This window comes from Chiloscyllium plagiosum, unplaced genomic scaffold, assembly GCF_037043375.1.
Source record: "Chiloscyllium plagiosum isolate Xiang-an unplaced genomic scaffold, Cpla_swu_hap1 HiC_scaffold_24, whole genome shotgun sequence".
Taxonomy (NCBI): domain Eukaryota; kingdom Metazoa; phylum Chordata; class Chondrichthyes; order Orectolobiformes; family Hemiscylliidae; genus Chiloscyllium; species Chiloscyllium plagiosum.
In genome coordinates this window covers 28,490,471-28,603,565 of record NW_028270162.1, presented here as the reverse complement: position 1 = coordinate 28,603,565, position 113,095 = coordinate 28,490,471, and the positions used below count along the sequence as shown (strand labels likewise).

Genomic DNA, 113,095 nt, shown 5'->3' with positions numbered 1-113,095 from the left:
GTCAGGCAGCATCCAAGGAGCAGGAGAATCGACGTTTCGGGCATGAGCCCTTCTTCAGGTACCTTATGGTTGCACTAGATTTTTATCATGATGAGCAAAGGCTTCTGAGGTTATGTTTTGCAACCATAAATTTAGCAGATTATACACTTTCCTTTTTCCCTTCCCTTTCTGGGAAGATCACTGGCTACCTCATACTGCCTGCATTGGTACTCCTCTGTAACTATGGAAATATCAAATGACATGCACAACCGTCTGTAAATCCTGAACAGTATCAATAATGTAGTTCAAAGGATGCTGCTTTCATTCAGCTCCACTTGTTAGTAACCATCCTTTGCAATTAAGGTATTGAAGATTTTTGCCTTTGTAAGTTGTACAAGGTTCCTTCAATGGTTTTTATGTGGTCGCCAAGTTACCAAAAGGATGTGGATGCTTTGGAGAGGGTGCAGAGGAGGTTCACCAGGATGATGTCTGGTATGGAGGGTGCTAGCTATGAAGAGAGGTTGAGTAGATTAGGATTATTTTCATTAGAAAGACGGATGTTGAGGGGGCACCTGATTGAGGTCTACAAAATCATGAGAGGTGTAGACAGGGGGATAGCAAGAAGCTTTTTCCCAGAGCGGGGGATTCAATTACTAGGGGTCACAAGTTCAAGGTGAGTGGGGAAAAGTTTAAGGGAGATATAAGTGGAAAGTTCTTTACACAGAGAATGGTGGGTGCCTGGAATGCATTGCCAGTGGAGGTGGTAGAAGTAGGCATGATAGTGTCATTTAAGATATATCTAGACAGATACATGAATGGGCAGGGAGCAGAGGGATACACATCCTTAGAAAATAGGCAGCAGATTTAGATAGAGGATCTGGATCAATGCAGGCTTGGAAGGCTAAAGGGTCTGTTTGTGTGCTATAATTTTCTTTGTTCGTTGTCATGGTGATGTGTTTGTTTATTTCCTTTGGCTCAATGCATACTTTCAGCTTTCCCAATTGTTTCATCGCTGTCATTCTGCTAATCCATTTTGTGGAATTTGTCACTTTCTTGATTATTCCCATTTTTTCTTTCACAGCTCCCTCTATCTTTTCTTTCAGGCTGGCCTTTAGGGTAGCTGGGAATTTCTTTGAAAGATGGCAAATTGATCCTTCAGTCTCATCTGCTTTGAGATGATTCACCCTGGGAGACACCTGTAAACATTATCGTACCCCTCTAGGATTTGTTCCACGATCAATGATTTGGTATGCCGTAACCCTTTGCAAATTTGTTTTTGACATATGGAAGTTTTCCAGTTCAAGACTCTGGCAGAGATGAGTGGCTTGCTTGCCATCTATGATTTGGAACATGAAATCTCCATTCTTGTCATTGCATTGGCGCCTCAGAGTAATTTTTCCTCTTGGTCCAAGTTTGGTGGGATCATTTAGCCTCAACCTTACTTTTGAGGTCTCATTTTTAGATCCCCATTTTAAGCCACTTGGCCCAGGATTGTGAAGGTCATGGTGTTGCATAATATATTGGTGACTATCTGACAGTTTATCTGAAGCTCTGTTTTTGCAACCATCATTCAAACAGTCACACATCATTTATATCCTGTCAACTTAACTGAAGCAACCAGTAAAATAGTGTAGGGGGATTCATAAGAATCTTTGGCTGGTATCTTGTCAATGGCCATAATACCTTCTAGCCCAACACTAATGTGTAAAATCATTTGGCTTCTTAAACTTAAGACAGTTGTATAGGTATGGGTATGAAGAATTGGCTGCAGTGAAATAGGACAATGGGTTAAAAAACAAAGAGACACGTCTTGGCACACATTTAGGGAGACATTGCATAAGTCACCATAAATATACGTTCTGTTGGGAAAGAATGATACTATGAAAGGATGCGCCATCCACAGCTAATGAAGGAAGTTAAGGATGTTATCAAAATAAAAAAAACACATCCATTGCTGCAAAGATTAGAGGTAGTCTAGAAAATTGGGAAGATTTTAGAAACCAGCAAAGGATGTCAAAAAAAGGGAAAAATTAGAATTTGACTTTCAAAAAAGTCACTCAACATGAAAAGTCACTGTTCAAGATAAGAGATCATGGTCTCTCCTGCTTACTGTAAACCAGCAACATAGAAAAGATTTATCCCCTGCAGTAATCTGTGAAAATTCGAGTGGTTAAGCACTATTTAAAGTAAAAATTAACAATTTTTTAAATTAAAGTATAATAGAGAATAATTAACTGACTCCTATTTACAAGTCCTTCCTCTAACCTATCTTTTACCTTTCCCTTCTACATTACTAGTTTGATAAAACTCCAAGTAAGATTTACAAAACAAAACTTCTTATCTCAAAACCAGGCAGCTTTCATTTTTCTGTCTTCTTTTCTTCTTTTTGGGGGTTCTGCTTCACAGGTTACTAATTGAGAAAGGTACCTTTAAGAGAGCTATTTCAGACAGTCTTTACATGCTGGTAGCTTGGCAGTTCTCCTCTCTACCGTTCAATCTTCCCCAATATTATACCCCCAAAGCATCGGATTGTGTAAATTGGCTTTAAAGATTTTCAATATACTAATTCAAACTGGATTGGAGTTCGGTATTTTTTGGCGTATAATTTAAACTGATTGGCCTAATTCGAATTTTTTTGTCATTTCCAGACAACCAGCTACCATAGCTACCCCAGTAGCTGGAGTACATGTTACATTGTTTCTTTTTTCAGAACACTTGGTGCTGTCGGGTAGTTTTTGCTAGCTTTTAACTCTCTTAAAGATTCAGTATGCCCCCATCTTCATAACAGCATAAAATGGGAAACTGCAAGGTTATGCACCTTGGAAGGAAGAATAATAAAAAAACATTTATTTAGATGGAGAGCAACTGCAGGATCCAGCTGTGCAAACAAATCTGCGCTTCCTTGTACATGAATTACAAAAATTTAGCATGCAGGTATTTTAGCTTAAAATGAGCAACCTATTGAAACTAGATAGAAAAGTAAGCTATGAAGAATTCATAGGAACAGGAATAGCCATACAGCACGTTAAGCCTGTTCCGTCAGTTTACATAATCAGGGTTGATTGAACACTTTTAACTACTATTCCTATAATCCTTATGCCATTGATAATCAAATATTTATTAACTTTTACTTTAAATACAACACTTCCACATCCTTCAAAGATTGAGGATTCCAAGGGACTCACCACCCACTGAGTAAAAAGTGTCAACTCACCTCAGTCCTAAATGGCATCCCCCTTATTTTGAAATTGTACCCCTTTGGTCTTGCATCTATTTGCCCATCCCTTTAAGTATTTGAAGGGGTTTCAATGGGATCATCTCTCATTCTTGGAAAGTCTAGAGAACACAGACCATGTTTGTGCAATCTCTCTTCATTAGGATAGTCCCACCATCCTAAACCAGTCTGGTGAACCTTTGTTGCACTACCTCTATTGCTGGTGTTAGGGTAGTGCTGCTGCCCAATCAGAATGGCTGATAACTCTTAAGGGCAGGTTTTTCTCTCACTGAGGGGTAGATATCCAATCCTCAATGTTGCCTGGTCTGCATTATGGCTACAGGATGGCTTTGCTGAATGTCAGTTGGTCTGTACTAATTTTCTTTCTCTCTGTGTGCAATTTTTAGCCTCATACTTAAGGAAAGATATACTGTACTTGGAAGTGGTACAAGGAAAGTTCATTATGTTGGTCTCTCGGATAAGTGGGTTGTTCTGTGAGGAAAGGCAGAATTAATTGGGCGTATATTTTCTGGTGTTTAGAGAAATTAAAAGCAATCTTATTGGATCACAAGATTCTATAGGGACTTGACAGGGTAGATGCTGTGAGATTATTTCTGCTGATCATAAAATCTAAAATACAGGAGACAAAGTTTAGGAATAAGAGGCCGATCATTTGGGACTGAAGTGAGGAGGAGTTATTTCACCCGTAACATTGTCTATGATTGGAATTCTGCACTCTCAGAAGATTATAGATGTTCCAGCATTGCATACATTAAAAGCTGGGATAGAGAAACTTTTGGTCTTTAAGGGAACCAAAGAATATGAGAAGCAGATAGGAAAGTGGAGTGAAGCTAAAGTTATATTGAATGGTATTGTTTAATCTTGCTTCTATTTCTTTCTTGTGATCTTGAACTTTGCATAGATTCTTTGCAACGAAATGTAGGCATCTGGATGGATATATGAATAGGAAGGATTAAGAGGAATGAGTGCCAAATGCTGGAAAATGGGACTAGATTTATTTAGGTTACCTGGTCGGCATGGATGAGTTGGACCAAAAATGAATTGGATATCATGTTTCCATGGTGTATCCCTCTACGATTATCACTGTACGGCTATACTGGATAACCGTGATAAGGAGATGCCATGTTGGATTGGGATGAGCAAAGATAAAAATCACACATCAGGTTGTAGTCCAACAGGTTTATTTGGAAGTACAAGCTTTCAGAGCGCTGCTTGTGTTGTGTGATTTTTAATTTGATAAGATTATCAGTCTGCAGTCCCTAATCAATATTGTTAATCACTATGATATCATGACAATATTTCAATTTTTAGGGTTATTTTTCTGATTCATAACTTGCCAACAAATTTCTAAATTAAGTTAATTCCTAGCAACACACTATTTGGAAATTTCCCAGCAGTGGACTGTATATAATTTATTTAATCTATTGAAATAATTGAATAGCTATAGTTTAAATCTCCAAGGGAATAAAAAAATGAAAAATTTCCTTGATTTCTGCAAATAAATAAACAAAAACCCCAGGACATCCATCAGTGTAGTAGCCAGTTGAACATGTTAATACATTCAATTTGTGGATCAAATGGAATTAAGCTCAAACAAGTACATAAATGCATGTTGGATATGATTCCAAGTGATATAAATTATATATTACAGAAATAATTTGAAGTAGTGAATGTACTGATATAGTAGATTGAAATGTGGAGGCATGAATACAGCTACAAGCAATAATGTATCATGGATGATTGGGTCAGATAACATTGATAGGCCTTTCAAATTTGTTCTCTCAATTTACAACATTACCTGAACCTTATAATATACTACTGCTCATGAGTTCTTTTGGATTACATAAACTGTATGATAAGCACTACATTTTTAAACGCTTTAGGTTAGGAGTTAAACCACACATAGAACAATTACAGAAAATGAAAGTAGAATTGATTTTGATTGTATTTTTTGTGTTAAAATATTGATAAAAGTTTAAATATGGAGAACTGTGGATGCTAGAAATCTGAATTGAAAACAGAGAGTGCTGGATCAACACAGCAGATCTGCCAGCACCTGTTGAGAAAAAAAAGCAGAATTAATGGTTTGAGTCCAGTGATCCAAAACTGATGAAAGGTCATTGGATTTGAAACATTAACTCTGTATTTTCTCTCAACAGATGCTAGCAGACCTGCTGTGTTTCTCCAGCACTAACTGTTGATAAAAGTTTGTTCAAGTCATGAACACAATTTGTACAATACCATTTCCCTGTTTAATTGCTGGATAGTTTTTTTAAAAATTCCCTTTACTTTGGATTGGAAATAATTTTATCTGTTCACCTACAACCAAGAGTAAGCTTGTGATTTAAGTTTGACCAAAGTATTGTGTTCTCTGATCCTTCAATTAAAAAATAAAAGCACAACAAAATAACCTCACGAAAATCAAAATTCTAGTTTCAGGTCCAGTCTCGTGTTCTACAAATTTCATAAATCTTCTTGTTTTAATAACAGAAAATATTTATTCTCTGCTACTTTATTGATATCACCATTACTGCAGTGCTAGCCAAGGTTGTTGCTAAATGAATCTGAAATTAAAAACAAATGCATTGTGGTGAAGTTTTGTATGATGGGCAATGACTTTCTATTTTTGTGGCAACTCTTAAGTGGTGAGTGTAAAATCTCAAGCATACTCTCAGATAATAACACAGATGAAGTCAAACTGTTCTGCACAGGATGCAAGGTTAAATGAGACAGCACAACCTTCAAATTACTCCAATTTGTGTCTACCTATAAATATTAGCAGAAGCCTGAGATCTCATCATGTTGTGGATGTAATCCAGAACTCTCTTGATCTCTTTAGTTAAATGACAAAGAAGATGATTTCAGTGCTTAACACTCTTCTACATGTTTTCATGCAATCAGGTCAGTGACTGTAATTTACCACATCCATAGCTTGGGCACTTAATTTACTGACATAAGAGTGCTTCGCCTTTTGAAAAAACTGTGATAAACCTGGGGAAAATCAAACCTTTTAGTAGATCTGAACTGAGTTATAACAGTGTGTTGTATTGGTGCCATCATGTGGCTGTAATAGAAATTACAGACGGTTGTCCAAATGCTAATGCAGTCACAAATCTGACGTTTCCTATACCTTTTCCATGCACAGATACTCTAAATAGAGTCATCGAGATATACAGCATGTTTGTTATTTTTAAGATGAAAGGAGAAAGTTTTGAAAAGGATGTGAGGGACAACATTTTTATACAAGTGATTTGCATGTGGAATGAACTACCAGAAAAATGAGATGCAGGTACAGTTACAGCATTTAAAAAACATTTGGGTAAGTACATGAATAGGAAAGGTTTGGCGGAAAAGGCCAAATGCAGGCAAATGGGACTAATTTAATTTGGGAACATGGTTGGCGTGGACTAGTTGGAATGAAGGGTGTGACTCTACATCTGCATGACTATGAATCCCTTCACTCAAATTTTTGGTCCTGCCACAACACTGACACAGCTCCAAGTGAAGTCACAAGTATATCTCTGTGACTGTGATTATGGTGAATTGTCCCTTATCATCCTTTCTTCACCTGTTGACATGATTGACCTCTTCCACTGTCTAGCTCAGAATGGACCTTTGCTTGGGTCCATTCTTAACTATTTGATTTTAGCCAGAGCACTTGGCAGCAATGGACTAATTTCCACCCCACACCATGATCTCAGAATTCTCCAAGAATTTATCCTTGACCTCCTCCTTTTTCTCATTTACATTGGCTTTCCATTGGCAACATCATCTGAAGATATGGGGTGAATTTCAACATATGCAGGCAACTTCCAGCTTTACTCAATACATTATACAAAACTGCAATTAATACATGTGGACAGAATAATAGACTACAAGTTTACTTACCAGCTTTATCATGGCTAAAAATGGTAAACAGAGCCCTTACCTTACAGTCCTGAAGAGTAATAGCTTATGTGATATATATGGAATATCCTCACCATGTAATAATAACATGCTAATATCAATCATTAGACATTGAGTTAGATTTTACACCATGTGGATTTCATGGCCTCCTTGAGTATATTTCTATGGGAGGCATGTAACAGAATTTGGGGTGTAACCCACAGCCTTCCTGCACATCCCTGTCCCGGTCCCCATAATATGGAGGTCAACAAATCACTCTACACTTATGCCTATTGAAGCCCTTCAGCGGGCAATTTTGGCCCACAGTCCATTTCCAGCATCATGATACGCTGGCTGGTAAAAGATGGATTAGAGTGTGTAGACAGTTTTGTTTTCAATACATTTGATGAGAGGGCATGAAGGGAGCAGTTTGCCTCCTTTGGGAGTTCTCTTTGGGCATTGGTGGCAGCCCCTCTGGGATCTTTGTAACTCCTAGTCTTGCTGACAAAACCTATCCTCCATAGGCTGCCAGTCAAAAACCCCGGACTGAGTCCAGAGGTCACGTCTTCTTTATTTCAGGAACTCCCTTAAGTCTCAGAAGCACTAATTTGATGCTGCCTGGACCTCTGGAGCTGCAGTTGATTCGGTATTCAGTATATAAGTAATGTGAGTTGCAGTCATCAGGGCAGTGGATAGCACAGTGGTAATGATAATATCACTGGTATAGCAAGTTTAGGCTGATGCCTTGATCATGGGTTCAAATCCCATCACAACAAACTGGTGCAGACTTTACATTCATTTGTTTTTGTATTCATTCATGGCCAGAAAATATGAGAAGACACTTTATTCAGTCGAAATGCAGCAGCACTTCTTTTCTCGCTTGTTACAGCGATGATTGCTGTGTTAAATATGGATGAGAGTCCTTGACATGCACTTATAGCTGATTCAAATAATACTAAGTTACAGTCAACTGGTTAAATAGAACAAAACACTTCTGGTATTACCTTAATCAATTTTTAAAGGAGTCAGGGCAGTGATTACAAAACAACAAAACTAATAACTGGTGTAAGTTTCTCATATGATGGGTAAGTTATTTCAATGAGCACAAAGATGTTTACTAAGCTATTGCTCCATCCTTTGAAAACATTTTATATGTACCTTATTTTGTACTTCCATAGAATTATGCTTAATTTTGGCTGTAAGTTTCATGAAGATGGATTTTTAAACGTATTGAAAATCCCATTGGATGAGACAGCTAAAGTTACTTATAACCCAAGCTGCAGATATCAAGAAATACTGCACTGGCAGACTTCAGAGCAGTCTGGAAATTTGCTTGAATATAATCAAACGTACTGGATGGAATATCCCCAGAAATTGAAAAACATGGGTAATGATGAGTAAGATGGGAAAATATGGCAAGGTTGGCAGAAATGAGAATCTCAATGTTGAGAAAAAAATCTCACCCTTGAAGTCAGTCGAGGTGTGCCCGAAGGTCAGTCCTGGGAGTCTGCCCACTGAAAGTCAAGGGACAGGGAGTTATCAGGGGCCACTGCTGCATTGGCACTGGGGACCTCAATGGGGTGAATTGCAGGAAGCATGCTGGGATGAAGAGGGAATAATAATTATTAAGAGGGGGGCAATGCAACATATAAGGGGAGGAGACAATGCAGCATTGGAAGTCAAAGATATTGTGGAGGATTATTGACCTTAAGCAAAAATGGTGCTGACCCCTGCCGTGGAGCTTGCCCTCTTGATATCATAAAATACTTACAGTGTGGCAGCAGGCCAGTTGGCCCATCAAGTCCACACCTAACCCTTGAAGAACATCCCACCAAGACCCAGCCTCCTACCCTATCCCTGTAACCCCACATTCCCAATGGCTAATCCACCTTGCCTGCATATCCCTGGAAACTACGGACAATCCACCTAAGCTATACACCTTTGGACTGTGGGATGAAACGAGAACTCCCTTACAAAACACACACAGAGACAAGGAGAATACAAACTCCATTCAGACGGTCACCTGAGGCTGGAATTGAACCAGGTCCCTGACGCTGTGAGGCAGCAGTGCTAACCACTGAGTCACTGTGTTTTTTAATTCATCCATGGGATGAGACCAGGCCAGCATTTATTGCCCATCCTTAATTACCTAGGGGGCAGTTAATTCTGGCTATTGAGGGAGTGCAGCGTAGGTTCACGAGGTCAATTCCTGGAATGGCGGGACTACCTTACTCTGAAAGACTGGAGCGATTGGGCTTGTATACCTTGAATATAGAAGACTGAGAGGGGATCTGATTGAGACTTAAAAGATTATTAAAGGATTGGACACTATGGAGGCAGAAAACATGTTTCTGCCGATAGGTGAGTGCCGAACCAGAGGACACAGCTTAAAAATATGGGGTAGACCATTTAGGACAGAGATGAGGAGAAACTTCTTCACCCAGAGAGTGGTGACTGTGTGGAATGCTCTGCCCCAGAGGGCAGTGGAGGCCCAGTCTCTGGATTCATTTAAGAAAGAGTTGGATAGAACTCTCAAGGATAGTGGAATCAAGAGTTATGGAGATAAGGCAGGAACAGGATACTGATTAAGGATGATCAGCCATGATCATATTGAATGGTGGTGCAGGCTCAAAGGGCAGAATGGCCTACTCCTGCACCTATTGTCTATTGTCTATAAGAGTCATTGCTGTGGGTCTGGAGTTATAAGTAGGTCCGGGTAAGGATGCGAGTTTCCTTCCCTAAAGGACATTAGTGAACCAGATGGGGTTTTCCAACAATTAACAATGGTTTCACAGTCAACATTAGATTCTTAATGACAGACTTTACTGAGTTCAAATTACACCATCTTCTGTGGTGGGATTTGAAATCGGGTCCCCAGCACATTACCTGGGTCTCTGGATTAACAGTCTAGCGATAATACCACTGGGTCATCTCCTTCCCTATCAAAGATGCAGGACAGACACAGTTGCTGCTTTTCTATAAATTGCTATGCAGTTGAGAGAGGGTCATTGGTACCAAGCTCTGTCCAGAGGTGGAGGTCAGAATGCTATCATGCTGTCCAGCATTTCTGTAATGCAACACATTCTTCCACTGGGGCCAATGAGGGACATTGGATGACGCCTCAACATCAACTTGCCATACAGATCATATTTGGAGCTTCATACTGTGATGATGCGGCTCCTCTAACAAGGTTATGTTGTCCTTGTTTTTTTTCAGGGAGGTTGTTAAAGACACAGACTCTGAAAAATCTAAGTTGAAGGGTTTTAGGGCCAGTTTGATTATAGCTAACAGATACTGTCTCAGATAAAAGGCTTTTAAGTTAAAAAAAGCCTGTACAATGAGAGGGGAGTGGCCAGTTCTCCCAGCTCAGCTTTACTCTGGTTTGGGTTGGTTTTTAGCAATGGTGTTGAAAAAACTGCTGGACCCCAAAGAAGCAGGTCCAAGCTGATGTCTCTCTCCTGTAAAACCCTGTGTTTGATTTTACCTTTTGTTTATGGAGATTGTTATAAGTATTTGGAACAGCATCATTAAGTAGGGATGATCTGTTGGGTTTTCAGATAGATTAAGGTATTTGGTATTATGTTCTCTTTTGTTTGTGCTTCATTCAGTAATTTCATAAATAAATTCTGTTTTATTTAAACCTATGTGGTTTGACCAACTGCATCCTCCTGGAATATCCACATTACACCAGCTTAAAACAACGAGCAAAGTTAGGGTATGGACTACTTTCTTGAAATGTTTTGAGAGGGTCTGGCCTGGCCCATAACAATGCCAGTACCGTCCAGACAGAGGTTTCTGCTTGATCCTAGGCATCTCAGCTACAAATAATTGCTTAGAGACAAATAACTGCTGGTTCAAACTTTGTGAACATCACCCAGTGGATTCGAGTTATGTGTAGTCATCTTTCACTAATCGTGAATTGTTTTGATGTTGCTGAGGCCAGCATCCCCTACATAATCCAAATTGCATGTGCAACTTAATGATTCAAACTTCCTCTGCGGTTCATGCTATTTAATGAAGGGTAAAATTACAAACGGTTGGAAGTCTTCACAAAGTCCTATTCAGGTGTAAACTTCTGAAGGACCTGTATGTGGTATCTCCAGCAGTTGCACACCTGGCACCAATCCTCCTCCACGTGAGGAAGGTGCGCCTGGAGTGAATCAAGGTCTCTAGTCCCTCATGGAAGATTGTGTCTTTCACACCACTCTTCTGAGGGCAGAGACTGTGCAGATGCCACTAATAAACAAAAAAGAACGAGTCGCCAAACTAGGGTTGAAATTTGAGTATGTTAAGAATACGTTCACTGTGATGGTAATGGGAGAGCATTATGGAACATGACAATTATTCTTTCTTGGTTGTCAAGATTTCAGTGTCAGCAAATCTGTGAAACATTTACACATGGAATATGGGCATCATTGTCTGACATCACTTCCCTTCAGCAGCAAGTTTTCCTGCCACTTGTGAATGTAAGGTAGTGTAAGGGCACCATAGAAATGTAAGGGCACCATAGAAATACACTCTCCACGAGCTTGCCTACAATCAAGATCTTATTGAAAGCTGGTAAAATTCAACCCATTGTTTTAAATTATATTTGTGTCTTTAAGGTTTATCTTGGCCAGTTTTATGCATGGTAGTGGAAATGTTGAGGAACAAAATACCTGCCATTTCAGCGCCTTGTTCTCAGTATCAAACATTCCCAATTCAGATATATCACGTGTTAGAAACAGAGCAAATGTTCCAGAAATGTCTTAAAACTAACAGCACTAGAGGACCCCTACTGGAGTATCTTAACAATATTAATTTCAACAGAAATGTGTAACATTAGTGGTTTGGATCATACTGTCACTATTCATGTTTCTTTGACTAGATTTAACGGCCCATCTGGTTTACAGTGGTATAAGAATAACTATTGGTGAGTCTTAAAAAGAGGCTTTTGTCTTAACAAGATGTAGTCTATTGCTTAAAAGCAATTAGGTACACGTTACATTTGCCTGTTATTAAGACTATTGGGAGACATAGATGACACATCTATCCCTTTGAGATCCAAAGCTGTTCCCCTGATTTCCTTTCCCGAGACTGTATGATGTCATCAAATTAGCACAGTTTAATGCAGTGTCTAACATTTACCCTTTCAGAACCATTACCTTGTACAACAATACCAACCTTGAAACTTGTCTGACTGAGATTGAGGTGACAAACAATAGCAGGTTTGAGCTTTGTGAGCTTGTTGGTATGAATTGGATTAAGGCTGTCTTAACTCATGACAGTGAAGGGAGACTTTGTAGGCAACCTAAAACCTTATAAATCCCATGGAATTCCTGACACCCACAGAGTGTTATTCTCTTTGAGCTAAGGATATGGATATTGCTGAGGAACCACATTTTTTGACCATTTTTATTCATTGCTTAAAGTGTGAAATAAAAACTGAAAATGCTCAAAGAATCATGCAGCATCAGGAAAGGAAAAAAAAAAGAGTTATTGTTTCAGGTTGGCAACATACCATCAGAACTCTCTTTCTCTCTTGGATTCTGCTTGACCTGCTGAGTATTTATGGCAGTTTTGCATTTTTAGTTTTAATGTCCACCCCAAATTCTCCTAGAAAGATGATGGGCTTTCAAATTGCTACAGCCCTTATGATGCTGATCCTCCCAGAATAATATTAAATCAGACATTCCAGGATTTCGATCAAGCAATGGTGATGAAGTAAAAGGATAAATATTACTTTGATAACAGGATAAATGAGATAATGAAATTCCTAACATCTTGCTAATTTCCTGAATCCAAAGGAAAATTATTGTATAAAATTCACAATAAAATAGATATTTAATGTAACTAATGGCTGCATTATTCTCAAACCAAAATTAATTGACTTTCTGTAATATTTCACTTTGTGGTGCTTTGTTTCAGTCTCCTGGGATAACCATGATGAAGATATAGTTTGAAAACAAAGGTGAGTTTTTAAAAAAACATTGATGATTTATAACCATAGACTTTGCCCAGGAAATATTCCAGACCCCCTTACCTGCCCTTACTATGCTTCCTCCAATAATGTTGTTTACATAGATGGGAAATTCCATGAAGCACTGTGTGTTCGACCATTAGTTTCCAGGAGACACTGGGCAGATATTATTGTCACGGTGAAACTAGAGTCACAACTTGATCGCTTCGCTTTTTATTGGAGCCTGACAACTGCACAAAAGGATGCAGTTTCACGATGAGCTTTCTTCTGTTCTTTCTTAAATTTTGTCGACAACTGTAAATGATGTGCCGTTAAAAAATAGGCTTTCTGTCAATTTAAACCAAGGCCACTGCTTTATGATGCATTATTTTTCCAAAACCAATGAAGCAAGTATATGTTCCTTTATTAGACATTAAAAATAATCAAATACTGAAATCAGGAACAAATTTGGATAATGGGTTGAATTATAACTGAGATAAAAAGTGCTGTTATTATCAGAAATATGTTTCCCAAATCCATCCCCATTTTCAGTTTATTGGGTCTAATTGCTATGCTGTGTTTTGAAATTTGACAACAGTCGTCCAAATTCCCCAAAAGTGTCTGTTCACCAGGCAGCCACCATACATCCACATTTACCTTCAGGATCCAAGTAACCGCCTGAACAGCCCACTATTGGTCCCCTCCCATCACCAGCTATGCTGAATTCTCCAATTCCCTACCATAGGGCCCCAGACCTCCTCTTCTTCCACCACTGACGCCACTGCCCTCAGGTGCCAGGAAGTTTTCTTTTAGGCAGCCTCCGGTGTTGTGACCTTCACCCTCTCCCCTGGTTGGCCACCCATTTCCTCAGGCTGCTGCACCTCTCAAACACCCTTATTCCTGGCACAAAATTAGCTGCTGCTGTGGCTGTCACTGACTGACTCCCTGCTAAACTGACAGTCCAACTATTAATCAAACTGCACCTCTGGGTATGGACCGGTCCATAAAGTCACTCTCCTCAGTCAATGATGGGTTTTCTTCAACCTTCTGATTCACCCAATACTTGTGTTGTTAGTCAGTGGAAACTCTGTCCAATATCTATAGAGACAGAAATGCCATTGCGTTCTGCTGGAAGGTCACTGACCTGGGACATTAACTCTGATTCTCTCTCCACATATGCTGCCTTACCTGCTGAGTCCTTCCAGGATTTTCTCTTTTCAATTAAAGATAGTATCTAGTTTCTGTCTCAGAACATGTCTCATATAGTCAATCTGCACCTGAATGGGAAAGCCATCTCAATTTCATGCGTAATCCTTTGTCAGAACTTGCAAAATGACCTGAAGACTGGATTTTACAAGATTGATGAGGACAAGTCAGGATGTGCGCAGGAAAAGAAGGGGAAAATAGGAGAATAATTAAGAGGCCAAGTTACCAAAAACTGTTATGACTGTTTTCTTAAAATAGCTGCAAATGGGTTCAACACTTTCTTTAGAGATTTTTAAGAAGTGGAAAGAAACATAAGGTGTTTTATACTATATGAAGATCAATTCAGGTGATGAATGGATGTATAGAAATTTGAAAATTCCTGGAAAGACAAAAATGACAGTACTTAATGGCTAAAAGAAAAATGTAAATTATACCTAAGTAGGGGACCTAACTGAGGTTGAAAGGTTTTCCTTTTATTACAGTTGATCATGAAGAATGTGAAATATTGTTCTTGAAGGTTTCCATCGAGTTTCAGAAATATTTTCATTCTCTTGAAAACTCTTCTTGGAAGAAGTTAAAAATCACACAACGCCAGGTTATAATCCAGGTTATATTGGACCAAAACCTGGTGTTGTGTGATTTTTAACTTTGTACACCCCAGACCAACACTAGCATCTCCATATCATGACTTCTTGGAAGAAGTGAAATGCTTGAGAGTTTGTTGCTTTTTGTTAGTGAGAAAAATATCAGCACTTGTTCAGTGAGACTAAGGTGCAGTATTCATAAGAATATTTTGCTAGTGATTCTCTTTATCTTTGATTTCAATGTAGTCCTTAAATTTATACTTTGATGTTTGAGATCTATAAGAAATGATGATCCAAATAAAGACTAGATGTGAAAACCCATAAAATGATGGATAACAGAAGCGTTAGAGAACAGTAGTCTGAGCTGATATCATAAACCACAAAAACAACTTAAAATTGTTTTTAATTATCTGAATATGAGATAAGATCTAGTTATAGTGTAAAGTATAGAATGTCATGTTTTATTTTCTTCTGGATCTGTGTTTGGTATCAGATGCGAATGCTTATGGTTGTGTACTCAAGCCCACATTATTATTGTGGAAGGGCATCCATGCTGAATAATGAATGATAGTGTTGTTATCACAGCTTGTCTATTATACACAATTTGTAATTGATTGCTAGGAAATAATTGGACATTTGAATCATAACAATATGTTTTATTTTATAACCATAAGAAAAAATGCAGAGTTTTAACTGAGAATGCAATGGCAATGAGGATACACGTACAACTGTTGTTGACAGCTATCTGTGGACTTTAAATTGCAGACTCAGAAATGAAAGATAGCAACCAGTATCTATATCATTGCCATTGGGAACAAGTTAAGACGTAGTTCCTGTAATTAGCACAAGCGTGGAAAGTTTGATAGCATCTGTGTGGTGTTTACTTCTTATACAAAGACATTAGTGTACTTTTTCAAATCAGCTACATTCAATAAATGGGCATAAAGTGCTCATAACCAATTGCAATTATGATGAATAAATATTAGTCAAGATTTGAACTGTTTCATGCCTTATCTAATATTTGGTTAAGTTCTGTACAGTTAATGCAGACAGCCACATGTTTGGACAGAAAATGTTGGAAACACTCAACAATTCCGGCAGCATCTGTGGACAGCAAAACAGAGTTAAGGTGTCAAGTCTATGACTCTTCATTGCCCATGGGTTTTCCATTTGTCTCTTTCTATCTTGTTCACCTTTATTTACTTTCTATTTTCTTGTGTTTGATCAATTATCAACAAAATTCAATTTCACGTCCTTCCCATTTCTTTTTTCACAGATGCTGTCTGACCTGTTGAATGTTTTCTGGTTTCTGGTTTTATTCCAGTTTCTCATTCACAGTGCTTTGGTGTTGTTTTATCAGTTTGGAATGAGTTAGAAATCAAATCTGAATTATTTAATTTGATAAACATCTAACCTGCTGTATAAATTGAGGGTTCAGAACTGCTGGACTTTAAAAAGTTTTATTATAAGATGTGTGGCATTTCTTTTGATCAAGGGTGTTTTTTTCATGCTTTCTACTTCTTAGTCCCACTTCACTGGTCAAGAGAGTTTTTTTTAAAGGGATGCTCACCTATGATTTCTTGTATGGCATTCCCCAGTAAGTGGCCAAATATGGACCGGAGAACTTCCATCCTATTTAAATGTCGATGACACCACAAAATTGGGTGGGATCTCTTATTGTACAGTTGCAAGTAAGGCATGAGTCAATTACTTGTGAATTGAGTGATTTTTTTTAAAGTTCTTGATACTATTGTTTTGTTCTTAAAGAGAATGAGTCAGTTTGCAATCAGTTTACATTCAGACTTGAAGAGGACAGGAACAGAGCTTAGTCACATAAGATAGTCCACAGAGGGGGATGGGTTTGAAGATATCAGGCAGGCTTTCCTAAATGCAAGTCTGTAAATCTTTTCCTATCACAGTTTTTGTGGCTTTGAGAACACTTAAGTAGTTGAGCTCCATATGCTAATGTGATCCTTCTTCAGTAATTAAAATATATACATTTCAGTTATTTTATCACTTAATATAATATGAAAGGTCTTTAATTTTAGGCTGTTTGTTCTGGCTGGAATTTCAGGCTTTTCATTTCCTGTGCAAGATCAGTGTAAACAACAACTTTCATTTATATAGCACCTTTAACATGGAGAAACATCGCAAGGTGCCAAACAAAAGTGTATTTAGACAAGAACTAGCTCCCAAGACAAAGATGGAAATATTCGGATAGGTGACCAAAATGGTGGTTTATATGTATTAGTCAGATTCAAGTACATGCTATTTATTATTTATAAATCAACCCCCAGAATATGTATTCAGAACTGTAATGTGTAGGGTTATGCTGGATATATATCAGAGTATGTATTGGGAAAGGGACATATGGCCATTCCACCCAGTGCACTGTACAATTGATATAGCAACCATACAAGAAACTGAAATTAAGAAAAACAAATTAGTAAGAAAGATGCTGCAGAAAGCTTTTATCTGCAGGTCCTGGTTTCACACAAGCGCAGACAAGTTGAATAAGGTAAGTAACTCATCTCAGCTCACCACCAACTCTTTGAACAATTAAATGGTCTCTGAATTGTCAAGCTGCTTGTCAATATGTGAAACTGGATGAGTATAAATTTCCTCCAATGAAATATTGGGAAGAACGTAGCCATTATCTTCAGTTCTCACCAGGCACTCTCTTCCCTAGCCAGTGACTCCACTCCTCTCCTCAGTAACTGTCTGAGACTGAATCTGATTGTTTGCAAACATGGTGTCATATTTAATTCTAAAATGAAGTACCAATCAGCACATCGGCTGCTGAAACATTAAGCCATGCCTTTGTTATCTTTAGATTTGACTAATCCTACCCACCTTAATCTGCCACCCTCTGTAAACTTGAGATTAGCTGATACTCAGCCTCCTCATCTACTCAATCACAACATAGCTGAAATTTTATGGTGTTGTCATGTGTTTCACACATTTGCTGAAAAGTTGGCGTGACACCCAAGATGTCTTCCCGCTGTTCATGTCTCTAATCAGGCAGTCTGAATGGTCGTGGTGAGCTTTTCTCCAAATTCAAGTCTCCAGAGGTGAAATCCTGCTAAAGCAGAACTACCAGCAAGTCAGAAGTTGATAGCTCTTACATTTAGCAGCGCCACGTGGAAACTGTGGAGCCTCCCAGGGGGTTACCCAACACCTCATGGACCAACATACCAATTAAGTGCTTTTTTTGTGAGGCCAGGTATTGTGGGGTTACTGGTCACAGGAGAAGGGAAGTAAGGGCAGGAATGTGACTTCCAGCAACTATCACCCCTGCTAAATGTCAGTCTCTCAAATAACCCCTTCCTGCCCTTAACTGCACTGGTTTACCAGTGAGGTAGGCTGGCTCTTTATCATCTTGCTTGGAACGGAGATAATTGCATCTTTGGTGGGAATGGCTTCTTAATTGATCATTATTTCTATTTCTAGGCTTCATTTGATGGTGGGACAGTATTGATCTTGAGCCTTCCAGCCCAATACATAATACAGGCAGAGATAGGAAGTGATCATAGTCTGGGATGCTGTTTTCCTACTTAATTAAGTGACCTTCCCACATCCAGAACCATCACCTGTGGGAGCAGAAGATTCTGTTCCAACTACCGTTCACCTGTCATCTGGTACTGGCTGACATACGTTGTGAATGGTTTAAGTAAAATTTTAACTTTTAAATACTCACCTTTCTTTCTGAATCCCACAGCGGTGCCAACCTTCCTAAGTTTGTACTCTCCTCCAGCCCCATAACTTTATCAGAAATCTGCAATCCTCTACTTTTAACCTCTTCAGGATCCCTGATTTTAATTAACTCCATTATTGACCACTGTGCCTTCAACAGCCATAGTCCTTAACTCTGGAATAGCCTCAGAATGTAATCCATCTTCCTCTCTTCCTTTAAGACCATGAGATCATTAAAAATATGCTCCTTTAAGATGCTTCTTAAAGCTTACTTATTTAACCAAATGTTTGCTCATCCGCCTTAATTTTGCCTTTTGTGGCCTGGTGTCAAATTTTGCTTTGTAAGACTCTTATAATGCTTTTGAACATGTTGCTACATTAAAGGCACGTTAGTTTGTTCATTCATGGGATGCAGAGAGACCTAGGGTTCAGGTACATAGCTCTTTGAAGTTTGTGTCACAGAGACACCGGGTTTTACTGCTCAGACCTTTGATTAAAGGAGTTGGGATGTTCATGTTGAGGTTGTACAGGACATTGGTGAGGCCTCTTCTGGAGTACCGTGTTCAGTTCTGGTTGCCCTGTTATGGGAATAATATTATTAAACAAGAGAGGGTTCAGAAAAGGTTTACCAGGTTGTTTCCAGAAATGGATGGTTTGAGTTATAAAACTAGGTTGGAAAGACATAGACTTTTCTCACTAGAAAGTAGGAGGCTGAGAAGTCACTTTATTGAGGTTTATACAATCATGAGGGCCACAGATAAGATGAATGACAAGGGTCTTTTCCCTAGGGTAGGAGATTTCAAAACTTTAAAGGAGAAAGATTTAAAAAGGATGTAAGGGGCAATTTGTTACACAGAGAGTGGTTTGTGGGTGGAGTGAATTACCGGAGGAAGTGCTTGATGCAGGTAGAGTTACAATGCTTAAAAGACTTTTGGATAAGTTCATGAATAAGAAAGGTTTGGACTGATATGGGCCAAGTGCAGACAGGTGGGACTAGTTTAGTTTGGGAACATGGTGGCCGTGGACTGAAGGATCTATTTCTATGCTGCATGACTCTATGACTTTATGTGGCTAGCCCAGCATTTAGTGCCCATCTCTAATTGCCCTTGAGTTGCTTTCTTGAGCCACTACAGAGATTGTGGTAAAGGTAGACCTACAATGCTGTGTAGAAAGTGAGTTCAAAGATATTTAAGATATATTCAAGTTGTTTTGTTTCATTAAATAGTTGCAGCTGAAAGAACTGAGCCTTCTCAACTAATTGTTTTATAGGTTACAGATATCCAAGAAGATTATTTTAAAAATCAAATGTTCAGCCACAGCAGTGTAATGATTGACACTACCTTTGTTCAAACTGTATTTTCTCCTAAGACAATATTTGAAGTGCTTATATGACTTTTCTCTGAAAAGACTCTGTCAGCGGGGTCCTAATGATAACTTATCACTAAGCCTTACTATCGATGCCACTCCAAAGATGGCAGTGAAGTGTCTTGAAGACAACAAAGCAAATCTTTATGATATTTATCCATCGCTTTTGGGAAACATCCAGAGTTTCTAGATCAGCTTTCCAGGACAGCTTGGCTTAGACTGAGAATTCAAAGTATCAAGAAGTCACAAGAATAGTTCCCTTTTAGAGTCATAGAGTCCACCACATCCTCTGGCAGCTCATTCCATACACGTACCACCCTCTGCGTGAAAATATTGCCCCTGAGCTCTCTTTTATATCTTTCCCCTCTCACCCTAAACCAATGCTCTCTAGTTCTGGACTCCGTGACCCCAGGGAAAAGACTTTGCCTCTTTTTCCTATCCATGCCCCTTATAATTTTGTAAACCTCTATACAGTCACCCCTCAGCCTCTGACGCTCCAGGGAAAACAGCCCCAGCCTGTACAGCCTCTTACTGAGGCTCAGATCCTCCAACCCTGGCAACATCCTTGTAAATCTTTTCTGAACCCTTTCAAGTTTCACAACATCTTTCCGATAGGAATGATACCAGAATTGCACGCAATATTCCAACAGTGGCCTAACCAATGTCCTGTACAGCCGCAACATGACCTCCCAACTCCTGAACTCAATACTCTACTGCTATGTAGCCTAACAAACAACACTACAATATACTGAACCATCATGTGCCACTTTTCAGTTTATCTGTCCATCCAATCATAAATAGGAAATGAGCAACCTGCCCAGTTGCTCTGTGCAATCTCAGGCAAGCTGCTCAAGGCCTATTTAAGTGAGAGCGCATATCTTAAAGTGAGTTTTCTGTGCTCTCTGAAGTGAAGCTTAGAGACCTTCCTGGATCAAGATCTTGGTGGAGGAAGTCAGGACAAGCAGAGCGGTGGCATTTTCATCAAGAATACCATTGCGCAGGCCTCAATACTAATTACTGAGAAGGTCTACATCAAGAGCATCACTCCCAGAACCTGGCTTCAATGTTGAATGAGGTTTAGTGGCCTCAGAGCGGCACAGGCTAACTACAGCTATTTATCTCTCCATCTCTGTTGGCAACGCCAGTGCAGTCAATAATACCTTGATTTGAACTCTAAAAGGACTGTGCGTAGGATTTGAGACGGTTGATAAAACATTGTGACTTTGACAGCATAAGGACTAGAAGATCTAATTTCCTGCACTGTGTCTGCATAGGACCATTGGCCTTGTGCCCTGAACTGGTTGGATGTGGTGGCTGCCTCATTGGGAAAGGGTTAGGCAAAAGAGGGTTCCTGTGACGTCTAAACGAATGACTCCCATCCCAGCACAGAAGTACCTCTCTAGTTGTGTTGCATAGTCAGAGGTTGGAGGGAAGACAAGGGTTAAGGTGACTTTACCCCTGTTTCTGAACCCACAAGATAAGTTTTCAAATAATAGCAACAATTTTCTTTTGAAGCATCTTCTGGACTTGACTATGTTGACTGGATGTCTTCAGTACTCAATATGCATCCTTAAAGAACCTCTGGTGGATGATTCTTGTATAGGTTAAAAGAGGAATCAGTGGAATCTTGGAGTGACCTTAAGGGGTTGGCAAGGTTATGATCATCTTTTGCATGACCTACTCAGTAAAACTGTGTTTGTTGCCACTACAGCTGCAGGCTGCACACTCACCACCCATGCATTTGCAGTGCCTGTGATCTTATTGCCAGTGACAGTGCAGTACTCATGTAATGGCTGTCACAACATCATTTTGTATTGGTTGTACCAACAAATTTTTATGTGTAGATGCAAGAGGTACATGGGCATTTTCCAGTTATACTGATTCATCCTTTAAATTGGAGTTTATTTGATCCAGCGGCCTGGCATCCTTGAAATTAATTACAAACCTGTCCACCCAGAGGAACTCTGAGAAAGAGCTCTATAAATGCCACAAAACTAAAATATTAATAGATGTAGAACAGTAGGTCTGCATCAAGCAAGTTCAAAACATTCACAGTAAGTTCCTATGGAATTGGTTAACTATTTGTTACTCATGGACACACTGCTGGTACCAAAAGATTGGGAAGTAGCAAATTATTCCAAAATGTTTTTAACTATAGAAACAATTAAGGAGCACAATTATCAGCATAAAAGTCTTGTTGCCTTGCTTCTATAATGGTAATATCACTAATGCTTACTCGGTATAACATTAGAAATATTGAAATCAGTAAAGATTTATGAAAATGGGCCTTTCATTGACCTGAGCAAGTAGAGACATGTGATCTAATTCATAGCATCTTGATTCATAAAAAAAATACAATCACCTTCCTCACAACAGACTTTGGATGAATGTGAAACTTTATGGGATCAACAGCAGAGTTGTAAACAGGACAATGGAAAGTTGTCAGTAATCATAGTGTTTTTGTTTAAATTGGTTTAGTCTTAGCCTGGAGCTGTAATATTTGGTGATATTTGATGATGTTGATAAATACTTTGACAATTTAAAAAGGCTCTTAAATGATGAGCTGCCTTTTATGTGGATTTTAAGTTGAAATGTGTTTGTTGTACTTGATTAACTACTTGAGCAGACTTAAAAATTTGACTGGGTTTCTTGAAAAGCAATTTTACCAATTATCATTTGCTTGAGTCAGATATGTTTTGGATTGTTAAATCTTATATTTTAATCTCCAAAGTCTGTTCATGATAGGTACTAGTTGAGTAGCTATACAGGTGGCATGACTATGGGGGGCAGAAGTTGGCATGGAGATGACACATGGGTATAAAGGGCCATTGGAGTGTGTGGGAGCATGCACAGCTATAAGAGATGAGGGTCAAACAATGTCAAAAAATATCTAAGAGTGAAGTGAGCCTTCTAACCACCAGCATTGGCATTTGTCCATCCTTATGACCACCTAGGATCTGGTTTTGGGATCAGCAGGCCTGATATGGGCTTGGCCTTGCTTGCCTCAGGCAAAAATTAGGTCTAATGGGGCCTTTTAAACAGAGGTGTGTCTGCCAAATCATGAAATTTCTGGACTTGAAGTACTCATCTTACCATTGAAAATCAAGCCCTAAGACTGGTTGATGTGGCTCAAGATGGGTTGATGAGCATCACCAGTGGAAACAAAGCTAGCAACCAGCAGTGAGGCACAGGAGCATTTGGAAGAGTGAGAAAATATGCAAGTTTTAGAAAGAAGGTATCATTACGTTCAATGGTGGAAACAGGTATTCTGTGTCTCATGACTCTGTTACAGTCAGGATAAACAGTTTATTGCGAGAGAGAGGTGATCAGAAAAAATCCAAATATGCAATGGTACTTAGAAAAGATTAAGTAACTTAAAGGTAGCACTTAATAAAACACTACAGGGAATAAAGCAAGCCAGAAAAGTTAGAAGTAAATATTATGTTTAAACAAACCTTGCTGTTGGTAAACATCTCTTTTGTAAAACAACAAAAACCTAACTATGAAGTCTCTTCAATTCACGTTGTATTATAATTATAAAGTAAATCCAGTCCACAAATAGTTATAGCCTTGATGTAGCTTGGCTACATCAGAGAGTGAGAGTGAAGGGAATCTCTCAGCTTTTTATCCTTTGGGTCCATGGATTTTCACTGATTACACAGAATAATGCTTAAAAACAATGCGAAATTTGTAATGTAAATGTGCCCTTAGCCGATCATGTTCAGTTTCTGTGTGTTTTCCTTCTTCTAACTCTCTATTGACTTTCTCATGTTTTTTCCCTCCCTATCAGTAAGTAAATAATTCCCAAAAAGAACCAATTTCTTGTCAAAAAATTTCTAAAAAATATAGAATTATCATGTTAAGGTTTTTTGGGAGAAATAAAAATCTTTTTTTTTAACGTAGAAATAATGGGTTTTTCTCCCCCAAATTTGGTGTTTCTACTTTTTAGAGAGTATCCACTACAGAGATTTTCTGTGTAAATATTAAGTTACCATAACCAGTTCCTCTATTGTGTTCATGTTTCGACTGCAAGATATATAAATCGTCAGCATGTGCGTATTGAGAACTCCTGGTAGACTTTGACCTTTCAAATCAATTAATTCCATATTTTCAGATTAACTTAGGCCTCCAATGAAAACCATGTTTATGTAAGTAAAAAATCTGTTGTAAGAGCAAATGTAATCATTGTTTTTGGCTTTAGTATGTAGCAATCTTTAAGTCCAATGGTAATAAGGATTGAAAATGAGAACAGAAATGGTATTGAAAGTATTTGGAGAAAATTAGTCAGCCTGCCCATGCTGTTTGTTTATTGTTGCTGATTAACGGTATTTGTTTGTCTATTGGCAATGTTTTAATTATTTTTTCTCATGTATTTGATCATTGGATGTGGACGTTATTGACTTAAGCAGCATTTATTACCCAAATTGTCCTTGAGAAAGTGGTGGTGAGCCATTTTTTTGGCTCACTGCTATTCTCTTGCTATCTTTTGAATGGCAATGATCAATACACGTTCACTTGTGATTTGTGAGCTTGAGGAATATGAAATAGGAACCAATCACATTCAAATCTTACACTGAAATCCACATGATTTGCAATACTGTTGAAGTGAGCTGTCAGAACATGGGCCTGAGATTTGACAGAGGGAACATAGGCTGTCATACCAATTTTCTTCTAATTCTAATAAGTTGCTTGTGGTATTGCACAGTGTCAATTGATGAGTACAATTCTTTTTTATATCCTGGATGGGAATGAATTTAGGAACAAAACAGCAGCTCACTTCACAAAACTAAAGGTAAATGTAAAGTCATAGTCATAGAGAACCATAGGACTACTCCCTCATTAGAGAGAGAGAGGGAGAAAAATGACCTGGGGGTCCCTACTACTTACTTGGGCTAAGTCATTGAATGTTTTTAAGAAAGAGATAGATTGATAGGTTCTCAGTTAGTAAGGAGATCAAAGTTTATGGGAAGAAGGCAGGAAAATTAGGGTTGAGAAGCATATCAGCCATGTTCGATTGGTGCCACAGACTCGATGGGCTGAATGGCCTACTTCTATTCCTGTATTTTATGGACTACTGGCTAGAAACCAAAACTGCAAACCAAATGTTATTATGGCCTCAAAACAGGTGTGGGAATGGGAAGGGGTGCTGGAGGGATGAGAAAAATTAGAAAAAACATTCTTGGAAGGTAATGCCAATGTATTCACTCCTCTTCCTTTTCCTAGAAGTGACCTCTGTGCTCTGGCGACCTACCCAGCAGCAGAAGCTGCAAAGCAATTGAATTTGTTATTGAAGCAACTAGCAGGCATATTCCAAGGGTTGATGGAGTTTTGCTCACAGCACACAGGGCTCTTGCAGTGTTGCTAACTCGCATGATTATTTCCTGGAGAAATACGGCCTGGATAATGTTGATGGCAAAGAAGTCGCTGCTTTTCTGTGTGTCACTTTACTTCTCCATTCCATCCAATTCTCTCTCATCCATTTAATCCCACAATAAATAAATACAATAATGGTCCAGATTTTCACACCTCCAGATTGTTGGAGACTGAAGGTACCCCGGAGATACCTGTCAGGATTCCTTGAGGTCCTGACACACTGACTCCATGGGAATTGTCCAGGAAGTTTAAACTTCCAGAGTGCAATTTCCCCAATTCCTTGGAATCCTGAATGAACGAGTTAGAGCTGGAGACTTGGAGGTATTTGATTTTCTTACTTGAATAGCTATCCAGATTAAAATCTAGTCTAATTTCTGGAAACTATACAATTGATTGGTCATCACTGACTCACTACTGACTAGTTTCCCAAAACTCTGACCCCCTCCCTGATTCTCATCTAACCCCACCTGACCTCATCACCCTGCTCCCCCCCTCCACCCCCACCCCCACCCCACTGTACTTCCCACTCTATGCACTTACACCACTCACACTCATTGAATAGCACATTGAAAAACTATTTAAATGGTTCAAGGCTTTTCAATGTATTTGTGAATGAAGGAATATCTGAGTATGGCAGCTAATACTGTGGAAAGAAAGTGTGACTTGGCTTCCCCTGATAATTCTGTTCCACTAAGAAAGACTTCAGTATCAGGTACATTTTGCATTTCTGAAGAGGCTAGATTTGGAAATCCTATATGGAGGGCAGTTGTAATGTGAAAAGTAGGAGTGAGAGCAGCAATCTGTTGGTGATTGATGCTGTTAGAAAATTGGGGTCAATGAACTCTGTCTGACACTTGCAATTTCACATGTTGAATTGGCCTGCCCCATTCTCAAGATCACCCATTTGCTAATTGGGTGGTGATCCTGGAGACACCTGCTTCTTTGACTGCCTCCTGAAAGAAAGCACAGTCTTAAAGCTGCAGCAATTGGGATGGTGACATGTCCAGAAGAAACCTAAGCTGCTTGCTGGCTGACATTAATTCTGACCATCAATGCCTTGACTTTGAAATTCACTTCCTCATGTTCAAATCCTTCCACAGTGTCACCTTTCTCTAACCCTGTGACCTATGCAACCTCACAGATTTTATGTTACTCCAACTCTGGCTCCTTCTGTATCCCCATCATAATCTAATCACTGTTAGCCGTGCCTTTAATCATCTAGTCCTTAAACTCCAGAATACTCTTCCTAAATCTTTTGGTATCTGTACACCTCTTTCTTTAAGATCCTATCCATGAAGTTATATGTTTGACTAAGCTTTTACTCATCTATATAAATTCCTTTTTTTGGCTCAGTATCTGAACATGCTTCGGTGAAGCAACTTGGATAATTTTTCTACCTTAAAGGTACTATGTAGTTCAAGCTATTGATCTTGTATACATTCACCTGTAACTGATATCAGGTTATATTACTTTGCATTGAATGTCAATTGTAATCATGATCAATGAATTCAAAAAGTAAACAGCAAATTGTGTAAGGTCCAATTACCATGTGTATTTAATTCCCTCTGAGTGGAGTGAAGTTTCAGTTTACACCATTCAATATTGACTGCAATATTAAACATTATCAAAGGAGAAAAAGCCACAAGTCTGAGCATGAAATTCAACACCAAAGGAAATCAAAAAGCTACCCAAAGTGCGCGATGTGACTTACTACAGCACCTGTTCTTCCAAAGCCTACTGTGTTAGACTTGTTGAAATGGTCTGTAAAGTTGTACAAACATTTTTCCCCTGTAGACTGGTGATACTACAAATGAACAGAGGTTATAAACTGCAGCACAGTAGCAAAGTGGTTATGTTTCTGGACATCTCAATGGATGGAGCAATGACTTGGAGACATGACTTCAAATCCCATCATTGCATTGGAAAATTTGAATACAATTATAAATAAATCTGGAATTATAAGCATCAGTAATGTTGGCCATGAAACCACTAGGCCATTGTAAAAACGTATCTTGTCCATTATGGCTTTGATGGAAGGAAATTTGCCATTCTTTGCTACTTTGGCCTTTTGTAACAACAAATAACCTACGGCAGGGCATAATTCTTAGTGACCAGTCACATAAGCTGCTAAAGAGGGCAGCTCACCCTCTCCAAAACAAAGTGGATGGCCTTGTAATAAATGCTGGCCTTGCTAGAAATTCCATATCCTGGGAATTTATTATCAAAAGCATGAAAACTCTAATACCAACAGTAAAAAAGAAACTAAAGAAAGTTGAGGAGATACTTTAGTTTCAAAATGTATGTGGGCAATCTTCATTTATCAATGACCCTACTGCTGCTACCAAAAAGCAAAGTATTTGGCTAAAATACTTGGAAAGCCCGAGTTTATTTGGTTTTAATGTTTGAGGTTACTGCACTGCCACACATACGGTAAAAACTGTCGTTATCCCCAATGTAAAATATACTGGGAAGCCCTGATGAAGGAGGTCTTAATTTGGTTATTAAATAGTTTTATTAAATGACATAATCAGTGTGAAGCTTGAAAGTTAAATAATTTGAGCTGGAATGATGCTTCACTAATAGTACTTTCAAGCGCTAGTGCTTCCAAATAAACCTGTTGGACTATAATCTAGAATGATGTGATTTTTAACTTTGTCCACCCCAGTCTAACACCAGCACCTCCAAATCATCACTAACAGTACTTCATTCTTCACGGAAAATGTTCCGTTTGCTTGTCAGTGCACTCTGGGAGATGTAGTTAGATTGGAACAAAACTATGATTCCCATAATGCATCACTCAGGGAGAGACATAAACAACATTTGATAACACCAGCTGAAATCTCCATTATGAAGGCTTAATTAAATATTGAACTTAAAAACAAAGGTTTGAGACATAAGAGGCAGATAGAAATTTCTACCATTAAATAACCAAGTTTGTTGATTTCATCTAAAATGATGTAACTTATTTTAAAGCTAATGTTATTTTAATGATGTAACTGATATCAGTGAACCTGGAAAATTGAAGCTGATAATATTGTGAGGAAATGATTGGAGCCATTTGATAATTGATTTTAAGGAATCTGATGTTTTTGATTAGAAATTTGAAAAAAAATTGAGTTCATTGGTTGTTTGGTTTTCTGCTAGCTGCTTATTTCTCTTTGGTATCATAAGCTAGTTTTGTAATTCACTGACAGCTAAATCATTTTTGATCTATAATAAGTGGCCATTTATTGTTTTATTTCTTATAACTATAACACTTTGGAGCTGTGATTTTTAAGGTGGTTCTTTTGAGACTAAATTCCAGGTGTGACATCTTTTGAAAGGTGTGACACTTTTTGAAAGGTGTGACATAATATAAACACTGTAAATTTCTTTAAAATTAATTCAATCAGAGCTAGGCATTGGTCACTGTTCTGAAAGGCAGTTTGGTGCATTTCAGACACAAGCTGAGTGTTTGAGATCTGTTCTCCACAGAGTTAGAAAGAGACAGAGATGTTCATCTTCAAAAGACTCAAATTTGAAAAGACAGAACGGCTGTATTAAAACTGCAAAGGCATGTCTGCTAACATTCAGTCAGTGAATTTGTGTTACACTCTGCTGCCTAGCTTCCTGCTTTTTAGGTAATAATTTTGGTGCAAAAATGTCAGTTTGCTTAATTTTTCTTGAGTTTTTCAAGAGAGTAAGGGAGTTCCATATAAATAATTGGCACAATTATTCAGGTCATCCTGAAACAGGAAAGCAGGATATTAGCTCTTGCATGTGAATCTCCTCTTGAATGTAAGTGATTTAATGCTCCTTTCTTGCAGCATTTCTTCTAGTCATTTCTTCTAGTAGACCTTTGAAGCATGTTAGATACTTGCCATGAATTAGAATTCATTGCACTGCAGCTCTTGTTGACCAGGAAAATCACATGCTTTAAGACATATTGGAAGACATCTTACCAGAAAACCAAGCAAACATTGAACTCCATTTTTCTTCAGATTTCTATTCACAAAAATCAGGTTCCTTAAAACCAATTGATCAAATTGTTCCAACCATTTTGTCACAAAATTATTAGCTTCAATTCTGCAGATTGAGATATAAACTGTTTGGTCTTATCATTGCCTCCACTTGGCCAAGTTCTACAGTGTTTCTTGAAACTGACGCATCTAGTTCAAAGGCAGTGATACTACCACAAAACCTCCCCTGGTGAAATACAGTTATGTAGGCCCTATGCAATGTAGCTGACATCATCAGTTGGGGCCTCTACAGGGGTTATAGCCTCTATCACAAGACCCCAGTGGTGCCAGTATTGTCATTGGATGTTTCATCTCATGACCTCTGACTATACTGTGCCCATGCAGCATTTTCCAGTTACTCTACACATTAATTGTTCTAGTGCCTTATGATGCTCGGCTAACAAATTATCTTTGTTTTCTAATTAGATTAATCTTGACTGTTGATCAAACAGTCATTTCCCCATTCTGCAATATTTAGATAACTAGTAATTCTCTGTTCAAATAAATTGTGTAAAACACTGTTTGAAATAGTTCTATGATTTTTGTGATTTGCAGCAGTGGCCTACATACACATGAGCAGGTACGTTTGAGGAATGAATTGGCCACTTAGCCCATCGAGCCTGCTCTCCTATTCGTGGCTGACCTGATTACTTCACATTCCCACCTATCTCCAATAATATTACACCTCTTTGTGTATCAGGAAACTGTCTACCTCTGCCTTAAAAATATTCAAAGACTCTGCCTTTTGAGGAACACAGTCTGAAGATTTATGACCCTCTGTGAGAAAAGAAATTCTCATAATCTTTGTCTTAAATGGGCGATTCTTTATTTTTAAACTGTGGTCCCTAGTTCTAGATTCTTCCTCAAATGAAAACACCCTTCCCACATAGATCCTGTCAAGGCCCCTCAACTGCTCATATGTTTCAATCAAGAAGCCTCTTATTTTTCTAAACTCTAAGGATCTAACCTCAGAAGGTGAGTTACCCACTGAAGAATCAGAAGCCATTTACTTGCTGTCGTAGCTGTAGTATTTATATAGAGTCATAGAGATGTACAGCATGGAAACAGACCCTTCGGTCCAACCCATCCATGCTGACAGATTTCCCAACCCAATCTAGTCCCACCTGCCTGCACCCGGCCCATATCCCTCCAAACCCTTCCTATTCATATACCCATCCAGATGCCTCTTAAATGTTGCAATTGTACCAGCATCCACCACTCTCATTGAACTTCTGAACAATGGTAACCCCAGGATGGATGATGGGATAAGGCTATTGAATGTTAAGGGTAGATAGTTATTGCCTGGCACTTGTATGACACAAATGGTATTTGCCACTTATCAGTCCAAACCTGGATGTAGTCCAGGACTTGTTGCATGTTGACATGGATTGTATCAGTATTCAAGGAGTTGAGAATGGTGCCGAACACTGTGCAATCATCAGCAAACATCCCCAGTTCTGACCTTATGACTGAAGGAAGATTGTCGATAAAAAAGGCTAAAGATGTTTGGACCCACTATAGTTGAAGAAGCCTTGCAGTGATTTCCTGAGACTCAGATAATTGACATCCAATAATCACAACCATCCATTATTCAATCATGGGATGTGGGCACCACTGGTTGGGCCAGCATTTGTTGTCCTTCCCTAGTAAATCCATGCTCAATCCAATAGTCATACAGCAGAAAAACAGGCCCTTCGATCCAACAAATCTGCTGCTGTTGATGGCGCATAGTGCCTCATGGTTGCCCAGTCTAGAGTTGTTAGAGCTATTTGAAGTCTGTCCTATTTAACACAGCAGAGGCTGGAAGAGCACAACACTCCAGGCAGCATCAGGAAGTGGAGAATTCCATGTTCCGGGTATAACTTCTTCAGGAAAATGAAACGTCGATTTCTCCACCTCCTGATGCTGCCTGGCTTGCTGTGTTCTTCCAGCCTCTTGCTTGTCTACTTTGGGTTCCAGCACCTGCAGTATTTTTTGTCTCTATTTAACACAGTCGCAAACAACAGAATGGAGGGTGTCCTCAATGTGAAGAGGAGACTTTGCCTCCACAGGGACTGTGAAGTGGTCACTTCTATCCATACTGTCATGGACACACCTGCAACAGTTAGATTGGGATGAGGTCAAGTAAGATTTCCCTTTAATTGATTCCCTCACCCCTTGCTACAGACCAAGTGAAGCATCTAAGTCCTTTAGGACTTGGCCAGCTCATTCAGTGATCCTGTTGAGCCATTCTCGGTGATGCTCATTGATGTCCCCCACCAAGAAGTACATTCTGTGCCTTTGTTGCCTCAGTGCCTTCCTCCAAATGGTGGTTAACATGGAGGCATGTTAATTCTTCAATGGAGGAGGGAGGGGAAGAGAGTGAGGGGCAATAAGATGTGGAGCTAGAAAAAGCACAGCAGATCAAACAGCATCAGAAGAGCAAGAGAATCAATGTTTCGGGCAGGACCCTTGATCAGGACTGGTGAAGGTTCCTGCCTGAAACCCTGACACTCCTGCTTTTCTGATGCTGCATGACCTGCTGTGCTTTTTCTAGCTCCACAGTTTATCTACTCTGACTTTCCAGCATCTGTAGTCCTACATGGCAGGGGGTGCTATCTGGTCATCAACAGGAGATTTAAATGCCCATGTTTTACCTGATGCCACCAGACTTCATGAGATCTGGAATCAATGTTAAGGACTCCCAGATTTGGAGGTGATGGTGTTGGACTGGGGTGGACAAAGTTAAAAATCACACAACACCAGGTTATAGTCCAACAGGTTTATTTGGAAGCCACTAGCTTTTGAGGCAGCACCTTGAAAGCTAATGCCTCCAAATAAACCTGTTGGACTATAACCTGGTGTTGTGTGATTTTTAACAAGGACTCCCAGGGCAACTTCATCCATATTTTATGACAGAGTGGTGAGTTTGTTCTGCTGATGTGACATGACATGCCCAGGGTTGGTGATGGTTGTGTCTTGTACACTGTACAGTATTTGGATTGGTAACCCTTAGTGGTGCCTGCAATCTGAAAATATGCCCAGAAATTCTGCAATTCTATCTCACTGCCCGAGACGATTGGCAGGCGAGAAACTTTCCTATGTACTGTCGGCACGTTCTGAATGCAATTTTTGACGTTGGCAAAACTGAGTCCTCAGGAAAAACGAAGTTGTCAACACCATTAGAGTGATCTTTAAGTGCTGAGAAATATTAAAGGAGGAAAAGCGCATGCATGTTCGCTTGGAGGGCCCATGTCATCCTCACATCTTAACTCTGTCCGCTTTCAGGTAGAAAAGACGGCGGGTTAATTTCCCAATGAGCTGAACTCCTTTCCAATCTGACAGAATCGAAGATATTCGGTTCTCTACATCGCGTCGTGTGATTTTCAAAAGACCAAGGCAGTTGTGCGCCCTGATTTTCTCACTGCGAAACAAAGAAGAATGTTAAAAGGGCCTGTGAATATTCAAACAGAAGTCACTGTGGCACTGAAGTGTTGCCTGTTTAAATGGTAAGAGGGAGGCAGGGCCCAGAACAGCGGGCCCTAATGTACCAGCGCTGGCAGTTAGCAGAGTGTTTCCTTCTCCCTCAGAGTGTATTGTACATTGACAAAGGCGATTCACTGGGCACCGTTGGATATTGTACTCGACTTGACAGTGTGTCTGTGTATGAGGGGAGGAGGAGAGAAAGATACACACACAGGCAGGGAAAAAGAACCAAAACAATAATGTGAGAGAGGGAGAGAGAAAGAAAAAAAATTGCATTTACGAGTGGGGGAAGGAGGGCGATTCTGAGGGAAAGAAAGAGACTGGGGAGGGAGGGAGCTTGGGAAAGTGTGTGTGTGTCTCCGAGGGGGAGGCGGGTATTATAAGTAAAGGATGGACCTTCACATTTTGGAGCACCGGCTCAGGGTGACCAGCCTGAGCAAAGCCGGCCTGGAGCGGTACACCCACGGACTCATCAAACTCGTCTTCTTGCGGGACAAGACCAGGTAACGGCGCTCGGACACTGACCAACCCCTCCGGGGAATGTGTTTAAAACCACACCAGCCCAACGGGCCGTTCTTCTGTAGGCTTGTTATTCTTTTTAAGAATTCAGAAACTCTTTATTTCAATGTCTGACACTCAGTTTAGATGGAGAGTAGGAAACCAGCTGCGAACTGACCCTTTTTATTCTGTTTACTTTGAGATCATTAGTTCTCAGGAACTCAAGCCGTGGCTTTATGTGTTGTGGCAGGCTGTTTTTACATTTCAAACACAAGGGCACAACTACTACAACAGATTTGACAGTTTAAAGAAATTGATAATGGGTGCTGTTAATCATTAGCTTATGTGCCCTGATTTAAACATCTTAAAGTAGACCTATCTGTCTTGTACAGTATTAAATGGTCTCATGGGCGTGTCAAGTAATGCTCATAAACTGCCGTGAGTTCTACAATCTCCCTTTTGTTAAAATGTCGAAACCTGAGTTTTGTTATTTTACTTGGCTTCATGTGCTTAGTCATCTTTTTGTTTTAATTCAAGCACAAGGCAAGTTCTGGCAGTCAGTACAGCACATTTCCAGAAGGCCCTGGATTTTTGTGTGGCCTGTCCAGTTGTTAGATGATCTTAATTAGGTATTGGAGTGGGATTTTGCAGTTCACCCCTGTGAACAGGGTGAAGGGAAGGGGTCGTTGGGGTCTTGTTTCTTTTTTTACAGTTGGTCAGAAACTCTTAAATATCAAGATTGGGGCGGCACGGTGGCACAGTGGTTAGCACTGCTGCCTCACAGCGCCAGAGACCTGGGTTCAATTCCCGTCTCAGTCAACTGACTGTGTGGAGTTTGCACATTCTCCCTGTGTCTGCGTGGGTTTCCTCCGGGTGCTCCGGTTTCCTCCCACAGTCCAAAGATGTGCAGGTCAGGTGAATTGGCCATGCTAAATTGCCTATAGTGTTAGGTAAGGGGTAAATGTAGGGGTATGGGTGGGTTGTGCTTCGGCGGGGCGGTGTGGACTTGTTGGGCCGAAGGGCCTGTTTCCACACTGTAAGTAATCTAATTAATCTAATCTAAGATGTTCAGCAGGGATATCATTGAGATTGGCTGTATTATGTTTAACAATGTAGATTTTACTGTCTCATGTGGGGTAGAGACAGTTTATATTTAATTTATGCAGCCAAAAAAAGACCAAAGATATCATCTAAGATGCTTGATTAGTCAGCTTCTTTCCAATGGTAGAGAACCCCAGATTTTAACATAGTTTCCTCTTTTAGTTTTATATGGAATTTACAGCACAGAAACTGTCCATTCGGATCGATTGGTTTGTATTGAGGTTTATGCTGTACAAGAGCCACTTCCCACACTCCTTCATCTAACTGTATTCACATATCCTTCCCTTGCTTTCTCTCTCATTCTAACCACTAGCTGACAGAAGCTTCATTTAAGATTGTTATTGTTTTTATGGTATTGCAGTAAGATGCACGTGCCAGGACATTTGGAATAGTTCTGTTCCTCCTTTTTTCTTTGAAGGTAGTTTTAAAACCACCTGGAGAAATGGAGCAGGGCACTCACGATAATGTTACGTTTGTAAGGTGGATTAAGAAGGCATAGATTGAAAAGCAACGCTACAACAATTTCAACCTGCCATCCTTAAGGCTTCCCGACTACACTTTTCAGTGGTGGTGAACCCTATGCTTTTAACGCTGCCTGCTGTACAATACCCTTGTGGGTGAACTGATTTTTGTTTTAAACAGCATTTCAATATGTTCTCTACCCAAAGGCAAGTCTGACCCACTGTGTAATGATCTCCATCAAGGATGGTGGGGTGGCACGATGGCTCAGTGGTTAGCACTGATGCCTCACAGTACCAGGGACCTGGGTTTGATTCCTGTCTGTGTGGAGCTTGCACATTCTCTCCGCGTGTGTGGGGGTTTGCTCCGATCTCCTCCCACAATCCAAAAATGTGCAGGTCAGATGAATTAGCTGTGCTAAATTGCCCACAGTCATTGGTCAGGGGTAAACATAGGGTAGGGTAGTAGGTGGGGGGGGGGTTATTCTTCAGAGGGTCAATGTGGACTTGTTGGGCCAAATGGCCTGTTTCCATATGTAGGGAATCGAATCTAATCTAATCTAATCTAATCTAATCCTAAGGATAGGGAAAGGAGGCAGATCCCAAATCCACGTCCACCGTTACAGTATTGGAGTTTCATGCTGTTGTCACCAATCAGGTCAACGCCAGCTGTCCACACAACAAGCCCTCCAGGAGTATAGATGGCTGCAACTTCATGTGTAAACATGTTGTGGCCTTTTCCTGTGTAGCCAGAGCACAGAAAAAGTCCATTTTGGCCTATCCAGTCTGCACCATCCAGATGCAGACACCTAACCATTCTAACCCCATTTTCCAGCACTTGGGCTGTAGCTTTGTGTGCCATGGGATTGCAAGTGCAGGTCTAAATACTACTAAAATGTTATGAGAGTTTCTGCATCTCTGATTCTTGCAGGCAGTGAGTTACAGATTCTCACTACCTCAGTCTTTCTAATCTCTATTCTTAATTGAACATCTCTAGCCCAGGCAGCATCCTGGTAAATCTCCTCTGCACCCTCTCCAGTATAAACACATTTGTCCAATAATGTGGATTCCAGAACTGCGCACAATACTCTAGCTGTGGTCGAAGCAACATTTTTATATGGTTCCAGCATATATTCCAGCTCACTGTTCTTAAACTTGATGCTTTTCCATCTGTCCTGAAAACCTCATGGACTGGTGTACATGCAGGGTCCCTCTGCTCATCTGTGGGAGCCAGGGTTGTCATGTTTTCCCTGATCTTGTCAATAATTGCTCCACACTCACAACCTGTCCTTGGGTGATGATAAACCCTGAACTACTTGTGCTGAACTATGGCAGCACCTTTCTTAGCCAATACATCTGGAATTGGGAATGAAGCCAGAGCTTGTGTCTCAGCAGCAGAATTGCCACCCACTGCTCACAAGACTTCGCCTTCAGTAAACTAGAGAAGATCAAACGATTTTTACTAATTCTACCTAGTGAGACCTCTTTGCTAATTCTATAATTCTTCTCTCTTCCTTTTAACAGTAGGACCATCTGCTCGATCTGTTTTGTCCCACCCATACCTCAATCAGGCAGGAACGAGGGACATGCAAGACTTTCACTGTTTCATTGGCTATGGTGGGAAATAGATTTAAATTATGCTAAGTGAGCCCACCATCTTGGAGGAATACTTACAGTGTGAATTGTACCATCGTGATGCTCCTATGTGATAATTGAACTACACATTTTTCTGCCAGCAGTGCTGGAAACTTGATGCATTGTACCTTTAATTGGAAGGGAGCCATTCTGTTGATTTAATAGTTGGCTTGTGAGCAAGTTGACTGTGTTTGTGGAATTGGATCAATATTTCTTCTGTTCCTAGACACCTGTTTGAAAGCTCCTAAACAAGACTGGCTAGTATTGAAATTTGATCTCTTAGAATTGACTCTGGGATTGAAGGTTCCAACAGGTTGCTGAAGCAGCAGGAAAGTAAAATAATTGTTGCATGTAATGAGCTTTATAATGTAAATTTTGAAATTCAATCATTATAAAGAGAAATAATAAACAGTATGCAGAGTTTTCTAGACTAAGTGCTAAGTATGCTTTTTTCCCCATTTCTGGCTGTTCCCCAAAAGACTGGAGCAAAATGATGTTACCTAACAATAATACTGCCAAGCATTTCTGTGCAGACTGTTGTTTGTTTTTGAGAGACTTTGAGTCTGTGTAATCCTTCTCTGGAGGAACAATACAGTTAAACAAATTATTATGAAATGTTTAATTTTAACATTTTACTGAATGGAGTCTTCTGATATATGCTGATCTTGAGTATGTACTTGGTGGTAAAATTTGTTTTTGAAAATTCTGTATTGAATTTAATTAATTTATTCATACACTCTCAATTTGTTACTCTTGACTCCATTATAATTGGCAAGAGTAATGAATAACACAAGTTTTTGTCAAGAACTTGTACATTAAATCAGGCAATTGTACTCAAATTTTAGTGCAGGTTTCAAGGTTTACATGAGTGCAATTAAATATGCCATGAAAGGGAAATTTGCAAATTTCACATTTCTAATGCCATACTGTACAATCAAAGTTGCCATCTTTTGGATATGTATGTTAAATTGAAAGGCCCATTTGTCCTTTCTTAAACCTGTAATTGATTCCATCGCTCGATCATCCATCTGGTTGCTGTTTGTGTAGCCTTGCTGTGTGCAAATTGACTTGTTTATCCTCAATAGTACTTACAATTCCAAAACGTAATTTACTGTCTGTATGTCACTGTGAAATATTTTCTAATCAACCTGTCCAGAGAAGTTGTTATACAAAAGGTGGACTTGAACCTAGGCCTCATGAAATGTCCTACATAAATTAAAGTTTGTTTTTCCAGAGTCCTTTCTCTTTTAGTGTCTCTCTTAAATTCTGCAATCTATAATCCTAAAAAGTAGAAATGTTGCCTTCCAGATAAAGTTAACATAATTTATGGAAATAAATCGTCATTCACTGTTCTATTCAAAACCTTCATTTTCTGAGAGGCATTCAGTGTGAATTCGGGGATATTTAGCATGGAGGATATCTGCAGACTCTAAAATGCATGCAACTGCTTTTGCTAAATGTTTTATTTGACCCATGGTATTTAATAGTCAACTTAAGCTTGGCGGTATTAAATAGTAAATGATGCCATATAATACATTATTTGCATTGTAGCTCCTGTGAGATTTGAGGCAGTTGAACATATTTTGTTCCTAAGAATGCACAATGTAGATCAATAGGGAAAGAGTTAAGAGAACGCTTGGAGGTGCTGTATCATTTGAATAGGGAGGGAACTTTAATATTTAAAGTCCTTTTAAATTAGGAATGACACATAAACAGGAAATCTTCAGTGACATAGGAACCTAGGATTTTGTAGTGGGAGTAGGCAATTCATCTGTTTTGAGCTTGCTCAGCCAATTAACATGATCATGGCTGCCATCCTGGGCTCAACTCCACTTTCCTGTCTTCTCCCCAAACCCTTTTTCCTGCTCTTCATCAGAAAAATATCTATTTCTTTCTTTTTAAGTTGTTAATTTGAGTCTGCCTCCACTGCACTCTGGGGCAGTGAATTCCACAGATTCAGTAAGAACTATTACAGAACTATTTTTGTTTTGATTCCAGCTGTTAAAGTTTTTAGTCACTAGTCTACTGGAACAAAAAAAAATTGTTGGAAATGCTCCGCAGCTCTTGCAATATCTATCTGGGGAGAGAACTAATGTGCATGTTTGAGAGCTGTGACCTTTTCACCAGAACTCAGGCCTTAGACTTTTCCTCCCTCTCCATAGCTCCTGCCACATATGCTAAGTGTTTCCAGCATTTCCTGTTTTTATAGTACATTCAGTGGTATTTTAGTTTTGCAACAGGCCAGTTAGGACAGTTTGATGGTAGTTCTAGGTATTATGTCTTGCTTATTAGCAATTAAGGTGTTGTTTATTTAAAATAATCTTGTTCTGGTCATTATATTTTGTAGGTCTGATCACCCAAGAACAGTGTAGGGAATGGTACGGCAGATTATTGATTGTGCGTCAGTTTACGTGGTAATCATAGAAGCGTTTAATGATTTCAGCCGTACCCATTTTGTCCAAATGCATCTATTAGAAACTTTGCCAAATTCTTCTAATACCATTTTAAAGCTGTGATGAAGGTACTTTGTGTAAGTGATTCACAAGTATGTGTTACCTGCTACTTCCTTGGTCTGTACTGGAACATGATTGCTTCAATGTTCATCTAATCGTGGAGAGAAATGTGAAGGGTGATTGTGGTCAGTTTATTACCATTTCCAATATTTAATTCATTTCATGTTTTATGTTTCTTTTGAAGCACTTTGGAACATTTTATTATGTTAAAGCTTTTATTTATAATATGCCTATTTTTGAGGCAAATATGCTTACATTAGTGCCATAGCTTGGGTATCTACATGACCTAACTCCATAATTCTCCTCCCTTTAACTAGCTTCTTGTGTAATTTGAAGAAATGGATGTGACAGGCTAAGTATTACATCAGCATGGCACCCAGTACCTTGGGTAAAAACAATGACTGCCGATGCTGGAACCAGATTCTGGATTAGTGGTGCTGGAAGAACACAGTAGTTCAGGCAGCATCCAAGGAGCTTCAAAATCGACGTTTCGGGAAAAAGCCCTTCATCAGGAAACAATCGTTATCATGAAAGAGGTAGTGTTGGGCAAGCAAATGGAGCTAAGGGTAGACAAGTCTCTTGACCATAATGGAATGCATCTGAGTGCTGAAAGAGTTAGCGGGAGAAATAGCAAATGTGTTTATGGTAATTTTCCAAAATTCACTGTACTCTGGGACAGTTCTAGCAGACTGGAAAGTAGCAAATGTGATGCCACTGTTTGAAAAGTGAGGGAGACAAAAGATGGGGAATTATAGACCAGGTAGCTTAATTTCTATAGTGGGGAAAATGCTTGGAGTCTAATTTCAAAGAAGAAATAGCAATGCATCTAGGTAGAAATTGTCCCTGTTGGGGGGAGACAGCATGGGTTCGTGAAGGGCAGGTCATGTTTAACTAATTTTTTTGGAATTCTGTGAAGACATTATGAACACTGGACAATGAGAGCCCAGTAAATGTGGGGTATCTAGATTTCCAAAAAGCATTTGACAAGGTGTGGCACAAAAGGCTGCTGCATAAGATAGAGGTGTAAGGTGTTACGGGCAATGTATTGGCATGGATAGAGGATTGGTTCACCAACAGGAAGCAGACAGTGAGAATAAATTAGCTAGTCTGGTTGGCAATCAGTGACCACTGATGTGTCTCAGGGATCAGTGTTGGGATCGTAGTTATTCACAATCTACATAGATGATTTGGAGTTGGGGAACCACATAGTGTGTCAAAGTTTGCAGATGACACTAAGATGAGTGGTAGAGCAAAGTGTGCAGGGGACTGTGAAACTTTGCAAAGGGACATAGTTTAAGTGAGTGGGCAAAGGTCTGGCAGATGGAATACAACGTTAATAAATATGAAGTCATCCATTTTGGTAGGAATAATAGTAAAAAGGACTATTACTTGAATGGTAAGAAATTGAAGCATACTGTTGTGCAGAGGGACCTGAGTGTCCTTGTGCATGAATCACAGAAGGTTGTTCTGCAGGTGCAACATTTAATTAAGAAGGCTGATGGAATCTTGTCCTTCATTGCTAAAGGGATTGAGTTTAAAAGCAAGGAGGTTATGTTGTAGCTGTATAGGGTGCTGGTGAGGCCACACCTGAGTACTGTGTGCAGTTTTGGTCTCTTTACTTGAGAAAGGATGTACTGGTGGTAGAAGTGGTGCAGAGGAGGTTCACTAGATTGATTCTGGAGTTGAGGGGGTTGGTTTATGAGGAGAGATTGAGTAGACTGGGATGATATTCAATGGAATTTAGAATGAGGGGGAATCTTATAGAAACATTATAAAAATTATGAAGGCACTGGATAAGTGAGGATGTTTTCATTGGCGGGTGAAACTAGACAGGAGGACATGGCCTCAAAATTAGAGGGAGCAGATTTAAGACTGAATTAAGAAGGAACTTCTTCATCCAGAGAGTTGTGAATCTATGGAATTTCCTGCCCAGCGAAATGGTTGAAGCTTCCACAGTACATCTTTTTAAAGCTAAGATAATGCTTTGAACAGTAAAGAAATTAAGGGTTATAGTGAGTGGGTGGGTAAGTGGAGCAGAAATCACTAAAAGATCAGTCATGATCTTATTGGATGGCGGAGTGGGCTTAAAGGGCCAGATGGCCTACTCTACCTAGTTCTAATGTCAATTATTCAAATTTATATAGCACCTTTTAAACGTTGTAAAGACTCCCAAACCACTTAAGAGTCTAATCAGGAACTTATCATCACCATTCCTAATGTCGTCTCCTTTTACTTTTAACGTCAAAAAATCTGGGCAAGAAGATGCATTTTCATGGGGAGTGAATTGGAATGTTTTGAGGAGGGTATACTGGAGCCTACAGCCTCTGCAGTTGATGAGGCAAAAGAAGTGAAGCTTGCATAAGAAGCTGGAATTGGAAGAATGCGATAATCTTGGAAAGTTGGAAGTGGCTGCATAAGTATCTGAGAAACCTGGCATAGTTAAGGGAGGTGCAACACCATGGAGGAATTTGAACGAGAGGGTGTAAAATCACAATGTTAGTATTTGGGAGTCGTAGAGACATACAGTATGGAAACAGACCCTTCGGTCCAACTCGTCCATTCTGACCAGATATCCTAAACTAATCTAGTCCCATTGCCAGCACTTGGCCCGTATCCCTCTAAACCCTTCCTATTCACATACCAATCCAAATGCTTTTTAAATGTTGTGATTGTACCAGACTCCGCCTCTTGCAGCTCATTCCGTACACTCACCACCCTCTGCATGAAAACGCTGCGCCTTAGGTCTCCTTTATAGCTTTCCCCTCTCTTCCTGAACCTGTGCCCTTGAGTTCTGGACACCCCCACCCCAGGGAAAAGGCCTTGCCTATTTATCCTATCCATGCCTCTTATGATTTTATAAACCTCTATAAAGTCATTCCTCAGCCTCCAATGCTCCAGGGAAAACAGCCCCAGCCTATTCAGCCTTCCCTGTAGCTCAAATCCTCCAACTCTGGCAACATCTTGTAGATTTTTTTGTGAACTCTTTCAAGTTTCACAACATTATTCTGATAGGAGGGAGACCAGAATTGCACACACTATTCCAAAAGTGTCCTAAGCAAAGTCCTGTACAGCTGCAACATGACCTCCTGACTCCTATATTCAGTGCTCTGTCCAATAAAGGAAAGCATACCAAACACCACCTTCACTATCCTATTTACCTATGACTCCACTTTGAAGGAGCTATGAACCTGCACTCGAAGGTCTCTTTGTTCAGCAACACTCCCTAGGACTTTACCATTAAGAGTGAGTCCTGCTAAGATTTGCCTTTCCAAGATGCAGCACCTCACGTTTTATCTAAATTAAACTCCATCTGCCACTCAGCCCATTGGCCCATCAGATCAAGATCCTGTTCTACTTGCAGGAAACCTCCTTTCGTCCTCATCAATCCTCTTTGTTACTTCAAAAAACTCAATCAAGTTCGTGAGAAATGATTTCCTCTGCACAAAGCCATGCTGACTAACTCTAATCAGTCCTTGCCTTACCAAATGCAAATAAATCCTGTCCCTCAGCATTCCCTCCAACAACTGGCCCACCACCGATGTCCGGCTCACTGGTCTGTTGTTTCCTGGCTTGTCCTTGCCACCTTTCTTTAAATAATAGTACCACATTAGCCAACCTCCAGTCTTCTGGCACCTCACCTGTGACTATCGATGATACAAATATCTCAGTAAGGGGCCCAGCAATCGCTTCCCACAGAGTAGTAGGGTAGACCTGATGAGGATTTATCGACTTTTGTGTTTTAAGACATCCAGCACCACCTCTGCAATATTTTCCAAGATGTCACCATCTATTTCCCTACATTCTATATCTTCCATGTCCTCCTCAGTAAACGCTGACGCAAGATACTCATTTATAATCTCCCCCAACTTCTGCGGTTCCACATATAGGCTGTCTTGCTGATATTTGAGGGGCCCTATTTTCTCCCTGGTTACCTTTTTGTCCTTTAATATATTTATAAAATCCCTTTTGAATTCTCCTTAAGCTCTATTTGCCAAAGGTATCTCATGTCCCCTTTTTGCCCTCCTGATTTCCCTCTTAAGTATACTCCTACTGCCTTTTATACTCTTCTAAGGATTCACACTATCTCTCCTGTCAGTACCTGACATAACCTTTCTTCTGTTTCTTAACCAACCCCTCAATTTCTCTAGTCATCTCCAGCATTCCTTACATCTACCAGCCTTGCTTTTCAATGGACACTCATTGTAAGTTAGTGAGAACAGGAAAAATGACTGACTGGTTCATCACAAGTTTGATATGTGCAGAAGAGTTTGGATGTGCTCAAACCTTTAAAGGGTGGAGGTTGGTTCAGTGGCCAGCAGAGCTTAGAATACTGCATCTGAATTTTACAAAAGCATGCATGAAAGTTTTAGCAGATGGGTTGAGGATTGTGTTGCAGAGATTGAATGTTAGATTTGTCACTTTTATAAAGGATAATATTACCTATTTAAACCAAAAGTGTTTTTATGCAAGTACCTTGATAGTAGAATTAATAAAAACATTCACTGTAGTGAATCTTATGTCTGATCTCTTACATCAGTTTACAGTTTTTAGTTTATAAGGCTACAGTCAAAGGTGACTTTTTTGCAGGTAGCTTAAGAAATGTTGTGATAGGTTCTAAACTGGGGTAATTTCACATAGAAACAAACATTTGGCAAGAATAGTATAAATTTGTGCTGCACCAATCTTAAGAATTTCTTTAAGTTCAATTTTGTGTTCATAGTTTTGTTAGTGACATGTACCTGCTACATTTTCATTGGTCTTTTTGTGCAGGCTTCAGAATTATTGCCCATTTGAGGGGTGAGAGCAAGTGTTTTTTAATGTGGTTTCTTGTTAAACTCTCTTCTAAGAATATTATGACAATATTGTGATTGGTTAATGAGGATGGGGATTATTATACACATGAGCTCACATTAGAACTTTGATTTAGATTAGATTACTTAGTCTGGAAACAGGCCCTTCGGCCCAACAAGTCCATACTGACCCGCCGAAGCGCAACCCACCCAGACCCATTCCCCTACATTTACCCCTTCACCTAACACAAGGGGCAATTTAGTATAGCCAATTCACCTAACCTGCACATTTTTGGACTGTGGGAGGAAACCAGAGCAAACCCAGGGAGGAAACCAGAGCAAACCCAGGGAGACACTGGGAGAATTGAACCCGGGTCTCTGGCGCTGTGAGGCAGCAGTGCTAACCACTGTGCAACCCTGCTGGTGTATTTTACAGAATGGTAATGTTTCTGTATGAGAGAGACAAACTCATTAAAATAAAACAGACTGAAATGGTTTCCTACTGTCTAAGCATTCTTGGTGCTGATTGAATTGAAAATTGAAATGAACATGCTTTTTTTTTCCCTCTTCATTTCAGCTGGGATGTATCCTGAACTGTGTTGCTTACATTGCATTGTACTAATGTTCCTATCTTTTGCTTCAACAGGTGTAAGTTTTTCAGCCTGACCGAAATGCCCGATGACTACACGTTAGTGTTAGATGAGGAGGGATTTAAAGGTACCTTAACCTCAAAAATATGCACCTCTTTCTGAAATGTTTATCTTCAGTTCACTACCTCAATTGAAATGCTATACATTCCTGTAGTAGAGTTCCCTCTGATGGTATAACAGTTTAAATACTAAATAATGGTGAATTTCATTTTTTTTTGAGCAATGTTTATAAGTTTAGTTCTTCGGCATGACCTTAATAAGCTTATTATCCTAAATACCTGTTTAATTTTCCCATGGTGGACATTATGTGCTGTCCTATGTCCTGTTTAACTCATTTGTGAACATATTTTAAATAGGTCGCCAAATGTTTCCATGGTAGTCAGTGTCTGAATGAAACAAATTTTAAATCGTCATATCGCCTTAGTACAGTGCCAAGGATTCTTTTAATGCTTGTTTTGAAATGTATTGACTGTTCTTTGTGGTGTCCAATATGATTGCTAATTTCAAAGGCCCCTGTTGGCATTGAAATGAATGATCAATGAAACTACGTTTTGATGTTGGTTAAGGACCATTCAAGTATAACCCACTCCCACTTCAGAGTGCTGTGGGATCTTCATGTTTCTAGAATGATCAGAAGAGGTTTCTGTGCCATCTTGTAAGAAAGATGGCACTCAAACAATGAAGCAGTCTGCAGTAATGTACTGAATTGTTCACTGGTTGATGTACTTGAGTCCTAAAATTAGACGTAAACCTATATACTTTCTACTGAGGTGTGGTTGATGCCACTGAACTAAACCGATACTGTGTATAAAGTAGATTTCTACAACATACTGCTTGTACTTAGGTCTCTGAAACATCATTTTGTTCAAGTATTTAACATACTGATGGGTTTCTAAGGGAATTCCCTGTCAGAGATCCAACTTGAGCTTGATGGTTTAAATGTCTTTGATTATATGCCCTGATGATTCTGAGAGTCTGACGCGTTAATTGTTAGAGATTGAAGTTTAAAAATAGAGAGCAGGGTATTGGTGAGGCAGTATCTGGCGAATTGTGTATAGTTTTGGTTCTTTGTATTTATGAAATGGTATGCTCCAATACCAATATATCCTAAGACACTTACTAGGTTAATTACTAGAATAAAAAGGTTAACTTATCAAGAATGGTTATGGCAGGTTAGTTTTTTAATTGCTTAGAGTCTCGAAGAATAAGGATTCTGTGTGGGCTTGAGAGTAAATGTTGAGAAGATGCTTCCACTAGTGGGGGAGTTTTGAACTGGGGACATAGTAACAGTAACAGAATATGATGACATTTGTTTAAAGCTGATTCATGAAAGAATTTCATCTCTGCGGATAGTGAGTGTCTAGAATTCTCTATTCTATAGAGTTGTGGAGATAGGTAACCAAATTAAAGAGAAAATCAATTTTAAAGAGAAAATTTTGGAGAATGGAGGAGTTGAGGATCAGCCATGACTTTTCAGGATTGCAGGGCAGACTTTAGGAGCTGAATGTCCTACTCTTTCTATTTCTTATGTTCCTATTCCAGCAGATTTGCAATGTCAGAATGGTAGTCTCCTGGGAATTGATTGTGACTTCAAGTCTCCTTTTGATTTTAGACTAACTTGATAAAGCAAATGGCAACTCAACTGAAGAAAAATGTTAAACCTGATGAAATACTGCCAGCAATCCCTGAAGTCATCTTATTTAATTGCTCATAGTGCCATCAATACTGGTGACTTGAACTTACCACTCCTGACTTTAATGAAAATTTGTGACAAGTTGTTGCAGAATGGGAACATGTTGGGGAGAGTGCAATCTGAGAGGCATGTGAGCATATCCACATTTAGAAAATGTGTCCTGCATACTCCCTTTTCTCCCATACCTGAACAGATGTCTTGTGCTGCAATTTGGGAAATTCTGCACTAGCTGTTGCTGTGATTAATTTTAAAAATCCTGAAGTCTGCAGCACTCTGTCAGAGAGGTCTGGACAAGAAGTCTGAAGATGTTATTTTCGTCATTTGGGTTGAAAAATCACTGAGCAGTGTAAAGACTGAACCAGGAAGTATTAGTGACAGTGTCGAGCACAAAATGTAAATTAAAGGTGGAATTCAATTAAGAGATTTTTTTTTTAAAAAATGTAATCTCAAACTATAATTTAATTTCTGAAAGAGAACTGTACTTGTAAAAGTTGTTTTTTTTGGTGCTGGAAAGGTTTTAATAATTAAGATTTCAAAATTTGAGCTTAAAGAAAAATAATTGTAAATTTGAAAGAGAGTCTTTAACTATTCTTGTCAAGAGTGGGGAGTATCCATTACTTAATGATCCTGACTTCTGTTGCATTGCATGCATTTGAATCCAGATGCTCGGCAAGACACCAGTATAGTGAAGCTTGTGAGTGTGCTAGGCAACTCACAAAGTGCCTTTCTGATTTGTGTTGCCAGAAGTTAGCTTAATTCTCAATAATAGTGAGTACTAGGGCCTTGCCATTAATTTTACCACACAATTCAGGCTCACGTCATTCTGTTGCATGCAATTACTTTTTTGTCGGTCCATGTGAACTATTTTCATTCTGTTCATAATGTAGGGAGATTTGAAAGTTGACTGTAGCATTGATCCTTCTTAAAAATACAATGCACTGTGTGAATGATTCCAGATGAAGTACAATAACTGGTAAAGAACCCTCTTGTTGAATGATTCATCAGGAAAATTTGAGTAGAGATTTGTTGCCAGGTGGCTGAGACTCTGATCTCTTAAACTGTCAGTTAGGATAGTGCAAATGTCATTGATCATTAGAGTGAAAAGAAATTTCTTTGTACAGTCTCATCATACTGGGGCACTCATTTTGTTAACTAGAGACACTTTGGTGGAGTCCAATGAGTCATATGGGAATCTGCCTGAGGTGCCTGTGCTGCAACTTTGTCAAGTCCAAATGCAATGATTAGTCCAATTACTTCAACCTGTTGGTTTTTTGTTGAATTACAAATGAAAAAGTTTACTCTCACAGCTGTTTCTTCCATGTGCTTTTTGTTGTGTAATTTGTTTGCACGTTTCTTGTAGACTTTCATGTAGACTTCTTTAAAGATGTGTTAAGTTACGGAGACAATGACTAATGATAATGTCACTAGGCCTGTCATTCAGATGACCAGACCAGTGCCCTTCGATACAGTTTCAAATCCTACCACAGCAGCTGGTAAAGTCTGGAATTGAAAGTTAGTCTCTCTAATGATGACAATAAAACTTTGTTGATTTGTTGCAAAAAAAACCCCCACCTGATTCAATAATTTCCAATTTGGAAATCTGCCATCCTTACCTGGTCTGGCCTACCTGTGACTCCAGAGCCCCAATGGTGTGGCTGGCTCTTAACTGCTCTCTAAATTGGCCTAACAAGCCCTTCATTCAAGGCAATTTGGGATTGACAACAACGGTCAGACAAATTGACCGGTTCCCTGAAATGTTGACACTTGTAGTGCAAGAAGGTTTGCAGTCTGCCTGCAGATTACATGCAGCGTTCTATTCCTCACGTTTGAAACCTATTGAAATAACATTAAAACCTGCAGGTTTTTAGTCTAAACTTTCAATGATATAAACATTCTGGTTCATTTCCAGGGAAGCTTGACCTTTGAAAATATAGATCATTTTATCACATTATGATACACCTAGGTTATAACAACACCGTCTTGTATTGCATAATATTTTAATCTAGAGTAAACTCTTTTGTGCTTCCAAACATTCTAATCGGTCAACCATTGTTGTATTAAAATACAAGGTTAGGGATCAAATGGAATGAAGCTGTGTTGAGGATGTGGAGAGAGGGGTTATGATAATGTGGTATTTGGAGGAGCAACTTGGTCATCAAGCTTGTTTTGAAGGAGGTCAGAGAGCAACCTGAAGAGAATTTCTGGTCTTATGGTCAAGACAGCTAGAGGCACAGTTAGCACTGTTAGGACAAAGAGGATCGGAGATGCCAAGAGCAGAGTGTAATAAAGACCGTACTTAAGACAAGGTTTTCAGTCTGGTCAGTTTCAGAAGGAACAAATGTCTAGTAGCAGTGCTGATTTTTGAGAGCTTGTTCTGCACTGATTTGTCAGCCAATGCCAATATCTTGGATAACTGAAACACTGAGTGTTGGCAAGAAATACAGTTCACCTCTATTCCCATGGTATCCAAGAAGGATTGGATTGCTATGACTGTACACTCATAACCTCCCCCCTTCCCTCAATTCTCAGGTGCAGTCTATCTGACTCTGGTGACTCATCAACCCTATGTAGAGCCAACCTTATTTTACTTGTAAACATAACGAATACTTCATAATTTTTTTTGTCCTACAATTTCTCAACTGCTTTTTGTAATGACTTTGACTATATCTTTGGCCAAGAACCTCTGCCTTCTGCTTCCAAGAATGTAGTCTTTCTGGTCCCCAGTCAGCCCCAGCCATCTCCTTTCCACCCCCTCATTTACATATGTATAAAACACTTAGATTTTCTGTTTATCTGCCATTCTCTTATACTCTTTTTTTTTTTTTGCCTCGCTTATATCCCTTTCCCGTTCCCATTTGTATTCCTCTGTTCCCCTTCCAGATTCTATTCAGACAATTCAAGTTTCTTCTTCTTTTTGTGGGCAGTGGGCATCACTGGCAAAGCAAACGATTGTTGCCCATTCCTGATGAACCTTGCTGGGCCTTCATAGAGGACAGCTAAGATTCAACCACTCCGCTGTAGGTTGAAATCACATGTAGATTAGATCAAACCAAATAAGAATGGTAGTATTATTCTCTAAAGGACAAAAGTGAACCAGATGGATCTTCACGCAATTGGTGGTGATAGGTTTAAATGAGACTGGATTTCAGTTCCAGATTTTTAAAAATTAAATACCACCAGTTACCATGATTGGATATGCATCTATCCTCCTGGAATTGAGCCTCTAGATTACTAGATCAGTGTCATTACCACTTTGCCAGTGCCTCACTAGTTCATAGCTTTTACATCTCTTTGATTTCCCTACAAATCTGCCCTTTAATATCTTTTCCATCAGTTAATGGCCTATTGTATCATCTCAGGAGTGTAATATTACCTTTTTATTGTTTAACTTTAACCAAATAGGTACTGTCCCAGATCCCCTTAAGTCATTCTATCCTCCAGCAGGTCAGGCCAGGAAGGGCTTTTGCCTGAAACATCGATTTCCCCTGCTCTTCGGATGCTGCCTGACCTGCTGTGCTTTTCCAGCACCACACTTTCACCCCTGTATTTATAAAGCCATGTTTCCTGTTGCCAGACATTTGTACTGCTCTTTGTTAGATAAGGTTGGTGAGCATTTAGCCAATCTGTGCACTTGCATACCTCTGCTATAAATTTAATTTGGGATCATTGCATTTCTTGGTCTGATCTCTCAATACTTTCCTGTGTATTGATTTTTGTTTTAAAACTTACTGTGGTCTATTAGTGTTACTATTAATGTTTTCACTAGTACTTGTCTATCTGAGCTTTTTGTGCACCTCAATTTTCCTTTTGTAATGCTTTATTCTGCTTCTCCTATCTTGCTGAGTTAGATTAAATTTTCCCAATAACATCTGCCAATGTGGTTATCCATTCCATGGGACTGAAGAAGCCTGCCCTGCATCTGTTTGTCAGACTGGCTAAAGTTTACAGCACTAAGTTTAGACATTTTACCATCTGATCAATAGTCTTCACTTTTCTTAGATATTACTTGCCCTGTTATTACTTAGTGTGTACTGTCATTGCACTGCTCTGCTACTCAACATCCTAACTCCTATGGGGATTTGATTGTTATTTCACTGCAATAGCCACCACCTTTTATCCTTTCTAGTCACTCAGCTGTTCTGTCCCTGAACCTCTTCAGGCTTTCTGACCTTGTTAAACAATGAAATTACTTACTGTTTACTTTCCTTCTGAACTCCTCCTGTGTACTCCAATGATGTCAATGTTTATAGAATTACAGAAGTGCTCTGCTGTAGAAAGAGACCATTCGGCCAACCAAGTCTGCACTGCTCTCCAACTGACTATTGTGACTCTGCCATTCTCCTGCCTTTCCCATGCCCTTGCAGATTGTTGCTACTTAAATAATCATTATTTAATACCCTCCTTCTTGAAGGTCTCAATCGAACCTGCCTCCTCCACACTTGCAGGCAGTACAACTCAGACCTGAACCACTTGTGTGAATCTCTTTTTTTTCTTGGTCTCACATCACCTTTAATTTTGTGTGCTATCTTGATCCTTTTGAGTGGGAACAGTCTCTCATATCTATTGTGTTCAGCCCTCTTGTGATTTTGAATAAAGGTTTCTCCACAGCTGAACTTTAAACTGACAGGTCTGTAATTGCTGACCTTATCCTTGCAACCTTTTTGAACAAGGGCATAAAATTTGCAGTCTGCATTTTTCAGGTATTTCTGGAGTCTAGGGAATCTGAAAGATTATGGTGAGTGCCCCTGCAATTTCCATCCCCACCACGCCCACCCTCTGTATCTTTGGATGCATCTTATCCAGTCCCAGTGCCTTATCAAGTTTAATTTTCAAAACTCTAACCAATAGTTCCTGCTTCTCCATTTTCATCTGACACCATGACCTGGATAACTCTACCTCCTTGATAAAGACAGTATTCAAATAAAACTACAGCCATGTCCACTGCCTTGAAATGTAAGTTATCTTTTGGTTCTGAATCAGCCCTACTCCTTTTAATGTTCTCTTAATATGTATATACTTAGAGGATTTTGGAATTCCTCTGTTGGCCACCAGCCTTTTCTCAATCTTCTTGGCTTCCCTAAATGCACTTTCTTCTCTCCTCCGAATCTTCTGCATTCCTCTTGGTTCTCAGTTATGTTTTCTACCTGACACCTGTTCTAAGTTCATCCAGAGTGAGCTCTGGATGACTTCTCCTCCTTCCTTTTCCCTTCAGAAGGTAGCCCATTTTTCAGTTAATTTCTTTTCTGCCGAAATTTCATTTGTCTAGCCTGCCCAACTCTGTTCTTGCCCGACACTACCCTGGACCCGTTGGGCTATTTAGCATGGCCAGTCCACCTAATCTGCATATCTTTGGACTGTGGGAGGAAACTGGAGCACCGAGTGGAAAGTCGTGAAGACACAGGGCGAATGTGCAAACTCCGCACAGTCACCAAAGGTTAAAATCGAACCCAGGTTCCACGCCCTTTTTTCATCTTGACATCAGCCACCAAATTCTGAGTTCACAAAATCTGTGGAAATGTTTATAGCCAGAAAAGAATAACCCCTTCAAACTAATAATTTGAAGAAAAATAACTTTGATTTCCAAACTATGATTATTGTACCCTAGATGAGTTTTGCATTTGGTTAAAGCTAAAATATCAGAATTACATAGATTTAATGGTTAGCTTTTTTTCTTTTTGACTAGCAAGGGAAACAGTGATGTTTATGACTGGTTTTAAAGCTATAGTTTAACTTTGTAAATAGGCCAGCTTTCTTTGTGACCTATAATAGAAAATTTGTGAAAATGTTAAATACTTACTTATTAGCTGCGTACAGAAACTTAGTTTTCCGATGAAGGCAAGGTTAACTGGCTTTAGCAGCCTGTGAAGGTTTAGCTAATAGGGCAGGACATTTTGGTATTGATGCAACACATAATTTTATAGAACAGTATCTGAGAATGTAGAACTGGGACAACTTGTGATTGATAAACAAAACTGCAATGTTGGTCACTGTTGCAGATGAGTGTTTTTATTCCAAGGATTTTTTTTTTTTTAAAAACTGGTTCATGGTATGTGGGTGTCACAGGCAAGCTCAGGATTTATCGCCCATCTCTCACTGTGAGCAGGTGGTGATGGTGAGCTGCAGTCAGTATGTTATGGATAATCCCTCATTGCTGTAAATCTAGTGAGTTCCAGATGGTTGATGCAAGTCAGGGTGGCATAGAACTTTGGGATATGGTAGACAATGTTGGCTCTGTACTCCATGCTGCCCTTGCTCTTTTAGGGTTTGATGTCACACTTTGGCATGTATTTCCCCAATTTGCTAAAGTGCTGACGGTGACCAAGACATCATTATTTGATCACAAAGTCACTACAAACAAATGGTGTCTAATCGCCAAACTGCTCATGCTTGGTGTAAAACGGTGACAGGAATTGGTTACTTCTAATAATAGACAATGTATGCAGAAGGCATAAAACAATGAACTGTGACTTTTGTCAGATGGCTTGCTTCTAATTCAGTGCTGGGTCTGAGTTCTATTTTCACTTCTTAGTGGGAACTTGCACTGTACTCGTAAATTTTTCCTCCAGGTCATGAGCAACATTTTTTAATAAATAAAAACAAAATATTGCCGATGCTGGAAATCTGAAATAAAAATTTTTTTTTTTAATTGTTGGCAACTGGCATAAGGTTTTTTTTTTTGTTGAAAAGGGGACAATTTACTTGAGTATTGCGACAAATACAAAACTACATAAAGAAACCCACTAATTATATAAATACCTCATAACTAACAACTAACTAATAAATCATGTCAATAATAATAATACAGCTCAGTGGAACAAAGTAATAGCCCTCAACCATCGAAAGCATAAATTTATATATATTAATGTGTGGCTTAATAATTGACATCAGGAAATCAAACATGATCCACAAATGTTGAAGTTTTATCTCAAATTCTTGCCAGATAATTACCCATACACCGTCTGTTACTGTTTTGTTCCTAATATTTTCACGTGTCCAAGGTTTCCAATGTTTGTTCATTTGAGAAGTGCATGATGTCCTGAAATGAATAGATGCCATTGGAGGTTGGTTTACAGTGGTGCATACCAGAGTTCATTGGTTTCAGCTTACGCAGAAAACAAAAGACAGCTAATTTGTGGAATGTGAGCCTAAAAACTTTTGGTTGGACATAGTGAATCCTGTACCATGAAAAGGAATTTAAATAATTCAGTTGCCATTTGAGGCAATGGCCTTGATGATGGTCATTTTTCCCTGTAGTTTTTCTTTGGCTTTTGACATGTTAGCTTTTTCACCTTTTTTTGAGTTCTGAATGTATGCTCTAAGAATGGCTCCTTCACATTACAATCTTATGTTTTTTTTTAAAATGGTTATGCTCAGCTACAACAGTGTAAGCTTTTGCATTTCCTTCTGACTTTAATTGGTACGGAGAGATTATTAATTTGGGGGTAGACAGTGTCATAGTAGTAATGACATTGTACTAGTAATAAAATGCTCTAAGGAAATGTATTCAGTTCCTACCATGGAAGCTGGTGGAATTTAAGTTGAGTGAATAAATCTGGAATTGAAAATCAGTCTTGTCAATGATGACCAAGAAACTATCTTCGATTATCATAATGATCAGACAGGGGGTGGTGGTTTAAATATAATTTTAGGGAAGGAAACTGTATCTGAAGTAATGTGGCAAACCACTCTGTTAAAGGGCAATACAGGATGGTCAGCAAATGCTGGCCTTAACAATGGTGCTCACATCCCATGAAATTTTTTTTTTAAATCCGTGTTTGTTGCAGCATACCCTCTTTGTTTTCATGTAAAAGTCTTCCCAATTTGTATGCTAGTCATTGTTGTAGAGAACAGACGTGTTATTGACTTGCAAAAAATTTCACTCCCTTTCTGTGCTTTTGATTATTTTCCTGTTTTTCTTTTTGGTGTTTTACAACATTACCCTACTTAGTCTGAAAGATAAATAGACCAATAGAGGAGGGGATTGAATGTGTGAAGTTGTGTATGATTACGTTGAAAGTACTAATCCATCTTAAAACAAAATCTCCATTCAACACTTAAGGTTGCCATTCCTCAAGTACCTGAATATTGCTAATTGGGCATGCTTCTCAGAATTGCTAGGAATATAATCTGTGCTATTTTGACATCCCTCATTCTGCAGAGACAGTAGCTAATAAGAATAGTATGTTATCCCTCTGCCAGCTTTGTGATACTACACAAAAGTGATTTGTGTTTGGGTTTCACTGCTCATGTCATTTCTAAGCAGTGTTTGGCAAGTCCTTCACATTAAAGGAAATCTACATCACTGATGCACAGGACAGAATGACTTTAGTTATTGAGAAATGGCATTTTGTCAGAAAATTTTATAAAAGGTTTCTTTTGGAAACAGCTGGCAGATTTCACCAATTTTGTAAACCTGAGAGTTTGAGGGAATAGTTAACACTTTAAGTAACAGTTGGTGCTGGTGAGTTCCTTTTGTTCTCCCTATGGCAAAATAAGTTTTGGTGTTGAATGAAGTCTTCATTTTGGACAAGAGAATTGTGACTTGGAATAGATAAGGGGCGTTTACTAAATCTGAACTTTGAACGTTTTTTCTCCATGAAAATTGCTTTGGATTTTCGCTTCATAACTTTTATGAAGCTATGTTAAATGTTTCAGAGACATTGAATTGCTGAGCAAGTTGTTTTTCAATCCCTGCATGTCATTGCAGTTTGGTTTTCATTAGTCATTTTGTGCTTGGAAGATGACCAGAAGGAGTGCTGAACCTGAATTCCTAATGGCATTTAAATGCTTATTGCTGCCAGAGATTTTGGCTTGGAGAAGCCCTCAGGATGAAGAAATGGGAATTCTCTTGTTTTAGAGGCAGCTAAGTTTAAGATAACCTAGTCGGGTACAGTGGCATTTTGTGAAGATCAATATGTGCAATGCTTCATTTCAAATGATTTGAGTTTACAGTTTACCAGGAGGGGAAATGTAACAAAATGTCACCAAGCTGCACTTTCACAACTGGTGGTCATTGTGGGATATAACGTGTGTGTGTCACATTGAATTTCTGTAATTAATGCAGTCTTGGCAAGTGCCAGCAGTATGCTTGTGAGCTAATCTAGTTTTTTGCAGCCGTGTGAATATGATGAGCTGTGCTTCATGTTGGAGGGTGGCAGAGGAGAGAGACATCAGAGATTCTGGCCCTCTTCCAGAAATTAATCACTTTTGACACATTTCCCACAATTTTCTGGCATCATAACATTCCTTTTTTAATTTTAAACCAGTGTTGATCAGAGTCTATTGCAGAAGTGTTAGATATAGTAATAAAATAGTTCCAGAGACTTAAAGCTGTAAGGTTTTCAAACTTAAGGACATCCAAAGAATTGGAGTCTCCCAATTTTCAAATGTGTGTAAAACCTGAAACTACTACATTTTAGAATGCAACACTTTTTTTTGAAAGGTAAGAAACATAAAATGAAAATGTTTCTGTAAATGTAGGAATGGTAGATGTTAAATTTTATGCTTTATATGATCGTGTGTGTGTGTGAGATGTGAATTTTGAGTTGATGGTCTATAAAATGTTAAGTTCAAAGGGAGAAAATTTTAACTATTTGTTTGTACTCAACTACCTTCAGCACAATTTGGTTTTTTTTTCCTCTTTGGGGGTACAGAAAAGATTTACAAGGATGTAGCAGAAATTGGTGGGTTTGAGCTAAAAGGAGAGACTGAATAGGCAGGTGCTTTTCCCCAGAGCATCAGAGACTGATGGGTAATGATTTTATAAACCTTTTTTTATAAACATGTGTGGACAGGGTAAATAGCCAAGGTCTCTTCCCCAAGGTAGGGGAGGACATAAGTTTAAGGATGGGAGAGATTTAAAGGAGACGTAAGGGGCAACTTTTTCTTGCAGCTGGTGGTGTGTGTATGGAATGAGCTGTTAGAGGAATTGTTGGAGGCATGTACAATACAACATTTAAAAAGCATCTGAATTGGTGCGTAAATAGGATGGGTTTAGAGGGTTGTGGGCCAAATGCTGGCAAATGGGATTGGGATCTCTGGTTGGCATGGATGAATTGGTTCGAAAAATCTGTTTCTGTGCTCTACAATTGCCTGGCTCTGGCTCTGGCTCTGACCCTTCCTCTGCCCTGCCCTCACCTTGATACCACTTTTTTTTTTCTTCGGGAACAAACCGAACCAAAAGCAAGTGTTTTTAGTGCTTTTATGATTGGTCTTGCTGCTGTGGGGTAACGCACTATGTGCTAAACACTGAGTTACCAGATGTGTCCATTTTTAATTCTACTGTATGACTTGCAATGTTTTTTTCTCCACCAATTAATGCAGTATTGCTTTTAATGTTAGTGACTTATTTTTGTAAGTGGAAAGAGTACAGAGTGCTGCACCTGTTTTATATCTTAGTTCAAATTGTGTGTTGATTTTCCAGGTGAACAATATCTGAAATAATCAAACCTTTAGTTGACTACTGTGTGAACCTATGGTTCACTTGAAAGTTGTGGTTTTCATGAATGCAAACACAACTGCAAGTGAGCACTTGGTGTAATCAGTTGCAATAGGGCCGTGACCAAGTGGCCCAACAATTGTAAGTTTTTAATAACCCACTGCACTGCCCACCTGTCTGCCTGCCCAAATCCTATCCTGTCACTTCCAACCACCAGCCATGAGGGTGGTGCAATAATGGCCAATCATGGGCACCAGAATGCCACTTTAGCCTGGAACATTTTGTTCCAATGCTAATGAAGTCCTGGTCTCTAATTCTGGAAACCTTGTTGCCACCTTGGTAGTTGGGCAACTGGCATGCTACACCTGGTAGCTGCCTGAAACTCCGTAACGCCCACCCCATTATCCCCATCCAAAAAGATGGCTGAGCGATGGCACTCTCCTCTCTGAAATCCGAAGGTTGTGGTTTCTAGATTTTCAACACCAATCTCTGGAGTGGTACTGAAGGCAGATTTGCTTTTATTGGAGATTCTGACTGTCTGATGAGACAGGAAAACAAGACACTGCCTGTCTTTTCAAGTGACGTGGAAGAACCCTGGCATTGTTTGATCAAAAGCAAGGCATCCAGCACTTATTTCTCAAGTTTGCGCCTAAAAATACAACACTTGTATACTTCAGTGCTTTTTGCTGAGAGCATATTGGCTGGCACATTTTGTTCCATCAATGACTGCACTACAATAGTACTGTGTTACCTGGAGAGCACTTTAGGACATCTTGAGGCATTGAAAGGTGCTGTAGGTAACTCTTGGTTCTGAAGTTCCAAAAACATGGCATTTCTTGTTGAAATTTAATATAATCCTCAGTGCAGCCTCTATATGCCATTAATGTGTTTCTGTTTCCTCCTTTGTCTCGCCCAATCCAATCTTTTTTTTTCTTTTCTGATTTGAGCGTTATGAACTTCTTGCATAAGGTTTCAGTCAGATCGGTTTGCTTAAACCAGCTTATTGGCAAACTTTAAAGGAAAGCTCAAAATATCATGTCAAGTACAATCATGGAATGGCTGCAGCACATAAGACTGTGTGTGTTAGGCCTTCATGTCCGTGGTAAATATCTGCAAGAGCAAGTCCCATTCATTTGGTTGTTTCCATGTCACCATGAACATTAATTCTCTACAAATAATTCTTAGTTTGCTTTTTTTATGAAAGGCCTCTGTGTTAAATTGTCCCCACCACGCTCCTTAGGCAGTGCAACTACTAGCTGCATTAAAAAAATGTTTTCCTTTGTATCACCACTTTGTTTGTTTTTCACCTTCTTCATCAATGTTCGCTGGTTCTTGATTATTTATTCCAGTTGGGCAGATATTTCACACAGACCTGGAACCATTCCTGTGAATTTTATCTGCATCCATTCAATGTTTTTACATCCTCCTTAGCTTTTTGTGCACAGTCCCTGGAGTAGGGATTTGAACTTTGAGCATGGCAACTGCAGATGTGATACTGCTGCCAACAGAGCCACAGCTGACACACTATGTATTTGTATTTAAGACAAATCCCAATTTACCTCTTCTACACAAATACTTGCACACTTTTAAAATGGCAAGTAAGTTTGAGTTTACATGGGCATGGAGAGCTCACTATTAAAACTCCACTAAATGCATTTAGATGGATAGTATCTCCTGTCTTTATCCTTCTTTGCTTTACGACCAAATGCAAAGCCAGGATTTACCAGGCAAATGAAGGAGTCATAAGATCATGGTTCTTTAAGATAAGATCATAATCTTGAGTTCTTTTTGTTGTGTGCACTCTTTGAAGAAAAGTTTATCTAATTGCGTTCTGCAAGTTATTCTGCCCTAGTGGCAATCTGCACAGTGCAGTAAATTATGACCATCTTATCATTACATTGTAAATCCAGTTGATTGCAAAGATAAAAGCCGCTCGACAATAGCAGTATGTGGGGAATAAATCAGTGAGTTATCTAATGCTTATGACTTTAGGTTATAGAATGCTAAGAGATGGAATGAATTGCTGCAGTTTAATTTTCTTCTGGATATTTACACCTTGGCATTTTTAAGCTTTTTTGTAACATTGTAACATTTTTAGAAATCGTAGATTATCACAATACATTGTGTATGCACTCTGTCTAGCTCCACCAAGTATTTTTCTGTCAATCCAGATAAGATCAATAAATCAGTTGATGGGGTATGGCTGAGAAGGAGGATTGTTTATTATGTGACAGATTTTGTAATGTCAATAAAAAGGTTGCCTTCAGTGCTTATTTGAATCTTTCCCTATATTTTTGGTACTCACCTGCCCTTGTGGCTTTATTTTGAGATTATTGCATTGGAATAGAAATCAGCAGCTTCATTGCTGTAGACTTCTGCCAACCTGGAGCCTGTCTGAAACGTGTCACACTCCTGCACTATCACTAGTGACACTGATATTAAGTGGATTGAGGAGACAGCCATCCTCCAGGGATAAGCTGGATTTGAATCTAGTGTCAGATTTAAAGTGAGATGTTGTACTCTCTGCAACACACACCCACTTCTATATGATTTTTGAGTTAATTTTTTAAACCAACTCCAATATAGCTCACTCTACACCTCCCTAAGCATCCCAACCCCAAATTAATTATATTGAGTTCTGTGTTTAGGATTTCGGTGTTAACATTGGAGCATGGGAATAGGCCATTCAGCCAATAGTGCCTCCCCTGCCATTTTAGCTAGTGGCTGATCATCATCTTAATGCCGCTTTACCACACTATTATCATGTCTCTTAATACCATTGGTCTCCAGAAATTTCTTGCTTTTTCTGACTTGAATCTACTTGATCCATAGCCCTTTAGAGGGTGGTGAATCTTTGGCATTCTCATTAGTCTCAAATGGCATTTTTTCCCTGTCCGGAGACTATGTACCTTGGTTCTGAAGTCACCAGCTAGAGAAATATCCCATCTGTCTCCACAAGCCACATCCTGTAAGAATTTTAAGTTTCAATGTCATGACCTCTCCTCCTTTTGGCCCAGTATTCCCAGAAGTTTCAATTTCCTCGGTCTCTCTCTTGTAAGTAAAGAACTGGAAGAGTTGATTTGAGGGCAGCTGTTTTGAAGGTAAATCCACATCTGACCTGTAGGAGTTTTTAAAGGCCAGTTGATCAGAGTTCAGGGCCAGCATGGTGAGCATAAAAGACAAGGAAGGTAAGGTTTGGGAACCTTGGATAATGAGAGATGTACTTTTAGTTGAAAAGACAAAGGAAGCATATATCTGGCTTAGGAAACAAAAATCAAAGCCCTCTAGTATAAAGGAAGCAGAAAAGAACATGAAAGAGAAATTAGGGTTAGAAGGGGCCATGAAATATCATTGAGTAGGATTTAAGGAGAATCCTAAGGCATTTTATATGTGTAAAGAGCAAGAGGGTAACAAGGGATAGGGTAGGATCACTCGCTGACAAAGGAGAGAATTTATAGGTTGAGGCCAGAAGAAGTGGGTGAGGTCCTTGATGAGTATTTCTGTGGTATCCACCAAGGGGGAAGACATGGATGATCAGATTAGAGAGGGGTTTGTTGATGCTCTAAGGCATGTCAATATTAAGGAGGAGGAGGAATTGGGTGTCTTCAGAAACATTTAAGATAAACCACTCCCCCACGGCCTGATGGAATCTATCCCAGAAAACTGAAGGAGGCAAGGGAGAAGATTATTGAGGCCTTGACAGAGGTCTTTGATTCCTCTTTAGCCACAGACAAGGTCCCTGAAGACTGCAGAATAGTCAATGTTGTTCCTTTTTATTCAAGAAGGGCAACACTGATAATCCAGGAAATTGTGAAGTACATCAGTGCTGGGAAATTAATGGAGAAGACTATTGAGACAGGATTTAGATTAGATTACTTACAGTGTGGAAACAGGCCCTTCGGCCCAACAAGTCCACACCGACCCGCCGAAGCGTAACCCACCCATACCCCTACATTTACCGCTTTACCTAACACTACGGGCAATTTAGCATGGCCAATTCACCTGACTTGCACATCTTTGGACTGTGGGAGGAAACCGGAGCCCCCGGAGGAAACCCACGCAGACACGGGGAGAACGTGCAAACTCCACACAGTCAGTCGCCTGATTTATTTGTATTTTGGAGAAGAATGGACCTGTTAGGGATACTCAGCATCCCTGCTGTCAATTGTACATTATTTACACAAATTTGAGGTTTAAATTGCTTAGAGTTCCTGGTATTAATACTTTAAAGGGACTCTGACTGTTACTTCCACTGTCCTGGAATGAAAGGACTTTACTTTCCATCATTTTTTTGAAATACAAATGAACAACTTTTTTTTTTAAACAAAGCTTATTTTTAACACCTTTTATCTTGTGTTTGCTGATTTTTATCCAGAATATTACATGCCAAATGGACATGGCAGTTGCATTGCTTGGTATAGATGACATTGCGATGGTGGGGGCATGACCTGGCATTGGGACTTGAGGAGATCTTTAGAACTTGTCTTTCAAAATGTTGCCTTGTGTAGACTAAGGCTCGTGATGTCTGAGGTACCATGAATCACAGCTCTTTAAAACGCTGACCTGACTCCATGAAAATTACAGAGGACTGTTTGTCTTTGCCGTGGAGCTGGCTAGGTTGGGAGCGCAGGGTGTAGTCTCATGACTTGAAGCAGTCCATGTCCTCACAAGATACTCCTGAGATTTGGGAATCTCCGAATTGGGACTAAGCTGCCAGTTTAGTTTTAAGGGCTCCTAAGTTATCCTGACTTAATCCAGACCTAAATCCTTGTATTGAGACTGTCTATGTTGGGTCCTGGACTGGCAATGCCTTTTTGTTTGTTTAAAAATTTTAATCTTTTGTACTTTCAAATCCATCTTTAATGGCACCCCTTCACAATAACCCTACACAAAATGTATGCTGTTTTAATAATAGTGTGTATGTAAAGTGATACTATGCCAAAAAGGCCTAGGCCTGAAATTTTTTGTTCTGTTTCTCTTTTAGTCACAAGTAGGGGTGACATGAAGTCAGGAATGGGTGGAGTGCTCGTCCTGACTGTGTCTTTTTTTCCTGTTGATTTTAGGATCCTCTCCTTGTTTTTTTTTCTGACCTAAGACTGGGGCACAGTCTGGGTTTGAAGGAGCTATGAAGGAGGGGGTGGGTAGGGTGAGTGCCCCCTATGGGCAGGGGGAAGAGTCTTCCATTCAAGGTTTTATAGTTGGTTTTCTTTATAGTTTTTGGTAGTAATAGTTGTTTATAGTTATGATAGAGTAGTTTCTGTATATAAAGTTTTTCGATTCTATGGGTCTTTATTTACTTATGTTCGGTGCTTTGTAAGCAGTGTTCTCCCTCCGAGGGGTTCAAGGGTGTCTGAAAGGAGATATGGCTAAGTGTCTTATTAAATGGTGCACCTGGAATATTAAAGGAAGTCATTCGCCTGTTAAAAAGGAAAAAAGTGCTTTCTAGCCTTAAGAGGGAAATGGTTGATATCATTTTGTTGCAGGAAACTCACCTTGATGATGGGAAACACCTGAAATTACAACAGAGGGGGTATGACCGGGTATTCTTTTCATCCTTTACTACTAAAAGTAGGGGAGTGGTGGTACTTATCCAGAAAAATCTTCTGTTCACATTATTAAAGCAGGTGAAAGATGAGCAGGGGTGGTTTGTGATGCTTAAAGCTCTGATACATGGGGAGGAAGATGGCATTTTAAATGTCTACTGACCTCCAGTGCATCCTCTCAAATTTTTGATTAGTGCTTTCTCTAAGTTGAGTGCTTTTGGAACATGGCACATTATTATGGGGGGAGGGGGGGGCATTTTAATTCTTTTGGATCTGACAGTGGACAGGATGCCTTATGGACCCCCAACTATTTCTTCGCAGGCCAATCAGGTGGTTGCTTTGAATTCAATACTGACACAAAACGCAAAGAAAACTTGCTTTTGCGAGACAGAGGCTGTTCGAATATAGGGATAGGTCAGGGAAGTATTTAGCGTACTTGACTACGAAAAAGCGTGCTGCCCAATCCATTACTGCAATCGGAGACAGCACTGGGGTCCTTGCATACGATGCTAAAAAGATTAATGAGGCTTTCGGAGCTTTTACTCTGAATTGTATTGGTCTGAAGGTTGCGAAGACAGGAGGGCTAAAATGGAGACCTTTTTTAAGAACCTGGACCTCCCCAGGGGTAACCTTGAAACAGGCCTCTCTCCTTAATGCCCCTTGACCGTTCAGGAAATACAGGAGGCAGCTAGGCAACTTCAGAGTGGGAAAGCGCCTGGCCCTGATGGTCTTCCAGGTGAGTTTTATAGGGAGATTATAGGGATTCTGTCAGGGCCTATGTTGGAGATTTAAATCACTCCTATACGCATGAATGCCTACCACCTACTTTGAGAGAAGCTAATATTTTCTTCCTTCTTAGGAAGGGAAAGGTTCTGAGGATTGTGCCTCATACAGGCCCATCTCTGTATTAAATTCAGATTTCAAGATTCTGTCCAAGATCCTGGCGCTGAGATTGGAAAGGGTGTTGCCCCATATTATTAAAGAGGACCATACAGGCTTTATAAGGGGCTGTAGGTCCTCTAATAATAATAAAACGTTGCTGAATGTGGTCCAAGCATGTCAGCAATGATCAATTCAGGGGTTGATGATTTCCTTAGATGCAGAGAAAGCAGTTGACCGGGTGGAATGGCCATTTTTTTTTTAACGTCTTAGAACAGTTTGAATTGGGTGGAGTCTTTGCGAGGTGGGTGGAGGTTTTATATCGCCACCCTATGGCCGTGGTCATCACCAACTGGGTGAAGTCTGGGAATTTTATGATGGGTAGGGGTAGTCGGCAAGGCTGCCTCCTCTCACCGTTGTTTACGTTAGTGATAGAGCCGCTGGCAGAGGCCATTCGTCAGAACGTCCACATAACTGCTCTGGAAGTGGGATCGAGGGCACATAAGATTACACTATGCGGATGATGTCCTTCTATTTTTATCGAACCCGATGACCTCTGTACGCCATTTGATGCAATGTATCAATTCATTTGGGGCTATTTCAGGATATAAGATTAACTTTGCAAAATCCTTAAGGTTCCTTTTGGGGAACCTTAAGGATGTGTCAGAAGTTGAAGGTGGCCCTAAGTTCCCTTTTAAGTGGTCACGGGCAGGGTTCCGGTACCTAGGCATTTTCATTACCCCCAGGTTTGATCTGTTATTTTGGACTAACTTTGCTCACTTGCTCGACAATATTAGGTGAGGTCTCCAGAGATGGGAGCCTCTTCCAGTTTCATGGCTGGGCCGAATAAGTCTCATTAAGATGAATGTTCTTCCTCGTTTGCTTTATCCCATGCGTATGCTCCCTATAATGTTTCCCAGGTCAACGCTGCGGCAGCTTATGGGGTGGTTTGGTTCCTTTGTCTGGCATTGTGGGCTGCCCCTCATCAAACTTACTAAATTGCAGTTGCCTCAAGGAGGGGGAGGGGTTGATTTCCCAAACATGAGAAGGCATCAGTTGAGTTCCCTGCTGTCCTTTGTCTGCGATTGGGTAGGTAACGATCCAAACTCAATATGGCTGGATATTGAGGCCCCCAAGCAAAGTGCCGTCTTAATTAACCTGTTATTCGTGCATAAGATGAGGACAGTTATGGACCACTGCTGGAACCCTATTGTCATTAGTACAGTCAAGGCATGGAGGGTGATGCGTCAGAGTGAGGGTTGCTTATCCAAGACTTTGCCACTTGCACCTATAGTTAGCGTGCCAGGGTTCCGACCAAGGATGATGGACTCCGGGTTCAAGTTATGGGCAGCGAGAGGAGTTTCTAGTTTGGGAGACTTGTTTGAGGGGGAGGTTATGATGTCTTTTGAGCAACCGAGCTGCAAATACAGGTTACCCAGCAGAGACCTTTTCTGTTTTTTTCAGGTTAGGGATTTCATCCAGAAGAAGACTACACTTCTCACTAAGCCGTATAAACCCGATACAGAGAGGTTGTTGCTACATTCCACAAGCACCCTTTCAGTTAGTGCCCTCTATTGCCTGCTGGCTGGCAGGGCCTGGCAGGATATAAACCGGTTATGAGAGGTCTGGGAGCAAGAGTTAGGAGTGGAGATCTCTTCTGAAACATGGGAGAACATATGGGACAATACTCGAAAGATCTCTATTTGTAATAGGACATGCGCTACGCAGTTAAAAATTCTGCACAGGACTCGTCTGGCGAAGTTTTAAAAAAAGGGCATCTTCAGTGTGCCCCAAATGTAAAATAAGTGCAGATACTCTTACTCATTGCTTCTGGACATGCTACAGGCTCAGTGTTTACTAGAGCGCTGTGGCGGGAGAGATAGGGATGGTATTGAGGACTGAAGTCAACGTAGACCCGCTATCTCTCCTCTTAGGTCTACCAAATTTACCATCTTTAGACGGGTATTTAATATGAACTATTTAATATTCTTGCATTCTGTGCACGGAAGAATATTCTAATGAACTGGGTGTCTGAGAACCCACCGGGCTTGCTGGGATGGCAGAAATTAATTATGGACCACACTCCCTTGGAGTTTTTTACAAACCTGGTGCACCACACAACAGACAAGGCAGCCCTACCTGAGTTATTTGGAAACCGATTTGTCAGTTGTCTTAACTAGGGCGTTTGGTTAACCAGGATGGTTAGATTTGTCAAGCCTTGGGCCCTGGAGTGGGTCTCCTGAGTTAATACAGGAATATATACAATACGTTCCTCTGTTTGGGAGCTTTGCGCCTAGCATAGCTGTTCTGTTTTGTTTTTTTTTTCTCTGTTTGCTTTTCTTTATTTTTGTTTTGGTATTGCTTTGCACAGTGTTAGGGTTTGTTTTGTATTAGAGGGTAGGTTAATAGTTAGGAGACAGTAGTTGCATTGTTATTGTTTTTGTCTGTTTTCCTTTTATTATACTGATATTTGTTATTGTATTTTTCAATTTTATATGTTTGTAAAGTTGAAAAAAATTTGCTAATAAATATATTTACAAAAAAAAATTCTCCTTTTTAAAACATACTCCTTTGAACCAGACTTGTAGGTAGGGTTGCCTTGTCTGTTGTGTGGTGCACCAGGTTTGTAAAAAAGTCCAAGGGAGTGTGGTCCATAATTAATTTCTGCCATCCCAGCAAGCCCGGTGGGTTCTCAGACACCCAGTTCATCAGAATATTCTTCCGTGCTCAGAATGCAAGAATATTAAATAGTTCATATTAAATACCCGTCTAAAGATGGTAAATTTAGTAGACCTAAGAGGAGAGATAGCGGGTCTACTTTGACTTCAGTCCTCCATACCCTCCCTATCTCTCCTGCCACAACGCTCTAGTAAACACTGAGCCTGTAGCATGTCCAGAAGCATGAAGAAGGGCTTATGCCCGAAACTTCGATTCTCCTGTTCCTTGGATGCTGCCTGACCTACTGCGCTTTTCCAGCAACACATTTTCAGCTCTGATCTCCAGCATCTGCAGTCCTCACTTTCTCCTTGTAGTGTGTACTATCCTATTATCGCCATATGTGGCATATTGTCTCAGCTAAGTTTCTTGTGCAATGTCTTAAGATGTTTTACTACATCGAAGGCTTTCGAGAAATATAAATCATTGGGTCTTCAGCTTCTCACGGCTGTTTGTTTTAGTTCCTGTTGCCTTTCTGAGTTATCATTTTTTAAAATCCTTTTGATCTCCAGATCTTCCATTTCATTAAAATCATTGGCAATCATGGAATTTTTCTACACAGTCAGGTTTCCTTTGGAAAAGAATCACCTTTTTATTGAGAATTTAATTCTCCGATTTTACTTGTGGTTTCCTACCTCCCTTGGATTTGAATTTGTATATGACCTGTAGAAAGAAAAGTGGTCATTGTTGATTGACATGATTTGGAGATGCCAGTGTTGGACTGGGGTGTACAAAGTTTAAAAATTACACCACATACGTTCTGATTGCACAAAGTGGAAGTCTTTTGAGCTGGTCTGTTTTGGAAGCCTAAAAATCTCTCCTTTTTCCTCCTCTCCCTTGGTTTCAGAATTGCCTCAGACAGACTATCTACAAGTGGCAGAAGCAACATGGTTGGCCCTGAATGTTGTGTCCAATGGCCATTCATCAACCAGTTCTCAGACAATTGGAGTGACAAAGATAGCAAAATCAGTGATCGCTCCCCTAGCCCAACATAATGTTTCTGTATTCCTATTGTCAACCTACCAGACTGACTTCATACTGGTGAGCACAATATCTGTCTTTCTCAACATTTTTTTTTCATGTGAAGACTCCTGCAGCAGGTGGTACTGAATAACAACGTAATATTGAGGGAATGTCTGCTTGCGGACATGTTAGTTTATTTGGAGTGCAAGTGTTTCTCTCTGGTTTACAGTATCATGGTCGTGTAGTACACACAATACTAGTGTTATCTAACTTGATGCCTTGGGTTTAATAGCTTTCATGATCTGTACCTGCTTTATCGTTAAAGCATGCCCTTTTAGAAATTGCTGTAAAGTTTCTTATTATCGAGGATAATGATCTAGTCAGCCAACATGATATTAGTGTAAATTGATTCAGGGGTGATGCTGTCTCAGGCATACATTTGCAAGAAATTATCTTGGATGTTGATGTGAAAATAGGTATCAAATTATTCATTCATAAATTTAGGTTTTCAATGAAAATAGAATTTGTCTAAATGTACTGGTATTTGATTAAGACTGACCAGAAAGATACCCCCACGTTTTATTTTACGAATCTGTTAATGTCATAATCTAAAATTTGATTTTTAACATGGTCCTTTTTCTTTTTAAAGAGGTACTTTTATTTTGTCTGTAGCTTCAATTAGGCAATTGGGTATCAGGCTGGCTCAGTAGTCAGCACTGCTGCCTCCAGGTGCCAGGGACCTGGCATCGATTCTAGCTTTGGGCAACTGTCTGTGTGAAGTTTGCACATTTTCTCCCAGTGTCTCCATGGGTTTCCTCCCACAGTCCAAAGATGTGCAGGTTAGGGGGATTGGCCATGCTAAATTGCCCATAGTGTCTAGGGATTTGAAGGCTAGGTTGATGATCCATGTGAAATGCAGGGTCACAGGGATATGGTAGGGGGATGGGATGCTCTTTAGAGGGATAGTGTGAACTTGATGGGCCGAATGGCTTGCTTCCACACTGTAGGGATTCTGAAATATTAAGTAATGCTATAAGTTTGAATACGGCTCTGTTGTGAATTGTATACATATAATCATCGTATATTTGATCTAAGAGTACATTTTCCCTCCTCGTAAAAGACCGACCTGTGAAATTGAAGGAAAGTCAAGCAAGTGGTCAGGCCTAGAATGCCAAATTTGGCTGGACCGTCTTGAGATAATTTCTAAGACATCGAAAAAATACTCCATTTACATGCTGCAACGTAGGCAAAAAATGCATGCTTCTCAAGTTGTATTAATCATTGCTTGGTGTTTATTCTTGGGAATTCATCCCTTTTTAAAATTATATATGTGGCGTTGGCACCAAGCATTTTTGGGTATATTATAAATAAGCATGCAGAATTGATCAGGAACAAAAGCCAGCCCACTGCATTACAGTGGGTTTTGACCTCTGTACACTCACTCACATCTTAAGCTTGGTCCCTTGATGCAATGATTAAGTTAGATTATCTACAGTGTGGAAACATGCCATTTGGCCCAACAAGTCCACACCAACCCTCTGAAGAGGAACCTACGCAGACCCACTTCCCTCTGACTAAAGCACCTAACACTGTGTGGGCAACTTAGTATGGCCAATTCACCTAACCTGCACATCTTTGGACTGTGGGAGGAAACTGGAGCACCAGAGGAATTCCACGCAGACACTGGGAGAATGTGCAAACTCCATACAGACAGTCGCCCTGGGTCCCTGGTGCTGTGAGACAGCAGTGCTAGCCACTGTGCCATTCCAAAGGTTGGTACTATGAATTACTATGTTGTGCAGTACCGTGGGTTGATGCTTACTGAGACCTGGGATTTGAATATGTGCAAATGTATTTCATCTAGAGCCTGTAACACTTCTGTATGAAATCTACACTGTGTCCTCTGTACGTTTTAATATTCTCTTCACTTTGTATGGTCAGGTACGGGAAAGTGATTTACCAGCGGTTGTTCACACCCTTTCTGAAGAATTCAGTATCTTCAAAGAGGAGAATGGTGAATCAGTGCCAGTGGATTGTAACAATGTCACAAATGGCTTTGTAAAACCCAAAACTGGTAAGGTAAAATGGCCTGATTCATAACTGTTGTTTGTCTCATGATGACTAGTACAGGCCACTTGTGAGACTGTCATTTGAATGACAGCTGTAATATCGAAGAATTTGACAATACTTGAGTACTGGATAGGAGTATGGATAAAGGGGAGCCTGTAGATGAGTGTACTTTATTTGGTTTCCAAAAGGCATTCAACAATATGCCACGTCGGCTGCAACACAAGATTACATTGTGTTGGAAGTGGTAAAGGAGCATGAATGAAGGATTGGCTAGAGAACAGGAAACAAAGGGTTGGGATAAATGGGTCATTTTCAGGTTGGCAAACTAATTAATGGAGTGTCAAGGGCTGGACCTCAACTATTTATAATCTGTATTAATGACTTGGTGAAGGGGCTGACCGCCTTATAGCCAGATCTGCTAATCTTGCAAAAGTAGGTCGGAAAATGAGTGGATAGTGGGGGGAGAAGAAGAAACTGCAAAGAGTTAGAGATGGGTTAAGTGAGTGAGCAAAACTTTGGCTGATGGAGTATTAAATTGGGAAAATGTTAAGTTGTCCACCTTGGCAAGAAGAACAGAAATGCTGAATATTTATCTAAATGGAAAGAATGACTGCAGAATGCTGTGGTACAGTGGGATCTGGATGTCCTCATTTGAGATTAACATGCCAGTACAGCAAGTAATTAGCAAGGTAAATGGAATGCTGGGCCTTTATTGCAAGGAGAATGGAGGAAGGAGTCTTTAAGTTATACAGGATATTGGGGTGACTGTGGCTAACATACCATGTATAGTTCTGGCCTTGTGCAGGATATGCTTGTATTGGCAGCAGTAGACATTATTGGTGGCTATTTTAAAAATAAATCTATTTCACCAACAAAAACAGAAATTGTTGGAGAAGCTCAGCAGGTCTGGCAGCATCTGTGGAGAGAAATCAGAGTTAACATTTCTGGTCCAGTGACCCATCGTCAGAACAGTTCTGAGGAAGGGTAACTGGACTGGAAATGTTAACTCTTATTTTGTCCACAAAATGCTGCCAAACCTGCAAAACTACTGCTTTTGTTTCTGATTTGCAGCATCCACAGTCCTTTCAGGTTTTTATTCTGTTTCATTAATGTCCTTTCGGGCAAAGAATCTGCCATCCTTGCCTGGTTTGGCCTACGTGTGGCTTAAGATTCACAGTAATGCACTTGGTTCTTAACTGTCCTCTGAACTGACCCAGCAAGCCACTCCATTCACTGGCTAGAGATGGGCAATAAATGCTGGCCCAGCCAGAAAAATTTCATGAATAAATAAAAGTTTAGAACAGATTTCATTAGGCGAGAAATGATGTAAGAATGTTTTTTTTAATGTCATTCTTTGGATTCAGAAGAAGTTTGGTAGGTTTCATGTTGGGAGGATGTTCTGCTGCAAAATGAATCTGGAAATAAGAGGCACCCTTTAAAAATAAGGGGTCTCTCTTTTATGTCTTGAAATGAGAAATAAAGTTTGTTTCCTCGAGGGCCAATAGCCTTTGGATAGTTCCATGAATACAAAGGGCAGTGGGAGGTAGGTCATTTTAATATGTTCACGGTTCAGCTGGTGGGATTTTTATATCTACAAGGCAGTTGAGGGCCTTGAGGTACTGGCAGGGAAGCGGATTTACATGGAGATCAGATTAGATTAGATTAGATTAGATTAGATTACTTACAGTGTGGAAACAGGCCCTTCGGCCCAACAAGTCCACACCGACCCGCCGAAGCGCAACCCACCCATACCCCTACCTTTACCCGTTTAACCTAACACTACGGGCAATTTAGCATGGCCAATTCACCTGACCCGCACATCTTTGGACTGTGGGAGGAAACCGGAGCACCCGGAGGAAACCCACGCAGACACGGGGAGAATGTGCAAACTCCACACAGTCAGTCGCCTGAGTCGGGAATTGAACCCGGGTCTACAGGCGCTGTGAGGCAGCAGTGCTAACCACCGTGCCGCCCACAAATGATGATCTTTGGAGGAGCAGACTTAAGGGACTAAGTGGTCTACTCCAGCTCTTATTTCACACGTTCTTCTACATTAGCAAAACTTTTAGATTGAGCCTGAAATTGGAAAATTAACTTCAATGTGGTTAAGTTTTTGGTGGTGCATTTTGTATGGAAGATTTGGTGTTGGAGAGACTGTTAGGTCTGAAGGTTGATTAGTCTCCGGGGTCTGATGGTCTGCATCCCAGGGTACTGAAGGAGGTGGCCCGGGAAATCGTGGATGCGTTGGTGATTATTTTCCAGAGTTCGATAGATTCGGGGTCGGTTCCTGAGGATTGGAGGGTGGCTAATGTTATACCACTTTTTAAGAAAGGTGGGAGAGAGAAAGCAGGAAATTATAGACCAGTTAGTCTGACCTCAGTGGTGGAAAAGATGCTGGAGTCTATTATAAAGGATGAAATTACGGCACATCTGGATAGTAGTAACAGGATAGGACAGAGTCAGCATGGATTTATGAAGGGGAAATCATGCTTGACTAATCTTCTGGAATATTTTGAAGATGTAACTCTGAAGATGGATGAGGGAGATCCAGTAGATGTAGTGTACCTGGACTTTCAGAAAGCTTTTGGATAGAGCTCTCAAAGATAGTGGAATCAAGGGTTATGGAGATAAGGCAGGAACAGGATACTGATTAGGAATGATCAGCCATGATCATGTTGAATGGCAGTGCAGGCTCGAAGGGCTGAATGGCCTACTCCTGCACCTATTGTCTATTGTCTAATACATACCATTCAGGCTGAATGTCTTTCATAGAACATAGAACATAGAACAATACAGCACAGAACAGGCCCTTCGGCCCACGATGTTGTGCCGAACTTCTCACCTAGATTAAGTACCCATCCATGTACCTATCCAAATGCTGCTTAAAGGTCGCCAATGATTCCGACTCTACCACTCCCACGGGCAGCACATTCCATGCCCCCACCACTCTCTGGGTAAAGAACCCACCCCTGACATCTCCCCTATACCTTCCACCCTTCACCTTAAATTTATGTCCCCTTGTAACACTCTGTTGTACCCGGGGAAAAAGTTTCTGACTGTCTACTCTATCTATTCCTCTGATCATCTTATAAACCTCTATCAAGTCACCCCTCATCCTTCGCCGTTCCAACGAGAAAAGGCCGAGAACTCTCAACCTATCCTCGTACGACTTCCTCTCCATTCCAGGCAACATCCTGGTAAATCTTCTCTGCACCCTCTCCAAAGCTTCCACATCTTTCCTAAAGTGAGGCGACCAGAACTGCACACAGTACTCCAACTGTGGCCTAACCAAAGTCCTGTACAGCTGCAACATCACTTCACGACTCTTGAATTCAATCCCTCTGCTAATGAACGATAATACTCCATAGGCCTTCTTACAAACTCTATCCACCTGAGTGGCAACCTTCAAAGATCTATGTACATAGACCCCAAGATCCCTCTGTTCCTCCACCTGACTAAGAACCCTACCATTAACCCTGTATTCCTCATTCTTATTTGTTCTTCCAAAATGGACAACCTCACACTTGGCAGGGTTGAACTCCATCTGCCACTCCTCAGCCCAGCTCTGCATCATATCTAAGTCCCTCTGCAGCCGACAACAGCCCTCCTCACTGTCCACAACTCCACCTATCCTTTCCTTTCTTAGAATCCTGAAGGTCTTAATTTTGTGACCCTTCTGAGGCTGGGTTTAGAGGCAGGAGGAGGTGGGGTGGAGGGACCAGGAAACAGTATAGATCCAAGCCAGAGCTGAGCTCTGATTCTCTCTCAATCTAAGAAGTTTCCCAGGCATGACTGGGGAACCGGAGGGACAGTCAAGTCACTTTTTTTTTCTGGCATTGTCAATATTTTGGGTATAAGTGGATGCTTGCTACCTCCTGGGGGCCACCAGGTTAATGAAGGTGGTCACTTGTTGTAACCTGTGAGGGATGGAGTAGGTTGTCTATCAAATCCAGAAGCTTCAAGGTCCAATAGTGTGGTCGTAGGCAGGAAAGGCCAGGCCCTATTCTAAACGATACCTCCCAGAAGGATTTTGCTTCTGCTCAGATCGCTCTGCTGTCTTCAGTCCTTGTCACTTTTGATCTTTTGTGAGCACCTTCAGAGCTGCATTCACTTTCAGGCACCTTTGCTGTCCCTACTTTCTTCAGCAGTGGAATCTGGGTGATTAAATATTTTGATTGAAACAAGACTTGTGTAACTAGAAGGAATTGAGTCCATTTGCCAATACAGCCCTATACTATTATCATGGAATGGACAAAAAAGGAGCTGATTCACTCACCTTTTACGTTTTTCTGTGTTAAGAATTTACTGGTTTGTCTTTGAACCTGGCTGTTTTGCTTACGTTTAGACCTGATCAGAAAATGTGTTTCGACAAATAAGTCTCTGCATTTGAGAGTGTTTGTCTAACTGAAATTTAGTTTTAAAACAAAATAAAGAGCATGTAGATTTGAGGAATTTTGTAGGCTCTCCTAACTCTAAAGGCACCAGTATCAGGGATCAGTGCCAGAAATTTGGAGAGGGCAAGCTAGGCAAACGAGACTTTTTGTTTCATATTTGGAATTAAGCCCAAACTTAACTTAATCCCATGACGACATCCTCAATCCAATGAATTAAATAGTCATTGAAATTCACTGGAAACTGAAGCTTATTAAAGGTGAGAATAACTATCTATTCATATCATCCAGGGAAGTTATTTGGGTGGAACTGAGAAATAAGAAAGGCATGATCACCTTATTGGGATTATATTATAGACCCCCTGATAGTCAGAGGGAAATTAAGAAACAAACTTGTAAGGAGATCTCAGTAAGAGTAATAGGGTAGTTATGGTAGGGGATTTTAACTTTCCAAACATTGCCATAGTGTTAAAGGTTTAGATGGAGAGGAATTTCTTAAATGTGTACAAGACAATTTTCTGATTCAGTATGTGAATGTACCTACTAGAGAAGGTGCAAAACTTGACCTAGTCTTGGGAAATAAGGCAGGGCAGGTGACTGAGGTGTCAGTGGGGGAGCACTTTGGGGCCAGCGACCATAATTCTATTAGTTTTAAAATAGTGATGGAAAAAGATAGACCAGATCTAAAAGTTGAAGTTCTAAATTGGAGGAAGGCTAATTTTGACAGTATTAGGCAAAAACATTTGAAAGCTGATTAGGTGCAGATGTTCGCAGGTAAAGGGACGGCTGGAAAATGGGAAGCCTTCAGAAATGAGATATCAAGAATCCAGAGAAAGTATATTCCTGTCAGGGTGAAAGGGAAGGCTGGTAGGTATAGGGAATGCTGGATGAGTAAAGAAGTGGAGGGTTTGGTTAAGAAAAAGAAGGAAGCATATGTCAGTTATCGACAACATAGATCGAGTGAATTCTTAGAGTATAAAGAAAGTAGGAGTATACTTAAGAGGGAAATCAGGAGGGCAAAACGGGGACATGAGATAGCTTTGGCAACTAGAGCTTAAGGAGAATATATTAAGGACAAAAGGGTGACTAGGGAGAGAATAGGGCCCCTCAAAGATCAGCAAGGTGGCCTTTGTGTGGAGCCACAGAAAATGGGGGAGATACTAAATGAATATTTTGCATCAGTATTTACTGTGGAAAAAGATATGGAAGATATAGACTGTAGGGAAATAGATGGTGACATCTTGCAAAATGTCCAGATTACAGAGGAGGAAGTGCTGGATGTCTTGAAATGGTTAAAGGTGGATAAATCCCCAGGACCTGATCAGGTGTACCCGAGAATTCTGTGGGAAGCTAGAGAAGTGATTGCTGGGCCTCTCGCTGAGATATTTGAATCGTCCATAGTCACAGGTGAGGTGCCGGAAGACTGGAGGTTGGCAAACGTGCCACTGTTTTAATGGCGGTAAAGACCAGTCAGGGAACTATAGACCGGTGAGGCTGACCTCGGTGGTGGGCAAGTTGTTGGAGGGAATCCTGAGGGACAGGATGTACATGTATTTGGAAAGGCAAGGACTGATTCGGGACAGTCAACATGGCTTTGTGTGTGGGAAATCATGTCTCAAACTTGATTGAGTTTTTTGAAGAAGTAACAAAGAAGATTGATGAGGGCAGAGTGGTAGATGTTATCTATATGGACTTCAGTAAGGCGTTCGACAAGGTTCCCCATGGGAGACTGATTAGCAAGGTTAGATCTCATGGAATACAGGGAGAACTAGCCATTTGGATACAGAACTGGCTCAAAGGGTGGTGTGGTGGTAGGTTGTTTTTCAGACTGGAGGCCTGTGACTAGTGGAGTGCCACAAGGATCGGTGCTGGGTCCTCTACTTTTTATCATTTACATAAATGATTTGGATGCGAGCAGAAGAGGTACAGTTAGTAAGTTTGCAGATGACACTAAAATTGGAAGTGTATTGGACAGCGAAGAGGGTTACCTCAGATTACAAGAGGATCTTGACCAGATGGGCCAATGGGATGAGAAGTGGCAGATGGAGTTTAATTCCGATAAATGCGAGGTTTTGCATTTTGGGAAAGCAAATCTTAGTAGGACGTATACACTTAATGTTATGGTCCTAGGGAGTGTTGCTAAACAAAGAGACTTTGGAGTGCAGGTTCATAGCTCCTTGAAAGTGGATTTACAGGTAGATAGGATAGTGAAGAAGGCGTTTGGTATGCTTTCCTTTATTGGTCCGAGTATTGAGTACAGGAGTAGGGAGGTCATGTTGCGGCTGTAAAGGACATTGGTTAGGCCACTGTTGGAATATTGTGTGCAATTCTGGTCTCCTCCCTATCGGAAAGATGTTGTGAAACCTGAAAGGGTTTACAAGAATGTAGCCAGGGTTGGAGGATTTGAGCTACAGGGAGAGGCTGAACAGGCTGGGGCTGTTTTCCCTGGAGCGTTGGAGGCTGAGTGGTGACCTCATAGAGGTTTACAAAATTATGAGGGGCATGGATAGGGTAAATAGGCAAAGTCTTTTCCCTGGGGTCGGGGAGTCCAGAACTAGAAGGCATAGGTTTAGGGTGAGAGGGGAAAGATATAAAAGAGACCTAAGGGACAACTTTTTCACGCAGAGGGTGGTACGTGTATGGAATAAGCTACGAGAGGAAGTGGTGGAGGCTGGTACAATTGCAACATTTAAGAGGCATTTGGATGGGTATATGAATAGGAAGGGTTTGGAGGGATATGGGCCGGGTGCTGGCAGGTGGGACTAGATTGGGTTGGGATATCTGGTTGGCATGGACGGGTTGGACCGAAGGGTCTGTTTCCATGCTGTACATCTCTATCTGAATCTTCAAAATAAAACTTAGGAAGAAGACACTCAGAAAAAACACTTTTCTTGATGGCCAGAGACTGGAGGAGTTTAAAAGCTTCATGATTTATTCTTGCCAGTGAGCTCTTGACCTGAACCTAATATTTATTCTTCTCTGTTTACAGCTGCCAGCCCCACAGTTCATCCAGTGTTAAGTCCCAAGAACCAATTCTGTGTAATGAGCTTGGACCCAGATACTCTTCCCACCATTGCCACTATTCTCATGGATGTAATGTTCTACTCTGCAAGGTTTCAAACTTCTTTTAAAAAATCTTTGATAAATGGTGCTTAATATAGTAATTGCTTACTGTGTAATCCACATAACCCTTTATAGATGAATCTGTTAATGTAATTTTGGGGAAGTACATGTGGTACTTTTTTTGATTCAACATCAATCTCAGATTAAAAAAAAAACCTTGAGTCCTTTTCATCCCTAAAATACCCTGATATATTTTTGACTGAGTTTGATTTCATAGAATGCAAAAGATTGAAATGAATTTGCGATTGCTTCTCAAAAGGAAATGCTGAGGAATTAATGTATCCTTCTGTTGCAGTTTGAAAGCTCTGCCTGCTGATCAGGATCTTGACTACATTCGTTTCTTTTCTTTTTCATTGATCGATGGCTATATTTCAATAGTAGTGGACACACAGACACAGAAGAGGTTGGTGTTCTTGAAAGTCTTTTAAGAGAACTTTGTGACATTAGGGATTTTGGAATATACTAAAGTCTTTGGAATACTTTGGAATATGTTGTTATTTGATATTCCCCCCCCCCCCCCCCCCCCCCCCCCCCCCCCAAACAATGAATGATATTGTCTGAAAAGAATGAGCACTCTGTGCCAATTTTTCTGTTTTGTAAGTACGGCAGCAAATTGTTACTGAGATTTGTGCTGCTTCAAAACCTCAGATGAAATTTGATTTTCTGCTGCTTACCTTTTTCTCATTAGACCTATAGAAACTTGTAAAATAGGAGGCCCTGTTATCCATGTTGCCAATGTTGGCTCTTTCAGAGTTATCCAATTTGTGTTCAGCTATACTCTTGAAAAATTTATTTTTGACTTCATAACCAATTCCCTCTTGGAAGTTACTATTCAATGTATTTCCAGGCTCTGTTCACTAACTCATAATGCAAAAAAAAAACTCTGCCTCTTTCCTCTGTTCCTTTTGTCAATTCTGTTGAGTTTGTGTTCTCCCTTAGCTATGCAGTCAAAAATTATCATTAATATTTTTTGCATCTGTACAGTCTCCCTTGATACTGTCTACTGTAAAGAAAATAATTCCAGCTTCACTCATTTTTCTATTTAACTGACTTTATAAGTCCTAAGCACAGTGGCTCGGTGGATAGCACTGCTGCCTCACAGCACTAGGGTCTCGGGTTCAATTCCAGCCTCAGGTGTCTGAATGTGTGGAGTTGGCACATTCTCCCTCTGTCTGCGTGGGTTTCCACTGGGTGCACCGGTTTCCTCCCATAGTCCAAAGATGTGCGGGTCAGGTGAATTGGCCATGCTAAATTGCCCATAGTGTAAGGTGCATTAGTCAGAGGGAAATTGGTCTGGTTGGGTTACTCCCCTGGAGGGTTGGTGTGGACTGGTTGGACCAAAGGGCATGTTTCCACACTGTAGGGAATTGAATCTAATCTGCAGCATCATGGAATCTTTTCTAAAGTATTATGTGCTTAAAATGTTTCCCACTGTTGTTCTACATCGTTGTTTGCTTATATTATCCCCATCCACTTTATTTTTTGAAGTTCTTTCTCGCCACCTTTTGAGGTCAGCATTTCCCCAATCCTGCTCTTTGTTACATATGATGTCTTTTTCAGTTGTTATTCTTAAAGCAGGCCTTTGCAATGTGGAGCTCAGAACCCCAAGTGGGGTCGTGAAATCTGGGACTATAGTGACTCTTGTGAAGTTTGGATTAAAGTTACAACAGAAATGCTGTCACTCTAACAGTGCCCTCACTGGCAACCATGACCATTTTCAAACCTCGATATGGGGTCGCAGTGGGAAGATGTTTGGAAAGCAGCATCTAAAAGCATAAAAGACATGGTCATACATTTTATTTCTTTTAGCTACCCCATTCCTAGTCCCAGTGGTAAATCCTCTCTCCTTTGTTCGGTTTCTTGAACACTTTAAATTAGAATTGAATCTTGTACATTATCATAGAGACAATAATAGAATTTCCCTGTTTTCCTGTGCTTTCTCTCTCCTAGTCAGTTGATTACTTTAAGAATAGTGGAAATCCCCCTGCCCCTAATAATTATTATTCTGCTACTTAATCTCTTTGATTCTATTTGTACAATTCTTCCTCCACCATTTTAGGTGGCCTCTAGATTACCCTAATCAATGCTTTTCTTATCATTTTATCTCAACCACATGGATTTTATTTTTGTAATGAGCCTGTCTCCACCATCCTTCTCTGTTCTGATGTTTTTCACAGGTGTAGCTGCTGTAATCCACTTTCCCTTTGTCCTTCACTTTTGTAATTATAACCGTGCCTTGCAGCTTTTAAAATTTCTAGTCTTGATCTTTCTGCAACCATGTCATAAGAAAGCATAGCATTCTTGTTTTCCAGCAACATAGTATTGCCTTGATTTCTTCTTGTTATGAAAGGCACTATATTTCAGTACAGGCAGGCTAACTGATTCTTAATTGCAGAAGTTGCTGGAAAAACTCTGAATGACAAAGTGTTACTGGACTCAACCTTTAACTCTGCTTTCTCTCCACAGATGCTGCCAGACCTGCTGAGTTTCTCCAGCAATTTGTTTTTGCTTGATTTCCAACACCTGTGGTTCTTTGTTTTGTATTATCTTGATTGTAGCTTGTACTTCTTAAAAAGCTGATACAAATTAAATATTTGTTAAATAATTCTATTTACCTTTTTTCCATCAAAATCTTGACAATGTACTCATTAGCTCTGTTTTCCTGATTTTGCTTGTATCTAGGCTGATTTTAGTTTCCTTTACAATGCAAAATGAGTCCAGTGGATAGTGGGCTGGATTAATAAACTCCAAATTCTTAGCTTTGGGCCGAATGGCCTTTTCTTGCTATCTGTGCTGAGGATTGGGATGGATAATTGTCTCGAGTTGATAAGCCAGGGCCAAGTAATACAAATGTGTGAATACATGAACATTGTATACTTAAGCCTGATTTATCTTGAGATATTATTTGCTTATTTTATATGTCGCTCTTTTATCTCAGGAGTGATTTTTGTTTAAGTGGTTGTGGATTGGATCCACAATGGGAGATGCTATGTGGGTCATGGTGACCTTCCCAACAGGCCAAATGAGCCTTTTGCATTGTTTCTACTTGACCAGTTGTTTGCACTTAACAGGTTTCCCAGCAACCTGCTGCTCACCAGTGCCTCGAGTGAGTTATGGAGGATGGTGCGGATAGGTGGACAGCCCCTGGGATTTGGTAAGTATGAATGCCGCCAACTTTTGCACTTGCTGTTTTTCTTGCATTAATAGTTGGATGGGAGATGATAAACTGGAGATTTAATGAGCTAATCATCCTGGTTTTAATTTCCCTACAAAATGCCTTTGGATGTGCAGGTTGATTTTCAATGGAGGAATGCCAGGATTTGATCACATTCATTTACTTTCACAAGAGTGCATTATGACTGATAACAATCTTTAGACTTTGATCAGAAATAAATGGGATGAAACTTTGTTTGTAGAAGATTTGATTATCTCTAGGGAAAGTAATCAGTAAATGCTTTCCTAACCTGGGGTTACTGGAATGAGGATGTCCAGTTCCTGCTGGGGTCAACAGTCCATTTTATGAAATTATCCTGCTGTTTGTAAGAGTTGCTCAGAAGTGTATCTCTCCATATTGTCTGCCATTGTATTTCTCTTGGTGACACTGACACTGTTTCATTTTTAAGGAAAAAACCTATTTCTTTATAATGTTGGCCTCCCATGGTGAGTTAGTGGCAAGCAAAGATTTCAGGGTTATTTTCTGATTTTATTTCTGTTTATTCTGTGTGGAAATAATTATTGATCTACTGACATTATCAAATGTCACCTTGCCTGCTTGCTCAGTTATTTTGTTTATGTTCAAGAGAACAATAATAACAGATTTCTAGGTATTAAAGATTGTAATGGAAATGGGTATTGCATAGGAAAATGTCACTGAAATAATGGTCATTACTCCTATTTTAAATATTCTGAAAATGGCTGCTACAAACCAAGTTTCAAGTAAATACTTTATTTTCATATGGACACCCACAGAAATCTGGGGAATTCATGCACCTCCTTATTTAAGGATGGACTGATCAATTCAAAATGACCATTGACTTTCAGATTTTCTACCTCCCTTCTTTATTGCTAGACAAACGGGAATGTTGAAACTCTATTCCCTTCTATTTAACAGAGATAGAATCTATCAACTTTCTGTTGGATTACATTCACAGAAAACTGACTCTTCAAAGGTTGTTAAACCATAGCACAGCACAGGCTTAGAATTTATATGAATGCAAGGCCCTTACTTGGAAATGTCTTTCAGCATATGACTTTTCAGGCATCATATTTTCTTAAAGACTTGAAGAATCAAACACCTTTTTGCAGATAAAACTACCAAAACTATTGAAACTATTAGAGCACCAACACTTTTCAACTTCATGTTTGTGAGAAACGATCTGAGAAATTTAGATAACGAAATCTTTGCAGTGTGCTGAGAATTTCTTGCTTTACAACACATTCTTAATTCAACTTGAAAGTATGTAAGTCATTTGAGAAGCTACAGGACGGGCGCGTGGCAGACTAGAGATAATGAATTGAAGGCTGAGAATTCTAATTCATGTACTTGGTGGTGTTGAATCTTGTTTGAGATAGTGTTGATTTCAGATGTTTGAGATATTTGTGTTGATTAAAGTGTGAGCAAATAAATAACCTTTTTATTTTTGTACTTTCAAAAGCTTGCTGCTGGATTACTTAATTGAATTCCACACCCTATGGGAAAAATCTAATCTTGGGCAGTAAGAAAATACACCCATTTTGTCTGCAATATGTAAAACAAAACATAAATATCCATGTTTAATACTATAACTGTATTAAAAGCCAAGTACTTCTAAAAATGGCTAATTAGAAGCAAGAAGGATGTGAACCCCCGAAAGAAGAGAATTTCAGTAAACTCTCACTCACCCCAACCCAAAATAAAAGCAGACTGTGGATCACATCAAGGAAGTAGTACAAGGCAATGCAATGCCAAATAACAGGAGCATCCGGGTTGGAGGCTTGTTGACTTGTGTTTCATTGGGAATGGAGTCGAGGCAGTGGGGTCAGGCCTGATGGTGTACAAAATGAGGGGAGATGTGAAACCACAGATCTGCAGGTTCTGGTTAGCATAAGGGTGGGTTAGACTGTGTGGAGTATTGAGAGGCCCAATGTAGCTGCATGTGGTTCAGCATATCTGGTGATGGATTGCTAAATCTTTAAACCTCCTCAATGCTGCCCATTAAACAATACGATTCATACAGTGTGTCATTCAGACAGACTTTTAGATAGAAATGGGGACCAGAACATTTTTAACTGTGAAATACAAATTTGCCTACTGTATGTCTGGAGGAAAATAGCCTGTCAGTGAGAATGGGGAATATGATACTTCAATTGCATCTCCGGAAGACTGTACTAGTCATAGATAACAAGTGACGATTGACTTGCTCATTTCCAGGTTAGATTGGTTTTTGTTCATTGACTTTAGCTGTAGAATCAAAATAGATAATTTTCCTAAAATATTGGACATTTGTGATTCATTGTCTTTTTTTTGCACTGCCTTGTATTGGTCATTTCGTCTCATTTATTTTAAGTTTACATATTGTATGGTTAAATGAGTTAATGTCCCTTTTTATATGGCATATTATGATATGACATGATTTTTGTGCAATTTTCTGTCTCGAAAGATCAATAGCTGATTTTGTTTTTGCCCATCAGTTATCTGTCATCCTTTTTTAATGCATCTGTGCTGAACTGGAGCAGTTCATCGACTTCATCAACTTCCACCCTACCTTCAAATTCACTGATAGTCATAGAGATGTACAGGACAGACCCTTCGGTCCAACCCGTCCATGCTGACCAGATATCCCAACCCAATCTAGTCCCACCTGCCAGTACCTGACCCATATCCCTCCAAACCCTTCCTATTCATTATACCCGTCCAGATGCCTTTTAAACCTCACTTGGTTTATCTTGGACACCTCCCTCCCCTTTCTTGACTCCTTGTTTCCATCTCCGGTGACCAGTCTACAGACTGGTATTTACTATAAACCCACAGACTCCCTAACTATTTGGACTACACCTCTTCCCACCCAGTATGCTGCAAGAACTCCAGTCCGTTTTCCCAGTTCCTCTGCCTCCACTGCATTTGCTCTGACGAGGAGACATTCCACTCCCAAGTATCTCAGATGTCCACTATTTTGAACAATGTACTTTATCCCCAGTCTGTCGTCCAGACAGCCCTCCACTGCACCTCCTTCATTCCCTGCTCTACAGTTCTAAACATACCACCCCACCAGTCTCCACAACCAGTGTATTATCCTTTTAAACACTTCCACCAACTCCAATAGACCCCACCACTAAGAATATCTTCCCATCCCCACTCCTATCTGCCTTCTGCAAGGGCCATTCCCCTTAGACAGTCCTTGGTTTGTGCCACTCTCCACCAACCCCCCAAACCCCTAGGTATGTTCCCCTGGAACTGAAAATGCAGCAAAACCTGCTGGCACACCATTCCTCTCATCTCCATCCAGGGCCCCAAACAGTCCTTCCAGGTGAGGCAGAGGTCACCTGTCTCCCTTCCAACCTAGTTTACTATATCCGTGCTCCCAATATGGTCTCACATCGGTGAGACCAAATGTAAACTCGTCTCACATCGGTGAGACCAAATGTAAACTCAGGGCACGTTTCGCTGAGCATCTCAACCGGACCCACGGGCCTACATGACCTCCCAGTCACTGCCTGTTTTAATTCCCCTTCCCACTCCCTTTCCGACGTAACCATCCTTGGCCTCCTCCGTTGCTACAGCAAATCAGACCGCAAACTGGAGGAACAACAGCTAGTCTTCCGCCTGGGCAGCCAATAGCCCGGAGGATTCAACATTTGAATTCTCCAAATTCAAATAGACTCCCTTCCCATCCATTGACTCCCATTCCTAGCCCTTCGTGCTCCCTTTCATTCCTCTGACCAACCCCTCCTTCCAGCTCCCAACCAAATTCATTCCTCCCATTGACTAACCAGGCCATACAGTCTACCTGTGTTCACGTATCCCTACATCCCTCTCCCCCACTATCCCTTTATCGGCAGCTCCCCTTACACCCACTCCCAATCCTGAAGAAGCGCTAAACCCAGAAATGTTGACTTCTGCACCTCCTGACTCCACTGGCCGGCATGGTGGCTCAGTGGTTAGCACTGTTCCCTCACAGCACCAGGGGCCTGGGTTTGATTACAGTCTCTGACGACTATGTGGACACACTCTCCCCATGTCTGTGTGGGTTTCCTCCCACAGTCCAAAGATGTGAATTGGCCATGCTGAAAAGGGTCTGGGTGGGTTACTCTTCAGATGTGGACTTGCTAGGCTGAAGGGGCTGTTTCCACACAGTAGGAATTCTAATTCTAATTCGAGTTAGAATGATGCTGCCTGCTTGCTGTGTTCTTCCAGCAGCTGCGGTTTGTTTCTACTCCTTTTGAATAAGCAGCACATCACTAATCAAGATGAATTTCCGGTGGGGAAAGGGATACTTTGCAATTCTGATCTCTTTCAATTTGGGCTTTCGATTTCAGATTTGGAATGCTACTGTGTCTCTCTCTATACTCTTTAGTACAAATCTAATCTGTGTGGCTGATTTGTTGGGGGTCTGTAAATTTTTATATTTTTTCAAAACAAATCCCATTAACTGTCTATTTAGCAGTTTGTTGAACTTCAATGCAGAGGGGAAGCCCCTCATCTATTTGACCCTCACTTGCAAAGGTGACACTTTTGTATCATGTTTAAATGCTGTGGCTGAGAGCACCAGGTTATTTCCACGGCCTAATGTAATGGAAGGGCTGTCTGAATGTAAGCATAATGCAGTGAAGATAATTATTGTAAATTCACTGTGCAGTAGTGTTGGTTGTTTAATCCATCTGTTGTATGCAAATCCTGACTTTTTTTTTAAATTTTAAATTTGTCTGTTCAGATGAATGTGGGATTGTTGCACAGATCTCCGAGCCTCTAGCAAATGCTGACATTTCTGCGTACTATATCAGCACCTTCAATTTTGACCATGCACTGGTAAGAGTTTGATTCTTTTCTGTATGCATTTATATGGTGACCATATGCTTAAAAACCATGGACATTATTGGATTGAGGAAACAAAGATGTTTTTCTGTAAAGTAGTCGGTGGAGCATAGTCACTTTTCTTGACTTTATTTGATACCTGAGTTTATTTTATTGTTTCCTCTTTGCAGTGGGCTCTGTTTATGCTACCGGCACTAGCTAAAGGAATTTTTTTTTTGTCTGAACGCTATATGAGCGTTTCCTTTAGAAAGTTGCAGTATTTCTTTTTGGAATGCATCAGCATGAACTATTGGATGATGTGGAGCTGGGTCATTGTGGAATGACCTGCTGCTGGAAGAATATACACATATACTGATGAATATTCTCACAAACTGATGGAAAACCAAGTTGTTGCTTGGGGGAAGAACTGGCAAAGGTTAAAATTCTGACTTTTGAACATCATCTTTTTCAGCCTCCTCCCACCACTTTTTTTTGTAATTTCTTTTATTATCTATGGTAACACTAGCAATCATGGAATTGTCACCCCTGATAGTGAATAAACTGTTTACGAATTCTCTCATCCTCCCAATAAGTGAAGATCTGTCCATCAAATGCAGTAATGACATCCTGTTTTAGAATGTGGTTTATGTATCTGAATCTTGTATGACTTTTCAACCAATTAAACCTTGAAAATGTTTTTTGCCAATTTTCACAAGTTTTTGGGAGGTGCTTTTATACTGACAAATTAGGGCATGTTTCAACCCTTTTTCATTTAATGGTTTAAAATTCCTCAGCATGGAATATTATATAGTGAACAACAGGTTTAGCCATTCATTTGTAAGGCTTCTTCAACCAGATTAAAAGGACAGCAGATACATGGAACATCACCATCTGGAAGGTTCCTTCCAAGCCACACCCTATCCTGACTTGGAACTATATTCCTATTCAATCAGTCTCACTGAGTCTACATCCTGGAACTCTTTCCAACAGCACCATATTGTCCTTACACCCCAAGGACCACAGCAGTTCTTGTAGGCAGCTGACCACCTTTTCCAGTGCCGTTAAGGATTGACAACAAATATTGACCTAGCCTGCATCGCCATGTCTCATCAACTTTAAAAGCAATGATCCCACGTGATTGACATTTTTGGCTCTTTCTTCTGGTATGATTGTAATATAGCACCTGTGCATCTTGTCTAAGGGCTTGACATCTTCCTAAAATGTGGTGCCCATAATTGGACTAAATATTCCATCTGAGCCATAACCAGTTTTGAGTCTTTTTTTAAAAGAAGTGTTAATTCCTTGGAGTTTTTTTTTGCACAGTATATTTTTATTAAATCCCAAGATTTTGATTTTGTTTAAGATACATGTTAACTCTTGGACATGTTATATCTGCATTAACATGATAACGTCTAATTTATTCTTTATTCTTTATTTTTCCAGTCAAAATGAATCATTTCACTTTTTCTTTTCAGAATGGCATTTCACCTGTCTTGTATCTGTCCGTTTCACCAATCGTCTGTCTTGAAGTTTATTCCTAAATTCCTCATCTTCAATATATTTCTGAATAAAGATTGATTTATATCACTGATGTAACTCAAAAGGAGAAATTACCTCACCAGTGAACCCTGCTTACAATCTGAAAATCTGTTCAAAATTGCTGTGTTCTATCCCTCAACCAGTTTCCTATCCACATTTAATCCCATGAGCTTTGATGAAAATTCACAAAGTAGCCTTTTTAGCGAACAACATCTTTTGAAACTTCACACATTAATTGCACTATCCTCATCAGCCATCCGTTATTTCTCAATTAGTTTAGTTTAGATACTCCCTATTCTCCAGCAGCTGTGTAAAAAGTTGAGTATTCCAGAATGAATCAGATATTTAAAAAAAAAAAAAATTAAAAATGCCTCTTGTCCTCTGTGGGCTGCCAAAATTAACTCAAGTCTGCATTGGTCATGTTTGAATTACTTGATTTCTCATTTTACTTGTTTTATATAAGATGTAAACTCTGCTCCAACTGGATCTGGTCCAGTTCTCTTTTTAACAGGTACAGAGTCCAAAGGTCTGCTGTATGGTTGGGGCAGCAGAGCAAAGAGCTACTTGTAATCCAAGGGTCCATCCTGATGAAGGGCTTTTGCCCGAAATGTCAATTTTCCTGCTCCTCAGATGCTGCCTGACCTGCTGTTCTTTTCCAGCACCACTCTAATCTAAACTACTTGTAATCTAAGCTAATTCAATCCTTTCCTGACTTCTTTAGCATGACTCTTGTATCTACCAACAGGAATGTACTCCATTGTAAAGTTGTCATAGCCCCAGAAGAGACAGCGCTGTTGTGTCATAGAGTAATATTAGAAATGGTTTAGCCTGAGAGCCACTATGCCTCAGATGGGAGGAGAGGCTGAGAAGGTGGGACATTTGTGGTGACCTCAGTTGATACAGTGCTACTGGCATCACTCTGCGTTACAAGCCAGCCATCTAGCCAACTATTATTTTAATATTTCACTCATTTAATGTTTTTAAATGAAAACAACTCCAAGGTGAACAGAACTAACTTCTCAAGTCTCATTTATAGTCATATATTTTGCAGGCTTAAAAATATCTTTTTAAAAAAGATTTGGGTATTACCTTCGGAACATAAGGACATGGGAGACTGGTTAGCAAGGTTAGATCTCAGGGAATAGAGGGACATCTAGCCATTTGGATACAGAACTGGCTCAAGGTAGAAGACAGAGGATGGTGGTGGAGGGTTGTTTTTCAGACTGGAGACCTGTGACCTATGGTGTGTTACAGGGATCAGTGGTGGGCCCACTGCTTTTTGTTCTGTATATAAATGATTTTGATGTGAACATAGGAGGTATAGTTAGTAAGTTTGCAGATGACTACAAAATTGGAGGTGTATTGGACAGTGAGGAAGGTTACCTCCGCACAACAGGATCCTGTTCAGATGGGCTGAGGAGTGGCAGATGGAGTTTAATTCAGATAAATGTGAGGTGCTGCATTTTGGGAAAGCAAATCTTAGCAGGACTTATACACTTAATGGTTAGGTCCTAGGGAGTGTTGCTGAACAAAGAGACCTTGGAGTGCAGGTTCGTAGTTCCTTGAAAGTGGAGTTGCAGGTAGATAGGATAGTGAAGAAGGTGTTTGGTATGCTTTCCTTTATTGGTCAGAGTATGGAGTACAGGAGTTGCGGCTGTATGGGACATTGGTTAGGCCACTCGGGTGGCGTCCCTGCTATAGGAAAGATGTTGTGAAACTTGAAAGGGTTCAGAAAAGATTTAAAAGGATGTTGCCAAGGTTGAGGGGTTTGTGTTATAGTGAGACACTGAAAAGGCTGGCGCTGTTTTTCCTGGGGCTTTGGAGGCTGAAAGATGGCCTTTAATAGAAGCTTCTAAAATGATGAGGGGCATGGATAGGGTGAATAGGCAAGGTGTTATCAGAGATGGGGAGTCCAAAACTAGAGGGCGTAGGTGAGGGGGGTGGTGGGAATATAGAAAAAGGACCTAAGGGGCAACATTTTCACACAGAGGGTGGTGTGTGTATGAAATGAGCTGCCAGAGGAAGTGATGGAGGCTGGTACAAGCCCAACATTTAAAAGGCATCTGGATTAGTACATGAATAGGAAAGGTGTACAGGGAAATGGGCCAAATGCTGGCAAATGGGACTAGCTTAATTTAAGATATTTGGTCGGCATGGACAAGTTGGACCGAAGGGTATGTTTCCATGCTGTAGAGCTGTAATGCTAAAAATTGCATACATTTGATTGCAAGCACTTGCCTTTTTAACATTTTGGTTTGGACTGGGTGGCATAACAGGTGAGGAATAATCATAGTTGAGGTTTTCATTGGGAAGATACCTTTTTATAAAGGCAATTTCCCTTTAAGCTGCTTTGGTTCAACCAGATTAATCTACTTATTTTCTTCTTATCCCTCAGGTGCCTGAAGAAGATATTGATAATGTTATTACTATGCTGCATAGACGTCAGAATGGTGAAAGATAGCCGAGATTGCTCGACGTTATATTTACAATGTCTTCATCAAGTTGATGTGTCAATTTCGGAGACCAGAAATTATTGTCTCTCAAAAACCTATGCTATCAGCATAAGGCAGACATTTAGACTGGGTTTTCTACAATATTTAATAGTTGAACAATTTACTTAGAATAACGCTTGCTAATTTTCTTCAGAAAGGTTTTAGTTGAATTCTGTTTACTACTTCAATGATTGAACTCTTATGCACAGCCATGAAAATTTGCATTACCATTTTGCACTAAGACCTTCAATGTGTGGGTGGTCTTGTTCAAAGACCTGGAAAATGTTCCTGTTTTGCTTCACAAGGGTAAAGTGGATATTGTGTGCAGAATGGTTTAAAACAACCTATAATGCAAGTAAGTCTGGTCACAAACCTTGAAACATTTGAGTTTTATCAGACTCCAACCCAAGGTTGTCTTTAAGCCTGAAGAAAATTGGAGGACGTTGGGAATTGTTGAGGGGAAGACGCTAAAAGCTTTACTCAACTATTGGAATTAGTCCATGGATGAATTTTTAATCCGACGCAGGCTGCAAAGAATTATACTTTAATTTTCCATGAAAATCTTATCTAATTCATTACTAAGTATTTTCATATACTTGCAGTTATAATCTTCCTTGATCTGTAATTAAGTGGTGCTGCTACTCTTGCATTACAGCAAGCTTCCTTCATCTCTGAAGGCCAAAAAGATGTGATCAAGGAATGTGGAATTAAAAAGCTGGCATCTTGTGGTTTTTATTAATGAAAACGTTCAACAGGTGCTTTAGTTACACGGCAACCAGAATATGCTGAGGAGTGATTTTAAATTTAAAAGTTTATTACTTTCAGTTCAGGAACTGAAGCTGTAACTGTGAAGCTAATTACTGAGCAGATATCTGGTTGCTGACTGTAAACTTGTTTCTTTGGGATTGTTTAAGTCTTATTAAAATTAGAACTAATTTGTGAAAACAAAGAGTGTCTGTGTGGTTCCTGAACATACAAATCAGTTAGAAAAAGGTACAACGCAATATTGAAGGAAGCAGTAGCTGATTATGTGGAGTACTTTCAATGTTGGCTACTCCTCAATCCTATGCTCACGCAATCAAACTCTTATTTACATGCTCACTTCAAGTGGCTTCCATTGAGAGTCCTGTTCGGTTGTTGGCAAGTTGTTCAAAAATCATTGGTAATTCTTTCCACATGCTGCTAATAATATTTCCCCAACTGCTTTGTCCTAGTTAATGATTCCAGAAGGGTGAAGCTTCTAGTTCTGATCCTATAGAATGCTTTATTTTTGAACATGGACATTTCCGAGAAATAGCTGTGGATATTTGTAGGACAATTAAAATGTCATTGTATACTACTTTCTTCCCCGAGCTGACTTCAATAGATTATATTCCCATCAACGTGATCTGTTGTGAAACTGTTTACATGGTGAATGTAAGCACAAGATTTCATTTTCTTTCTGAATGAAATTGCTCAATTGCAGCAATGTTGAGTCCAACTCTTCAGTCCAACTTATCCATGCCAACCAGATATCCCAAATTAATCTAGTCCCATTTTCCAGCACAACTCCTTTCGCGGACAGCTCAGTCTTGCTCTTAAAGTGCACCATTCCCACCTATTTTCCCCCTTTTTATATCAATCCAGCTAATTAACCCTAATCATTTGTTAACTACTTCATATATTAACAGATTCCCTCATGAAACGTTTGAAGCTAAATTATGCTTGAACAATGACTTTATTTTTTACATTCAATATCTTTGCATTAAGCTATCGTTCAGTAACCACTTTTCATATTTGATATGCAAACCATCTTCTACACCCTCCCCCCCCCCCCCCCCCCAAAAAAAAAACAAAAATGCACATTTAATCGCAAAGCAGTTTGAAAATGGACCCCTTTTCATTATTCTTCTAACCTCTTATGTCATCCTGTTTGAGGATCTCTAATATTTTTGTTGGAGGTGCCTCCAATCTGACAACTGGTGACGTGTCAAACTAGTGTCGAGTGTGGTGCTGGAAAAGCACAGCAGGTCAGGCAGCATCAGAGGAGCAGGAAAAATCGATGTTTTGGGCATAAGCCCTTCTTCATTCCTGATTTAGGGCTTATGCCTGAAACGTCTATTGTCTTGCTCCTCGGATGCTGCCTGACCTGTGCTTTTCCAGCACCACATTATCAACTCTGATCTACAATCTTCACTTCCTCCTCCTTATGTCAAACTATATTTTTATTTAGGAAATCTCTTATTTCTAACAGTTCTTTTACACCAGCAAGGTCAGTCATAGGGCTGTTTCCATGGTGTCTAACTCTTCATTCCAAATCATCCATGCTGACCAGATATCCTAAATTGATCTAGATCTATTTGCCAGCATTTGGCCCATTACCCTCTTAAATCCTTCCTATTTATGTATGCATCCAGGTGCCTTTTAAATGTTGTAATTGTATCAGCCTCCACCACTTCCTCTGGCAGCTCATTCCATACATGCACCACCCTTTATGCAAAAAGGATGCCCCTCTGGTGTGTCTCCAATCTCTCCGCTCTCCCCTTAAACCTGTGCTCTCTACTTTTGGACTCCCAAATGTGGAGAAAAATACCTTGTTTATTTACCCTTCCATGTCTCTCATGATTTTATAAATTTCCATAAGGCCCCCCCTCAGACTCTGATGCTCCAAGGAAAATAACCCTAGCCTATTCAGCCTCTCCCTAGAGCTCAAACCCTCCAAACCTACCAACATTCTTGGAAATCTTTCCTGAACCCTTTCAAGTTTCACAGCATCATCTTTCCTATAGCAAGGAGGCCAGAACCTAATTGTGTATTCTAAAAGTTTGGTATGTGAGTAGTGCTGTTTGGTGGCATCACCAAGTTGACACCTTGTTTTTGGGTATGCCTGATGCTCCTGGCATGCCCTTATACACTATGTCCTGGCTTGATGGTAATGGTTGAGTGGAGAATATGCCGACCAATGAGGTTAGTTATTGTGCTGGAGTACAATTCTGCTGCTGTTGATGGCCCACAGTGCCTCGTAGATGTCCAGTCTTAAGGTGCTAGATCTGTTTGAAGTCTGTCCTATTTAGCACTCTGGTAGGGCTACACAACACAATGGAGATTTATTCTTGATGTGAAGGAGGGACTTTGTCTTCACAAGAGTTGTATGGTGGTCACTTTAATTGCTATTGATGTGGATGGGTGGGATCTGCAGCTGGCAGATTGGCAATGATGAGGTCGTGTTTTTTATTCTCTTGCTGGATACCTCACCATCTGCCGCAGATGAAGTCCTTTAGCACCCAGTCACCTCGATCAGTATTGCTGCTGCTGCTGAGCAACTCTTGGTGGTTGACATGGAAATCCTCCATCCAAAGTGTATTTTGCACCCTTGCCATCCTTCAAGTGTTCAAAATGGAGGACTGAGTCATCAGCAAATGGAGGACACTACATGGTAATCATGAGGTTTCCTTGCCCACATTTAATCAGATGCAGAGAGTCCTAATGAGATCCGGAGTCAACGTTGTGAGCGCTCTTGGCGAATTTCTCCTGATTGTGCAGTGCTCACTTTCTCCACCACTGTGTTGCCATGCTAGTTGAGTCTGTCTGGCTGGTGGAATAGGACATATCCAGGAATGGTGACGGTGGTGCCTGGGACATTTGTATGGTATAATTCTGTGACTGTTGGACTGTTGCTTACTTGCTGTCTCACAGACTAGTCATGTGAATACACAAATTTGGAGCAGGATTAGGTCTTTGGTCCCTGCTACCTGCTTGGCCATGCTTTAAGGTCATAAATGTGGTCTCAACTCCATTTTCCCCCAATATCCTATATAAAGTGAGGCCTTATTAAAATTGAATGGCATTTTTTTCTGTCAGGTCTCCCAGTTTTGACACTAGCTCTCAGATTTTAGTAGGGATGACTTTGTAGGATTGACAGGCCTGTTTCTGCCATTGTCATTTTTGCTGTCTAGATCAATGCCAGTAGGTCTTTCTGGTTTCATTTCTTCATTGAAATTTCATAATGAATGATACAACTAAGTGACTTGCGAAGCCATTTCAGAGGACATTTGAGAGTCGGAAACATATTGCTGTGGGTCTGGAGTCACATTTAGGCCAGACCAGGTGAGGATGGCAGATTTCCTTCCCTGAAGGATATTACTGATGCTCAATGTCTTCTTTGCTTTCAAGATTTTCTCAACACCAGCATGTATCATCATAGTATGCAGTTTCAAAACATCTCATTTGCTACCCAATTTAGTATAAGTTTGCATTAAGCTTTGCTGTCCAGTCAAACTACTTGATCCATCCGTTTCTTCCTCGGATGTAAAATCATGTGACTAATTTCAGCTGAATGTTTTTATTTTAATACAGAATTTGGAGCTTGCATAGGTCTGAAGGAGAAAGTGATGATTGATTTTAAGAGGAGACTTGCGTACATGAGGGAGAAGAAAGTAAAAGCACATGGGAGTAGGCTCAGAAAAAATAATTGGACTCAAAGGAATCTTGCATAGAGTGTAACATTTCACAAATATCATTTTGGCTTGAGTGGTCCATTTCAGTGTTGTGGATTCAATGTAATTTTGGTGTGAAATATATTTTGGACAGTAAGTTTTAAATATGTTTCACATGCAGAGTTCCATAAAGTTGTCCTCCTCTAAGTGCTAGAAGAGAACATGTTAAAAGGACTTGCAATACAACTGGATGAAGTACATTTTTTCTTGTTCGCTAAGGATTATAGGTGTTTTGTAAATACATTACTGATCCGACAAATCTTCACCTCCAATAATTTCTTCAAATGTAACCACATATATCTGAGCTGCAACTTTGTTTTCAGTCCATTTGTAGCCCGTCTAGTGTTTGTCAATGAATTAAATGCTTGTCTGGAGCATGGTGTAGCAGGCAAGTGCTTGGTGGGCTCATTGAGCTAATTTCAGAAACTGGTGAACATGTCCACTGTACAATGCTCTCTCTTTTTCGTGAGGCAGAGTAGCACATTGATGCAGTTTGCAGCTGGGACAATATGTGAACATACAACTTTTTCGAGCAGGAGTAAGCCATTTGTTGCTTTGTTTTGACCCAAGATCATTTTTTGTTAAAAATCCCAACACCAGGTTATAGTCCAACAGGTTTATTTGGAAGTACTAGCTTTCGGAGCACTGCTCCTTCATCAGGTGATTGTGGAGAATAAGATTGTAAGACACAGAATTTATAGCAAAAGTTTACAGTGTGATGTATTGAAATCATATATTGAAAAAGACCCATATTGTTTAAGCCTCTCATCTTTTAGAATGACCATGCTGGTTTCACTTTTCATATGTAAATCGCAAAACTTTTTTATAAATTACATTCTCAAGTGCTCTTTAACAATTGGTGTCATGTTGGCCCAGATAAGGTATTGAAGGTGTTAACTCCCTGTGAGGCTGTCTGTACCACAATGGTCAGACTGATTCTAATCAACATGATCATTCCAAAAGATGAGAGACTTAACGAACAACCAAGGTCCTTTTCAATATATAATTTCAGTTACATCATACTGTAAACTTTTGCTATAAATTCTGTGTCTTACAATCTTTTCTCCGCAATCACCTGATGAAGGACCGGTGCTCCGAAAGCTAGTGCTTCTAAATAAACCTGTTGGACTATAACTTGGTGTTGTGTGATTTTAAACTTTGTACACCCCATCTCCAAATCATCATTTTTTTTTGTGTATAAGATACTGATGATCGTTTGGATGGAGATAGCATGAGAGTCCAGCATGAGCAGGAAATCACTATATTTTGAGGTTGATTTCTGGTCTGGATTTGTTATTCTGTGATCAATCTTTAGCAATTTTTGTGCTGGAATTATTTATACTGAGAGTTTTAGAATTATTGAGTCCCACACACCGCATCCTTGAATGTTTAAGACTTTATGTGAACCTAATTAACACTGGCTGGAAATAATAATAGGTTACCCAGTGTTCCTCATAAAAAATAAAATCCTTTTGCAAATGCAGGGAGCTGATATTTTCAGTGACGAGAGTTTCTAATCAGCTGAATATTTCAATCTATACATGTCACTGGGTAGCATTGAACCCTTGAAAATAGCAGCACTAAATGTTCTGTAAATGTTTGACAAATGCTTCTATTGTTAAAGCTCTACCTGGGCATTGCTCATGTAACCACAGAAATGAGCTTTACTGATAACCTAGAAACTAGGTTTTAGAATACTATTCTATTTACTATATAGAATTTATTTCTGTCTATTTGTAGTCAAGTTTGTTTGTGTTAATGAGTCTAAGAAGTAGTAATTTGTATTATGTGCTGATGTTTTGAGAAGTAAATTTTGACACTGTTGTCCCAGTGAGAGAATCTTTGGGGTGGGAGTTGGCAAGCTGACTTTAACTTTCAAAGCAAAGCACCCTTTTTGCACTGCACATCACCACCTCCCTTCACCCCCCCCCACTGAAATAAACAGGCTTTTGTTTAATTAAGAAATACACCATGTCTGCAGAAGGTAGAGCCTTGTATATGAATTTATGTAGCTTCTAGTTCATATCGGTGAGTGAGTGACATTGTAGACTTAAATTGGTTGTCAGTGTAGTTCTTAGACATTCAGGATTATTCTGTAAGCTCTGCACTGTTGTGGAATCACACCAAATGTTGGACACTAGATTCTGAGTTTTGTACGTATAGGTTATTTGAGTGCAGTCAACATTTTGCCTGCAAACAATCGAAAGCATGGAATGTATGGCTTACATCCTGAAGTTCATTTTCATGTTAATTGTGTTTTGTTTTTAATTCATTCATGGGATGTGGGTGTCATTGGCTGGACTGGCATTTATTGTTCATCCCTAATTAGCCTTGAGAAGGTGGTGCTGAGCTGCCAGCTGAGAATCGTGTAGTACGGAGGAGGCCCTTTGGTAAATGTGCACTAGTCCAACTTTCCAGCTGTCAGTGCATAGCCTGAAATGTTATGCTATTTCAAATACTCACCCGAGTACTTTTTAAAGGTTGTGTGGTTACCCACCTCACCAGCTTTGCCAGACAGTGCATGCCAAGTCATGAATAGCTTCAATCCATTTGGTTTAACTAGACTCAAAAATCCACTATGGAGGCCATTCTAGGATTTTCACGAATGACATTGAAGAAGCAGTGAGGTATTTTCAAGGCAGGATGGTAAGCGGCTTTGAGAGGAACTTGATGTCCTTCTGGATGGAAGAGTTTGTAGGCTAGATAATGCTTGCTTGATGGCAGCATCCTGTGTGTGGAGAATATCACCCATTGCTGCTGGCTTTACTGTTAGTCACAGGTTTGAGATACCTTGCCGTTAGAGTAATTTGGGATAATTCGGCACTTTTCAAGTTGAAGAATAGTAGCTTTAGACCTATCAGAGTTTGTGAGAGCAACAAACCTTTATCTTAATTTAAACAAAAACTTGGGGAGAATTGCTTCCTGGTGCATTCTCAAAAGCAATACCTCAAATAATCAACATTCTTTTCTTCATGCAGTATAAATGCTTGTTACCTCTGGAATTTGATGTTCTTGCATTTGTAACTTAAGACGTTTCTGTAGCATGTCCTTTTTAATTGAACAGTACTCAAATTCTGCATTACCAAGTGACTAATCATCCGTTTCTTAAGAAACTTGAAAAGGTTTTGAGTTTTAACAAAAGAATGACAGTGTGCCTTGTTTAAGAGTTTCCTGGAAAGCTCACAATTACCAAAGGGCCGCCTCCGTACTACACGATTCTCAGCTGGCAGCTCAGCACCACCTTCTCCTGGCTAATTAGGGATGAACAATAAATGCCAGTCCAGCCAGTGACACCCACATCCCATGAATGAATGAATTAAAAACAAAACAAAATTAACGTGGAAATGAACTTCAGGATGTAAGCCATACATTCCATGCTTTCGAGTGTTTGCAACAGGCAAAATGTTGACTGCACTCAAATAGCCTATACGTACAAAACTCAGAATCTAGTGTCCAACATTTGGTGTGATTCCACAACAATTAGCAGGAATTCCCACTGGTGATTAATTCAATAAAACGTTTGTGGACAAGATCACTTTCAGCATGGTGCTTTTTACACTGGCACAAAAGATCATGGAAGCTTGATTTGCAGGGAGTAATTTGTCCTTGAAATTGTGTAATTTTTATTTAGCATCACTTACCCTGATTTGGCTGAATTGCCATGGTGATGGGGAAAGTTGGGAGATGCATCGCAATGCGGAAGGGAAGTTCCAAGCCACAGTTTTGAATGGAAATGCAGTTTTGTACGTTGGCAATGTTTAGTTCCTGTTCACTGGCTTCTTTCTGGAGAAGGGTGTGCACACAAAGCATAGAAAAAGTTTTTCAGTAGAATTTTAAATGCCCTGGGTTGGTGTATAAATGCAACTGATCGTAGCTATCAATGTCTTTTCCTAAAAATTGATCTGGAATGACATGAAACAGATTTTACTCACTTAAATTTGTACATTCTAACTGAGGGTTTGTATTATTTCATGTGGGGTAATAGTTTTTCATGGGAGTTACCCCATATGGTGGTAGGAACCTGCAGATATTAATGTAAATTGATGGCTGCAGAGGTAACACAGAAGACCAAAGTGTAGTTGAGAGCTTTAAATGTGCAGTGAGCAATGTTCCCAATCCCTTAGTGTTTCCCCCAGGGCTACATACAGGCTTCAAGAACAATACCTGCATTTTTTTCCTGGACACCCAAAAGCTGTAAAGATTGATTCCATAGTTCTGGTGCTGACAGGACAAGAACCGAGAGACTCAAAAATGTTGACTGACTGACTGAATAACTTACAGCTCTTTTAAGATGTGCCCTGTGCAGTTTGCCAATATAAGTATGCCAGAGCAAATAGAATAGGAGGATTGTGAACGTAAGAACAGGAAATAGGCTCCTTCGCTCTTTAGAGCTTTCAATATGATCATGGACGATTTGGTTGTGGTCCCAACTCCATTTTCCCATTTCCCGCTTCTGCCACCCCTAACAATATCAGTCTACATTGTTCAGTGTTTAACACTTTTGACTGACCAGACGTTTTGGATATCACCAATTACATTATTGTTGTCTCCTAAACCCTTTTGAGCTGTTGGCAAATTTCAAAGATTCACAACATTTTGGGTCAAGAAATTTCTCCTCTTCTAGGGGAAACCTTTTTTTCCTCAGCATTTATCCTTTTTTAAGGCTAGAATCCCTACAGTGTGGAAGCAGGCCATTTGGCCCATCGAGTCTACACCAGCATCCTGCCCAGACCCATCCCCTGTAACCTGCATTTCCCATGGCTAATGCATGTAGCCTACGTATTCCTGATCACTATGGTCAATTTAGATGGCATTTACCTAACCTATACATCTTTTGGACTGTGGGAGGAAGCCCATGCAGATACAGGGAGTATGTGCAAACTCCACACAGTTACCCGAGGCTGGAATTGAACCAGGGTCGCTGGTGCTGTGAGGCTAACCACTGAGCAACCGTGTTGCCCCTGTCCAAGTCCTTAAAAATCCATGTGTTTCAATTGGACTAATTCTTCTTCTGTGCTGCAGAGAAGGAGGCCTAGCCTCCTCAAATTGCTCCTCCTGGGACATTACCACATCCCATGAATTGATCTAGTGAACCTTCCTTGCATTTTTTATAGGACAAATTCGTTGGGTAAGAAGGACAAAACTGATTTGTCTCGGTATGGCTCATCAATACTGTGTATAATTGTAGCAAGATATGGTTGTTCTATTGCACTCTAACCAGTTATTAAAGGCCCACATACCATTTGCTTGTTAGCTTTGTGATTCATGTCCAAGGTTCCTCTGAGTGCAAACATTTCCCACCAGTCTTTCACCATTTTAAAAAATCAACGTTTGTACTTTTCCTGCCAAAGTGGAGAACTTTCAATTTGACACATTCTTCCCATTAATTCAACTTGTTTCCATCCCTCCACAGCCTTAATATCACCCTAACTTTGTATCCAATAATCATGGACATGTGATATTTAGTCTCCTCCCCTAAGTTGTTACTATACATATTATAGATAGCTGAGGTCCAAGCACTAATACTTTCAGAACACCACAGTTTACTGCATAGTTACTGCACAACCTTCCAACTTGGAAATGATATCTATCGTGAGGCTTAGTAAATTCCCCACACCTGAAAGGATGGGTGCCAAGTTATACACAAGTCTCTGCCAAGTTGGAACTATACACTTGTCAAGTTCCTTGACAGTAGTACGAAGTTCAGGGAGAATCAACTTCTTAACATGCTGCAGAAACCCATCTCTATACTGCTAATTCAGTCAAGTTTCTAGTCGATGGTAACCCCTGGGATGTTGATGTGGAGGAATTCAGTGATGTGGCGATGTGGGATCATATACCCCTGTTAGTGAATGTTGCATGTGGACCTGCGAAATACCTGATGTGCCTAATATTGCTCCTGGAAAGCTATCCAAACACTCAAGGAACTAGAATGGATCCCCTACCTTAGATTGTGGTGGTAGTATGAGGGATGTCCTAGATAATGCAATCTCCAGCATTTGTTATTTTTAGTACAGATTACAGACTGTAGTTGAATATAATTCTGCTACTGCTGATGGCCTACGTCACCTTGTTTATCTCCGCTTTGAGCTGCCAGATATGATGTGAATCTATCCCATTTAGCACAGGTGGGTAATTGCTTCCCCATTTGTTCTTTTTCGTCAGGGTAGGGGTTAAAGAGGGGGAGCAGGTTAGCTTGTTGGCGAGATGGTTTGTGTGTAGTTCAGACTAGTGTAATTCAGTTCCTGTTTGTGCTCAGACTAGGGACTCATTTCCTTCTGAGACTATTCAAGCTAGAGTCCCTATACCTGAGCCAGGATTCGCATCTCACTTGCTCAGGAGGTATGTCATCATGCTTCTGGACAGGCTGAATCAAAATATCCGTAATTTTTTGGATGCCTAAGATCCCTTGTGACCTTTTGGCTACTAACTGATCACTTCACGGGTACAGGTGAATGTTAAAGTCCCGCTTTGACTCTGTAATACCATCACAGTGCAAGTCTCTGCTATGTTTGATGACCCTTTGTGAAGGTACGAAAAACCCGTCTTGTGATACTGGTTCACTTTCTTCAGTGTTTCCTCAGTATGTTGTTAAAAATCACACAACACCAGGTTATAGTCCAACAGGTTTAATTGGAAGCACACTAGCTTTCGGAGTGCCGCTCCCTCATCAGGTGATTGTTGGTCTATAACCTGCTGTTGTATGATTTTTAACTTTGTACACCCCAGTCCAACACCAGCATCTCCAAATCCTCAGTATGTGGTTGCATTGGAAAGTTCTATTACTTGCCACCAGAGGGAGTTACATGCAGCTTTACTGGGGAAGTTGGTGAGCTATACATTGTTTGATGGTAGCACTTGGAGCCAGCAGAGGGAGACTGCAGATTAGTTTCCTTCATTTTATTTTACATGTTACCCAGCAAGGGCATCATTCCCCCTCTTCTCTCAGGCCTCCTGCCAGAAACAAGTGAACGGTTCCACTAAAAGACAGAGGAGAAGGGAGACTTCTGATTGATCTGACACTTCAGAGAGACTCAAAGCCAACATCATTCTGCCAGCTCTACCCGTCACTATCAGTCAGTGAAACAGAAGCTTTGAGGAAGGTCAGAGATGGGCATTGACAGTTTTCGACAATCGCTGTTATTAAATACGCAGCCCCCACCCTGGATGCACCCATGCTTTCTGTTTTAGGTGGGAGGGGGCTGCATTCCTATACTAAGTTGGTGCCTTTTGCCATTTTGCTTTATTTTTGCTTCCACATGTTTACCCCCTCCCCCCCACTATGATGTTGGCATGGGGAGAGATATCCTGGGTCTTCAGTCTTGCTCTCAGCATGTGGGCATCAGTAAAATGAAGCAACAATAAATGCGGAGGTGGAGTTGGAGGAGGGGATGGAAAAATCTTGAAAAGACAGCTAGTGTTTTGAAGGTACAACTGCATTGTTCAATTGTATATTCATTCATGGGATGAGGACATCCCTGGCTAGGCCAGCATTTATTGCCCACCCAAGAGTCCAGTTAAGAGTCGACCACATTGCTGTGGGTCTGGAGTCACATGTAAGCAGGACCAGGTGAGGAATGGCAGTTTCCTTCCCTAAACAGCGTCAGTGAAGCAAATGGGTTTTTCCAACAATCGATCATTCATGATCATCATTGGATTCTTCATTCCAGACATTTTTCAAATTCTACTATCTGCCATGGCCGGATTCAAACCTTGGTCACCAGAATATTGCCTGGGTCTCTGGATTAATAGTCTAATCATAATACCAGCACAAGGCTATTGTCTCCCCAATCTGGATCTAATATTTCCATACTGTAACTGAACAGTAAAAAGCAGTAAATTCTGAGCACAGCACCACTAGTTGGTTGGAACATGGCCCAGAATCACAAAGTTTGTTGCATAGATCCTTCTTTTGCTATTGATGTGCACATAGAGGACTTTGACAATCTCATTATGTTGGCTTCACGAGGGGCATAGATGAGGTAAATGGCAAAGGCCTTTTCCCCAGGGTAGGGGAGTTCAAACCTAGAGAGCATAGGTTTAAGGTGACGGGGTAAGATTTAAAAGTGACTTGCAGAGGGTGTTGTATATATGGAATGAACTGCCAGAGGAACTGGTAGAGATTGCTGCAGGTACAACATTTAAAAGAAATTTGGACAGGTACATGAGTAGATAAGCTTTAGTGGGCCATGGGCCAAATACAAGCAAATGGGACTAGTATAGTTTAGTTTGGGAAACCTGGTTGGCATGGACCAAAGGTCCTGTTTCTGTGCTGTATGAAGCTGATGGTTCAGTGTCATTATTTCTTAGTTCTGAAATGTATTTTCTAACTGATATATTCTTCAAAAAGAACACTTTTTGTTCTTTATCTAATTTCTATCTCCCTTGTCATTCAGGGACCTCTGGATTTGTTTGTCCCACATTTCTCTTTTGAAAGAATATACTTGGTTTGCACTTGAATGATCTCCATTTTGGAAGTTGTTCATTGTTTTAGATACAGTTTTTCCCACCAACCTTTTTCATTTTTATCTCATCAATCTAGCTCCCTTCTCATCAATTGAATTCTGCTCTCTGCCAATTGATTGGTCAATTCCAAGCAACAACAATGTCATTTTCTGTTATCATCCAAAACCTTTTATGATCACCTTTTTGAGATCATATTATTAATCATGTTCTTGCAATATCCTCCTTCTTATTCATTCATGGTACATGGAGGTCACTGGCTGGGCCTGTATTTATTACCCATTCCCCATTGCTTTTGAGGAAGTAGTGGTGGGCTGCCTCTTGAACCATCAGTCCATGTTACTTCGGTTGTCCCACAATGCTGGAAGCAGGGCATTTGGGAATTTTGACAGTGAATGAATGGTGATGTATTTCCAAGTCAATGGTTTGTTGGGAGCTTGCAGATAGTGATGTTTCTGTGTACAGGTCATTCTCTTATAACGTGTATTTCATCATTTGGCTGTAATGTGATTGTTGAATTGGAGAATGTCTTTTTTAAAATGTGAACTCCCATTGGCTATTACATGATTCCATCCCCGGTTACCTTAAGTCCACTCTAGGTGTTTACTTCAGGTCAAGCAAGAGGGATTGGATGACGCGGCAATTTTTTTCTGACCTTATTGATGTTTGAGGATGTTTTTAGAAATTATTGCAGGAGAAAAGATCTGGATTTCAAGATTCTCCTCATTCTGGACAATGCACCAAGCCCTCCTCCCACCACTGTTGAGCTTTCTGAAAACGTTAAAGTGCTATTTCCACAACATCTCTTTTTAACTTATGGATCAGGGTGCAATCGCAGCTGTTAAAGCTTCGTATTCAAGGTGCACATTCAGGAAGCTGATTGTAGCTGCTGAGGGAGATAATGAGGACAGTGCTGTTCAATATTGGAAGAGCTTTAACATTAAGAATGCTCTTGACATCATTGTGGAGGCTTGGGGTGATGTTAGTAAGGACTGCTTGCACGCAGTTTGGTAGAAGCTGCTCCCAGATTTTCATGATTTTAAAAACGTTGAACTGTTAGAGGAGCTTCCAGCAGTCAAAGAACATTGTGTCACTCTTACAAAGCAAGTTGGATTTGAAGAAGTGGAAACTGATCTCCAACAACATGTTGCTGCAGGGGGAAATGGAAGCTCAAACTGTAGGTGAAGTCCAGGATGCAGCACCATGAGAACTTTCCACTTTTGTCTTCTATCCTAACAAAAGGTGAGAAGCAGCTGCAGCTCTTAGACAATGACGACAATGCAGAATGCAGCAGGAGAGCAGTTTGTGGCATAAAGTCTTACCTGGCAGCCTGTGAACAGCTTCTTCATGAAAGAGAAAGATGTCAAAGCAGCAAAAACTGGATGCCTTTTTTAAGCCAACCTCCAAGAAAATTGTCTGAGGATAATGAACCACAGCCATCCACTTCTGGACTAAATATTTCCTTTTGTTGTCATTCTGCATCCAGAATTGCACCTGAAAGTAATGATGATGCAACTGATGACCCTCCCTGTCTTAATACAGTACTGTAACTCAACAAACTCAGAAACCTCTTAGTGTTAAATTTATTACAGTATTTAATTAAAATACAATTTTAACATTTACTTAGTGCCATCATTTGTGTTAGGCTAACTATTATTTTTGTTTTAAGTTATACTGATATTATTGCTGGTTGACTCTAACCCTGTTTGTCCCATAGGCCCTGTCATTTCTATTGCATGATTCTCTACAACATGAGGTTGCACAAGAATGCAACTATTGTATTATAGCAGAAACAGACTGTATATGCTGTTCTTGTTTTAGATGGTAGTATCATGGGTCTGGAAGATGCTGTTTGAGGAGACTTAGTGGATGTCTGCAGTGCATCTTGTAAATGGTAGACGCTGCTGCTACTGACCATGGGTGGAGGAACTGAATGTCTGTCTGCGGATGAGTTGCCAGCAAAGATGCTTTGTCCTGGGTGTTGTCAAGTTCTTCGAGTGTTATTGGAGCTGCTCACACTCCTACTTGTGCCTTGTTGACAGGCTCTGAGGAATAGGGAGGTAAGTTACTCACTGCAGGATTTCTAACCCCTGATGTCATGTTCTATTTACATGAAAGTCCAGTTCAGTTTCTTGTGAAAGGTTATTTTAAATGTTTTGCCACTGACTCATGTGCGACTTGACTCACCTCATTTCCAAGAACCTGGTCCATCACATCACATCATATCATCATTGATGGTCCCTCCTAGATGAGGACGAGTATCTTCCACTCTCGGGGAGTCTGTAGGTGGTTTTGCAGACTGATGCTAGGAGAAAGTGAGGACTGCAGATGCTGGTAGACGTTGGAAAATGTGGTGCTGGAAAAACACAGCAGGCCAGGCAGCATCTGAGGAGCAGGAGAATCGACGTTTCAGGCATAAGCCCTTCTTCAGGAATGAGGCTGGTGTGCCAAGTGGGCTGAAATAAAAGGTAGGGGGGAGGGAATTTGGGGGAGGAGTGCTGGGAATATGATAGGTGGAAGGAGGTGTATCCGTCACCTCCGGATACATTGTATCACCCTCCGTCACCACACACATCGTTTACTGTGTCCACTGCACCCAATGTGGTCTCCTCTACATTGGGGAGACAGGCTGCCTACTTGCGGAACGTCTCTGGGAACACCTCTGGGACACTTGCACCAACCAACTCAACTGCCCCATGGCTAAACACTTTAACTCCCCCTCCCACTCCGCCAAGGATATGCTGGTCCTTGGCGTCCACCATCGCCAAACACTGGCCACACGACGTCTGGAGGAAGAGCGCCTCATCTTCCGCCTAGGAACCCTCCAACCACACGGGATGAATGTAGATTTCTCCAGCTTCCTCATTTCCCCTCCCCCCCCCCCCCCCCCCCCACCTTATCTCAGTCCCAACTCTCTGATTCAACACCGCCTTCTTGACCTGCAATCTTCTTCCTGACTTCTCCGCCCCCACCCCCTCTCCGGCCTATCACCCTCACTCTCACCTCCTTCCATCTATTGTATTCCCAACGCCCCTCCCCCAAAATTCCCTACCTTTTATCTCAGCCCGCTTGGCACACCAGCCTCATTCCTGAAGAAGGGCTTATGCCTGAAACGTCAATTCTCCTGCTCCTTGGATGCTGCCTGGCCTGCTGTTTTTCCATCACCACATTTTTCAACTGTGCAGACTGATGCGGCTACCACTGACTGTGACACTTGGGGCAGAAGGTGGTTATAGGAAGGTGTCAGTGGGGCGTTAGTGAGGCAGCATGTTCCTTTTGCTGTTTTGCCTGGCTTCTGCTTTTTCCCTGATGGCTAGGCTCTGGATGCTCTATGCCTTCCCTGTTGCTGCTGCTCCTCCACTTAGGACAGCCTTGGGCCAGTGTTTCTCAGGTGTCTGTAGGAATGCCACACTTCACACAATGAGGCCTTGAGGGTATCCCTGAAGCACTTCCTCTATCCAGCTGGGGTTGGTCTGCCGTTTTCCGAGCTGGCAGTAGAGCACCTGCTTTGGGGAGTCTCGTGCTGGCCAATGTGACCAGCCGCTGAAAAATGTGTGGCAACCCTTGTGGCCAAAGGGTTCCTAGGCGGAAGATGAGGCACTCTTCCTCCAGGCGTTGTGTTGCCATGGTCTGGCAATGGAGGAGGCCAAGGACCTGCATGTCCTTGGCGGAGTGGGAGGGGGAGTTAAAGTGTTCAGCCACGGGGCGATTGAGTTGGTTGGTGCGCGTGTCCCAGAGGTGTTCTCCGAAACGTTCCGCAAGTAGGTGGCCTGTCTCCCCAATATAGAGGAGGCCACAGCGGATGCAGTAAATGATGTGTGTGGAGGTGCAGGTGAATTTGTGACGGATATGGAAGGATCCCTTGGGGCCTTGGAGTGAAGTGAGGGGGGAGGTGTGGGCGCAAGTTTTGCATTTCTTGGGGTTGCAGGGGAAGGTGCCGGGAGTGGAGGTTGGGTTGGTGGGGGGTGTGGACGTGGGCAGACAGGCCGCCTACTTGCGGAATGTTTCAGACCACACCTCTGGGACACCTGCACCCACCAACCAACCCAACCGCTCCGTGGCTGAACACTTTAACTCCCCCTCCCACTCCACCAAGGACATGCAGGTCCTTGGCCTCCTCCATCGCCAGACCATGGCAACACGATGCCTGGAGGAAGAGCGCCTCATCTTCCGCCTAGGAACCCTCCAACCACCTCCAGCTTCCTCATTTCCCCTCCCCCCACCTTTTCTCAGTCCCAACCCTCGGACTCAGCACCGCCTTCTTGACCTGCAATCTTCTTCCCGACATCTCCGCCCCCAATCCCTCTCCGGCCTATCACCCTCACCTTAACCACCTTCCACATATCGCATTCCCAACGCCCCTCCCCCAAGTCCCTCCTCCCTACCTTTTATCTTAGCCTGCTTGGCACACCCTCCTCATTCCTGAAGAAGAGCTTATGCCCGAAACGTTGATTCTCCTCCTTTGATGCTGCCTGGGCTGCTGCGCTTTTCCAGCAACACATTTTTCAGCTCTGATCTCCAGCATCTGCAGTCCTCACTTTCTCCAATGTGCCCAGCCAATCAAGGATGGTCAGTGCCTTGAAGCTGGGGATGTTGACCTGGTCAAGGACACTGGTGTTGGTGTGTCTGTCTTCCCAGTGGAATTGCAGGATGTGGTTCTGCTCCAGTGCCTTGTGGTGTCTGTTGTAGACATTCCACATCTCCAAGCTATATAGGAGGGTGGGAATCACAATAGGTCTGCAAACCATGAGCTTGGTGTAGGATCTGATGTCATTGCTCTGGAACAACCTTTTCCTCAGGCAACCAAAGTCTGTGCTAGCACACTGGAGGTGGTGCTGGGTCTCTTCTTCAATAGATGCTTTGGCCGACAGGACACTCCAGGTATTGGAAGTAGTCAACATTCTCAAGGCATGCCCACGGACCTTGATGATCAGAAGTTCAGTCCACAGTTCCAGGCCAGGTTGGTGGAGAACCTTGTGTCTTGTGGATGTTCAGGGTAAGACCCATGCTCTCATCTGCCTCCCTAAAGATGGTCTGGAGTACATGCACAAGCATCATCTGCATACTGCAGCTCGATTACACTGGTTGGGATGATTTGGAGATGCCGGTGTTGGACTGGGGTGTGCAAAGTTAAAAATGACACAACACCAGGATATAGTCCAACAGGTTTAATTGGAAGCACACTAGCTTTCAGAGCGACGCTCCTTCTCAGGTGATTGGAAATATGCTGTTGAGACAATAACAGACTTGTTCAAGGAAGGGCCGGGACAGATGTTAGATGTTCCTGGGGACATTGCATTCAGCAAAGGGGGAAAAGGAATAATTGCTGGTACATTCAGCAAAGGGGTCAATCACCTGATGAAGGAGCGACGCTCTGAAAGCTAGTGTGCTTCCAATTAAACCTGTTGGACTATAACCTGGTGTTGTGATTTTTAACTGGTTGGGATGACTTTGGTTTTGGCTTTAACTGTTCCATAATGTTGGCATCTCTGATTTTTTTTCCCTTCATGCTTGTTCCAAGTTGAGTCTACCCTTGGACCCTGCTGAAGCATTCTCTTCCTGCAGTGCTGCAACACACTCCTTATCCGATATAGCTACTCCCCCCGCCACTCCTTACATTTATATATTCATTGTGGGACATGGGTGTTGCTGAATGTACCAGCAATTATTCCTTTTCCCCCTTTGCTGAATGTCATGTCCCCAGGAACATCTAACATCTGGCCCGGCCCTTCCTTGAACAAGTCTGTTGTTGCCTCAACAGCATATTTCCAAATTGGTGATCTTGCCCCAAAAACCCTCCAATCTTATTTTATTGACTATATTCCATAAGTTCGTGTAGTGTTTAGATTTCATTACTTTCTCCCTTACTCTGACTTCACTTTTTGTTTTCAATGCTGGCCCTATCTGTCTCTCTAAGTAGTTTGTGAACCCTGGTGTTCTACTTGAATATTCTCTTTTGGTTTTCATCTCCCTGCAATTAAAGTCTTTCCAGCAGCACTAGAAAATTGCTCTGCAAGGTATCCGGTCCCAGCTCTTGTACCATCTACCCCAGATCCAGCCCCAGTGTCCTTGGAATCATTCTCTCCTGTGCCATCTTTCCAGTCACTCGCCTTAACTTCCCATTTCTGCCTTCTCTTTTTACATGGTCTGGGAGTAATCTGGAGATTAATGTATTTGAGGCCCAGCTCCCTAATTTTCTACCTAGGGCCCTACATTCCAATTCTAGGATCACATTCAACTTCTTGCTTAAGTCATTAGTACCAACAATGACCACAAACTCTGGCCATTTGCAATCCCTCAGAAGAACAGCAGGTTTTTTTTTTGTGATGTCCTTGACCCTGGCACCAGGGAGGCAACCTGTCATCCTGGACAGCCACAGGAATGCTGGTTTGTTTCTCTAATGAATCAATCCCCCATCACTATTGACGACAATAAATGCTGAAAATTACAGCAGGTCAGGCAGAATCCGTAGAGAGAGAGAGCAAGATAACATTTCAAGTCTGAATGAGTCTTCATCAGAGTTCTTTCTCTCTCTCTCTCTCTCTATGGATGCTGTTTGACCTGCTTTGATCTCTAGCATTTGTTGTTTTCGGTACGGATTCCAGCATCTGCAATAATCTGCTCCCCCTTCACTGTTGTTTGTCCTTCCTGCCTCCCTGCCTGTAGAGCTGAAGCACTTTTGGTGCCACAACATGGCTCTTCTCTGACTGCATTCTGCCGATGAACCAGTGCCCTCATCAGCTCCTGACATGGAAAGCCGATTGTGAGTAGGACCCTAGTGGACGTCTACACTACCTGCCTGTTTTAAATATAGAATACTGGCCGCAGTTAATGGTTGTTTGGTGTATATGGATATGAAAAGGGGAAAAAAAGACAGGAAGTAATATGAATGGATATCTTGGATCAGTTTTATATTTGAGAAACAAAGATACCCTGGAGCAACACCATTATAATTATCCATTGATAATTATTCTCAAATTTTGGAATAGTGCTGCCCCAAAGGTTGATGTGAATAACTTTATAACCTCTCACTTGGACATTGGAGAATATAATTTGATCAGAATGAAGAAAAAAAAAAGACAACAGTTGGGCAGATGTTGGAAATTATATCTATGTTAAAGCATTTCACGAGATTATGAATAGTTTCCATTTATTTTAAAATGCTTTGAGTGGGGACATCACTCAATCCAATTCTAAATGAATCAACACAAGGTAAACTTTATCTTCAAAAACTGTGTAGAATGTGGCTAACACATTGAGCTGTTGGTTGACGTGTTAAGAATTTAGTGGTGAGATTTACTGATCACTTATTAAATATAAACATTTAGATAGGAACAATATGTGACATCAATTTGGTTCAAGGCAACAGTTTTCAGATGTGAGTCATATCATACTGACAGTGATGGTGTGTGCTATTGTGACCCAACTGAACTGTCATTAATAGTTGTAAAATACTTCGCCATTTTAGGTCTGAGTTTCCTTTTCTTTGGTAAAATGTGTTGATTTAGGGTGAGATTCCTGGCAGGAGGTCTGTTGTGGCTCATGTTGCCTTTGCTCGTGCAATTGTTCTCTCTTCAGCTCATTAGTTATGCAGCCAGCATTCGAAGCCCCAGCCCATGGACTTGTGCAGCAGGTCAAGGTAGAACTGCTTGCCACTGCAGGGATTTGGTGAAGTTCAGCCTCCCACACTGTATTAAAACCTATTTCGGATGTTGCAGGGAAGGCACTGGCCTTCGCTCTATGGTCCGGTCCCATTACCGCAGGTAGGTCCTCGGTCCATCACCAGTATCTGGAGGTGCTGGTGGAGAAGAGGATACTACTGTCGCTTGCTGATTGGTGAAGGAAATTGCACCAAAGCCAGAGTCAGTTGTGAACAATGATAACTCTGTTTCTCTCTCCACAGATGCTGCCAGATCTGCAGCATTCTGTGTTTGCACCTGACTCAGTCAGCCTGAACTGAGATAATGGACTGGATCAGTGTAGTGTTCAAGTTGAAACACAATACACAGCAACAGGGAGATTAATGATACTGTGCTTTCTGCAAGACTAAGTAGCACTGTCTACCCACTGCTATCTTATACACACAGGACGTTCACTCACTGTACATGCCTCTCACCAAGGCATGGCCTACAACTTGCACTGCTGCATGTGTCAGATTGACCTAATGGCTCCCTTCCTGCCTTCTGTGTTTGTTATTTACTCATTGGGAGCTCCTTATTACCTTTCCTGTTCGTACATCATCACTGACTGCTCTTCCCAAAAACTGTCTTCATACTCAGTCCATCCTTTTCAGACTCATTGCAGGAAAACTGTCCCTCACAGACTTATATTTTCACAGCATTCAGACTGACGCAGCTTGGGGACCTTCAGGGCTGAATGTGGTAAATTCTCTGGACTGTAATCAAGCCACCCTTGACTGACTTTGACAGGACCCTGATAGACCATAGATCCCACAAATGCTTGGTAGTTGCTTTTGATTCTCTCTCTCGGGCTTGGCCATTTTGTTGAAGCATGTGTAGTGTGTTTGCTGCCAAAGCTTTTGTCACATGCTGTCGGTGTAACACTGACAGTGCAGTATTATGTCCACTTCCCCCTTAACTGTTCAACGCTCTGAGTTGCGATAACGTGCTATCTTACTTCTCTGTGCTTAGAAAAATGTAACCCAGGCAGCCTCCAAATTAGCACAAGAGTGAGCGTTGGGAAAGTAAGTTCAGAGCCTTCAGATGCATCATGTGTAGATGCATGAGGTTGGTGTGTGTGACCAGGTGGACAAAGTGAACTGGCAGAAACACTGAAGTCATATGCGTCTCTGAGTTTCAAAGTCCGGTTCTGAAGGACTGAGGTGGTGAGTGAGTTGGTTGGAGAGGAGATGCGATGATGTGGTGGTGATGCTGGTTTGTCACCGCTTAGACAAAACGGTGGAGGAGAGCTGTGTAGATGGAGCACAATATTAGAGTTAGACACCATTAGATGGAAGTCTGGAGAAGCAGGCGACCAGCTAGCTGCTGTTAGGTCACCGCTAGTGGGAATTGGCTCCGTCTAGTTTCTCAGAAGGACAGACTTGGGAGTTACATCAAAATGAGGTGGATGGGCTATTAATAAGGTTCAAATCCTTATAAGGCGGTCTCCACTCATTAGTCTGATTCTGTAGCCTAAGGGGAAAACTGGGAATGTCTGTTTTCTCCACGTGGGGAGTCTGATTGCCACTGTATTTTCCCAACTTCCCTGTCAGTACCCATGCTGCTCGAGGGAGTAGAAAATTCTGTCCTTTGAATATCCTGTCCTCTGGTTGTTTATCAAGGCAATTCAGAAAAGAAATCTGGGGAGAAAAGTCATAATCGATTTAAATGGAAGAAAAGGTGGGGGTTATGCTTCCAAATGAACCTACTTGGCTGATGAGCATGTTGAATGAGAGCAGCTCCTGGAGGCAGCCTCATATCGCATGGAAGATCTTACCTCCACAACTGGCTTCAGCTTTCATCCTCCCGTCCTGCTTCCTGCAAGAACTCCCAGTTTTCACAATTTCTCCACCTCTGCCACATCTATTCTGACAATGACACTTTCTAAAACTGTGATTCAGATAACTCTTCATTACTTTTTTTTCCTCAGCTGAGGATTTTCACTGCTGTGATTAGGAGGGGCCCTCAATCGTGTCCACTTCATTCTGTGCCTGCTTGGACCATGATAAAGATCGCCTGGCCCTCACCTTCAACTTCACCAACTTCCGAGCGCAATGGATCATATTCTGCTACTTCCAGCTTGATGCTACCATTAAGTATATCTTGCCCTTCCCTTTCAACATTCTGAAGGGACCACTCCTTTCACGACCTCCTGGTCCGTCATGTTCAATGCCCCCTTTCCTGTGGTCCCTTCCCCAGAGCCAGAGTTGCAAGTCCCAAGTGAAACAATTTGATTGCAGTTGTTTTGAATAAAGTACGTAAAGCAGAACCTAGAACAGTACAGCACAGGGATGGGACTTTGGCCCATGATGTTGTTCCAAACATGATGCCAAATGAAACTAATCCCCTCTACATGCTCTCTGTCCATTTCCCTCCATTCTTTGCATATTCATGTGCCATAGCTGGAAAGGCCAAATGGAAGTTGGGTAATTTAATTGCTGAATGACTCCACTCAACAATCAGTGTAATGCTAGCATTTTACTTGCTCACTCTTTCTCTACTTCACTCCCACCCTGATCCTCTGTGACCTCTGCTTCCTTCGCTAGTGCAGTGAAGCTCAACAAAAATTTGAGAAACCTCACTTCACTTTGCAGTCATCATTATTACTCTCGGCCACTTCCCTTTGGCTTAATACACGTTTTCATTTCTGTTGTTTAATCTCTCATGTCGTCCACCCATTTGCTCTTTAACTACCCCTTTTTCCTTTCTCTGCCTCTGTACTTGTAGCTCTCAACATTTTCCATTTGAAACAGAAGGTCATCTACCAAAAAAAAATTAACTCACTCCTTCCACAGAACCTGCCTGCCAATCTGAATATTTCCAACATTTTCTGTTCTTCTAGCTGGTTGTGTCTCTGCCACCTTTGTCATTGTGCACCCAAGGCCATCAATGTAATCCAGGTTGTGATTAAGTAGTTGAAGCATAAGGTTTAAATGTGCACATAAATTGAAAGGACATAAATGAACTGGACATCTCTTTCACGAGCTTGGCACAAGGTGGACCAAATGACTGCCCTCTGTGCTATATCAATCAGTGATGCTTTTGCAGAAACAGAAATGCCATCCTTAGATTGTAATAATTTGATTTAAAATGACTGTGTCAGGACTATTGTGAAATACTTTATCAACTAATGTAGCCTTATCATTTGAGGGTAATTTTCTGAGGTTTGAGCTGTTTTGTATTAAGATAGATCAGATTGATATAGTCAGAGAACGGATGGATGAAATATTTAAAGCTGTGCTATCGCACTATTAATCCAACCATAAACTATGATTCTCTGCTTCATGATTCTCAGAAGTGTTTTAATTTAAGTTAAGCCACTATCTGATCTGATCAGTTAGTGGCTTAACTGAGGTCATTACCTTCAAGCCTCCACCAAACTGAACCATTGACCCTTTTTAGAACTTGCAAGGTCTTGAGTGAAGATGGAGTTTAATTCAGATAAATGTCAGGAGCTGCATTTTGGGAAAGCAAATCTTATACACTTAAATGGTAAGGTCCTCTGGAGTGTTGCTGAACAGAGACCTTGGATTGCAGGTTCATAGCTCCTTGAAAGTGGAGTGGCAGGTAGATAGGATAGTGAAGAAGGCGTTTGGTACGCTTTCCTTTATTGGTCAGAGTATTGAGTACAGGAATTGGGAGGTAATGTTGCAGCTGTACAAGACATTGGTTAGGCTACTGTTGGAATATTGTGTGAAATTCTGGTCTTCCTATCGGAAAGATGTTGTGAAACTTGAAAGGATTCAGAAAAGATTTACAAGGATGTTGCCAGGGTTGGAGGATTTGAGTTGTAGGGAGAGGCTGAACAGGCTGGGGCTGTTTTCCCTGGAGCGCGAAGGCTGAGAGGTGATCTTTATAGAGGTTTATAAAATTATGAGGGGCATGGATAGGAAAAATAGACAAAGTCTTTTCCCTGGGGTGTGGGAGTCCAGAACTAGAGGGCATAGGTTTAGGGTGAGAGGCAAAAAATATAAAAGGGACCTAAGGGGCAACTTTTTCACACAGAGGGTGGTATGTGTATGGAATGAGCTGCCAGAGGAGTGGTGGAGGCTGGTACATTTACAGCATTTAAAAGGCATCTGGGGGATGGGTATATGAATAAGAAGGGTTTAGAGGGATATGGGCCAAGTGCTGGTAAATGGGACTAAATTAGGTTGGGATGTCTGGTCGGCATGGATGAGTTGGACTGAAGTCTGTTTCCATGCTGTACATCTCTATGACTCAGTGTTCTGAATCATCTCAAATGCACTGATCAAGATAGTGTGTGATTTAATGC

General features: G+C 40.7%; 1 protein-coding gene across 2 annotated transcripts; it reads left to right on the top strand.

The window, feature by feature from the left end:
• Window positions 1–32,528: 32,528 nt before the first annotated feature.
• LOC122562637 (cytosolic arginine sensor for mTORC1 subunit 2-like) lies at window positions 32,529–89,145 on the top strand. Of its 2 annotated transcripts, none has more exons than XM_088000001.1 (9): window positions 32,529–32,744; window positions 44,363–44,433; window positions 66,482–66,675; window positions 68,539–68,671; window positions 76,048–76,171; window positions 76,477–76,584; window positions 79,253–79,335; window positions 84,092–84,186; window positions 88,106–89,145. In XM_088000001.1, exons 1-9 carry the CDS (start codon window positions 32,677–32,679, stop codon window positions 88,169–88,171), a joined length of 942 nt encoding a protein of 313 aa, XP_087856127.1. In that variant the 5' UTR covers window positions 32,529–32,676; the 3' UTR covers window positions 88,172–89,145. The 2 variants fall into 2 exon arrangements, with proteins under 2 accessions (XP_087856127.1, XP_043571589.1); XM_043715654.2 differs by lacking the exon at window positions 32,529–32,744 and adding an exon at window positions 32,784–33,224.
• The last annotated feature ends 23,950 nt before the right edge of the window (window positions 89,146–113,095 follow it).

Bases quoted from the DNA above. Each gene is read 5' to 3' on its own strand.
- LOC122562637 (XM_043715654.2), top strand. From the start codon at position 33,112: ATGGACCTTCACATTTTGGAGCACCGGCTCAGGGTGACCAGCCTGAGC. The intron at 66,676-68,538 runs GTGAGCACAATA...TTGTATGGTCAG, and splicing joins ACCAGACTGACTTCATACTG to GTACGGGAAAGTGATTTACC. The intron at 79,336-84,091 runs GTAAGTATGAAT...TTGTCTGTTCAG, and splicing joins TGGACAGCCCCTGGGATTTG to ATGAATGTGGGATTGTTGCA.